The sequence below is a fragment of the Citrus sinensis genome, chromosome 2, assembly GCF_022201045.2.
Source record: "Citrus sinensis cultivar Valencia sweet orange chromosome 2, DVS_A1.0, whole genome shotgun sequence".
NCBI classification, from domain to species: Eukaryota; Viridiplantae; Streptophyta; class Magnoliopsida; order Sapindales; family Rutaceae; genus Citrus; species Citrus sinensis.
The window spans coordinates 912,043-1,053,168 of NC_068557.1; the positions used below are offsets into that span (position 1 = coordinate 912,043).

The following is a 141,126-nucleotide window of genomic DNA, read 5'->3' on the forward strand; positions in this document are numbered from 1 at the left end:
GAAAACTACTAATGATGCGAGTTAATAAGCTATAGCACAAAACCAGAAAATAAAGTGATTACATTAAAGGAAATTAAACCGTATACATGGGTCCCTGAAAGAAAAAGCGAAAGCGCTTGTCGGCCAGGCAAAGACTTGGATCTCTTAACACCATAAGTCAAGCACATAATGACAAAAATTATATATATAAAGACTCAAAGTCGTCCACTTGGTCTTTATAAGGAATAAATTATTTTTTTTTATTTTTTTTTTTTGGGTGAGGATTTTGGTTTATTAATTAAAGTTGGGTTGTTTGGGCATGTGAAGCAAGAAGGCCACAGGCAGAAGCAGGAATGTGAGTTTTTCTGCTTTTTTTTTTTTTTCAAATATTGATGTTTCTAGATACAGATTCTTATATGTACCTTTAATCATTAATTCTGGAAATGAGTTAGCTGTGCAGATTGTTTTCGGTTATTAATTGTTTCTAATGCTGTCATCTAAATATACTGATAATTTCATTTATTTTAATTTGTTGCTTCTGCAGTGAGCAATTAACAGAAGATGGATGACTGTGAGGATGTATCGATTGATATGGAGAAGTTAGCGCATACTTTGAGTGAGAAGTTGGAAACCCTGCATCACTGGTCTAAAGATTGTTCCATCTATAGAGTTGCTGAGCCCAAGCGGTGTTTAAATCCAAGACATTTTACTCCACAAATGGTTTCAATTGGCCCTTTTCATCATGGTAAGGAAGAGCTAAAACCCATGGAAGAGCATAAACAAAGGTACCTAAAATATTTTCTTCAACGGACTAAGGTGAGCATGGCAAGTTTCCTTGGATTTATAAAGGCAAAGGAAACAAAACTGCGCAATTGTTATGCAGCAACCATTTGTAATCTTGGAAGTGATGAGTTCGTAGCGATGGTTTTAGTGGATGCTGTCTTTCTTATTGAGTTTTTTCTGAGATATTATAAAAGTAATTTAAGAACTGATGATGATCGCATTTTCAAAAAACCCAAATATTTGGAAATACAGGATGACTTTTTGCTGGTAGAAAATCAGCTTCCATTATTCATTCTCATTGACTTGTTTGATCTAGCCAAAACAGCAACCTATGAAGATGTCTTTTACGAGAATATTTCCTTTGTCAAAATTACATGTTTTTGGTTCAGGGATCAATTACTTGGATTTCTTCCACTGGATGAGAATTCGCTAGAAATCCACTTTTCCAAAGCTGAGCATTTTCTTGATCTGATTATACTCTGTCTTCAGCCATCCCAGTCACGTGCTCAAATTATATTGAAAGATCAAAGCATACCCAGTATGAAGGAACTTCACCAAGCCGGAGTCAAGTTTAAACCAGCTGCCGGGTCAACCAAAAACCTACTTGACATCAATTTTAATCAAGGAATTCTGGAAATTTCATTTTTCAAGGTGTATGATGACACGGAGCGTGCGTACAGAAATCTTCTAGCCTTCGAGCGTATGCATGGCTACAAGGGATATTTTAATGATTACATTATAATGATGGCTTGTCTCATCAGCTGTCCGAAAGATGCAGAATTACTCGTTCAAAATGAAGTTATTAGGCTAGGGAATACTGAAACCGTTCCAACTGTTTTTGGAAAACTTGATCGCGACTGTACGTTATATAGTAGTCGTTTCCAATATTCTGGCGTTGTCACTGATTTACAGGCCTATCGCAAATTACCATGGCACAAATGGAAGGCAGCCTTGAAGCAAAATTATTTCAACACTCCATGGGCGTCTATCTCTGTAATTGCAGCTGTTATTCTCCTCCTACTCACAGCCACGCAAACAGTTTCTTCTCTAATTGCATTGTAGATTTATTAATTTCTACTGTTTGTGATCAATTTTTGTGTTTTTAAGGAGCATTTCATTTGTATTGCTTGCTAGTGCCTCTGTTTTGTTTAGCTCTCCCACGGAATGTATAAAAAATAAGAGCAGTTGATTTCTATAGTTACTGTTGCTGTTTTCACTCGCCTTTCCAACAAGTCAAGCAGCTATATATTGTCCACTTGTCACCTCAATTTTTAAATTGTCACCTAGCTGACATCGGTAATGGAGGATGGCATGGCAGATAAAAAAGAAAGGCAATAGTGTGATAATGTAGCAATTCGATTCTATGAAAAGGTTTTAATATTTGAATAACCAGTATTAGTATTGATTCTACAATTCGTAATAATTAATTAGTTGCTTTATGGAGACATTTTATAATCACGTTAGAACTTTTACTGTGAAATGAGAGAGTAATTTGTCTACAGTAAGCCCCAAGTCAAGTCAAGCACATAATGATATAACATAAAAGCAAGATAAGTCGAGCAATCGTAAAGCATGGGTCCTGGAAAGTTGAAAGAAAAAGCAAGAGCGTTTTGTGGCCCAGCACAGAGTGATGAAAATTTGATTATTCACTCTCCGATCGGACGGATAAAGACCAGCCAGCTGGGTTGGTTTGGCTATTCCTTTCTGTTGAAAAGGACCCTACATTAAGGGATTTGAAGTGACTTCGATGCAAAGCAGTTGTGCGGGGCAATAAAATTCAATACATGATCTCTGCCAAGTAAAAGACACGATTGCAGGGAAGCGCTATGCTTCATAAAATATTTAGGGGGTGTCAAATGGTGTAGAGGTAAATCTCTTTGGGTTAAAGTTGAAAACGAGTATTTAATTATTGGGGTAAAATGTTAAACTTTTAAAGTTGTAAGAGCTAAACAGAAAAATAAATATTTTAAAATCTGAAATTGTAAATTTACATAATTATATTTAATCATTGTTTTTGGACATACAACAGCAGGGCAGGGCCTCTGTTTTCCATGGGACAGCTTCCCCATGGATGAAAGTATCGATGATAATACTTAACACATGTTTATGCTTTCACCTTTTTTTCATTGAGAAGCCGAAACGAATCTGCTTTAAGTTTTAAATTAATTAACTTGAGATGAGGTTCAAGAATATTACACGGTTTTTTCCTCAGGAATTTATGGTAGTAATTCATTTTAGGCTATGCTAAATTGCTCATTGCAGTAAATTCGTTGTAAGACTTTACTTTAATACTATTATTGGATCCTTATTATTATGCTTAAGCTTTTGAAACTATGTTATTTCTGTAACAAGAATTCAAAGTTGAATTTATTGGCTTGCTTTTGAATTCTCTTGTCTCACGGCTCATCTACTTGCTCTGAATTTAGTACGTTAGGGGACCCATTAATTGTTTAATTAATACTTATTGACTCTCAAGTTAAATTTTTGTGTCAACCGATTTCTCTAAGACTCTAGCAACCAATATAATCTTTGTTCTTATTACATGAGAACCAATAAAGAAAGATAACACTTACTGACTTTATTGAAAGAGATTCCATAAATGACAAGAGAATTGTTATGCTCTGAAGGAAGGAATTAATGTACAATATCAATTTATTCGAACTACTCCTATATATATATGGACTATATGGACCAATTTATTACGAGGACCTGGTCGATCTTATATGTTATTGTGTTTCATATCCACAATTAATACTGGCTACAAAGAAAAGCAATGTGAGTATTCATTTTAGTCTTCATTTTTGATGCGTTAAGTTTCTGATTTATATGCACTTGATTGTCATACCTTTTTATTAATCAGGAGACACATCATTCTTCTCGCTCAACCGAGGACTTTTATTAAAATGCTGGCCATGGATGACAGGGAGGACGAGCATGTACCCGTCGAAATAGAGAAGCTAGCCGATTCTTCATCCACAGTTAATACAGGGGATACAGAAAAAGCAATGTGAGTATTCACTTTTGTCTCAGTTTTTGACGTGTTAAGTAGCTGATTAATCTATGCACACTCGATCGTCATATCTTTTTATAAATCTGGATGGATATATCTCTGGTACTCAAGGAGCATTGTTTCTTATTGTTCTCTAGTTGTCAGGTGTGTATAAATATTATCACGATTAATTGAAAAATATACTAGACAAAGAGTGATTGCAAAAGGAGCAATGCTTCTGAAACACACCAAGAATTTTCCATACTAATGTCATTTATTTCATTATTCTTCCATTAGCAACTGATTGAATATATATGGATGACAGGGCGCATGAGGACGAGAACGAGCATGTGCCGATTGATATGAAGAAGTTAGCCGATTCTTTGAGTGGGAAGTTGGAGACCCTGCCTCCCTTGTCTGGAAAGTGTTCCATCTACAGAATGGTTTCAATTGGCCCTTTCCATCATGGTAAGGAAGAGCTAAAAGCCATGGAAGAGCATAAACAAAGGTACCTAAAATGCTTTCTTCAAAGAACAAAGGTATCCATGGCACGTTTCCTTGCATTTATAAAGGAGAGGGAAGCAGAATTGCTCAGTTGTTATGCAGAAACCATTCATAATCTTCAAAGTGATGATTTCGTAAAAATGGTTTTAGTGGATGCTGTGTTTCTCATTGAGTTCTTTCTGAGAGTTTATAAACCTGATTGCAGAACTGATGATGATCCCATATTCGGAAGATCATTTTTGTATGCTGATGTGAGGCATGAGATTTTGCTGCTAGAAAATCAGCTTCCATTGTTCATTCCCAACGACTTGTTTAATCTAGCCAAAACAACAACGTTTGAAACAAACTTGTATGATAAATTTCCTTCATGACAATTACCTGTTTTTGGTTCAGGGATGATATTGTTGGATATCTTCCAATACAGGAGAATTTGCTAGAAATCAACTTTTCGAAAGCCAAACATTTTGTCGATCTGCTTATACTCTGTCTTCAGCCATCCCAGTCGCGTGCAGTTATTGCGTTGAAAGATCTAAACATTCCCAGCGTAAAGAAGCTTGACCAAGCTGGAATTAAGTTTAAACGAGGGTCGAGCAAGGATCTACTCGACATCAAATTTAATGAGGGAATTCTAGAAATTCCATTTTTAAGGGTGGATGAGACCACAGAGCGTTTGTACAGAAATGTTCTGGCTTTCGAGAATATGCATTGCTACACTGGCTATTTTAATGACTATATTTTAATGATGAATTATCTTGTCAGCACGCCAAAAGACGCGGAATTACTCCTTCAGAACGAAATTATCGGGCTAGGGGACACTGAAGCAGTTCCAACTGTATTTCGCAACCTTGGTAAAGATTGTGCGATATATTACTTTCATTTCCAATATTCTGCTGTTCTTGCCAATCTACAGGCCTATTGCAAATCGCACAAGTTGAAGGCAACCTTCAAGCAAAATTATTTAACCTTGAAGCAAAATTATTGCAACACTCTATGGGCGTCTATCTCTGTTATTGCAGCTGTTATTCTTCTTCTACTCACATTCATACAAACAGTTTGTTCGCTCATCGCATTGTAGATTCACTTTTACAGTTTATTATGTATTATTTTCTTTGAAGGAATTCACTTGTATTACCCGTGAGTGTTTCTGTTTAGCTCGACCACTTTTGCTGTTTTCACAATAAGTCCAGCACATAACGGTAAAAATTTGACGATTCAATTAATATTGAAGAAAGACTCAAGTTCTCCACTCGCCCAATCGTCCACTTGTTAATAAAAAATATCTAGAGTTATACATATCTAGGGAGGGGTGGTATATGGAAGATGTGGCTAAGAAATATAATAGATATATATATATATATATATATATAGGCAGTTAGATTTTGGTGAAAAGGAAAATGCCCTAGAATTATACATATACATCGGTTTTTTTATGACGCGGCAGTTTTCTGATTAATATTGATACTTATTAACCAGAAAACTACTGGCATCGGTTTTATTATGACGCGGCCAAATGCACTGCTCCTACATTGAACCGATCATAAGTAATAAGAAAATTTTTATTTCATTTTCTAAAATTTATAAATTGATTATCAAATTAGTTGTGTAAAGCTATTCCTTTTCTACTTTTCTAATCTACCAAAAATAATTTTAAAAAATACTAAAATTAATATTTATCTTTCAAAATCAAAATTTTGAGCTTAAAAAACAATCCCAAATTAAAGAGCTATATGACAAACCACATTTTAGTGAAATTTTGAATTTCAAAAAAGTAATTGAAGAAAATGGTTTTGTTGCAAGTGTCATATTGTTACAACTGACATAAACAGTTTCTAATATTTAAAAAATAATAGTTTTTTTCTTTAATTTCTCGAACTTTTATGTTTATTTATGATTATGCATCTCCACACATTAGTGTCGCACTAGAACTTTTAGCGTGGAAATTGGAAAACATCATCCGTACTCCCAAGTCCCACCCTCCAATGTGATGTATATGTGTCACGTCTTCGTGTATATATGGGTTGGCCCCTCTTCAAGTTCAAGTATTCTTAAATTCTTTTCATTAGTTTCTTAGACAACTTTTAATTCTAAGTACAAAGTAAAGATAAAAAAGTTAAAGATTCTCCACACTACATCCTTCATCATTTACTTGTTCAGCCCACTAAATAATCTAAGATAAGAATCCGATACCTTGTCTATCCCACTTGACATTGAGAATCAGCTTCACTTTAATGGGAACAACTTTGACATATTCGATCCCCATTATCAAAAGGTCTCATGCATATTTAAATCTAAAATTTCCCTTTTTAAAAGAAATAGAAATACCCCAAAAAGAAAACGCATAGCGCAAGCGTCTTCGAATATATATATTTTAAAGGGGTCTTAGAATATTTGATTGAAGGTCCGTAGTCCATACGCGCTAATTAATAAGAAAATGGAAAAAGAAAATGCGCGTTGAGAAAGAAAAATGAAAAAGAAAAGAGCACTGATAGATGCCTCGGGTCAAACCCCAGGTCAAAAGCCCCGAAGTTTTAATAAAATGACGCCGTTTTGTTAATTTTTTGGGTCGTTTCAATTTTTCTTAAAACAACATCGTTTTGCTTGAGCATTCCAGCTCTGTGTCAAACTCATCTTTCTCTTGTAATAAAGAAACAGAAAAAACTCATCTTTCTCTTTCGATTTTTTACTTCACCACAGAACCCTACTACATAACCCCAACTGCAAAACCCCTCAAGCTGTTATCTTCCTTCTGCAGAACCCATCTTTCTCTTTCAGTCTTGTTATGCCAAAACACTAAGAAGAAATATCATGTACCTGCAGAATTGAATAAATAATTGAACAAGGGAGGCTGTCAGATTTAGTTAAAGCGTGATGTCCAAAGTGACAGTTCCACATATGGCAAACCTTCCCAAAGGATTGCCAGTTCCATCCCAGTATAATTTGAAAACAATGATTACGTAGTTGAAAACAGATTTAGTTTTTATATAATATGTTGAGTCGAAAATTGCAATTTATTACTTACAATTACTAATCTCTGTCATTGGTGGCAGTGGTGATCGTAGTGGCAGTGGTTGGCTGTCGGTGGTGGCTGTCCCAGTGGCTGCGTACGCATGGATTCTGGATGGTGGATTGAGGACTTTGAATGGCTGTGCTGCACTTAATCGATAAAGGAAAGGGCTTGGCAATTATCGGATAGAGAAGATACGCTTGGCAGAGTTGATGGTCCTGTGATCGTTGTCAGTCCTTTGTACATCTCACTTGAAATATGAACATAATTGCTCATAAGTCGGTTCCTGAGAATATGTCAAAGAACGTCCGCGCATTGCGTCTGTGGCAGTAGGAAACGCGACAGCTTCAAAATTATTGTAAAGAAGCGGCACCGATCGAGGAACAAAATAGAAACTCCAGTAGAAAGGATGTTGTAAAGCTTCCGCAGCATTCGGCCTCATGTAGGGATTCCAGGAACAGAGCCACGAAATCAAGCTGATGGCATCACTGCTAGCAGATTCACACCACCCATCTGCGGAAGTTTCCAATTGAGATTGCTCGCGAGTTGAATTCCAAGAGGCCAAGAGTCCTTAGTGGGGCTTCCAATCAGTTGGCAGATTTTGTAAATCTGATCAGCTGAGCTTTTCCCCGGAAAGAGAATCCCGAAACTCAACATCTCGAACATAATAGCACCCATCGCCCACTTATCAACTTCAGGTCCATAAATCTCGGAAAAAAGCAACACCTCAGGACCTCGATACCAGCGAGTTGTGACATAATCAGTGCACGGCAGATTGGAATCAATTTCCTTCACCATTCCAAGATCCCCTATCTTGATCACACCTTTCGAAACAAGCAAGTTGGAAGGCTTTAGGTCACGGTGAAAATAACCCTGTCGGTGCCTGTAATGGAGACCTTGAAACACTTGGAAACACAAGTTTCTGACGTCATCTTAAGAGAAATTTTTACCCTCTCTTTCTTTCATAAGTTTTAGAAGATAAGATTGCAGAAAACGAAATGCTGTCTGATTTTAGCACTGTTTGTATCATCTTGGCAAACAAGGAAATAGCATCATTTCCTCGGCTGTTATCTGCAAGCCCAGAAATCATGATTGTCCAAGACTGCAAATTCTTCTCACGCATTAAATTGAAAACTTTGAAAGCTTTCTCAACATGCCCACACTTGGAATACATCTCAACCAGGGCGGTTCCTATAGCAACATCCAGCTCCAAACCATTAACGACAGCGTATGAATGAATGGATTCTCCTGCCCTGACATTGATCAGACCGGTACAAGCAGAAACCAAGCTTACCAAGGTGACAGAGTTTGGATTTTCATTTGCTAGCTTCATTCGATGGAACACCTTCAATGTGTAATAAAGGAAACGATGCAAAAAATGTAATACCAGGATATACGGTAATAAAGAAAACGAATGCATAATAACAACTTCACATGAAAATAAGCACCGCACCTAGACAAACTCATTAACTAATGAACTTCATGCAGCAATTATTTGGCTTTTATTCACATTAACGGTTTTTTATTATATTTTATTTTTTTTCTAAATCCACGACAAGTAACAATAACACATATAAACAATTAAAATCAAATCACTGAAGAAACATACCAAGCAACAAAACCCGCAATCATAGAACTCCAAGAAACCACATCTCACTCAGGCATTTCATCGAACAGTGCTTTCGCAAAATCAATTTCCTTACAGGCAGCATACATCCTCAGGAGGGTATTCCCAATATACTTATCCGAATGCAAACCCACTTTAAAAATCAACGAATGCACGGACCCACCAACTCCAATCAACAGACACTGATCAGAAGCTTTTACAACAAAAGGGTACGTTAAATTATCAGGTCTAAGCCCTGTTTTTAGCATTTCATCGAACAGTTTGATTGATTCAATCGAACAAGAGGTTTTTGCGTACGCTCTTATAAGGGTATTGTAAGCAAAAAGTGGTGGCATGACGTTATTGAATAAGGATCTCGTAAAGTGGAGTGAGATTGGAAGTGAAGTGAGAATGAAGCGTGAGATTATGTACGTGTTGTGATCGAGTGATGTTTTGAGGAATAGAGCGGGGAGTTGATGATGGTGGTGGGCGGTTTTTGACAGTTGGATCAGGGTTTCAATTTGGCGGGAAATCATGACCGTAAATTAAAGCTATTCTAAATTGAAAGGTGAGCTTGAGACCAGTGTTGGGTTTATAAATGTATAATGAAAATCCCTCAGTTGTGTAATATCATACGGTTGTGGTCATGCATAAATAAACATAAAAGTTGAGAAATAAAAAAAATATATTATTTTTTAAATATTAGAACTTTTTTATGTCAGTTGTAACAATATGACACTTGCAACAAAACCATTTTCTTGGCAATTGAAGTAACATCAAATTTTTGTCAAATTTAAATTTTCACCTAAAATGTGGTTTGACATAGAGCCCTTTTGGGATTATTTCTGAGGTTTAAAATTAATTTTAAAAAGATAAAATTAATTTTGGAGTTTAGTGAATTTTTTTTGAAATTTTTTTTTGATAAAATCATCCCATTATATGGTAGATTTGAAAAACAAAGAAGGAATAAACTTGTGTCAGATCTCACATAAGTTTTAACAATTAGTTACACGTTTCAAATTCGTACATGCATACTTCACAATAAATTCCTTAAGTTTGGACATGTAACACTCTTGTTTTAACCTTAAAATTTCAGAAGTCTTGACATATGATTATGGATGAATAATTCTAAACTCCTGAAATAAAAAGTTATATTGTAAATTCATGGTTCCAAATGATCAATGTACACGCCAATTAAAACACGATAATGTTTCCCTGATGTTGCTTCTGAGGTTCTAGCACTACTCTTACAAGTTATGTAAAATCATACGGCTGTGTCATGCGTAAACAAACACAAATGTTGAGAAATTTGAAGTATTGAATAACTTTTGCATCTATGGATGGATGAAAAAGGGGCGGAGCTAGAATAAAAAATTTAGGGAGGGTCAAATATTATAGAGGTAGATGTTTTAAGGTTAAAGTTAAAAAAGAGTATCTAATTAATGGGTAAAATGTTAATCTTTTACAGTTATCGCGGGATAAATCAGCAAAATAAATATTAAAATCTGAAATTGTAAATTTTCATAATTATATTTAATAATTGCTTTTGGACCTACAACAGGGCATGGCCTCTGTTTTCCATGGGGCAGCTTCCCCTGGATGAAAGTACATACAATAAGACTTGATACATGTTTATGCTTTCACCTTTTTTCTTAGAGAAACCCAAACCAACCTGCTTTAAGTTTTAGTTAACTTAAGATGATGTTCAAGAGTATTATACGCTTTTTTTCTTCAAGAATTTACTTTAGTAATTCATTTTAGGCAATACTAAATTGTTTATTGTAGTGAGACTTGACTTCAACGCTATTGTTGGATCCTTATCATCCTTTTAAACCAAATTACTTCACTAACAAGATTTCTCAAGTTTATTCTCCCACAGACAATTTTTATTTTAATTTCAATTCATTGAGTTACTTTCAAATTCTCTTATCTCTAAGCTTACCCATGAGTTTTGGTTTTAATACTTGGGGAAACCTATAATATTTATTAATTCTTACCAATCAACTTGAACTTTTTTGTAAAGATATTTCTCTAAGACTCTGACAACCAATATAATCTTTGTTCTTGATTTTTGGTTTTGTAATTTTTGATGATTTTAATTATGAAGCTTAAAGCATGCATCTTATTAGATGGGAACCTATAAAGATAGAAAGCAGTTACTGACTTTATTGAAAGAGAGATTCTATAAAAGACAAGCAAATTGTTATGTTCTGAAGAAAGGAATAAACGTACAATATCAATTTATTCGAATCTTTATATATATATATATGAAGTATATGGACCAATTTATTCGGACGACAAGGTCGATCATATATAATACTGGTTTCACATGCATCATTAATTCAAGAAACAAAGATAGAAATGTGAGTATTCGCTTGTCTTCATTTTTGATGTGTTAATAAGTTTATGATTTATATGTAATCAATCGTTATATCTTTTAATTAATCTGAACACACACACATGTATGTATATATGTACATAAAATTATTTTTAGGTGCGGATGTCTGCAAATTTTTTTTTTTAATAGAATTCGCTATTACACTGTATGGTGTATTGGTTAATTGAATTAAAAAATAATGAAACACTAATACGCCATATTATTTAATAGCCAATTCGCAGGAATAAAAAATGCGGCGCCCACGTAGGAGAAGGACTGCTATACACACACACACTCTAATGTTGTTTAATTATTTCTTTATTCTTCGGTTAGCTAGCTGGCTGGCCATGGATATGTGGGAGCACGAGCATGTACCGATTGAAATGGAGAAGTTAGCCGATTCTTTGAGTGGGAAGTTGGAGACCCTGCGTCCCTTGTCGAAAGAGTGTTCCATCTACAGAGTTCCTGAGCCCAAGCGTTGTTTACATCCAAGTCATTACACTCCGCAAATGGTTTCAATTGGCCCTTTTCATCATGGCAAGGAAGAGCTAAAGGCCATGGAAGAGCTTAAACGAAGGTACCTAAAGTGCTTTCTTCAACGAACTAAGGTACGCATGGCACGTTTCCTTGCATTTATAAAGGACAGGGAAGTAGAATTGCGCAATTGTTACGCTGAAATCATTCACAACCTTCAAAGTGATGAGTTTGTGACAATGGTTTTAGTGGATGCTGTCTTTCTCATCGAGTTCTTTCTGAGAAATTACAAAGATAATTTGATAACTGATGATGATCGCTTTTTTAGAAAACCGGAGTTGTATTACGTAATTCGATATGACTTTTATCTGCTTGAAAATCAGCTTCCATTATTCATTCTTGGTGACTTGTTTAATCTAGCCAACACAGCAACCTATGACGACTTGTATAAGAATGTTTCCTTTGTGTCAATTACCTGTTTTTTCCTTAGGGCAGATATACTTGCGGTTCTTCCAATAGACAAGAATTTACTTGAAATCCACTTTTCCGAAGCAAAACATTTTCTTGATCTACTTATACTCTGCCTTCAGCAATCACAGTCACGCCCTCAAATTGTACTGAAAGATCTAAACATTGAAAGAATTCTTAAGATCGAAAGAAGATGAGAGAAGCTGAATCTAACTATTTTATTAAGCTCAATAGTAAAATTACAATGAGCTGGTTTATATAGCTGCTTAGCTCAGCATCCAGCTCATTCATGAATTTACAAACACACGAAATGCATGCTAAAGATTTGATTACAACCGTACAATTATAACTAACTCATTCCATCATGCAAAGTCAGAGGAATCTCTGTATAGCTATTTTGCCAACTGGAATCTTCTGGCTTGTCACGTGTGATCCTCAATTCGTTTCTCGTGTGAGTAACATCCTTGGTCAGCAAGTATGCTCCAGCTAATACTCCCACATGACTTGAATCAAGTTCAGCTTCATTCAATATTTCAACATTCCTTCTCAAACTTAAATCTCTGGAAGAGACTTTAAGTTTGTCTCTAAAGAAGCTGAACTTAGGATAAGTAAGTGGTTTGGTTAACACATCAGCAGTTTGATCATTGCTTGAGACAAATGCAACTTCTACTTCTTTCTTTTCAACCATGTCTCTTACAAAGTGAATGTCAATTTCTATGCGTTTCGTTTTGGAATGAAGAACTGGATTTGTGGCAATTGTTGCTGCACTAGTACTGTCACTCAATAATAATGGAGTGCAGCTGAGCTTTACATTTATTTCTTTGAGAATAGAGCAAATCCAAGTTATCTCTGCACATGCTAATGCCATCAGATTCTGTAGATGACTTTGACACTACACTCTGTTTCTTTGAGCTCCAGCTAACCAAATTATCACATAAATAAATGCAATAACCATTGGTAGATCTTCTGTCATCAGGATCACTACCCCAATCAACATCTGAATAAGCTATCAAATCAAAAGAGTCTGACTTCCTAAAACTTAAACCATAGTCAATAGTTTCTTTCAAATACCTTAGGACTCGTTTGCAAGCTAACCAATGAGGCTGCAGGGGACTTGCCATAAATTGACTTAGCTTATTCATTGCATAAGCAATCTCAGGCCTAGTAAGTACAGTATATTGAAGTCCTCCAATAGCTTTTCTATACTGAGTAGGATCAGAGTATTTTGTCCCCATGAACTTACTCAACTTATCAGTTGTTGTGAGTGGAGTATCAGTTCCATTACAATTCTGTAAATCAAACTTTGCAAGTAACTCCTTTAGATATTTGGTTTGAGATAGTACTAGAGTGTTTTCATTTCTTGTTACCTCAATACCAAGAAAGAAATTTAACTCTCCCAAATCCTTAAGAGCAAAAGTATTACTTAAGTCCTGAACTAGTTGTTCAATCTCAATGTTATTGCTTCTTGAGTGTTGGGTTTATAAATATATAATGAATCTTTCATCTCCATAACACAGTCTTAAAATTTTTTCAGAAGTCTTGGATATATTATCATAATTGAATGATTCTATACTCCTCAAATGATCAGTTACATTGAAAATTCTTCGTTCCAAATCACCATCGAAGTTCTTTTCATTTTGAATTACAATTATAACAATATTGATATTCATTAATCAGAAAACTACTGGCTTCGGTTTTATTATGACGCGGCCAAATGTACTACTCCTTCATTGAAAAGGAATTAGGGATGACAATGGGGAGGGGAGGGGAGGGAACCAACATCCCTATACTCCTCCCAGATATTTTGTATATTTCCTCATTCCCTCTCAGTCCCCGTCAGGGGATCTCCTCCCCCAAATAATAACAGGGGATCCTCGAGGTTCTTCGATCCTTGAATAACTGATATCTTTTTAGTTTTCGAACTTCATTTAATCATATTAACATAAAAATATATAAAATAAAATAAGAATGATCATGAATGGGTCTTATTTCATTCTACTCCTTCAAACTTTTGGTATATATAATATTCAAATAATGATTTTCATACAAAATTCAAATTATGTGATTTTTATACAATATTGACGTGATTGTTGTCCATGAGTAATGATACCTACTGATCACCGACTATGGCACAACAAAGCCGCATGTGTGGCTGCTAGTTGATGTTGTGATGAGTTAGGCTACTCGGCCACTGACAACACGATGTGCTACTGGGTTATTATGAGATGAAGATGAGTTGGGTGCTTGCTACTGCGAATAATTTGGAAAGTATGAGCAAGATTGTGAGAAAGTGATTTAGAGTTTGATTTGTGAGTTATGGCCTTGTGGGATTGTGTGCTTTTGGTTGTAATTAAGCCTAAATTATGTTACATATTTTATATTAACTAATATTTGTATTATTTGTAAAATTTTTTTTGATATTTGTTGTTTATACCAATATTTAATATTTAATATTTTACAATTTAAAATTTATTATTTATTCACAAATAATTCTAGAAAAATAAATTAAAAATTAAAAATTAAAATAGGGAAGTGGGGAAATGGGGAGGGGATGGGGATTCCACTTCATCCTCGTCCCTTCCCCAAATAAGTAATTAGGTAAAAATTGTCATCGTCCCTTCTCCGAATAAGAAATTGGATATAAAATAATCCCCGTACCCTCCCCAAATGGGGAAAATCCCCAAGGGCCCCCGTCCCTGTGGGGATTTCGGTTATCCCTAAAAGGAATCTACTTCTTTTCCATTATGGTGCGGCCAAATGAACTACTCCCACTGGGATTCGAACTCGTTCCCTCGATAAGTTGGGTGTGAGTACGAATGATGTTTTTCACGCTAAAAGTAGTTTTAGTATGACACTAGCGTGTGGAGATGCATAAGTAAACATAAAAGTTGAGAAATAAAAAAAAACTATTATTTTTTAAATATTAGAAACTTTTTATGTCAGTTGTAACATTATGATAGTTGCAACAAAACCATTTTCCCGGCAATTGAAGTAATATCACATTTTTTTCAAATTCAAATTTTCAACCAAAATCTGGTTTGGCATAGAGCTCCTTTGGGATTGTTTTTGAGGCTCAAAATTTTGATTTTGAAAAGATAAAAATTAATTTTGGTGTTTGGTGATTTTTTTTCAAAATTCTTTTTGATAGAATCAACTCATTATACAGTAGATTAGAAAAATAAAAAATGAATAGCTTTACACAATTGATTTTGAGAATCAATTTTATACTTAGACACCGTTTGGTATAACTTTTCAAATAAAATTTATTTAAGTATAACTTTTGTTGATAGAGTTTTTACCAAAATAATTTTCTTTATTTGGTTGTCGATGAAAGCTTTTATTAAAAATTATGAAATTCTTTTATAGGCAAGAAAAGGAATGAAATAAGATTGTCAAATAAATAAAAGATATTTTGGATATTTTAATATTTTAAAAAAGCTTTTTAACCCTTAATACTTCAAAAAGTCCAAAATTTGAACTTTACTAATAGATGCAAAATAACTTATTTAATTGACAAAAACTCTACTAAAAAATAATTAAAGAACAATAAAAATTTTGAAAAGAACTTATGAGATTAAATAAGTACTTATGACCATGAGATAAATTATATCAAACAAACACTTAAAACAATTTCATATATATATCTTCATATGTATTATAAATATCCAAAATTATCCTTATTCAATTAAGAAATAAAATTATTAAATTTAAAGAGATTATTATCATTACCAATTATATTAAGATAACAAAATTAAATTAAACTTAATAAAATAAAATTTTTTATTTAGTTTTTAATTATCTCACATATATATACACACACACGCAAATAAATTTTATTTAATGTTATGTCTATTTTAATAATTTGTATTCCAATAAGATTTACCAAATACATATAACTAGTTTTACAACTCACAGCACTTTTAAAAATAAAATTTCACTAAATGTTTAACTTTCGTGACCGATTAATTTTACAATACAATTATTTAAAAGTTATAACATTGTCAAATTGACCCATGGTTGGTCCAACCCGAAATTTGAGACATAAAAAATGTATGGTACTTATGGCGTAAAAAATCTATCACAATCGTGGTGACAATCTCTACCACGGTCACATAAGCACAACAAAACCTAAATTGTCATCTGAAGGATCAAAGTATTTTCAAGTAGTTGTTTAATATCTCACACTTATCTATTGTATGTCACCACCATCAATATATGCTCATATTTTTTTAGCTGAACTGACAAATTTTCTCACTCAATTTCAATGAGTATTCAGAACATCAATGGAGAGAACCCAAATCATTGAAGAGGTGGAAGATACGAAGGGCTTTCTTGGTATAGCAAGACAGTTTAACCAGTGAAAAATGAAAATAGACAAATTTAAATTAGGAATCTAGCACATGAGTCGGGACCCGGGTTTAATAAAAGAATTGCCTACTTGTTGCTTTATTTTTTAAATTAAATTGGGTCACCCAACCTCGACATAAATTTTGGACTGATTTGTGGCCTGTTGAATTTTTTGAACGCGAGCATCTAGTTGCTAATTTTTTTGCTTTATTGAAAAATTAAAATGAAAACAAATTATTCAATTTTATTAGAAAGCAACTCGGCTTTGTTGTATTAAAAAAAGACTCTTGACTCTTATCACTTTGTCCAAAGAGTGCACAATTGGTTGGAATTGTTTTATTATTAAACTGAACCCTCTTAACTTATTTTATTATATTCCCCGATCGAGGATCATATCATCATGCGAGCAAGGCGCACGTTTAAACAATCCAATGGGCATTCTCAAAAAAAAATAAATAAATAAATAAAAAATAAAAAATCAGCCCACAAATTATTTCTTATTACGAGAGCATGGCCCTTTAATAAAGAGTAATTATCCATCTACAACCTCTTTTCTTGTGTATTTTTTTTTAAATACACACATTCCTTTTTTTTTCCCAATTCTATTTGACACTACACTTTAACGGTATGAATGAAATTAACAGAATATTAGTCAAATAATTTGTTTACCTACAAATATAAAATTATTATTTTACCCTAAATAAATGCCAAAAAAAAGAAAAAAAATACAAAAGATACTAATAAATATAAATTGGAAGAAGTGGAGTGTAATCAGATATGAACAAATTCACCAATGGGCCTTTGGTCTAGTGAGAGAACCCTTGCACTTACAATGTTGAGTGTAAGGGTTCAAGCTTCCATAAAAGTATTATGAGGATTAATGTCAATCCTCTTTCAATTATCAAATAATTGAGTGGAGCTAGTCTATCCCCCACGAAATGTTATTGTTTTATTATTAAACTGAACCCTACTACTTATTTTATTATATTCCTCGATCGAGGATCATACGAGTGAAGCACACGTTTAAACAATCCAATGGACCAATGGGCATTCTCAAAAAACAAAAATAAAAAATCAGCCTACAAATTATTTCTTATTACGAGAGCTTGGTCTTAAAGAGCAATTATCCATCCATCACCTCTTTTCTTGTGTTTTTTTTTGCTGAATTTTATGTAAAAATACGTTGTCTTAAACCCGCATACTACCGTCTTAATTTTGTTATTAGAAAATGACCTTTTTATCCATAAACATAAAATTATTATTTTACCCTAAATAAATGCCAAAAACATAAATTAAAAATATACAAAAGGCACTAATAAATATAAATTGAAAGTAGTGAAGTGTGATCAGATATAAGATGCGTATGAAATTGAGGTTGAACATTTATATTTTAAAAATTATAACATTAAAGTGTTTGATAAATACTAGTTTCTGTAGTTTCGAAAATATGTTGACATGATTTTTAAATAATAATTTTGACAAAATTATTAAAAATATAATAAATTTTCTATTACATAAGTAAATATATATTATTAATTTTATTTCATAATTATAATTTTTTTCCACGGTATCTCAATTCCAAATAATACCATAATCAAATTCAACATCAATCAAAAGTCCACTCACACTCCTTCCTGGCTGCTTCCTCCTCCTCGGGCGTAAAATGATTTTCAATCCCAAGTAGCTTCCAGACATGTACTCGACACTCCTGTTCTTGATCTTTGTAACATATGTGAATTAAAAATGAATAAGTATGAGGCGGTTAAGAAGTTAGTAAAAGCAAAAGAATAAGCTGGAAACAGAGGAAACATATGCACGTGTAACAGGGAGTGAGAGAGAAGCTGCTAAACCGACCCAACTACAGACCCGAAAACCCGACCCGGAACCCGCTACCTTGACCGGGCCATCACTCCCATTTCCGGCCACCGTTTCGGCCGAGCTTGGTACCAATCTGAAGCTTAGAATCCAGCCGTCGTTCCCTTGCCATCCTCGTCGCCGAAAACCAACCAGAACACCGGCGATCGAAGCTTGAAACCCACGACTGTTTCACTTTGCTCCGCCGGTTTTGGGTGACACCACCGGTTGGATTTTGTTCCCCACGACTCCCTCTTCCATTTTCGACCATCCATAGGCAACGAGAGTCACTGTTTTGCCGCCGGTAGATTGTTGGAATTCACGGCTGCCGAGCTAGATTCCGGCGTTGTTGCCGCGCGTTGGAGCTCACCGCCGGTACCATTGAACTCAGCGTGATTGGAACTTTAAGATTTGAGCTTCCTAGCCAGTGTTGACCAAATTCCGGTGGCCGTTGACCGTCAACCATAAAGGGCATTTTGGTAATTTCACACTATGAGGGCAATTTTGTAATTTCTGAGCCTGTGGATATTTTAGTAATTCTTAGAATTGAGGAGTGGGTGTAATTACGATTCCGAGGGTAATTCGGTGATTTACAATTTCGGAGCATGTTAATGATCTACGGACTCAAGGGCATTTTAGTAATTTTATGGACACGGGAGTTGTAAATTATGGATAGGTGTTCGTTTTGAGTTTATTGCATAAAATTTAGTCGTAATTTCGATTTACAGAAAATAATTATGTCGTTTCCTTGATTTAGGAGGATCCGCGAGTGAGAACCGGTCCGCGGACGTGGACGATAATCGACCGTGAACACCGTCACTGTGAGTGAAATATACAAAACCTATTTTTATAGTTAATTATAATAGTAAAGCATGTTTGCGAAATAAATATTTTAAATGTTCTGATTTAATGGTTTCCTCGAACTGGATTTCACGTGATGGTGGTAGAAGATATAGATGTTTTTGTTAGGACATCTTGGTCATCTTGTTCTTTTGGGATTGTATAATTTTGTTATATTATTCTTTTGGGATTAAGAATAAATTGAGATATTAATATTAGTTATAATATTATCTTTTGAGACTCTGGAGATACAAAACTCAGCATTTTGGTTAAGGATGTTAATCACTGGAGTTTGTTGTATATTGAATTGTATTGGGAGTGTTATATTCATATTTGTAGATTGGGAGTGTTATATATATAAAGGAGACTTTGCCGAATTTTCGGCAGAATCTTTACTAATAGAATTATTATCAAGTCCGTTTTGATGAGACTAGATAGACTCGCTTGGGGGGATTCGGGGCCGGTCGTTTCAACCTTGTTGGCCAAAGCCTCTGTCAAATAATCGAACATCTTTTTGATATTCAAACAATTCGCCACCAATATCATCTCCTTCAACTCATCACTGCTCTTGCTCTTCCCAAACTCCTAGTCGAACGTCTTCACCTCCTGTTTCGGTTATTGTTCTTAATGCTACCTGTTTTCGTTCTGTTTTACTGATTTCATTTATTTTGTTGCTACTGCAGCGAGCAATTAATGAGAATATGGACGCCAGAAAGCATGAGCACGAGGGTTATGATGTATTGACTGATATGGAGAAGTTGGCAGATGCTTTGAGCGGGGAACTGGAGTCATTGCATCCCTTAGCCAGAGAGTGTTCCATCTACAGAGTTCCGGAGACCACGCGGTGTTCCAATCCAACTCCGCGAATAGTTTCAATTGGCCCTTTTCATCATGGTAAGGAAGAGCTAAAAGCCATGGAAGAGCATAAGAAAAGATACCTTAAGTGCTTTCTTCAACGAACTAAGGTACGCATAGCAAGTTTCCTTGGATTTATAAAGGCAAGGGAAGCAGAATTGCGCAACTGTTATGCTGAAACAATTCATCTTGGGAGTGATGAGTTCATAAAAATGGTTCTAGTGGATGCTGTGTTTCTCATTGAGCTCTTTCTGAAGTTTTATCAACCTAATTTCAGAACGGATGAGGATCTCATATCAAGAAAATCATTTTTGCATGTTGATATGAAGCATGAGATTTTGCTGCTAGAAAATCAGCTTCCATTGTTCATTCTCAACGACTTGTTTAATCTAGCCAAAACAACAATGTTTGAAACGAACTTGTATGAGGAATTTTCCTTCATGACAATTTCCTGTTTTTGGTTCAGGGGTAATATTGCTGGATATCTTCCAATACAGGAGAATTTGCTAGAAATCAACTTTTCGAGAGCTAAACATTTTGTTGATCTGCTTATACTCTGTCTTCAGCCATCCCAGTCGCATTCAGATATTGCGTTGAAAGATGTGAACATTCCCAGTCTAAAGGAACTTCACCAAGCCGGAGTCAAGTTTAAACCGGGGTCAAGCAAAAATCTACTCGACATCAAATTTAATGAGGGAATTCTAGAAATTCCATTTTTAACGGTGTATGGTGCCACAGAGCGTTTGTACAGAAATGTTCTGGCTTTCGAGATGATGCATTGCTACACTAGCTATTTTAATGACCATATTATAATGATGGATTATCTTGTCAACACTCCAAAAGATGCGGAATTACTCGTTCAGAACGAAATTATGGGGCTTGGGTATACTGAAGCATTTCCAACTTTATTTCATAACCTTGATAATGGATGTATAATAAACTATTCTTGTTTCCAATATTCTGGTGTTGTTGCTGATCTACAGGCCTATTGCAAATTACCATGGCACAAGTGGAAGGCAACCTTGAAGCAAAATTATTTCAACACTCCATGGGCGTCTATCTCTGTAATTGCAGCTGTTATTCTTCTTCTACTCACATCCATACAAACAGTTTGTTCCCTCATCTAGTTGCTAATTTTTTGCTTTATTGAAAAATTAAAATGAAAACAACTTATTCAATTTTATGAGAAAGCAACTCGGTTTTGTTGTATTAAAAAAAGACTATTGACTAATTCTCCGGAGGGGATTAGATATTAGTTATGTAATAATATGTATGAGATTTTTAGTCCCGCTCTGTTTGTCCAAGTCTTTACTAGGCTCCACTATATTAAAAAAAAAAAGACTCTTGACCGCTTATCACTTTGTCCGAAGATTGCACAATTGGTTGGAATTATTATATTCCTCGGTCAAGGATCATGCGAGCAAAGCGCACGTTTAAAAAATCCAATGGGCATTCTCAAAAAAAAAATAATAATAATCAGCCCACAAATTATTTCTTATTACGAGAGCATGGTCTTTTAATAAAGAGTAATTATCCATCCATCAACTCTTTTTTGTGTTTTTTTTAAATACACATTTTTTTGCTGAATTTTATTTGAAAATACATTGTCTTACACCCGCCTACTGCCGTCTTAATTTTGTTAATAGAATTAACAGATTATTGATCAAATGACTTTTTTACCGACAAACATAAAATTATTATTTTACTCTAAATAAATGCCAAAAATATAAATTAAAAAAGGCGCTAATAAATATAAATTGAAAGTAGTGAAGTGTGATTAGATATAGGATGCGTTTAAAATTGAGATTGGTCAGTTGTATCTTAAAAACTACAGTATTAAATTGTTTGGAAAACACTAATTACTGTAGTTTCGAAGATATATTGATATGATTTTTCACTTGTGAAATAAAAAATTTATTATATCTTTAATAATTTTGTCAAAATTATTATTTAAAATTTATATTTACTACATATTATTAATTTTTTTATAATTACAATTTTTTTTAACAGCACCTCAATTCTAAACAGGACCATAATCAAATTCAACACCAATCAATATCCAATCAATAATTATTGTAAAACATAAAACATAAAACTACTTCAATTAAATAATGATGGGGATTAAAATTTAAAAAGCTTATACTTAATCATCACCATCTGGATCAACACCCTCAAAAGTCCACTCACACACACTCCTTCCTGGCTGTTTCCTCCTCGGGCGTAAAATTATTTTCAATCCCAAGTAACTTCCTGACATATACTCGACACTCTTGTTCTTGATCTTGTTGGCCAAAGCCTCTGTCAGATAATCCAACATCTTTTTATTATCAACGGTCATCACTGCTCATCAATACCATACTCTGGTATTGTTGCTAATCTACAAGCCTATTCCAAATCACCATGGCACAAGTGGAAGGCAACATTGAGGCAAAATTATTTCAACATTTCGTGGGCATCTATCTCCGTCGTTGCAGTGGTTGTTGTCCTTTGACCCACGTTCACACAAACAGTTTGTTCTCTCATTGCATTGTAAACCAATTTTTTCATGCTATTTTCAATCTTTTTTAAAGAAAATTTCACGGCTTGTGTATATTGTCAGTACTTTTGTTTTGCTCAGCTCAACCACGGAATGGACAACAAATAAGAGCAGTTGATTTCTGTACTTGCCGTTGCTGTTTTCACTCACCTTTCCAAAAATTCAAGCACATAATTGATGATAAAAATTTGTTAATTTACTAAGCTCGCGCGTCGGTATCAAGAAACAAACATTGTACACATATATTGTCTACTTGTCACCTTACTTTTTTATTTGTCACCTAACTATAACATTGTTAAAAATATACTTAGGGTGATTTCTGTTCTTATGGTGCGTTTGGAATTGAGGTTAGACAACTATATCTTAAAGGTTACAGTACTAAAGTATTTGGTAAACACTAATTGCCATAACTTGGAAGATATGTTGAAATGATTTTTCAATTGTGTCATAAAAAATATATTATATCTTTAATAATTTTGTTAAAATTATTTTTTAAAATTTATATTTACTACAAATTATTAACTTTTGTTTCATACTTACTATTTTTTTTCCCACAAAAGTTGTAGCTTAAAAGTTACAACACCTCAATTCCAAACAGGACCTTACCGTTGTTTTCACTCACCTTTTCAATTCCATTATAATAAAATTTTAATAATTATACTAGTCGGGTTTGATTATGTTGGAGTTACTCCACTTTAGAGCATATTTTTATAACTATACGATCAAAATAATAACATATTTTTTATTATTTTTCATTTCAAATGTATGGCTTCGAAACTCCTCTAAAATAGCCACGGCCTTTAACTAATTTATCGAAATAAAGAGATAGACCAATTTATTAATTGTCTACGTGTAATCTCAATTTTAGAATGTGTCACTGAGCTAACGTCAATAATGGAGACAGGCAGAAGAAAAAGAAAAGTAATATTGTAAAAATTTGATGCAGTCAATTAAAGGAAATGACAAAAGAGAGATAAATAAGCAAATATGTTAATAAAATAGCTAAACCAGATAATTGAGTAGCCAGTATATATATATAGATTCCAGCTTAGCAAGAGATATACCTTAAAATTTTTTAGTTGCTTTAGGTAAGAAATTTTAATCAAAGTTAAAATTTTTATTGTGAATTTATAGATTAATATCCAACCTAGAAAAAAATTAGCTATGGTTAGCCTAAGTCAAGTGAAGCACATAATGATAAAAGTAGATTTTTTTTTTTTAAGTACGAAAAAGTTCGAAAAAATAATTTTAAAGTTTAATTTTATAATATTATTAAACACTACAGTTTTAAAACTTTTCAAATTTTTCGTGAACTTTAACATTCTATACTAGAAAACTACTAATGATAAAAGTTAATAATCTATAGCACAAAACCAGAAAATTAAAGTGATTGAATTAAAAGAAATTAAAGCATGTGCATGGATCCCTGAAAAAAATAGCGAAAGCGCTTGGTGGCCTGGCAAAGACTTGCATCTCTTAACACCGTCAAGAACATAATGACAAAAATTATATATATATATAAAGACTCAAGTCGTCCCCTTGATATTTATAAAGAATAAATTATTATTATTATTATTTATTTTTTTTTTTGGTGAGGATTTTTGTTTATTAATTATAGTTAGAATTTGAAGATTAATGAAGAACTGTGATTCATTTCATACTGACAAATTGTAATTACAAAGATTAGCTGTGCAGATTGTTTTCGATTATTAATTGTTTCTAATGCTGTCATCTAAATATACTGATAATTTCGTTTATTTTACTTTGTTGCTACTGCAGTGAACAATTAATAGAAGATGGATAACAGTGAGGATGTATCGATTGATATGGAGAAGTTAGCAGATACTTTGAGTGCGAAGTTGGAGACCCTGCATCACTTGTCTAAAGATTGTTCCATCTATAGAGTTGCTGAGCCCAAGCGGTGTTTAAATCCAAGACATTTTACTCCGCAAATGGTTTCAATTGGCCCTTTTCATCATGGTAAGGAAGAGCTAAAACCCATGGAAGAGCACAAACAAAGGTACCTAAAATATTTTCTTCAACGGACTAAGGTGAGCATGGCAAGTTTCCTTGGATTTATAAAGGCAAAGGAAACAAAACTGCGCAATTGTTATGCAGCAACCATTCGTAATCTTGGAAGTGATGAGTTCGTAGCGATGGTTTTAGTGGATGCTGTCTTTCTTATTGAGTTCTTTCTGAGATTTTATAAACGTAATTTCAGAACTGTTGATGATCGCATTTTTGGAAAACCCCAATTGCGTAACGAAATATGGCACGACTTTTTGCTGCTAGAAAATCAACTTCCATTATTCATTCTCTATGACTTGTTTGATCTAGCCAAAACTGCAACCTATGAAGATGCCTTTTACGAGAATATTTCCTTTGTCAAAATTACATGTTTTTGGTTCAGGAATCACGTACTTGGATTTCTTCCACTGGACGAGAATTCGCTAGAAATCCACTTTTCCAAAGCTGAGCATTTTCTTGATCTGATTATACTCTGTCTTCAGCCATCCCAGTCACGTGCTCAAATTACATTGAAAGATCAAAACATACCAAGTGTGGAGGAACTTCACGAAGCCGGAGTCAAGTTTAAACCAGCTGCCGGGTCAACCAAAAACCTACTTGACATCAATTTTAATCAAGGAATTCTGGAAATTCCATTTTTCAAGGTGTATGAGAACACACAGCGTGCGTACAGAAATCTTCTAGCCTTCGAGAGTATGCATGGCTACAAGAAATATTTTAATGATTACATTATAATGACGGCTTGTCTCATCAGCTGTCCGAAAGATGCAGAATTGCTCGTTCAAAATGAAGTTATTAGGCTAGGGAATACTGAAACTGTTCCAACTGTTTTTCGAAACCTTGATCCCGACTGTACGTTAAATAGTTATAATTTCCAATATTCTGGTGTTGTGACTAATTTACAGGCCTATCGCAAATTACCATGGCACAAATGGAAGGCAACCTTGAAGCAAAATTATTTCAACACGCCATGGGCGTCTATCTCCGTAATTGCAGCTGTTATTCTCCTTCTACTCACAGCCACACAAATAGTTTCTTCTCTAATTGCATTGTAGATTTATTAATTTCTACTGCTTGTGATCAATTTTTGTATTTTTTAGAAGCATTTCATTTGTCTTGCTTGCTAGTGCCTTTGTTATGTTTAGCTCACCCACAGAATGTTTAAAAGATAAGAGCAGTTGATTTCTCTAGTTACTGTTGCTGTTTTCACTCGCCTTTCCAACAAGTCAAGCACCTATAAATTGTCTGCTTGTCACCTCAATTTTTAAATTGTCACCTAGCTGACATCAGTAATGGAGGATGGCATGGCAGATAAAAAGGAAAGGCAATAGTGTGATAATGTAGCAATGCGATTCTATGAAAGGTTTTCATATTTGAATAACCAGTATTAGTATTGATTCTACAATTCGTAATAATTAATTAGTTGCTTTACTGAGAAATTTTATAATCACGTTAGAACATTTACTGTGACATGAGAGAGAAATTTGTCTACAGTAAGCCCCAAGTCAAGTCAAGCACATAATGCTATAACATAAAAGCAAGATAAGTCAAGCAATCGTAAAGCATGGGTCCTGGAAAGTTGAAAGAAAAAGCAAGAGCGTTTTGTGGCCCAGCACAGAGTGATGAAAATTTGATTATTCACTCTCCGATCGGACGGATAGGTACTTATGAGTTTCGCTAGTGATGAAAATTTGATTAACCCTTAGCACTCCAAAAGGTCAAAAACTTGAGTTTCACTAATAGAGGCAAAATAACTTATTTAATCGTCAAAATTCTACTAAAAAATAATCAAACAACAACAAAATTTTTGAAAAGAACTTATGAGATTAGATAAGTATTTATGACCATGAGATAAGTCATATAAAATAGACACTTAAAACAATTTCTTATATATCTTCACATATATTATAAATATGTAAAATTGTCCTTATTCAATTAAGAAATAAAACTATTAAATTTAAAGAGATTATTATCATTACCAATTATATTAAGATAACAAAATAAAAATTAAACTTAATAAGATAAAAATATTTAATTTAGCTATTAATTATCATATATATGTGTGTGTGTGTGTGTGTGTGTATGCAAATAAATTTTATTTAATGTTATGCCTATTTTAATAATTTGTATTCTAGTAAGATTTACCAAATACATATGATTGACTTTAAAACTCACAACACTTTTAAAAATAATTTTTTACTAAATGTTTAACTCTCGCATTTGATTAATTTTACAGCACAATTATTAACAATTATTTTAAAAATTATAACATTGCCAGATTGACCCATAGTTTGTCCAACCCTGAATTTGGGACATATAAAACGTGAGGTACTCATGGCGTAAAAAATCTATCACAATCGTGGCGACAATTTCTGCCACGGTCACAAAGTGCAACAAAGCCTAAATTGTCAATTTCTATCTAAAGGATCAAAGTATTTTCAAGTAGTTGTTTAATCTCTCACACTTATCTGTTGTATGTCACCACCATCAATAGATGCACATATTTTCTCACTTAATTTCAATGAGTATTCAAAACATCAATGGAGAGAACCCGAATCATTGAAGAGGTGGAAGATACGAAGGGCTTTCTTGGTATAGCAAGACAGTTTAACCAGTGAAAATAGACAAATTTAAAATAGGAATCTAGCACATGAGTCGGGGCCCGGGTTTAATAAAAGAATTGTCCACTTGTCGCTTTATTTTTTTAATTAAATTGGGTCACCTAACCTCGACATAAATTTTGGACTGATTTGTGGCCTATTGAATTGTTTGAGCACGATCATCTAGTTGCTAATTTTTTGCTTTATTGAAAAATTAAAATGAAAACAACTTATTCAATTTTATGAGAAAGCAACTCGGTTTTGTTGTATTAAAAAAAAGACCCTTGACTAATTCTCCAGAGGGGATTGGATATTAGTTATGTAATGATACATATGAGACTTTTATTCCCGCTCTATTTGTCTTAGTCTTTACCAGGCTCCACTATATTTATAAAAAAAAAAGACTCTTACCTCATATCACTTTGTTCGAAGAGTGCACAATTGGTTGGAATTGTTTTATTATTAAAGGAAATTATTATTGCACCACTTTTGTTTTATTTTATGTTCATCCAACCACCATAACATTTTAACATGTTCTCTGCACCACCTTTCTTTTCATATTAGTATCGACTAGCCACTTTTACATTAACACCATTAAATAATTTTAATAAAATGATAATTTTACCCCCAAATAAATTAAAAAAGTATTTTATCTTACTAAACTTTGAAAAATAAAAAATTATAATCATAAAAATATCCCTAAATTTAATAAAAATAAATAAATCTCAAATAGAGGTGCTCAACTAATTTATACTAAATTTAGATTTTACAAAATTTTAATAATTATTTTTATTAAAAACTATAATTTTGCAAAATTTTAATAAAAATAACTGAATTTATTTATTAAAAAATTATAATTTTGTAAAATTTTATTAAAGTAACTGAATTTATTTCTTAAAAGAATAAATCCTAAAATTTTAATAATTTAGGGGATTTTTATTAAATCCAAAAATTTTACAATTATTTTATAATTATAATTTTATATTAAGATATTTTTATTAAAAATAAAAATTTTAATTTTGGGATTTATTTTTATTAAATTTAGGGATATTTTTATCATTATAATTTTTTATTTTTAAAGTTTTTATAAAATAAAATGGTCTTTTAATTTATATGGGGTAAAATTATCATTTTATATAAATTATTTAACGATGTTAGTGCAAAAGTGATTAGTTAATACAAATGTGAAAAGAAAGGTGGTACAGAGAATATGATACCATTTTTTAGTGGTTGGATGAACATAAGACAAAATAATAGTGGTGCAATGATAATTTCCCTATTATTAAACTGAACCCCTATAACTTATTTTATTATATTCCTCGGTCGAGGATCATGCGAGCAAAGTGCACGTTTAAACAATCCAATGGGCATTCTCAAAAATAAAAAATAAAAAATCAGCCCACAAAATATTTCTTATTACGAGAGCTTGGTCTTTTAATAAAGAGCAATCATCCATGCATCACCAAACAAGTATCTAACGCAGTTGCGTTCCCAAGCCTCGAACCGAAGACCACCAAACAAGTATCTAATGCAGTTGCGTTCCCAAGCCTTGAACTAAAGACCTTGGTTAAGATAGAATAACTCCACAGCAGCTGATCTACGCGCTTGTTGATATCCAACCAATAATTATCATAAAACATAAAACTACTTCAATTAAATAACGATCGGGATTAAAATTTAAAAAGCTTATGCTTAATCATCACCATCTGGATCAACACCCTCAAAAGTCCACTCACACTCCTTCCGGCCTGCTTCCTCCTCCTCAGGCGTAAAATTATTTTCAATCCCAAATAACTTCCGAACATACTCGACACTCTTGTTCTTGATCTTGTTGGCCAAAGCCTCTGTCAAATAATCCAACACCATTTTGATATTCAAATAATTCGCCACTAATATCATCTCCTTCGACTCATCATTGCTCTTGCTCTTCCCAAACTCCTAGTTGAACGTCTTCACCTCATGTTCCGGTTATTGTTCTTAATGCTTCCTGCTTTCTTTCTGTTTTACTGATTTCATTTATTTTGTTGCTACTGCAGCGAGCAATTAATGAGAAGATGGACGCCAGAAAGCATGAGCATGAGGTTTATGATGTTTCGATTGATATGGAGAAGTTGGCAGATTCTTTGAGAGGGGAACTGGAGTCATTGCATCCCTTAGCCAGAGAGTATTCCATCTACAGAGTTCCTGAGGCCACGCGGTGTTCCCATCCAAGTCATTTTACTCCGCGAATGGTTTCAATTGGCCCTTTTCATCATGGTAAGGAAGAGCTAAAAGCCATGGAAGAGCATAAGAAAAGATACCTTAAGTGCTTTCTTCAACGAACTAAGGTACGCATAGCAAGTTTCCTTGGATTTATAAAGGCAAGGGAAGCAGAATTGCGTAACTGTTATGCTGAAGCAATTCATCTTGGGAGTGATGAGTTCATAAAAATGGTTTTAGTGGATGCTGTGTTTCTCATTGAGCTCTTTCTGAAGCATTATGAACTTGATCTCATAACGGATGAGGATCCCATAACGGATGAGGATCCCATATTCGGAAAATCATTTTTGTATGATGATGTGAAGCTAGAGATTTTGCTGCTAGAAAATCAGCTTCCATTGTTCATTCCCAACGACTTGTTTAATCTAGCCAAAACAGCAATGTTTGAAACGAACTTGTATGAGGAAATTTCCTTCATGACAATTACCTGTCTTTGGATCAGGACTGATATGATTGAATCTATTCCAATACAGGAGAATTTGCTAGAAATCAACTTTCCGAAAGCTAAACATTTTGTTGATCTGCTCATACTCTGTCTTCAGCCATCCCAGTCGCCTGCAGATAGTGCGTTGAATGATCGAAACATTCCCAGTGTAAAGGAACTTCACCAAGCTGGAGTCAAGTTTGAACCAGGGTCAAGCAAAAATCTACTCGACATCAAATTTAATGAGGGAATTCTAGAAATTCCATTTTTAACGGTGTATGATTCCACAGAGCATTTGTACAGAAATCTTCTGGCTTTCGAGAGCATGCATTACTACACTAGACATTTTAATGACTATATTGTAATGATGAATTATCTTGTCAGCACTCCAAAAGATGCGGAATTACTCGTTCAGAACAAAATATTTGGGTTGGGGGATGTTGAAGCAGTTCGAACTGTATTTGACAACCTTAATAAAGGATGTGCGATAGATTATTATGATTTCCAATATTCTGGTGTTGTTGCTGATCTACAGGCCTATTGCAAATTACCATGGCACAAGTGGAAGGCAACCTTGATGCAAAATTATTTCAGCACTCCATGGGCGTCTATCTCTGTAATTGCAGCTGTTATTCTTCTTGTGCTAACATTCATACAAACAGTTTGTTCTCTCATCGCATTGTAGATTCACTTTTACAGTTTATTATGTATTATTTTCTTTGAAGGATTTCACTTGTATTACCAGTGAGTGTTTCTGTTTAGCTCAACCACAGTACGTGTATAAAAGAAATAAGAGCAGCTGATTTCTGTACTTACTTTTGCTGTTTTCACAATAAGTCAAGCACATAATGATAAAAATTTGATGATTCAATTAATATTAGAAAAAGCCTCAAGTCCTCCACTCGTCCAATCGTCCACTTGTTAACAAAAAATGTCTAGAATTATATATATCCAGGCAGGGAGGGTAGTTAGGATATGTGGTTAACAAATAGTTATATGGTGGTACATGGAAAATGTGGCTAAGAAATATGATATGATATATACATATAAGCAGTTAGATTTTTTGGTGAAAAGTAAAATGCCCTATAACTACATATAAACTTCGGTAAAAACAAGTATAAATAGTCACATAGACGTAGGACAACGCAGCAGCAGCACTAATACTACACCCCAGGGCTAGCCGCAGGCTCGGTGGAAGGCACCAGGCTCAGACCTGGAATAGGGAGGCTATCTTCAAACCTTTCTGATTCATGGCAACCATCATCTCAGCTGCATTATCCCAATTACCAGATAGAAAAGATACGCTTGGCAGAGTTGAAGGTCCTTACATCTCACAGTTGAAACTGTTGGGAAAATATGCTCTTTAAAAGCATATGTGTTTATTTAATTGTAATAAACATTTTTTCTGATTAATAAAAATAATGAGGTATTTTATGCAAATATCTTAATTGCATTAATATTTTTATTAAAGTCCATTTAATCATATTATATGTATTTATGTGATCACCATGTGGATTCACAGAAGACATAAATACAAGTTATCTTATGATTAAATAAATTTAGTTCGCAATTGATAAATAAAGTTGAGCACTTTATTTAGGTATAGACTGTAATAAATTCATTGAATGATTTGTCTTGATCATGTATGAATTTATTGATGTAGTACGACTACATTAAACAGGATCACATATGAGATTTAATTAACTTTGTAATAACTGTCAGACTTATTAAATCTCATAGACATTGATTTTACTATAATCTTAATCTTGAGTTAATTATGATTTCACGATTGTAATTGTTATTCCATTTGAGTCACCAATGGGCATGACACATACTTGTAGTCTAGATTACTCGGTATCTTGGTGGGAGCATTTATGAGTATTGGAGTTATAGATTAACAATATAGAATTTGTACAACACATCTCTTGATGGGTTGTCGGCACTTGATCATAGAATTCTCTGGCCAGAGTGTGTCAACATATTTCGTATGTTGAAAATGATCATTAGAGAAAACCAGTAAGTATCAAGGAACAAGATGTAATTAAATTGATTGGACAGTTGAGATATCGATTTAATTAATGATGTGGTACAAAGGATTGTGCAGTAAAGAAATCAATGTGGCTTGGGACGAATTATTATTCGTGCATACAATTATGGAGGTCAATTCCAATCTTTTAGTGGAGTAGATTTGGAATTAAATAATTGGGCTAGTTTAATTACAGGCCTAATTATTGTAGCCACTATTATATGTTCCCAAATGATCCCCGGGTTAGCTCATTTAATTGACTGCACCACTACTGGACTAATAAGTAAGATAACTAGCTATTTGGGTCAAAAGTCTAAATATATCATTTAGTGGGAGGCTCCATTTAATTAGCTTGTGTGTAAGGGGCCTTATGTTATTTTACAAGGTAGGTCCCCTATAGAAAAAGCAAGTAACGTAAGTTTTGTTTTTTGATTATTTGGAGTCTAGGGTTTTCACTAAAGGGAGATATAAAAGGCTTATTTTCTCAAAAAAAAAGGGGTAGCCACTTTATACAGATCAGAGAATAAGATTTTTTTCTCTATTGTTGAGAGAAAAATTTTCTCGTGCTAGTTGCTTTAGTAGTGATAAAGGCGCCCACACGTCAAGTGCAGATCGAACCTGAGTCATAACCTGGAAGATCATTGGTGACAGTTCGTGATCTAATAAGCGTGGTGGTGACGGATTGTGATCTAACAGGAGTGGTGATGGCGGATCGTGATCTAGGAGCCTAAATCACTTCAACGAAAAAAGCCATATCGAATTTTCAAGGTTCGATTTCTAGAATAAAATTCTTATATATTATATGAGAACTATCTTAAAAGGTTTTATAAAAATTTAAAAACCTGATTTTTCCCCAACAGAAACATGAACATAATTGCTCATCATTCGGTTCCTAAGAATATGTCAAGAACGTCCGCGCATTGCGACTGTGGCAACATGAAACGCGACAGTTTCAAAATTATTGTAAAGAAGCGGCCGTGATCGAGGAACAAAATAGCAACTTCAGAAGGATGTTGTAAAGCTTCCGCAGCGGTCGGCCTCATGTAGGGATTCTAGGAACAGAGCCACGAAATCAAGCTGATGGCATCACTGCTAGCAGATTCACACCACCCATCTGCGGGAATTTCCAATTGAGATTGCTCGCGAGTTGAATTCCAAGAGGCCAAGAGTCCTTAGTAGGGCTTCCAATCAGTTGGCAGATTTTGTAAATCTGATCAGCTGAGCTTTTCCCCGGAAAGTGAATCCCGAAACTCAACATCTCGAACATAATAGCACCCATCGCCCACATATCAACTTCAGGTCCATAAATCTCAGATAAAAGCAACACCTCAGGAGCTCGATATTGAAAAAATTATGAAAGGAGTTGTTTGTTTCTAGAGAAAATAGTGAGTAGGAGTTCTGGATTAATCATAAATTGAATTTTATTATTTTTCCTTGATAACAGAGTATTATGAGCTGAGTATTTATACTTCCATCAACCTTAATTACAATCAATGTAACTAATTAACAAAGCAATCAGCTAACACTCATTGCAATACGTTTTGTATTTTCTAACTATATGAAACTAACTTTGCTGAGTTGGCATCTGAGCTGATAGCTTTACTGCTACTATCCTCTGCATCACGTTTCAGCTTAAGCTTTTCCTTCCTCTGCTTTTCATTACTTCTTTCTCCATAATGAGCTATCTTCACAGCCCCTCTCAAACTCAGCAGACATAGATGAGCGTTGAGTTTGGATCTTAAGTAGTTGAATTTTACAAACGATAAGGGCTTGGTCATTATATCAGCAACTTGTTCTTCACTTGGAACATATTGAATTCTGAGCTCTCCTGCAACTACTTTATTGCGAATAAAATGCATATATATTTCAATATACTTGGTTCTTGAATGGTACACCGGATTTCTTGCAAGCTCAGTAGCACTGACATTGTCACACCAAATTGTTGGTTTATCTGTGCAATTAATCCCCAGTTCAGTAAACAAATATTGCAGCCAAGTAAGTTCAGCACTTGCTGCTGCCAATGCTCTATACTTACTCTCAGCACTAGATCTTATTACCACAGATTGCTTCTTTGAAGACCATGAAATCAAATTATTCCCCAAATAGATGCAATAAGCATCAATTGATTTCCTGCCATTTAGATCACATACCCAGTCTGCATCTGTAAAACCAGTGAGCTGCATGCTTCCTTCTCTTGTAAATTTCAAACCATAGTCTTGAGTGGATTTCAGATACCTCAATACTCGCTTAGAGGCCATTAGATATTGTAGAGTATGAGCAGAAACATACTGACTAAGTTTGTTGACAGCAAATGCAATTTCTGGTCTGGTTAATATTAGATATTGCATTCCCTCAACTATGCTCCTATAGTGTGAAGGATCCTCAAGATAATAACCAAGCTCTCCTTGTACAACTTTCTGCAGCTTTGTTCCAGTACTCATAGGAGTATCAATTCCTTTGCAGTTTATCATTTCAATCTTGGACAACAAGTCTGTTAGAGTGCAATTTATGCACTAGTTTTGCATTGTTTACTTCCCTTAATATCGATATTTTGCACTTAATAATAGTGATTTACTTGTATTTTACTTTTGTAGGTGCAATTCTATTGATTGGTGATAAAATTGAGCTATAAGATGATGTTTAAAGATGGATGATTGTTCTCTTGAAGAAATTATGAGCATCAGAAGAGCTTTGTTGATAAGGCGTGGGTGCGTGCTGTCAACTATGGACCTGCAGTTTTTAGTTTAACGTGTTTTGTATTTTTGGTTATTTTTATAATTATGAATTTAATATTTTAGATATTAGTATTTTATTTTAAATAGAACTCTAAAAGAGAAGAGAGAGAGAGTATTTAAGGGAGGAATCTATTGTGAAAAAGAGAGATTGGAGAAAAAGAAAGAAACCCTAGATCTAAACTTTTCTCTTCTCTCTATGAAGAACTAAACCTATTTTTCTAGTTGAAGGTTAATGAAGTTTTGATTCATCACTACTGTGAGATCTTTCTTATGCTTGAATTGTTTTATTGCTTTTTGGGTATTTGTTTATTCTCTAAATTATTTTCATGATTATGTTTGTTAATTAGGTAATTGGCCACTATTTAATTATCAACTTAATCTATTGTCAATTAAAGGATTTATCGTATGAAGATTTTAATGTTTGTGACAAATAACATAGCAGAGAGTTGTGTCGTGAGAATAAACAATCTAATTTAAAGGAACCATTGTATGTGTTTGTTGATTAGGATTTGGGTCTCTCTGGTTTTTCAGGCTGTCAATTGATTAAATCATATGATCGTATCTAGGGTTGTCTATTGATTAGAAAAATAACCAACGGTCATACCTTAGTTATCGACTAGTTAAGGAGAGATTGGCTATTAGAGGGTCTCAGTAGCTATAACCGGTCTATTCATAAGTAATAATAATTTATATTTGAATCAATGATCAGTAGTCGAATCAAGCTAAGTTAATTCCTTCAACCAGAGCTTTCTCCAATTTGAATTACAACTTTAATTTGCATTCTTATTATTTTAATTTGATTTTTATTATTGTCAACAATTCCCTTATTTTACGTTTTACGTTTCAAAAGGATTTAAATAATTATCGATCTTTGTGGACATGACCCTGCTCAATCACTATACACAATTTATTTAGAGTAGGTATTTATTTTTGTTGGCTTCGACAACCATCAAAGTCTCTCACATATTTCTTTTGTGACAAATAAATGCAGCCTGCGTCATATAACACCTCAACTCTAAGAAAGTATGATAAAATTCCAAGGTCTTTCAAAGCAAAGGTTGTATTAAACTGAACTATAAATCTTTCCAATTCAGTAGTGTTTGGTCCTGTAATCACGATGTCATCCACATATATGAGTATTAAAATCAATGAATTTGAACTTCTTCTAATAAACAAAGAAGAATTTGAACTGGTATTAGCAAAATCCCACTGCAGCAGATAATTTTTCAGCTTGTCATACCGAGCTCTTGAAGCTTGTTTGAGTCTATACAAGCTCTTATGTAGCTTACACACATAATTGTGTTTCTGATTATCAACAAATCCTTCAGGTTGACACATAAACACCTATTCTTTTAATTTTCCATTAAGGAATGCATTATTTACATCAACTTGCCTTACTTTCCACTGATTCATCATTGCTAAGCTCAACACTGCTCTGACAGTTGCTGGTTTAATAACATGACTGAAAGTTTCAAAATAGTTTACACCTGCTATTTGTTGGAAGCCTTTAGCAACCAGCCATGCCTTGTATTTAGCAACACTTCCATCAGTATTGTATTTGATTCTGTAAATCCATTTATTCTCAACAACTTGTTGATTAGCTTGTCTTGGAACCAATACCCATGTATCATTACTGATTAAGGCATCATACTCCTCCTTCATGGCTTGCAGCCATTTTGAGTCATTTAATGCCTCTTGTACAATGTCTGGTTCTTTGTGAACAAGATCAGCAATATACACTTTTGGCTTAAAGATACCTGCTTTGCTCCTAGTTATCATATGGTGTGTATTTTATGGTGTATGAGAGTGTGTAATGGGATTATTAGGTTGTTGTTTAGGGGAGTTGAGAGTTTGAGGTAATGATGAATTAGATACAGGTTCATGACATAGAGATGGATAGTTGAGAATAGGTGAAGAGTTACTTATTGTACCTTGCTGTGATTCTGGATTAACTTCTTGCTTTGCAGGATGAACTGAAGTGCCTGTACCAATGCTTTCTGAATTCACTGAGATTGGATCATTAGTGTTGTCATTAAGAAAGATTGGTATGATAGGTAAAGTGGAAAGATGATGAACTTGTTGAGATGTAATAAAAAGTGAAGGCTGAGAATCAGAGGCTGAATGTTTGAGGAATACAGAATCTGTGGTATATGGAAATGTGAACTCATCAAAGACAACATGTCTGGCAATATAAATTTTGCCTGAAGCATGTACACACTTATATCCCTTATGTGATGGACTATAACCAATGAATACACATTTGCTAGAATAATAAGCAAATTTATATTTGTTATAATCTCTCAAATAAGGGTAACATGTGCAGCCAAAGCATCTGAGCATATTATAATTAGGCTTATGCTTGAAAATCTTTTCATATGGGGTCAAAAGTTTTAGAATAGGTTATGGCAATCTATTAATAAGGTATACTGCTGTATGGAAAGCATCCCACCAGAATTGGAAAGGTAAATGAGCTTGAGCAAGAAGTGTTAATCCTGATTCTACAATATGTCTGTGTTTCCTCTCAACCAATCCATTTTGATGATGTGTATAAGGTCAGGAATGCCTAAAGATAATACTAGATTGGTTTAGAAATTCTGTAAAAGGTCTATACTCCCCTCCCCAGTCAGATTGCAGAGTTTTAATGGTGGTGGTAAACTGGTTTTCCACTTGCAATTTGAAGAGTTTGAAAACTTCTAATGCATCTGACTTAAATTTTAAAGGATATATCCAGGTGTATCTACTGAAATCATCCACAAAACTTATATAATATTGGTAACCATCTCTAGATAGATTAGGTGAAGGTCCCCACAAGTCTGTGTATATGAGCTCAAGAATTTGGGTAGTTTTAGTTTCTGTGCAGGGAAAATAAAGTCTATGAACCTTGCCCATTTGACATGCTTCACATGTTGTTTGATGTAATTGATGAATTTGATATGTAGGAACTGAGATGGATTTGTCAGTTTTGAGCATATGTAACAGCACTTGAGTACTGGGATGGCCAAATCTTCTATGAAAAAGTAAAGCTTTATTGATTGAATTAGCAGAATGTGATACAGCAGTCTGATAACAAGTTTTAAAATTTGCAGTTTCACTGACAGTATCAGTATGACTAGCAGAATCAACATGATAAAAGGACAACATTGAAAGTGGTTTATTTGAAGACATATAGGAAATAAAAGAAGAAGATGACTGAGATTTTGAAGAAGAGGAGTTTATTAACAGCCTGTATAATCCTCTCTCAGTAAGGCCTTGTGTAGTGTTTAAGAGTGACTAACTATCCCAATCAACTCAAAACACTTCCCAAGATCACACCCAAACAAACAAGATGTACCAAGAATCAATCCAGTAGAATACACACAGATTATTAGAACTGAAAGAATTAAAGAAAAGGACAAGAATTAACGTGGTTCAGCTAGCTTCAGTCTAGCTTACATCCACGGGAGAAACAGAACCCAATTGTATTGATTGTTTAAAGGAGTTACAGAGAGTTCATCAAGCTTGTTACAGAGTCTCTCAAGAAGCCTTTTGTTATTAATCTTCTCAACTCACAATAGCTCTCTCTTCTTTTTTCTCTGTTGCCAGAATCAGCTGTATATAACAGCTTGTTAACGAATCAGCAACCAACCCAGAAACCCACGTGACAGTCATGTGAGTTAACTGATTCTAACGAACCAAGAACGCAACTTATCCATGCACGTGAAACTCTCGTGCATCACTTAACCAAAACGACCTTCATACATGTCGTTCCAGGAGATACGAGTTTGACTTTCCAAAACGCAGCATCAGCTGACGTTTTCACAAACAGATTTGCTTCACATCACAACACCTTGCATCAATACTTGCCCCTTCAGAGTATCCTTAAGAACACAGATATTTCCAAGAAATTCAACAGACAAGTTATTATCAGCAATGAGTTTAGAAATGCTCAAAAGATTCTTAGTAATTGAAGGAACAAGCAATATATCTTTTAATGCTATAGGCGTGTGTTTGTGTTTGGCATTTGAACTTTTAAAAGTGAGAAATGCATCACCAATATGAGTTATATTCAGACCTTGTCCATTGCCAATAATGAGCTGATCTGATCTACTAAATTGCTCCCTGATGTGCATATTTTCCATGTTGTTTATGGATGACAGTGAGGATGTTTCGATTGATATGGAGAAGTTAGCAGATACTTTGAGTGGGAAGTTGGAGACCCTGCGTCACTTGTCTAAAGATTGTTCCATCTATAGAGTTGCTGAGCCCACGCGGTGTTCAAATCCAAGTCATTTTACTCCGCGAATGGTTTCAATTGGCCCTTTTCGTCATGGTAAGGAAGAGCTAAAAGCCTCGGAAGAGCATAAACAAAGGTACCTAAAATACTTTCTTCAACGGACTAAGGTGCGCATGGAACGTTTCCTCTCTTTTATAAAGGAAAGGGAAACAAAACTGCGCAATTGTTATGCAGAAACCATTCGTAATCTTGGAAGTAATGAGTTCGTAGCGATGGTTTTAGTGGATGCTGTCTTTCTCATTGAGTTCTTTCTGAGATTTTATAAACGTAAGTTAACAACTGATGATGATCGCATTTTTAGAAAACCCCAATTGCGTAAAAGAATATGGCACGACTTTTTGCTGCTAGAAAATCAGCCTCCATTATTCATTCTCAATGACTTGTTTGATCTAGCCAAAACAGTAACCGATGAAGATGCCTTTTATGAGAATATTTCCTTTGTCAAAATTACATGTTTTTGGTTCAGGAGTCAAGTACTTGTATTTCTTCCACTGGACGAGAGTTCGCTAGAAATCCACTTTTCCAAAGCTGAGCATTTTCTCGACCTGACTATACTCTGTCTTCAGCCATCCCAGTCACGTGCTCAAATTACGTTGAAAGATCAAAACATACCAAGTGTGGAGGAACTTCACGAAGCCGGAGTCAAGTTTAAACCAGCTGCGGGGTCAACCAAAAGCCTACTCGACATCAATTTTAATCAAGGAATTCTGGAAATTCCATTTTTCAAGGTGTATGATAACACAGAGCGTGCGTACAGAAATCTTCTAGCCTTCGAGAGTATGCATGGCTACGACGGATATTTTAATGATTACATTATAATGATGGCTTGTCTCATCAGCTGTCCGAAAGATGCAGAATTGCTCGTTCAAAATGAAGTTATTAGGCTAGGGAATACTGAAACTGTTCCAACTGTTTTTGGAAACCTTGATCCCGACTGTACGTTAAATAGTTATAATTTCCAATATTCTGGTGTTGTGACTAATTTACAGGCCTATCGCAAATTACCATGGCACAAATGGAAGGCAACCTTGAAGCGAAATTATTTCAACACGCCATGGGCGTCTATCTCCGTAATTGCAGCTGTTATTCTCCTTCTACTCACAGCCACGCAAACAGTTTCTTCTCTAATTGCATTGTAGATTTATTAATTTCTACTGTTTGTGATCAATTTTTGTGTTTTTTAGAAGCATTTCATTTGTATTGCTTGCTAGTGCCTCTGTTTTGTTTAGCTCACCCACAGAATGTATAAAAAATAAGAGCAGTTGATTTCTCTGGTTACTGTTGCTATTTTCACTCGCCTTTCCAACAAGTCAAGCACCTTTATATTGTCTACTTGTCACCTCAGTTTTTAAATTGTGTCACCTAGCTAACATCAGTAATGGAGGATGGCACGGCAGATAAAAAAGAAAGGCAATAATGTGATAATGTAGCAATGCGATTCTATGAAAGATTTTAACATTTGAATAACCAGTACTTCTATTCATTCTACAATTCGTAATAATTATTTAGTTGATTTATTGATAAAATTTATAATCAAGTTAGAGCTTTTACTGTGAAATGAGAGAGTAATTGTATATAGTAAGCCCCAAGTCAAGTCAAGCACATAATGATAAAACATAAGCAAGATAAGTCAAGCAATCATAAAAGCATGGGTCCTGGAAAGTTGAAAGAAAAGGCAAAAGCGTGTGGTGGCCCAGCACAGTGATGAAAATTTGATTATTTACTGTCCCATCGGACGGATAAAGACCAGCTTCTATTGAAAAGGACCCCATATTAAGGAATTTGAAGTGGCCTTCGATTCAAAGCAGCTGTGCGGAGCAATAAAATTCAATACATATCTCTGCCAAGTAAAAGACACGATTACAAGGAAGCGCTGTGCTTCATAAAACATTTAGGGGGTATCAAATGTCGTAGAGGTAAATCTCTTTGGGTTAAAGTTGAAAAAGAGTATTTAATTATTGGGGTAAAATGTTAAACTTTTAAAGTTGTAAGAGCTAAACAGAAAAATAAATATTTTAAAATCTGAAATTGTAAATTTACATAATTATGTTTAATCATTGTTTTTGGACATACAACAGCAGGGCAGGGCCTCTGTTTTCCATGGGACAGCTTCCCCATGGATGAAAGTATCGACGATAATACTTAAAACATGTTTATGCTTTCACCTTTTTTTCATTGAGAAGCCGAAACGAATCTGCTTTAAGTTTTAAATTAATTAACTTGAGATGAGGTTCAAGAATATTACACGGTTTTTTCCTCAGGAATTTATGGTAGTAATTCATTTTAGGCTATGCTAAATTGCTCATTGCAGTAAATTCGTTGTAAGACTTTACTTTAATACTATTATTGGATCCTTATTATTATGCTTAAGCTTTTGAAACTATGTTATTTCTGTAACAAGAATTCAAAGTTGAATTTATTGGCTTGCTTTTGAATTCTCTTGTCTCACGGCTCATCTACATGCTCTGAATTTTGTACGTTAGGGGACCCATTAATTGTTTAATTAATACTTATTGACTCTCAAGTTAAATTTTTGTGTCAACAGATTTCTCTAAGACTCTAGCAACCAATATAATCTTTGTTCTTATTACATGAGAACCAATAAAGAAAGATAACACTTACTGACTTTATTAATTGAAAAATATACTAGACAAAGAGTGATTGCAATAGGAGCAATGGTTCTGAAACACACCAAGAATTTTCCATACTAATGTCATTTATTTCATTATTCTTCCATTAGCAACTGATTGAATATATATGGATGACAGGGCGCATGAGGACGAGAACGAGCATGTGCCGATTGATATGAAGAAGTTAGCCGATTCTTTGAGTGGGAAGTTGGAGACCCTGCCTCCCTTGTCTACAAAGTGTTCCATCTACAGAATGCCCGAGCCCAGGCGGTGTTTAAATCCAAGTCAATACACTCCACAAATGGTTTCAATTGGCCCTTTCCATCATGGTAAGGAAGAGCTAAAAGCCATGGAAGAGCATAAACAAAGGTACCTAAAATGCTTTCTTCAAAGAACAAAGGTATCCATGCTTTCTTCAAAGAACAATTATTCCTTCTTGCCTCTATGGATGTAGGTTTAATTACCGAACCACGTAATTCTTGTGTCTTTTATTTTTCAGTAATTATTTGGTGCACTTGATTCCGCATTCCGTGCACAACAAAATTCACATGAAAACAAGCACCGAAACTAGACAAACTCATTAACTAATGAACTTCATGCAGCAATTATTTGGCTTTTATTTACATTAACGGTTTTTTATTTTATTTTATTTTTTAAATCCACGACAAGTAACAATGACACATAAACAATTAAAATCAAATCATTGAAGAAGCATACCAAGTAACAAAAGCCGCAATCATAGAACTCCAAGAAACCACATCTCTCTCAGGCATTTCATCGAACAGTGCTTTCCCAAAATCAATTTCCTTACAGGCAGCATACATCCTCAAAAGGGTATTCCCAATATATTTATCCGAATCCAAACCCACTTTAGGAATCAACGAATGCACTGACCCACCAACTCCAATCATTAGACACCGACCACAAGCTTTTACAACAGAAGGGCACGTAAAATTATCTGGTGTAAGCCCTGTTTTTAGCATTTCATCAAACAGTTTGATTGATTCGATCGAACAAGAGGTTTTCGTGTACGCTCTTATAAGGGTATTGTAAGCAAAAAGTGGTGGCGTGACGGGCAAGTTATTGAATAAGGATCTCGTAAAGTGGAGTGAGATTGAAAGTGAAGTGAGAATGAAGCGTGAGATTATGTACGTGTTGTGATCGAGTGATGTTTTGAGGAATAGAGTGTGGAGTTGGTGAATGTGGTGGGCGGTTTTTGACAGTTGGATTAGGGTTTCAATTTGGCGGGAAATCATCATCCTAAACTAAAGCTGTTCTTTATCGACAACTAACTTGTTGGAAAAATCACTCAGCTAACATTAATGTTACAACTGCAACCAGATTAATGGTGCTGTTATTGGTTCAATTTTAACGGGTCCATGTGAACGAACTTGTCTTCTATTAGGTGGTCCTATGCTGGCTTTGATTATTTTATCTGCTTCAGTAGCTTCGAAAATATATGACTGTAGCTGGGTCTCATTTCAGTGGTTATCATTTTTTTAGTTTCGGCAGACCTTCGATTGAAAGAAATCCCTATATTTTAATTTACAAATCAATAAGGTTAGGGATTTTAATTTTTAGATCCCAATTCATATGGCATTCATCTATTGGATGGTATTTAATTATAATAATTTTACTAATTATGAAATTTTTTATCCAATAAATAATAAAATATGTAGTTATATAAATTGATGGAATGTGGTGGGCGATTTTAGACTAGTCTTGGATTTATAAATTTATAATGAATCTTTCATCTCCTAAACACTGTCTGTATCATAATTGAATGATTCTATACTCCTCAAATGATTAGTTATACTGAAAATTCACCAGTCCTTTTCATTTTTAATTACAATTATAAAAATATTGATATTTTATTAATCAGAAAACTACTGGTATCGCTTTTATTATGGGGCGGCCAAATGCACTGCTCCTACATTGAAAAGGAATCTACTTCTAATTCTACTACGGTACGGTCAAATGAACTACTCCTACCGGGATTCTAAGTTTCGATCTCCGTTCCTCGTTAATGAAGGTGGGCGTACTGACAAATGATAGTTTATTTGTTTGGTTGTCAATGAGAGTTTTTATTAAAAATTATAAAATTTCTTCAACAGACAAAAAAATGAATGAAAAAGATTGTCAATTAAATAAATGATATTTTAGATATTTTAATATTTAAAAAAAACTTTTTAACATTTACTTCCAAAAATCCAAAATTTAAGATTTGCTACAAGCAAAATAACTTATTTAACCGTCAAAAGTTCTTTTTTTTTTTTAAAATAAACAAAAACAAAAATTTTAAGAAAGAACTTATATGAGATTAGATAATCACTTATGACTATTGAATAAGTCATATCAAACAAATATCTAATACAATTTCATATACATTTTTACATATATTATAAATATCCAAAATTTTTCATATTCAATTAGGAAACAAAATCATTAAATTTAAAGAGATTATCATCATTACCAATTATATTAAGATAACAAAATGAGAATTAAATTTAATAAAATAAAAATATTTATTTTAGTTATCAATTATTATATATACACTAAAAAAAATTACTTGTTTATAAATATGCAAATAAATTTTATTTAATATTATGTTTATTTTTGTCATTTGTATTATAATAAGATTCTTACTAAATACATATGATTGATTTTATAACTCACAGTACTTTTAAAAATAAATTTTTAACAAATGTTTAACTTTTGTAGCTGATTAATTTTACAACACAATTAATATTAATTATTTTAAAAGTTATAACATTACCTAATTGGCCCATAGTCGGCCTAACCCTGAATTTGAGACATATAAATGTGAGGTACTTATGGCATAAAAGATATATCACAATATTAGTGACAATTTCTACCACGGTCAAAAAGTGCAACAAAACCTAGATTGTCATCTAAAGGATCAAAGCATTTTCAAGTAGTTGTGTAAACTGTCACACTTATCTACTATATATGTCACCACCATCAATACATGCACATATTTTTTGAGCTGAACTGACAAATTTTCCCACTCAATTTCAATGAGTATTTAGAACACCAATGGAGAGACCCCAAATCATTGAAGAGATGGAAGATACGAAAGGCTTTCTTGGTATAGCCAGACAGTTACACCAGTGGAATAGACTAATTTAATATAGGAAACAGGATTCATTTTCTTACACACTCTTCATTAAAATATGATCAAGTACAGAAACAGGCTCATGAGCCGGGGCCCGGTTTTAATAAATCGTGTCACTGTCACCCAGCCTCAACAGAAACTTTGGAGTGTTTGTGGCCTATTGGATTATTTGAACGCGATTGCTAATTTTTTGCTTTATTGAAAAAAATAAGATGAAAACAAATTATTCAATTTTAAAAGAAAGCAACTCGGTTTTGTTATCCGACGAGTGCACGATTGGTTGGAATTGTTCTATTACTAAACTGAACAAGTTTAAACAGTCCAATAGACCTTCTCAAGTTCTCAAAAAACAAATGTTAGTTATGCTGATGTGGATAGTTAGTTACAAACAGATTCAGTAGCTGTTAGCTGTATGAATCTTCTAGATAGATTCCATAACAAACTCATGTATTATTAGCATGCATAAATATCATTAGTTAGTTGTTATTTTGTTAGCTTCCAAAAATTCAATAATACAAAAAGTTTTCTTTCTTCTTCATTTTACATCACTTTCTCTACAACCAAACAGAGTTTTTCTCATTATCAAACAGTTCTTAATGCTACTTGTTTTCTTTCTATTTTACTGATTTCATACATTTTGTTGCCACCGCAGCGAGCAATTAATAAGAAGATGGATGCCAGGAAGCGTGAGCGTGAGCGTTGTGATGTATCGATTGATATGGAGAGGTTGGCAGATTCTTTGAGTGGGGAATTGGAGTCATTGCAATCAAAGCTTATTTAACTAATTTGTACTGTTTGGTTACCGAGAAAAGTAAAGAGAAAGCTGAGAATTGAGAGAAAATTCTGATAAAAACAAAGCAATAATTCTAATTAATCGTGAACCTGATTACAAGGCTATTCATAGTAAAAGCCATGGAAGAGCATAAGAAAAGATACCTTAGGTGCTTTCTTCAACGAACTAAGGTACGCATAGCAAGTTTCCTTGGATTCATAAAGGCGAGGGAAGCAGAATTGCGAAACTGTTATGCTGAAACAATTCATCTTGAGACTGATGAGTTCATAAAAATGGTTTTAGTCAGTGGGAGATCCAGACACTTAAATTAGGGGTTTAGTTAAAATTATTTTATTTTATTTGAGATTTTTTTTAACGCTCACTTGAATAATATTTTAAGTCTCATAAACTCAAATTTCATTACTTTCTTTTAAATTCTAAATAATAATTGTAATAAATTATTTATTTTAAATGCGTGAAAGTATAATTTTTCTAAGTATTTTTCACAAAATATTTATAAAAAAAAACAAAACAATATGGTTATTGGGATTTAAATCAAGACTTTAAAACCATCAAATAACACTCTTACCATTAAACTACAAGTCTTTTGTTATATACAAAATGTGTCTAAATTTTTTTATTTAACTCTTTGAGAAGGGACTTTGGGTACATTTAAAAAAAAAAAATTAATGGCTCAGAAGGAGTTGGGCCTTAATTGGGCAACCCCTTATGGACCTTAATTGGGTCCCCCCATGGTTTTAGTAGATGTTGTGTTTATCATCGAGTTCTTTATGAAATTCTACCAACCTAATTTCAGAACTAATGAGGATCCCATATTAGGAAAATCATTTTTGCATGATGATGTCAAGCTTGAGATTTTGCTGCTAGAAAATCAGCTTCCATTGTTCATTCTCAATGACTTGTTTAATCTAGCCAAAACTATCTCCAGACAGCCCAACATTGATCTTCACCAGGAAACCACTTTCTGCATAAAAAAGCTCTCATTAGGTTTCGGGCTGAACCAATATTGGACAAAAACAGCTCTTATAAGGCAAGTTATTGGAAAATGATCTTGTAAAGTTAAGTGTAATTGAAAGTGAAGTAAGTATGAAGTGTATATGATGTCTTTATTGTGATCAAGTGGCGTTTTGAGGAACAGAGAAGAGATTGGAGTTGATGAAGGTGATGGCCATTTTTTGACAGCTGGATTCGGTTTTGAATTTGGCGGGAAATCATGACCCCAGCCTTTAATTTTAAAGGAAAAAAAATGCTGCTTCTTGACAACTAACTTGTGAAAGAACATGATATTTCATTTGGTACAGCAGTGAGTCTAATTGTAGAACGGTAAAATGTTTAACTATTAAATTTGGTTAGGCAGCGCGCATGCAAGAATGGCTAATTCGTAACATGGTATGTTGGATATCACATAAGTTTTAACAATAAGTTACACATTTCACATTCGTACCTACATATTTAACAATACTAGGTCATGTTTTGATTGAAGAAAAGGGAAGAGAAGAAAAGAGTGGAATGGAAAGGAAGGGAGAAGAAAGGAATGGAGAAGAGTAGTGAAATTAGATTTTGTTGTTTGGTTTGATATAAAATTTAATAAGGAAATTAATTATAATTTTTTTAGACAAATTTATCATTTACCTTAAATATTAAACTATTTATATTAGTAATAATATATATAATAAAATGGCGATTCGGTGGTCCGGCGAGGTCCGACGGTGGTCCAGTGACTTTCCGGTGGAGGTCCATTTATAATATTAAATCAATAAAATAATAATTATTAATGACATTAAATAAGTTAAAAAGTTGAAGGGTAATTTTAGAAACTTTAGTTTCTAATATAAGAGGAATTTAATTCTTCACTACTTAGTATGGAATTCAAATTCTATATTATAATGGATATTAAATTCTAATGGAAATTAAATTCTTATATATTTTGTCAAACCAAACAATAGAAATAAAAAGGGAATTTAAATTACTTTCCTCTCCTACATTCTCTTCTCCCAACCAAACACCACATAATTAATTCCTTAAATTTGGACATGTAACACTCTTGTTTTAGCCTTAACATTTCAGAAGTCTTGGCATATGAATATGATCATAGATGAATAATTCCAAACACATCGAATAAATAGTTCATCGTTCCAAATGATCAATGTACATGCCAATTAAAACATGGTAATGTTTCCATGATGTTGCTTCTAAGGTATAGCATTACTCTTACAAGCAACGGCTGTGTCATGAATAAATAAACATAAATTTTGAGAAATTTGAAGTATTAAATAACTTTTGCATGCGTGGAGTGATGAAAAGGGGCGGAGCTAGAATAAAAATTTGGGGGGGGGGGGGGGTGGGGGTCAAATATTATAGAGGTAAATGTTTTAAGGTTAAAGTTAAAAAGATTATCTAATTAATGGGTAAAATGTTAAACTTTTAAAGTTACCGGGGGCCAAATCAGCAAAATAAATATTAAAATCTGAAATTGTAAATTTTCATAACTATACTTGATACATGTTAATACTTTTACCTTTTTTCATAGAGAAACCCAAACCAACCTGCTTTAAGTTTTAGTTAACTTAAGATGATGTTCAAGAATATTAGACGCTTTTTTTCTTCAAGAATTTACTTTAGTAATTCATTTTAGGCTACACTAAATTGTTTATCATAATGAGACTTGATTTTAACGCTATTATTGGATCCTTATGATTCTGCTTAAACTCTTGAACCAAATTATTTCACTAACGAGATTTCTCAAGTTTATTCTCCCACATACAAACTTTATTTTAATTTGAATTTATTGACTTACTTTAAAATTCTCTTATCTCTAAGCTTACCTACGAGTTCTGGTTTTAATACTTGAGGAAAACTATAATACTTATTGATTCTTACCAATCAACTTAAAACTTTTATGTAAAGAGATTTCTCTAAGACTCTAACAACCAATACAATCTTTGTCCTTGATTTTTCGTTTTGTAATTTTTGATGATTTCAATTATGAAGCTTAAAGCATGCATCTTATTAGATGGGAACCTGTAAAGAAAGAAAACAGTTACTGACTTTATTGAAAGAGAGGTTCCATAAAAGACAAGAGAATTGTGATGTTCTGAAGAAAGGAATAAATGTACAACATCAATTTATTCTATATATATATATATATATATATGAAATATATGGACCAATTTGTTCGGACGACAAGGTCGATCATATATAATACTGGTTTCATCATCCATAATTGATTCAAGAAGCAAAGATAAAAATGTGAGTATTCGCTTGTCTTAATTTTTACGAGAACTTGATTTGATGTGTTAATAAGTTTATGATAGATATGTAATCAATTGTTATATCTTTTAATCAATGTGTACACACACATGTATGTATCAGCTCACAAATTATTTCTTATTACGAGAACTTGGTCTTTTAATAATATAAACTAAAAGAGACTGTCCTCGTATATACCTTTATATTAAGGAATAATTTATTTTTATTTTGGGCGAGGAGACTTTGTTGATTATATTAGTGGGCTGTTTGGGTATGTACGTGTAGCAGAGGCTATCGGCAAAACAAAATGAGTTTTCTTTTCTCGTTCTCTTTAATCATTCGGGAACTAAGTTAGCAACTGTCCTCGAGATAGCTGGTTTCGGTTTTGTTCTGTTTTACTGATTTCATTGAGTAATAATATAGTTATAAGCTCTTGTATAAATTGATGTAGCATGATTTAATTAGTTGGATTAAATATCTCTTGGTCCACATGATTTGTTTTTATTATACTATATTTTTATTCAACCAATGACTTGATGCCAAATCAGTTTGTACAAAATAAGTTTGTTCAAGAGTTTGTAGCTCTATCATCACTCTCATTCATTTATTTCGTTGCTACTGCAGCCAGCAATTAATGAGAAGATGGACGCCAGAAAGCATGAGCATGAGGGTTATGACGCGATTAATATGGAGAAGTTGGCAGATTCTTTGAGTGGGGAACTGGAGTCATTGCATCCCTTAGCCAGAGAGTGTTCCATCTACAGAGTTCCTGAGGCCACGCGGTGTTCCCATCCAAGTCATTTTACTCCGCGAATGGTTTCAATTGGCCCTTTTCATCATGGTAAGGAAGAGCTAAAAGCCATGGAAGAGCATAAGAAAAGATACCTTAAGTGCTTTCTTCAACGAACTAAGGTACGCATAGCAAGTTTCCTTGGATTTATAAAGGCAAGGGAAGCAGAATTGCGCAACTGTTATGCTGAAACAATTCATCTTGGGAGTGATGAGTTCATAAAAATGGTTCTAGTGGATGCTGTGTTTCTCATTGAGCTCTTTCTGAAGTTTTATCAACCTAATTTCAGAACTGATGAGGATCCCATATTCGGAAAATCATTTTTGTATGTTGATATGAAGCATGAGATTTTGCTGCTAGAAAATCAGCTTCCATTGTTCATTCTCAACGACTTGTTTAATCTAGCCAAAACAACAATGTTTGAAACGAACTTGTATGAGGAATTTTCCTTCATGACAATTACCTGTTTTTGGTTCAGGGGTAATATTGCTGGATATCTTCCAATACAGGAGAATTTGCTAGAAATCAACTTTTCGAGAGCTAAACATTTTGTTGATCTGCTTATACTCTGTCTTCAGCCATCCCAGTCGCATTCAGATATTGCGTTGAAAGATGTGAACATTCCCAGTCTAAAGGAACTTCACCAAGCTGGAGTCAAGTTTAAACCAGGGTCAAGCAAAAATCTACTCGACATCAAATAATTTTGACGCGGCATCGGTTTTATTTTGACGCGGCGAAACGTACTACACCTTCATTGAAAAGGAATCTACTTCTTTTCCATTATGGTGCGGCTTAATGAACTACTCCCACTGGGATTCGAACTCGCTCCCTCGATAAGGAGGGCGTGAGTACGGATGATGTCTTCCACGCTAAAAGTTGTAGGCGACACTGACGTGTGGAGATGCATGAATAAGCATAAAAGTTGAGAAATAAAAGAAAAAAAAAACTATTATTTTTTAAATATTAGAAACTTTTTATGTCAGTTGTAACAACATGACACTTGCAACAAAACCATTTTTTTTGAAATTAAAAATTTCAACTAAAATGTGGTTTGTCATAGAGCCCTTTTGGGATTGTTTTTTAGGCTCAAAATTTTGATTTCGAAAAGATAAAAATTAATTTTGATATTTTTTTTTAAAAATTACTTTTGGTAAAATCACCCCATTATATGGTAAATTAGAAAAGTAGAAAAGGAATAACTTTACACAACTAATTTCATATATATCTTCACATATATTATAAATATCTAAAATTATCCATATTCAATTAAGAAATTGTAACACTCTAGGTGAATCCCACATCGGCAAAGCAGGAGAGAGACACCTAAAATTATTAAATGTTTAACTTTCGCAACTAATTAATTTTACAGCACAATTATTAACAATTATTTTAAAAATTCTAGCATTGTCAAATTGACTCATAGTCGGTCCAACCCTGAATTTGAGACATATAAAACGTGAGGTACTCTAAAGTGCAACAAAACCTAAATTGTCAATTTGTCATCTAAAGGATCAAAGTATTTTCAAGTAGTTGTTTAATCTCTCACGCTTATCTTTTGAGCTGAACTGACAAATTTTCTCACTCAATTTCAATGAGTATTCAGAACATCAATGGAGAGAACCCAAATCATTGAGGAGGTGGAAGATACGAAGGGCTTTCTTGGTATAGCAAGACAGTTTAACAAGTGAAAATAGACAAATTTAAAATAGGAATCTAGCACATGAGTCGGGGCCCGGGTTTAATAAAAGAATTGTCTACTTGTCGCTTTATTATTTTAATTAAATTGGGTCACCTAACCTCGACATAAATTTTGGACTGACTTGTGGCCTATTGAATTGTTTGAGCACGATCACCTAGTTGCTAATTTTTTGCTTTATTGAAAAATTAAAATGAAAACAATTTATTCAATTTTATAGAGAAAGCAACTCGGTTTTGTTGTATTAAAAAAAGAATCTTGACTAATTATCCGGAGGGGATTGGATATTAGTTATGTAATAATATGTATGAGACTTTCATTCCTGCTCTGTTTGTCCTAGTCTTTACTAGGCTCCACTATATTAAAAAAAAAAAAAAAAAAGACTCTTGACCTCTTATCAATTTGTCCGAAGAGTGCACGATTGGTTGGAATTGTTTTATTATATTCCTTGATCGAGGATCATGGGAGCAAAGCGCACGTTTAAACAATCCAATGGGCATTCTCAAAAAACTAAAAATAAAAAATAAAAAATCAGCCCACAAATCATTTCTTATTACGAGAGCTTGGTCTTTTAATGAAGAGCAATCATCCATGCATCACCTCTTTTCTTGTGTTTTTTTTATACACATTTTTTTTAAAGCTGAATTCTACTTGAAAATACATTTTCATGCACTCGTCCATCGCCGTTTTAACGGTGTTAATAGAATTAATAGAGTATTGATCAAATGATTTTTTTTACCCACAAACATAAAATTATTATTTTACCCTAAATCAATGCCAAAAAATAAATAAGAAAGAAAAAAAACTATAAAAGACACTAGTAAATATAAATTGAATGTAATGAAGTGTGATCAGATATAATCAAATTCAACATCAATCAATATCCAGCCAGCAATTATTGTAAAACATAAAACATAAAATTACTTCAATTAAATAATGATGGGGATTAAAATTTAAAAAGCTTATGCTTTATCATCACCCTTCCTGGCTGCTTCCTCCTCCTCGAGCGTAAAATCATTTTCAATTCCAAATAACTTTACTTCCTGACATACTCGACACTCTTGTTCTTAATCTTGTTGACCAGAGCCTCGGTCAAATAATCCAACATCTTTTTGATATTCAAATAATTCGCCACCAATATCATCTCCTTCGACTCATCATTGCTCTTGCTCTTCCCAAACTCCTAGTTGCACGTCTTCACCTCCTGTTTCGGTTATTGTTCTTAATGCTACCTGTTTTCTTTCTGTTTTACTGATTTCATTCATTTTGTTGCTACTGCAGCGAGCAATTAATGAGAAGATGGACACCAGAAAGCATGAGCATGAGGGTTATGGTGTATCGATTGATATGGAGAAGTTGGCAGATTCTTTGAGTGGGGAACTGGAGTCATTGCATCCCTTAGCCAGAGAGTGTTCCATCTACAGAGTTCCTGAGGCCACGCGGTGTTCCCATCCAAGTCATTTTACTCCGCGAATGGTTTCAATAGGCCCTTTTCATCATGGTAAGGAAGAGCTAAAAGCCATGGAAGAGCATAAGAAAAGATACCTTAAGTGCTTTCTTCAACGAACTAAGGTACGCATAGCAAGTTTCGTTGGATTTATAAAGGCAAGGGAAGCAGAATTGCGCAACTGTTATGCTGAAACAATTCATCTTGGGAGTGATGAGTTCATAAAAATGGTTTTAGTGGATGCTGTGTTTCTCATTGAGCTCTTTCTGAAGTATTATCAACCTAATCTCAGAACGAATGAGGATCCCATATTAGGAAAATTATTTTTGTATAATGATGTGACGCATGAGATTTTGCTGCTAGAAAATCAGCTTCCATTGTTCATTCTCAACGGCTTGTTTAATCTCGCCAAAACAGAAACGTTTGAAGCAAACTTGTATGAGGAAATTTCCTTCATGACAATTACCTGTTTTTGGTTCAGGGATGATATTGTTGGATATCTTCCAATACAGGAGAATTTGCTAGAAATCAACTTTTCGAAAGCCAAACATTTTGTTGATCTGCTTATACTCTGTCTTCAGCCATCCCAGTCGCGTGCAGTTTTTGCGTTGAAAGATCTAAACATTCCCAGTGTAATGGAACTTCACCAAGCTGGAGTCAAGTTTAAACGAGGGTCGAGCAAGGATCTACTCGACATCAAATTTAATGAGGGAATTCTAGAAATTCCATTTTTAACGGTGTATGATCCCACAGAGCGTTTGTACAGAAATGTTCTGGCTTTCGAGATGATGCATTCCTACACTAAATATTTGAATGACTATATTATAATGATGAATTATCTTGTCAGCACTTCAAAGGACGCGGAATTACTCCTTCAGAACGAAATTATTGGGCTAGGGAATACTGAAGCAGTTCCAACTGTATTTCGCAATCTTGATAAAGGATGTGCGATAAGTTATTCTTATTTCCAATATTCTGGTGTTGTTGCTGATCTACAGGCCTATTGCAAATTACCATGGCACAAGTGGAAGGCAACGTTGAAGCAAAATTATTTCAACACTCCATGGGCGTCTATCTCTGTAATTGCAGCTGTTATTCTTCTTCTACTCACATCCATACAAACAGTTTGTTCCCTCATCGCATTGTAGATTCACTTTTACAGTTTATTATGTATTATTTTCTTACAAGGATTTCACTTGTATTGCCGGTGAGTGTTTCTGTTTAGCTCAACCACAGTATGTATATAAAAGAAATAAGAGCAGCTGATTTCTGCACTTACTTTTGCTGTTTTCGCAATAAGTCTAGCACATAACGATAAAAATTTGACAATTCAAATAATATTGAAGAAAGACTCAAGCCCTCGATCCACTCGTCCAATCGTCCACTTGTTAACAAAAAATATCTAGAATTGTATATATCCAAGAAGGGAGGGTAGTTAGTGTAAAAATGAGTTGCAAATGCTGTTTGGTTACTGAGAAACAGAGAGAAAATTGATGAATATTCCAGATCTTATTATTTCATTCATTACAAATGAGTAAATCACAAGTCTTTTATACTTGCATTTTATTAGTAAAAGCTATTAACGAAACTGATCTGTATTAACTAACTAATCACGCGAACTCTCATTGCTGCATAACAGAATCAGCTGACTCAGCATTGTTGACGTGGCATTGCTGACGCACCTTAGCTTCTGACTTCTTCTCTCTTCTCAGCTCAGCACAATGAGCTTTCTTCACAGCCCCTCTCAAACTCAAGGGGCATAAATGCACATTGAGTTTGTTCCTTAGATAAATGAACTGAGAAGAGTTTAAGGGCTTAGTCATTATGTCTGCTATCTGCTCTGCACTAGGAACATATAGAATCTTAAGATCTCCAGCTAGAACCTTATCTCTGATAAAATGCAGATCGATTTCTATGTGTTTTGTTCTTGAGTGAAACACTGGATTATGAGCAAGATCTTTGGCACTTACATTGTCACACCATATAACTGGTTTCTCCACAAAACATAGATTAATCTCAAGAAACAAAGATTTTATCCATGTTATCTCTGAAACAGCTGCTGCAAGTGCTCTGTATTCACTTTCTGCAGAAGATTTTGTAACTACAGATTGCTTCTTTGAGGACCATGAGATTAAGTTGTTTCCTAGGTACACACAATATGCACCAGTGGATCTTCTGTCATCAAGATCACTTCCCCAGTCTGCATCTGTAAATGCTGTAACCTTCAGCTCACCTTCCTTAACAAATTTCAGCCCATAGTCTTGTGTTTCCTTCAGATATCTAAGCACACGTTTGCATGCCATAAGATGTTGAAGTGTTGGTGAAGATACATACTGACTTAGCTTATGAACTGAATAGGCAATTTCAGGTCTTGTCAAAACTAAATACTGAAGACCTCCTACAATGCTTCTGTAATGAGATGGATCTTCTATGTAATAACCCATTTCCCCTTCTATATTCTTCTGCAATCTGTAATCTTTGCTGCTGCTCATTGGTGTATCTATTCCTTTACACTCGAGCATATCAGCTTTAGCCAGCAAGTCTCTGATATACTTCCTTTGTGACAGATACATACTGCCAAGATCATACAAAACTTCTATTCCAAGAAAATAAGATAGCTTTCCCAGATCCTTTAATGCAAATGCAGAACTGAATAGCTTGATAAAATCTTCCAGCTCATCACAATTTGATCCTGTAATCAATATGTCATCCACATATATCAGGATTAAAATAATTGATCTTTTATTCTTTTTCAAGAACAAAGATGAGTCAGACTTAGAATTCTCAAATCCCCATTGCACAAGACTGTTTCTCAGCTTGTCAAACCATGCTCGTGGAGCTTGTTTCAAACCATAAAGTGCCTTGTGAAGCTTGCACACAAAATCAGGTCTTTTGGAATCAATAAACCCTTCTGGTTGACTCATATACACCTCCTCAATTAAATCTCCATTTAAGAATGCATTATTCACATCAACCTGTCTTATTTGCCACTGATTCATTACTGCTAGACTCAGGACTATTCTAACTGTTGCTGCTTTCACCACTGGACTAAAAGTCTCAAAGTAGTTCACTCCTTCTATTTGCTGAAATCCTTTAGCAACCAACCTTGCCTTATATTTTGCAACACTTCCATCAGTATTTGATTTCACTCGAAATACCCATTTGTTGCCAACAAGTTTGTGATGTTCTGTTCTTGGCACAAGTGTCCAGGTACCATTTGACATTAGTGCATCATATTCAGCTTTCATTGCTTGAAACCATCTCTCATCATTGATAGCCTCCTGAACTGTATCTGGTTCTTTATGCAACAATACTGCAGTATATACCTTTGGCTTAAAGATACCTGCTTTCCCTCTAGTGATCATGGGGTGTTGGTTTAGTGATGGTGAGGTTGTCACTGTTTGATTGAGATGAGGGATATTGCTATTGTGTTGGTTTTGTGAATTTTCATCTGAGGGCTGTTCTAATGTTGTGTCAGGTATAGAAGGTAACATTATAGGTGCAGATGGATTATTTCTGTCTGTGTTTGAGGGTTGTTGATCTGTTACCTGTGTTGAGACTACTGTTGAAGGAAAAATGTTGCCACTGGAGTATGCTTGAGAGAAAGATTCATTGCTGGTGACTGAAAAATCTGTTATGACAGGTAATGTTGATAACTGGAAAACTTGTATAGGAGTAATTGTGCAATATGTATCAGACTTAGATTTATTTGAATTATGAAAGCTAGGATCAGCTGCAAATGGATAAGAGTGTTCATCAAAGACAACATGCCTAGCTATATATATATGTCCAGAGGGGTGATAACACTTGTAGCCTTTATGAGATGGACTATAACCAAGAAAAATGCATTTGGTTGTGTGATAGTCAAACTTGTGCTTATTGTAATCTCTCAGATATGGATAACAAGCACATCCAAAGCATTTCAGCATTTTATAATCAGCCTTGTGTTTATAAAGCTTTTCATATGGAGTAGACATCTTAAGTGCAGAAGTAGGGAGTCTATTAATGTGATAGACTGAGGCATGAAAAGCATCCCACCAGAATTGAAAAGGGAGTTTGGCTTGAGCTAGAAGTGTCAGTCCTAATTCTACAATTTGTCTGTGTTTTCTTTCAACAAGGCCATTCTGATGATGAGTGTAAGGGCAAGAGTGTCTAAAGAGAATGCCACATTCATTTAGAAAGGCAGTAAATGGTCTGTATTCTCCCCCCCAGTCAGATTGTAGAATTTTGATAGAAGTTTGAAATTGTTTTTCAACTTGAAGTTTGAACAGCTTGAACACTTCTAGAGCTTCTGATTTAAGTTTCAAAGGATAAATCCAGGTGTATCTGGTATGATCATCCACAAAGCTAATGTAATATCTAAAGCCATCTCTAGAATATGCTGGTGAGGGACCCCATAGATCAGTGTGAACAAGTTCTAGAGCTGATGTGGATTTGATATCAGTGATTGGAAAATGAAGTTTATGAAATTTTCCTAGCTGACATGCTTCACAGAAATGCTTTGTAGCTTGATTAACAATATTTGTAGAGCACAAATTGGGATGCACAAGCTTAAGCAAATGAATTAGACTTTGAGTATTAGGATGACCAAATTGTTTGTGGAGTAAAGACATTTTATTGAATGAATCAGTGCTACAAGTATTCTTATTTGACTGAAAACATTTTCCAGAACAAGAACTATTAACTGAAGTGCTGAAATAACACTGAGATAGCATGGACACAGGCTTATTTATTGAGCTCTGAGATAGAAAAGAGGTAAATGTAGATTGTGATGATGAACTCAGCTGCAATTTGTATAAACCTTTCTCAGCAATACCCAGTAGCAGAATTTTCCCTTTCAGTATATCCTTCACAAAGCAAACAGAACCAAGGAATTCAACAGACAAGTCATTATCAGTGGTCAATCTAGAAACACTTATTAAATTCTTTGTAATAGATGGAACAAGCAGTATATCTTTAAGTGCAATGCATGTACTTGCATATTGTATTTTAGAGCTTTGAATTGTAAGATTGGCATTACCAACATGTGTGATTGACAAACCTTTACCATCACCAATGATAAGCTTGTCATTACCTCTAAACTCATTGCTGACATGCATATTTGCCATACTATTTGTTAGATGATGTGTAGCTCCACTGTCAAGGTACCATCCTTCATCTGCTGGTCCTTCAAAGTTAGCAGCATAAGCAGCTCCAGCTCCACTCACAGGTGAGCTCATTGAGTCAGATATGTATGAAGAATATGGTGGATTATACACGTGAGGTATCCCTGAATAATCAGCTGCAGCAGGCCATGAATCTTCAGTAGGTGCATTAAAATATGTCATATAGGCTGATCTCTGATTTCTTCCTCTTTTCATGTGTTGAGGCATATAATTTTCTTCAAACCTATGCCAACATTCTACTGCTGTGTGTCCAGATTTAAAACAGATCTGACAAACAACAGTCTGTTCCTCGTTACCATCAGAATTCGACAAACTAGAATTAACACTATATTGTCCTCTCATGAATTGTGCCTGCTTATTATTGTTTCCAATCATTTGACCTCTGCCAAGATTATTACCAAGATTTCCAGATCCAGAGGGAAAGCCTCTTGGATGAGAATTGATAAACATTCCTCTTCCAGTATGAAAATTGTTTCTTCCAAATTGATTTCCACCATGAAATCCTCCATTATATCCACCTCTTCGAGCACTACCTCTTGTTTGAGCATAATAAGCATTCATCATACCATAACCATTATTATTATGAGAAACATTAGCAAGATTTGCATTGAACATCTGTTTTTCATTTAGACTCTGTTCTAATCTTGTTTCATGCGTGAGCAGCAATGCATAGGAATCATCAAAATCTAGCTTACTAGCAGTAATGAAAGTTGCTAAATCTAGATAGCCTGGTCCAAGACCATTAAGGATCTGTTGTAACAGATCTTTGTCAGAAACTGGACTACCAGCACAGGCTAATTTATCTGCTATTTGTTTCATTTTCAAACAATAATCTTCTACATTTAGTGAATCTTTTCTCAAAACACTCATCTCATATTTGAGTTGAAGAACTCTAGCTTCAGATTTTGCACCAAACTTTTTCTCCAATGTTTTCCACACATCATATGCAGTATTACAAGAATGAACATGACTGAGAATACCTTCAGTGATTGAGCTTAATAGCCAGCTTAGTAATGTCTGATCCTGTGACCTCCAGATTATATATTCTGGATTTTCAACTTGTTGTGTAACTCTTCCCATTGTTTCAGCATAGCTTCCTGAAGTAAGAAATTGAGTAGGTGCTGCCTTTTCTCCATTGATGTAGCCTTCAAGTCTGTTTCCTCTTATAGAAGCTAATACTTGATTTCGCCAGAGCATATAATTGGATCTATCCAATTTGATTGGCGTAATGAATGAGAAGGTAGTCTGTATTGATTGATTCATGTTTGTTGTGTTTGGATTTGTGTTTAAATTGCTTGAGCTTGCCATATTTCTGGCTCTGATACCATGTAAAAATGAGTTGCAAATGCTGTTTGGTTACTGAGAAACAGAGAGAAAATTGATGAATATTCCAGATCTTATTATTTCATTCATTACAAATGAGTAAATCACAAGTCTTTTATACTTGCATTTTATTAGTAAAAGCTATTAACGAAACTGATCTGTATTAACTAACTAATCACGCGAACTCTCATTGCTGCATAACAGAATCAGCTGACTCAGCATTGTTGACGTGGCATTGCTGACGCACCTTAGCTTCTGACTTCTTCTCTCTTCTCAGCTCAGCACAATGAGCTTTCTTCACAGTTAGGATATGTGGTTAACAAATAGTTATACGGTGATATATGGAAAATGTGGCTAAGAAATATGATATGATATATACATATAAGCAGCTAGATTTTTTGGTGAAAAGTAAAATGCCCTATAATTATATTATATATGTACGTCGGTTTTATTATGACGCGGCCAAATGCAGTACTGCTCCTACATTGAAAAGGAATCTACTTCTTTTTATGTCAGTTATAACAATACGACACTTGCAACAAAACCATTTTCTTGGCAATTGAAGTAATATCACATTTTTTTTCAAATTCAAATTTTCAACCAAAATGTGGTTTGTCATTATTAAAATGCTAAAGGAAATGAAATAATTTTTATTCATCATGTATTGTCTATTTTACAATGATATAAATACACAAGCTATTGTAATAATTACAAGAGAAAAAAAATAAATAAAGGAGGGTGGTAATTGTCTAGAGTAAAATAAATGAAAGAGGGTAATAGTTGTCTAGTGGGGTTGATGACAATTATTATATTTATTTCAAAAATCACCATTGCGTGTCAAAAGTTATCATTACATTTTTACATGTACTTTGTAATTATTATGCTTGCCTACCAAGAGTCATAGAGCTCTTTGCCTACCAATCTCATACTTCACAACACGCAATGATGATTTCCGATTATTATCAACGGTCACCACTGCTCATCAATACCATACTCTGGTATTGTTGCTAATCTACATGCCTATTCCAAATCACCATGGCACAGGTGGAAGGCAACATTGAGGCAAAATTATTTCAACATTTCGTGGGCATCTATCTCCGTCGTTGCAGTGGTTGTTGTCCTTTGACCCACGTTCACACAAACAGTTTGTTCTCTCATTGCATTGTAAACCAATTTTTTTATGCTATTTTCAATCTTTTTTAAAGAAAAATTTCACGGCTTGTGTATATTGTCAGTACTTTTGTTTTGCTCAGCTCAACCACGGAATGGACAAGCACATAATTGATGATAAAAATTTGTTAATTTACTAAGCTCGCGCGTCGGTATCAAGAAACAAACATTGTACACATATATTGTCTACTTGTCACCTTACTTTTTAATTTGTCACCTAACTATAACATTGTTAAAAATATACTTAGGGTGATTTCTATACTTAGGGTGCGTTTGGAATCGAGGTTAGACAACTATATCTTAAAAGTTACAATATTAAAGTATTTGTTAAACACTAATTGCCATAGCTTGGAAGATATGTTGAAATGATTTCTCAATTGTATCATAAAAAATATATTATATCTTTAATAATTTTGTTAAAATTATTTTTTAAAATTTATATTTACTACAAATTATTAACTTTTGTTTCATACTTACTTTTTTTTTTCACAAAAGCTGTAGCTTAAAAGTTACAACATCTCAATCCCAAACAAGACCTTACCGTTGTTTTCACTCACCTTTCCAATTCCATTATAATAAAAATTTGATAATTTTACTAGTCGGGTTTGATTATGTTGGAGTTACTCCGCTTTAGAGCATATTTTTAAAACTATATGATCAAAATAATAACATATTTTTTTATTATTTTTCATTTCGATTGTATGGCTTCGAAACTCCTCTAAAATAGCCACGGCCTTTTACTAATTTATCGAAATAAAGAGATAGACCAATTTATTAATTGTCTACGTGTAATCTCAATTTTTGAATGTATCACCGAGCTAACGTCAATAATGGAGAAAGATAGAAGAAAAAGAAAAGCAATATTGTAAAAGTTTGATGCAGTCAATTAAAGGAAATGGCAAAAGAGAGATAAATAAGCACACTTGTTGCATCTAAACAGTATAACAGAAAAATAACAAACTTTAATACAATGAATAAGTGCTGAATTAGTAACTAATTCAGCTGCATGGGAATCTCTTCATAACAGTTTTGCCATCTGGAACTTTCCAGCTTCTCACGTGCACCTTTCACTCTCATTCCCGCACTGGCTGCTGGATTTATATTTTCAAAAGAGAGACCAACTTACCAATTAATCAGTAATAATTTTATCAAACTGCCTCTGTTTGTAGATCTATTACCACTGATTTTGTTTCACTTTTTTTTTTTTCAGCTATCGAACAGATCTAACTTCTCCCTTCTTCCAAATGCAGGGCTGGAAATGCAGCTAGTGCGAGAGATGCAGATGCAGATCGGGATCGGCCTTCCACTTTAGATCCTCACTTTTTTTTTTTTTTTTTGAAAAGCGCTTTAGATCCGCTTTAGATCCAAGGGGAAAAAAAAAAAAACACAAGCGCTTTTTTAAAACTTATTGTAGGCCCACATTTTTATTGATTAATTAAATCATTTTTGTCTTGCTTCTGTCCTCTCTCAGTTCAAATAGCAGAACTCATAAATATAGTTGACTTGACTCCAGCTGGCACTCCAACGTGTGATGAATTTGGTTCAGCTTCACTAGTGAATTCAACAATTATAAAAGTGGGTTGTTTGGGCATGTGGAGCAAAAAGGCCACAGGCAGAAGCAGGAATGTGAGTTTTTCTCGTTCTTTTTTTTTTTTTTTAAATATTGATGTTTCAACTTTCAAGATACATATTCTTATTCCTTAAAAAAAAAAGAAAAAGGATACATATTCTTATATGTACCTTTAATCATTAATTCTGGAAATGAGTTAGCTGTGCAGATTGTTTTCGGTTATTAATTGTTTCTAATGCTGTCATCTAAATATACTGATAATTTCATTTATTTTAATTTGTTGCTTCTGCAGTGAACAATTAATAGAAGATGGATGACAGTGAGGCTGTATCGATTGATATGGAGAAGCTAGCAGATACTTTGAGTGGGAATTTGGAGACCCTGCATCACTTGTCTAAAGATTGTTCCATCTATAGAGTTGCTGAGCCCACGCGGTGTTTAAATCCAAGTCATTTTACTCCGCAAATGGTTTCAATTGGCCCTTTTCATCATGGTAAGGAAGAGCTAAAACCCATGGAAGAGCATAAACAGAGGTACCTAAAATACTTTCTTCAACGGACTAAGGTACGTATGGCTCGTTTCCTCTCTTTTATAAAGGAAAGGGAAACAAAACTGCGCAATTGCTATGCAGAAACCATTCGTAATCTTGGAAGTGATGAGTTCGTAGCGATGGTTTTAGTGGATGCTGTCTTTCTTATTGAGTTCTTTCTGAGATATTATAAACGTAATTTAAGAACTGATGATGATCGCATTTTCAAAAAACCCAAATTGTATTTGGAAATACAGGATGACTTTTTGCTGGTAGAAAATCAGCTTCCATTATTCATTCTCAATGACTTGTTTGATCTAGCCAAAACAGCAACCTATGAAGATGCCTTTTACGAGAATATTTCCCTTGCCGAAATTGCTTGTTTTTGGTTCGAGAACTATGTAATTGAGCCACTGGACAAGAATCCGGTAAAAATCCACTTTCCCAACGCTGAGCATTTTCTTCACCTGATTTTACTCTGTCTTCAGCCATCCCAGTCACGTGCTCAAATTATGTTGAAAGATCAAAACATACCCAGTGTGAAGGAACTTCACCAAGCCGGAGTCAAGTTTAAACCAGCTGCCGAGTCAACCAAAAACCTACTTGACATCAATTTTAATCAAGGAATTCTGGAAATTCCATTTTTCAAGGTGTATGATGACACGGAGCGTGCGTACAGAAATCTTCTAGCCTTTGAGAGAATGCATGACTACAACGGATATTTTAATGATTACATTATAATGATGGCTTGTCTCATCAGCTGTCCGAAAGATGAAGAACTACTCGTTCAAAATGATGTTATTAGGCTAGGGAATGATGGAAATATTGCAACTGTTTTTGGAAACCTTGTTCGCGGCAGTGCGTTAGATAGTGATGATTTTCAATATTCTGGCGTTGTCACTGATTTACAGGCCTATCGCAAATTACCATGGCACAAATGGAAGGCAGCCTTGAAGCAAAATTATTTCAACACTCCATGGGCGTCTATCTCTGTAATTGCAGCCGTTATTCTCCTTCTACTCACAGCCACGCAAACAGTTTCTTCTCTAATTGCATTGTAGATTTATTAATTTCTACTGTTTGTGATCAAATTTTGTGTTTCTTAAAAGCATTTCATTTGTATTGCTTGCTAGTGCCTCTGTTTTGTTTAGCTCTCCCACAGAATGTACAAAAAATAAGAGCAGTTGATTTCTCTAGTTACTGTTGCTGTTTTCACTCGACCTCCCAACAAGTCAAGCACCTATATATTGTCTACTTGTCACCTCAATTTTTAAATTGTGTCACCTAGCTAACATCAGTAATAGAGGATGGCATGGCAGAGAAAAAAAGAAAGGATATAATGTGATAATGTAGCAATGCGATTCTAGGAAAGATTTTAATATTTGAATAACCAGTATTAGTATTGATTCTACAATTCGTAATAATTAATTAGTTGCTTTATGGAGAAATTTTATAATCACGTTAGAACTTTTACTGTGAAATGAGAGAGTAATTTGTCCACAGTAAGCCCCAAGTCAAGTCAAGTCAAGCACATAATGATATAACATAAAAGCAAGATAAGTCGAGCAATCGTAAAGCATGGGTCCTGGAAAGTTGAAAGAAAAAGCAAGAGCGTTTTGTGGCCCAGCACAGAGTGATGAAAATTTGATTATTCACTCTCCGATCGGACGGATAAAGACCAGCCAGCTGGGTTGGTTTGGCTATTCCTTTCTGTTGAAAAGGACCCTACATTAAGGGATTTGAAGTGACTTCGATTCAAAGCAGTTGTGCGGGGCAATAAAATTCAATACATGATCTCTGCCAAGGAAAAGACACGATTGCAGGGAAGCGCTATGCTTCATAAAATATTTAGGGGGTGTCAAATGGTGTAGAGGTAAATCTCTTTGGGTTAAAGTTGAAAACGAGTATTTAATTATTGGGGTAAAATGTTAAACTTTTAAAGTTGTAAGAGCTAAACAGAAAAATAAATATTTTAAAATCTGAAATTGTAAATTTACATAATTATATTTAATCATTGTTTTTGGACATACAACAGCAGGGCAGGGCCTCTGTTTTCCATGGGACAGCTTCCCCATGGATGAAAGTATCGACGATAATACTTAACACATGTTTATGCTTTCACCTTTTTTCATTGAGAAGCCGAAACGAACCTGCTTTATGTTTTAAATTAATTAACTTGAGATGAGGTTCAAGAATATTATACGGTTTTTTCCTCTGGAATTTATGGTAGTAATTCATTTTAGGCTATGCTAAATTGTTCATCGTAGTAAATTCGTTGAAAGACTTTACTTTAACATTATTTTTGGACCTTATTATTATACTTAAGCTTTTGAAACTATGTTGTTTCTGTAATAAGAATTCAAAGTTGAATTTGTTGGCTTAATTTTGAATTCTCGTCTCACGGCTCATCTACATGATTCTGTACTTTTGAATTATTTAATTAATACTTATTGACTCTCAAGTTAAATTTTTGTGTCAACCGATTTCTCTAATACTCTTAACAACCAATATAATCTTTGTTCTTATTACATGAGAGCCAATAAAGAAAGATAACACTTACTGACTTTATTGAAAGAGATTCCATAAATGACAAGAGAATTGTTGTGCTCTGAAGGAAGGAATTAATGTACAATATCAATTTATTTGAACTACTCCTATATATATATATGGATTATATGGACCAATTTATTACGAGGACCTGGTTGATCTTATATGTTATTGTGTTTCATATCCACAATTAATACTGGCTACAAAGAAAAGCAATGTGAGTATTCATTTTAGTCTTAATTTTTGATGCGTTAAGTTTCTGATTTATATGCACTTGATTGTCATACCTTTTTATTAATCAGGATACACACATCATTCTTCTGTTAGCTAGCTGGCCAAGGATGTTCCAGCCCTTCTTTTTATTGTGCTCTTTTCTTTTTTAATTAATAAATCTCGCTCAACCGGGGACTTTTATTAAAATGCTGGCCATGGATGAGAGGGTGGACGAGCATGTACCCGTCGAAATAGAGAAGCTAGCCGATTCTTCATCCACAGTTAATACAGGGGCTACCGAAAAAGCAATGTGAGTATTCACTTTTGTCTCAGTTTTTGACGTGTTAAGTAGCTGATTAATCTATGCACACTCGATCGTCATATCTTTTTATAAATCTGGATGGATATATCTCTGGTACTCAAGGAGCATTGTTTCTTATTGTTCTCTAGTTGTCAGGTGTGTATAAATATTATCACGATTAATTGAAAAATATACTAGACAAAGAGTGATTGCAAAAGGAGCAATGCTTCTGAAACACACCAAGAATTTTCCATACTAATGTCATTTATTTCATTATTCTTCCATTAGCAACTGATTGAATATATTTGGATGACAGGGCGCATGAGGACGAGAACGAGCATGTGCCGATTGATATGAAGAAGTTAGCCGATTCTTTGAGTGGGAAGTTGGAGACCCTGCCTCCATTGTCTACAAAGTGTTCCATCTACAGAGTTGCTGAGCCCAGGCGGTGTTCAAATCCGAGTCATTACACTCCACAAATGGTTTCAATTGGCCCTTTTCATCATGGTAAGGAAGAGCTACAACCCATGGAAGAGCATAAACGAAGATACCTAAAATGCTTTCTTCAAAGAACAAAGGTATCCATGGCACGTTTCCTTACACTTATAAAGGAGAGGGAAGCAGAATTGCGCGATTGTTATGCTGAAACAATTCACAATCTCGGAAGCGATGAGTTTGTAACAATGGTTTTAGTGGATGCTGTCTTTCTCATTGAGTTCTTTCTGAGATTTTGTGAATCTGATTGGAGAACTGATGATGATCGCATTTTTACAAAAACAAAGTTGTTTTTGGTTATTCGATATGACTTTTGGCTGCTAGAAAATCAGCTTCCATTATTCATTCTCAAACTTGCTTAATCTAGCCAAAACAGCAACCTATGATGATGATTTTTACAGAGAAATTTCCTTGCTCACAATAACCATTTCCTGGTTCCGGGCAGATTTGTCTGGCTTTCTCCCGATAGAGGAGAAACTGTTTGAAAACCACTTTTCAAAAGCTGCACATTTTCTTGATCTGTTTATGCTGTGCCTTCAGCCATCTCAGTCGCGTGCTCCACTTCAATTGAAATATCCAACCGTACCTGGTGCGAAGGAACTTCACCAAGCTGGAGTCAAGTTTAAAGCAGGGTCAAGCAAAAATCTACTTGATATCAAATTTGAAAAAGGAATTCTTGAAATTCCATTTATTCCGGTATACGAAAAGACAGAGCTTTTATGCAGAAATCTTCTAGCTTTCGAGTGGCTGCATGACTACACCCCATACTTTAATGACTATATAATAATGATTGGGTGGCTCATCACCGCTCCAAAAGACGCGGAATTACTCTTTGAAAATGAAATTGTTGGGCTTTCTGAAGAACTCCCGACTATGTTTGGAAACCTTTCAAAAGACTGTACGCTGGTTTTGGATGGATTCCTTTACTCTGGTCTTCTTGCTGATCTATATATCTATCGCAAATCACCATGGCACAAGTGGAAGGCAACCTTGAAGCAAAACTATTTCAACACTCCACGGGCGTCTATCTCTGTAATTGCAGCTGTTATTCTCCTTCTACTCACTGTCACGCAAACAGTTTGTTCCCTCGTTGCATTGTAGATTTATTTACAATAAAACCTCAATAAACTAAAAGTATTAGAACCATGAAAATTTTATTATTATATAGATAAATTAATAAATTAATAATTAATGAAGAAATTCGTTATTTTTGGAAAAATATAATTGTCATATAGTATATATTAAACTTCATTTAGTATTTATTATGTTTTATTTAAATAATAGTTAGTTGTCTTACATTGTTAGTAGTTAGATTACATCATTGGATCTTTTTTTTATTATATTCATAATGATACATAGAGCCCATCTCGTACTTGTTGCGAAACAATAATGCAAAGTGGAATTTAGCATTACAAAAAAGTTAGAGATAATCTCCCTTGTAAAATATAAAATTTGAAAATAATATAAAAATATAATAGAACCTTGATAAATTAATACTCAATAAATAAATAACCTAAATTAAATAATAGATTTTGTAGGTCCCTACTTAGGCCAAAATAATAAATTAGTAATTTGATAATTTATAAGATAATAAATTTCTTAAAAAATCATATTTTCCTATAGGACCACTTACTATATAAATTGATAATTACCAAAATTTAAAAACTAAACCACATGATATGTCATGTGACTTTTGTAGAATATGTTGTCGATTTTCCCAAAATCATATTAAATCAATGTTTTAATATGATTTTTTAAGAAATTTATTATCTTATAAATTATTGAATTACTAATTTACTATATTGTCTGAAGTAGGGATCAACAAAATCTATTATTTAATTGAGGTTATTTATTTATTGAGCATTAATTTATTAAGGTTCTATTGTATTTTTATATTATTTTCAAATTTTATGTTTTAAAAGGAAGATTATCAATTTCTACTACTGAAATCAATGTATACCACGTAATCATTTACTATTTTCATAATACTCAATAATCTCTTATTTTCAAATACACTTTTATTCATATATATTATAAATTAAATAAATTACATAAATTGAAATTAAAATGAAAATTTTAAATACTAAAGTAAAAAATATTAGTTTTGGTGTCAGTAAAAGAATCAATAATAAGATACTTTTCTTGTACTTTTTGTTATTTTTAAATATTTTTTCTTAGAATAAACATATGTTTTATTTCACAAGATCAATATCAAGTAACTGACTCATTTACTTCTCTATTCCTTTAAATTTTTTATGCCAAGATATTATTGGATACTATAAAAATTATAGGAGATAAGTCATCTATAGTAATTTCAAATAGGGAGAAAATTGATAATCCCCCTATTTTAGAACATATATTGTGCTTGTCACAGGGAGAAACGTAAAAGAAATGAGCAGTTGATTATTGTACATTTGATAAGGGAGCCTACAAAGGTAAGCCGAAAACAAAAGGCGGGAAAGCAATCCCGTACATATCATGAATTAACGAAGGGACAAGACCACAAAGAGGATCGCGAAGGAACTGGAACCAAAGAGGTTGACTCTTTAGTGAAATTGGTGAGAAAGTCCGCTACGAAATTGGCTTCATGATGCATGTGGTTAATGCACACATGCCAGTTCTTATTGAATAGCTACTGTGATTGTTACTCGTGTTTGCAATCAGCTGAATAGTGCACTTGCTATCAACCTCAACCAGCAGGTCTCGAATTCTCTGCTTCCAAGCCAGATCAAGACCGTAGAATAAGCCCCAGAGTTTGGCATTAGTAATCGAACTGATACTAATGTTAGCACAGAAACAGGCACTGTCTGTATTCAATTTGAAAGCATTATCAGGAGTCGGTTTCCAGCCAAGGCATTGCTAAACACTTTAGTAGCTGGGTTGCCCCAATCGGGCTATTAATAGCCACAATATTAAACACTAAAAAATCCAAGATGAACACCAAAAACAAAAGTAACAAACTTTTTCTCTCTTCTCTCTCCTCAATTCTCTCAATCCGATTGCTAAAAAATCCACCAGAACCAGACTTTATGCAGTCTATTTCTCGGTTTGTTGCTGCAACTGGTTCCCGCCAAAATTTAACAGCATTAACCGTCAGAGACACGTGACTCCCACGTGTAAACTTAAGTCCCTTCAAAACGGCAGCCAAAAACACCGTCTTGAGTAGAGATGGCAATTTAACCCGGACCCAGCCCGGATCCAGACGAACCCTGATAATCCGGTCTGGGTTGAACCCGTACCGGATTAAAAATAAATCCGGATCCGAATGCAATTTTACCAACCCGGACGTCTCCGGGTTCGCATAAACCCGCATATGCGGAACCCGGACCCGGATGTCCTTATTTTAGCATTATATTTAAATTATTTTTTTAATATAAAAAGGGAGATAAAGTCAATGCCCTAGTTCACACTTTCACTTCACAGCCGCCCAATTCATTCTTCTCCTATCTCTTCATCTTTTCTCTTCATCAAATCATCCTTTTCGTCTCTCTTCAGTTCTTCTCTTCATCAAATCATCATCGTTACTCGTCATCACTTTGCAACGTTGTGTTCCCGCTCATCATCATCATCAGCCTCTGTTTGGCAGCCATTTGTCCATCACGATCTTGATTTTGGCTGCCGTTCATCCGCCTTTTGCGAATAACGCTCGCAGCTGTGACGTGTTCATCATCATCATATCATCAACAGTCGATGTTCGTTGCTTTACCAGACGCCGATTGTTGAAGTTTGTGAACTAAATCCCTCAATTGCGGCTGTGAGATGAATTGTAGATATGAATTTGTATTTTGTGAATGTTATATCATAGATCTATGGTTTATTGCTTTGAAATTTAAAATCTGTACATTTAAAATGGTTTATTGCTTTGTATTTGATTTGGGTAGAATCTGGATTTGTAAATTTGTGAAGTGAATTTACTTTTTTTTTTATTTGTATGTGATCTGGGTTGAAAACCTGCAATCCGGAAACCCGGATTATTCCGGGTTTAACCCGTACCGGACCCGGTGTCATAAAAACCGGGTTTAAATCCGAGTCCAGTACAACATTTTAATGTCCGGGTCCGGAACTGGGAAGGCTAAACCCGGACCCGGACCCAGTTTTTGCCATCCCTAGTCTTGAGCTATGCGATCACGCGTTATGCACATGACGACTTCAAGGCTTCAAATGACATCGTCGGTTTGGTTCCAGCGACATTGCAGACGACGAAAGATATGACCATCTATCCTCAGAACGACATGGCGGTTGATCAAGATAGAGTTCACGCTTAGCAGAGTGTCGCCAGTTCCACCTCTGTTTGCTGTTCTGCTATCTCATCTTCCTAATTGCGCTTGCCATGTTGGACCTCCATTCTACACATATTAAAAAAACATGTTAATTCAACTATCATACAGCAAGCAAATTGATGCATATTTAAGATATCAGAGTTGTGAAGAGACAAAATTAACGCTGATAGAAACAATGATGCATAAACCGGTGCTAAAATAAAGTAAACAAATTCTCTGTCTGAATATCATTGCTTTAAATAAAAATATACCAAAGAAACCTGAATTCGAGATCTTAGCCAGCACATGAAACGACGCCGGGGCAAACATTTTCTAGGGTAGAATCGATGTCATCAATAACCTCATACCCGGCTGTGGACTGGTTTGATACTGTACTTTTCTCACTTTGTATGGCGTCTGCATCGTCTAGCAAAAGAGAAGCATCACAGCCCTGCAGCCGTATATATTCATCAGGGCAGCAGAATGCCTAAAAGAAAATTTTCTTTGTTGGATAATAGATAAGCTGCCAATGCAAAAATTAATGAATAAACCAAGCTCCATAATTAAGATAAAGAAGCTATATAATTAATCTAATCATAAGAATCAACGGTCCTATTGGACAATATGGTATAGCGATTCATGAGTATGGGCGTCAGTTGGCTCTCTAAAGAGCAGGTTTATGTAGGGAAAATATCTCATTTTGGTTGGGATAATTATGGGTCTAATAATATACGAGTTTGAGGTAACCGTAAAGTCATGAGCTAGATTTTGAAATATGAGTTTGTTTAATGGGCTGCTTGCTTAATTTGTGAGGGAGGTGCTATAGAGTTTCAGCCCGTTATATGGGGAAAAAAAATTTAATGCACGCGTACAGGTTGAGAGCTAAAGGGATTGGGACAATGGCTAGAAAAATCCTCCGTTTACTTTTCTTCTGAGTGGAAATATTCATTTGGTATAAGCCTAATCTTTCTTTATTTAATGCAAAAAAAAAAAAAAGTTAAATTGTTTAGATTATTCAGCTCGTTGAAGCAAGCCCCCTTGCCTCTTGAGCAATATGTGAAAGACTTTTTAAATTTGAACTTATTGTATATACATGTGTATATCTAAGAGGTGCTGAGTTACCACCTAAGCTCACGTGCAAGGCACATTTGGATTGACTTGTCAGGTAAATCTAACCCGAAGTTTCTTTTTTTTTTTTTTTTTGGTGGCCAAATCTGATTTAGGTTATAGGGATTAAACACCAAAACTTTGAGGTCAAATATGTTTTGTTATCATGTTGAGTAACACTTGACATAAACATTTAGAAGAAAATAACGAACGCTTTTTCTAAAGTAATAACGAACGCTTTAATGCACAGAAACTCCCACTCTTATTTGATTTATAATGGTTGAAGATCAATTTTGTACAAGAAAAATGATTTTAAAAAAATTGGATAAAAAAGAATCAATTCCCTTGTTAAAAATATGTTAACATCTTACCTTGTGTTGAATGAAATATAATATAAGGCGCTGATAGGAATTATTGGATAAAAATGCAGGTGTACTTTATTTAATTAATGATAAATTAGTACTTTTGTGCCTGATCAGGTCACTTTCCAAGTCCAAATCTATATACGTAAGGTGACAGTAAATTCAAATAATTCTCTATCAAGCTTTCTGGACTCTTTTGTCAACTAGCGGTAGAACCTTGTCCTGGAATTTAATTTACTTTTAACTCTTTTCTTTTCTTTTTTTTGGTTAAAATTGTCTCTAACATTAGTCAATGCCCGAAGAAAATCTATAATTTTTATTATGATAAATATATAATTAAATTGAGAATGTGGTTTCTATTAGCAATGATTAATGAAATATACAGTAAGTCAAATTACCAGGCATAAAAAAAATTTACAATATAAAAAAATAAACATATGATTTCGGTTATAGTTTTGGTAATAAGGCTTCTTTTTTTAATATAAATTTTCTCATTGACTAAAATTGAGAGAGTTGAGATTCTTTTTTGAATCTTTCAATATTTATGTTCACAAGGAGAATTCGACTGGTGCATGATTATTAAAAATAGGAATTGTATACGCTTCATGCATTAGAAATTATGTTCTTTTATGCACACCGCCTTTCTTGGTCTTCCATGCTTAATTAGCCAAATAATAACATATCCTTCATATAAAGCTTACTTTTTGCGAACCAGAATTAATTCTCTTTAAGTGAGCTTTTTTTTTTGATAAGCTTTAAGTGAGCTTACTTCTGAACATTTGTACAAATTTCATTTAGGCACTGTAATTACTTTACAGTGCATTTGAGTATGATTTAGTAAGTCTATAAATTTTTATAATATATGTTTCAAGGAAGGATCATTGGCATTGGTGTCGGCTGTTAGACCAAAATTACCCAGAAAAGATATAACTTCAATTTTTCCTTTTAAAAGAAGTTTTTGCTCTGATCCTCCTAATTATTTGACTACAGAATAGTACTAAAAGAATATTTGCTGGTAAAAATTTTTGGCTGAGATTCTCTACATCATGCATTCTATGCAAGATTCTACGAACCCGTTCGATTACATGATTAGTGTAAATCAAGAGGACACGAATGATGACTGATGAGAAGAGGTAATAAATTATTTAAAAAGGTTCCACGCTGTAGAGTTTGAAATACTTTTAAAAACAGGTGTATACAAAGAGATGTGACATGAAGAAATGGGTTAAATAAAAGTATCACAATTCTATATGTATGAAACCAAAATAGAAGAAAACATGATTGTGTTAATAATTCAATTGAGAATTTATAAAATCACACGTCTATAGCAACTCACGAGCCCTAACTCTTAATGAAAAACTAATTCTTATCCTAAACTTTTTGTACTCAAAGTAAAGTTCAATTAATATAAAAAATTGGCAAAAGAAAATTTCATTGTGCCGTTATTGTCACATTTGACGGCAAAAACAAAAACTAGCATATAGACTACACACTTGCGAATAGAAAATTTACTCGAATTAATAATTGCTGCATATCCCATACGAGCAAGTACTTCTTCTCGACATTGATTATTAATTTGAATTGATCCTCCTGCAATTGGACCTAATCTCACCATTATTCCCAGTCAATGGCCTTATATTTCCCATTTTGATCATTGCTTGCCCAAAAGTATCAAAAAAGTCCGTTTGGCTATTAGCGAAGCGGTTGACAATGGCAACAGTCTTAGCGCCAGTTGTAGAGAACAAAACTTGATCAGATGTAAGAAGCCCTCGGTTGTTTTGAAGATTTGTAAAATAGTTATTGTCAAAACCATCAGCCGTCGTCGGATCAAGATCGACTAAGGCATTGCCATTGCCGCCTTGCGGGCAATTTTGGCGGAGGGTTTGAAGATACGTCGGATCTATGGTCGGATCAGGGTTTCCGGCCCCGTCGAAATTGAACAGACGGTTCCTGAATGCTACACACCGAGCACGTCCAAATGTATGTGCACCTGGGACACACGGTAATTTATATTAGTTCCATGTAAATGCTACATATCATGAGAAGAAGATATAACAAATAAGCCTCCAGTACATGCACAGCCGAGTGATTTTTAAAACAGTTTTCTTTAGCTAGCTACTGAGTTTGAATTCAAGGCTAAAAAGATCAGTTTAGCAATGTTAAATAGCAAATATACCTGATAAAGCAACTAGGTCAGTCGGATCATCAAGTCCTACAGCTCTGAACTTTTCAGAAATTCGATCGAGGGTTTCATTGCCGAGTGGAATGCCTGAAGTCCCAGCTAGATTTGCAGTCCTGCTATCTCTCCTTCCTAGCTGCACTTGCCACGTTGGACCTCCGTCCTGCAAAATTCCCATTTCTTAATTTTAGTCTCATGTTTCACTGGAAAAAACTTGTGAGTCTCACTTTAAATATTATTGTTAAACTTTTATCTATCACCTCAATTAGACTTCTAAGCCAAACTCAAAACAATTTTTCAAACATTCAGTGTTAATTATGATTGTTTAAAAAGTTAATTTACTACTAAGTATGAATATTTTCAATGACTTTTGCCAATTTACCCATGCTCATGCTCAAGGATTTTGTGGTACTATTGGTTCCCTATCTTTTTGTCAATGCATCAATTGATATCTAAATGACGTCTTAAAAGATCACGTAATGTTAATTGATTGGTGTAGAATAAAAATGAAGAATATTATTATCCTTTATTATTATTATTATTTTGGTAATTGTTTTGTAGGAGAAATTTTAGTTAAGTTTTATCAAACACTTTTCTTGGTTAACAAGAAAGCAGAGAGAGAGAGAGAGAGAGAGAGAGAGTGAAGGATCTAGAGAGAGCAAATTTGAGAAAAATATGTCTTAGAGTCATTAACTGATGAACTGTGATTGCAAGTGTTTATACAACTGTGTTTAGTAGCATCTGCTCACACTAAATATGAGAGTTAAAATAGCGCTGAACAATATGAAAGTTGCATGACTGATTGCTGACTCACATGCCGGCAGCTATCTAACCAATTACATAAATGATTAGGCAAATTAACAGATTCAGATAGAAAGACAGAATTATATTGTAAGTGCTTATTGTTTCAATAAATAAAATCTCTTATACACGCTCATTAAAGTCGGACGGAAATATCTAGTTTCCACGATGCAAAAGCTAAGAATAAATAAATAACTATAGTGTGTGCTAAATTATAGAAATAAGTATCATGTGTAATTCTGCTTGCAAATGTCTGTACTAGAGAACGACTCTTACTAATTAAGATAGTAGAAGAAACATATATAGGAAACTAGGTAATGAAATTACCAAAGAAACCAAGATTTGAGATGCAATGGCCAAGATATCAGCACAGGAGACGACACCGGGGCAAACGTTCTCTAGTGCAGTTTTGATGTCATCAACTACTTCATACCCGCCGGTTGATAGGTTGGGGTTTCCATTTTTCTCGCTCTGTATGCCACCGGGGGCTGAATCATCAAGCAAAAGTGACCCATCACAGCCCTATATATAGAGAGAAAAATAGATTAAAAATATATATCTATTCATTAGTATTTACTAAATAATAATATGACATGAGTTAGCTTTTTAATGAAGGGGCTTTGTCGAATGGTTTTCAATAGTTTTATTTGGCTGATCATTCACATGAGTTCAAACTCTAGGAAAGATAGTAATTAAAAAATTAATTTGGACACACACTTTATCTTTTTTTAAAAAAAATTAAGAATAAAAACAATAATAAAAAAATAAAAGTTCGGCAAGCCACAAGGGGCAAAGCAATTACATTAACAAAGCAATCATGGAAGTGGACACGAATGAGTCTGGCGCCAATTCGGGCATCATTGTTTCGAGCTTGCTCTACAACACCGCGTACAATGCTTGACACATTAGGGCATGTGGTAGCATAAAATGTTGAGCTCAATTGGGCATTAGATGCTCCAAACATTAAAGCAAGAAAGAGAAAAATAGTTGTAATTCGAAACCAAGACATTTTCAAATTCTATTTTCAAAGAAAAAATAAGCAGTAAAATTTCTAGAGGTATTGAATAATGTTGTGAGAAATTACATGTAAGTTGATCCCTTTATATAGAAAATTGTAGCTAGTTTGCTAATGTACGGAATGATAGTTGAGTTTGGAGTTCAAAGGAATGAGTAATACGGGTAGAAATTTTCTTTGGTTTACTTTTCTCTGCGTGGAAATTTATTTTGAAACGATCATCATGCAGGCAGTACTAGAGGCTTGAATTAATCTTATATACTCAATGCAAATATTATTATTTTTTTGAATTGCATGTTCTAATGTACCTTGTCAACGCGGATCGAGGACTTTTTGTAAGAAACAATTATGATTTATATATACCTAATTTTATATGAATTAATGATTAGAGCTTTCTGTCAACTTAGTAACTAAAGATCGATGATTAATTAATTATTAAATGTGTTCTTATAATTATAAAAGATTGGAATCAAATGAGGCACACGTGTGATAGAATCAAGATAGCGGTAGAAAAATAAGAACCAAGTGGATTCTCCAAGAATATACAAGCCGCAATGATCAATAGTTGAGAGTTGATTCCTTTCATAGGATAGATTTCAGTAGTAAAACTTTGGTGGCAAAATTAATTTTTATATTAGAGCAAAATGAATTTTTGTCATTTTGTAGTAACTGTGCTGTGTAGATGTTTATTGTGATGTGGCCTACTGCTTGGCTCTCTCGAAATTACCATTTTTTTATGACCATCTCTAATTTTTATTATGTTAAAACTATAATAGAAAAAAATAATAATCAAGTTCTTTTATTATTAGAACCTTACTATTAAAACTTTACTATCTAAAAGTGTTCAGAATCTATTTTAATTCAATCCGATCAATCTACTCGATCCATAAAAGTCTGATCAGCTCTTTTGTGTGTCGCCAAGGATGTACTTACAGGATCTAAGTGATAAAAATAAGAAACATTAAGGACATAAGGGCTTTAATTTCTTCCAATTATATTTCTTTTGTTCTTCCTTTGGAGTCGAAGCAAGGTTGGCATGTTAGAATATTTTTCTTTGTGAACACATTAATTAACGAGAGGATATTATTAATCAAATAAAAATCTCAACTCTCAATTGGTCAAAGGAGCAGTTGAGTTACAGAATAACAATTGCATACGTTTTTTTCTAGATAACATTCTTTTCGCCTCCAAATTTGACAACTAATATGCATGCATAGTACTCGAAAAACAAATATATATAACGAATAACTTATGATTAGCATGAATTAGGCTTCACTGAGATATTCTACTTAGCTACCTTGTTTTCTTAAATAACCACTATTTGGCTAATTAAATACTGACTAAGCGCATGAAACAATTTTCTGGCCATTTATGTGAGGTAGGTTTGTTATTCTGGTTGAAGTTGAAGGATCAGTGGCTTCATCATTATCGTCATTCACCACAGAAATAGCACTGGTAGCCACATTTGTCTTCTTGATATGAGACGCAACATTTTCTAAAAAATACTTGAGAACATCTTGTCGTGTGTCCATCTTTTCACTTCTTCGTCTATATTAATCTAAAAGTTGACTCATTTCTATGCTCTGATCCGTACCACTGAGATCTTGAGTAGCATTAACAAGTTTCAATGAGCTGAGAGTTTCAATCGTATCTTCAAAGATTCCTTTCAACACCCCGTAACTTCCACAAAAGAATTCGTATCCCCATTTGCCAAACCATGAACCCCCCATGTGCACGCAGTAGAGCAAGCGAAGATCCATTGAAATCTTGGGTAAATCAATAACACGCACTTCCTTGTAAATTAATATACAAACAGCAAAATTATTGCGAATTATATTACATGTCCGAAACAGAAAAAAGGCAAAGTAAAGACTCTATTTCTTAGTCTTTATTTGTATAAATAATCGTAAACTTATAAACTAAAGTAATCAGTTAGTCGTTTGACAAGAATATACGTAAATTAAAGCTGCAAAGGCGAAACAGCTCTTTTCTTCTTGAGATTTATATATAATATCCAAATATGACAATATTTTATTGGTGACAAATCGACTGGGATGGTAAGTATAACATTACCAAAAACCAAATTCAATGACTTGTCCTTAGAGTTTTGTTTTGAATTATTAAATCTTTAAAGTGATATTTGTCTAACTTCTTGACTATACAAAGATGAATAATCTAGAAGTGCAATAAAAAGAGGATTATTATTGAAAATTAAATATAAAATATTAGGAAGAAACTAAATTAATAATCCTATTCATATCAAAATCCAGACCAAATAAGTAAATAACTTCAAATTGTAATAAAATTGAAATAACTGATTAACTTAACTTGATTTAACTTATTCGATAGGAATAAGCAAAGACTCTTTTACTCTACACCTATAATTGTAAACTGTAGTAAAGAAATGACATGTCGTTTGAGGTAAAAATTTACTGACAACATGATTTACAGAAAAAGAATAACCGACAACATGTCATTTAGGAGAAAACAATGGAAGACGAGTTCTCAAATACCCAAAAAAAAAAAAGATTTTTCACCTCATATTTCATCATTTAAATTGATTTCATCAGTTGCCAAAATATCATCAGTTAATTATTGTCCTTACTATTATTATTATAAATATTAACAACAGTAATTATGATTATGATTACTATAATAATAATAATAAGTTATTATTATAATAATAATAATAATAAGTTATTATTATAATAATGAGTTGTTGTTGTTGTTATTATTATTATTATTATTATGACGATGACAACAATATTAATAAAAAAATATTAAAGGTCCTTTAATTGGCAAAAAGGTATTAGATGATCCGTCATTTAGCCTCTTTCCCATCAGATGATGGCGTCGTTTGACATACACTTATATAGAAGACACGTCATATTTATATTTTTATAGCCGAAACGTGTAAATGGTATGTGCGGGCACATACTATTTAGGATTCGTCGTTTATATTATTCTATAAAATGACATGTCGTTGAGATGAAACCCTACCAGGTGACATGACATTGGCTTGGATGCGTGGAAAACGATACATTATCTCTGTAAGTGAATTCCTAATCTTTTTGATGAAAATAAGAGATTGTAGTTACAAAAAAATAAACATTATCTTTATAACTGACAATTTATCAAAAGGCTGACTAAAAAATAAACAGTAGAAAATTTTAATTTTTCATGCTAACTTAACAATGATTTAGTGGCGGTAACAAAAATGATAAAATTAAAAAGACACTTTCACAACTGTTTCCTTATTGAGTAAAAGAAAAGACATTTGTAAAGGTGAAATAAAGTAAAAGCTGATTACTAGTAGCAGCATTGGAGGAGAACTCTGGCACTTGTATCCTCTTACTCCTGTCAAACGAAAGGATGAAATCAGTTCTCCAACCAACACCGATCGCCAATAATAGCCTCCACTGAAGCATGTGCATTGAGAACCACAAACAAAAGAACTTTCGGCTCCAAGAAACATGATCCCCGCCGAGTAACCTTACCATTTTGTTATCCAAAGAGAGGAAGGCGAAGACATTTTCTACGCCATCATTGATGAGCTTGCACAGAATGCTACAACTTTTTCCTGCTGTTTATCTGGTTTCATAGATGCTTAACTACGAATCTGTGGTTCGTAATTAGAACTTTATTATTAAAACTTTATTATCTAAAAGTGTTCAGAATCTATTTTAATTCAATCCGATCAATCTACTCGATCCATAAAAGTCTGATCAGCTCTTTTGTGTGTCGCCAAGGATGTGCTTACAGAATCTAAATGAAAAAAATAAGCAACATTATGGACATAAGGGCTTTAATTTCTTCCAATTATATTTCTTTTGTTCTTCCTAATATTTAGCTTTTGGATTCGAAGCAAGGTTGGCCTATTAGAATATTTTTCTTTGTGAACACATTAATTAACGAGAGGATATTATTAATCAAATAAAAATCTCAACCCTCGATTGGTCAAAGGAGCAGTTGAGTTACAGAATAACAATTGCATACGTTTTTTCTATATAACATTCTTTTCGCCTCCAAATTTGACAACTAGTATGCATGCATAGTACTGGAAAAACAAATATAACGAATAACTTATGATAAGCATGAATTAGGCTTCACTGAGATATTCTACTTAGCTACCTTGTTTTCTTAAATAACCACTATTTGGCTAATTAAATACTGACTAAGCACATAAAATAATCGTCAAAATGTGAACGTTGAAATTTGATTCATTATTAATGATCATAGACGTATAATAGCAACTCAATTTTCTGGCCATTTATGTGAGGTAGGTTTGTTATTCTGGTTGAAGGATCAGTGGCTTCATTATTATCGTCATTCACCACAGAAATGGCACTGGTGGCCACATCTGTCTTCTTTCTATGAGACGCAACATTTTCTAACGAATACTTGAGAACCTCTTGTTGTGTGTCCATCTTTTCACTTCTTCGTCTATATTAATCTAAAAGTTGACTAATTTCTCTGCCCTGATCCGTACCACTGAAATCTTGAGAACCATTATCAAGTTTGAATGAGTTGAGAGTTTCAATCGTATCTTCAAAGATTCCTTTCAACACCCAGTAACTTCCAGAAAAGAATTCGTATCCCCATTTGCCAAACCATGAACCCCCATGTGCGAGTAAGCGAAGATCCATTGACATCTTCTTAGGTAAATCGATAACACTGACTTCCTTGTCAATTAATAAACAAACAGCAAAATTATTACGAATTCTATTACATGTCCAAAAAAGAAAACAGGAAAATTAAAGACTCTATTTATTAGTCTTTATTTGTATACATAATCGTAAACTTATAAACTAAAGTGATCAGTTAGTCGTTTGATAAGAATATACGTAAATTAAAGCTACCAAGGCGAAGCAGCTCTTTTCTTCATAAGATTTATATATAATATACAAATGACAATATTTTATTGGTGACAAATCGACTGGCATGGTAAGTATAGCATTACTCAGATACAAAATTCAATGACTTGTCCTTAGAGCTTTGTTTTGAATTATTAAATCTTTAAAATGATATTTGTCTAACTTCTTAACTATACAAAGATGAATAATCTAGAAGTGAAATAAAAAAGAGGATTATTATTGAAAACTAAATATAAAATATTAAGAAGAAAATAAATTAATAATCCTATTCATATCAAAATCCATACCCACATAAGTAAATAACTTCAAATTGTAATAAAATTGAAATAACTAATTAATTCAACTTCATTTTACTTATTCGGTAGGAATAAGCAAAGACTCTTTTACTCTACACCTATAATTGTAAACTGTAGCAAAGAAATGACATATCATTTGAGGTAAAAATTTACTGACAACATGATTTACGAAAAAAAAAAGGAAAAAATAACCGACAACATGTCATCTAGTAGAAAACAATGGAAGACAAGTCCTCAAATACCCAAAAAAAAAAAATCACCTCATATTTCATCATTTAAATTGATTTCATCAATTGCCAAAATATCTTCAGTTAATTATTGTCCTTATTATTATTATTATAAATATTAACATCAGTAATTATGATTATTATAATAATAATAAGTTGTTGTTGTTATTGTTGTTGTTGTTGTTATTATTATTATTATTATTATTATCATCATCATCATTATCATTATTATTATTATTATTATTATTATTATTATTATGACGACGACGATGACAATGACAACAATATTAATAAAAAAATATTAAAGGTGTTTTAATTGGCAAAAAGGTATTAGATGATCCGTCATTTAGCCTTTTTCCCACCAGATGATGCGTCGTTTGACGGACACTTATATAGAAGACAGGTCATATTTGCAATTTTAAAACGACATGTCGTTGAGATGAAACCCTACCAGGTGACGTGACATTGGCTTGGATGCGTGGAAAACGATACGTCATCTCTGCATGTGAATTCCTAATCTTTTTAATAAAAATAAGAGACTTTCAGTTACAAAAATATAAACATTATCTTTATAACTGACAGTTTGTCAAAAGACCGATTAAAAAGTAAATAGTAGAAAATTTAATTTTTTATGCTAGCTTAACAATGATTTAGTGTCGGTAACAAAAATGATAAAATTAAAAAGACACTTTCACAACTTTTTTCTCATTGAGTAAAGAAAAGACATTTGTAAAGGCAAAATAAAGTAAAAGTTGATTACTAGTAGCAGCATTAGAGGAGAACTCTGGCACTTGTATATCCTCATCACTCATGTCAAACGAAAGTGTGAGATGAATGAATCAAGTTTGGTTCCAGAAACGACCACGTTTTGGAGCTGTAAAGCTTCACTAAACTCACGTGCTTCTCAGCTGGTTATCAACAGAAAACGAACTGATCAAAACGACAGGACTTGAGCGCGTTTTGCACATCAGTTTAAGTAACCACGTGAGGAAGCATGTGACGAAGGTTATCAAAGTTCGTTAAGGTTGTTAAACCACGTGTCATCGAGCTGCTTATTCTGGAATTCAAGCTGGCTGCCCAGAACAGAGTATAAAGGCTGGTTTTCTGGGGTGATTCAAAAAAAAGATTTAGTGAGTCTTGCAGAGAGGGTTTGTAGAGAGACAAAGGGTTAATCTGTTCTCTGTAACGTCTGTTGTAAGGCTCTGTAACAATCTCCATTGTAATATCAATAAAGCTCATCTTGAGGCTTCTCCCGTGGATGTAAGCTGAGCATTCCATGCTCAGCTGAACCACGTTACAATTGGTGTCTGTGGTTCTTTTCTTGGTTCTTGTTTCAGTTTCTTGTTTGTGCTCTTAGCTATTGTTCTTTGTTGTTCTTGGGTGAATTCGTCTAAGTAAATCTTGGGGGTGTGCAACTTGCATTGACTAAATCACAAGCATCCTAGGGCAGTGGTCAGTTTAGCTTGGTTATAGGCTTGCTGAATCACTACAATTGGTATCAGAGCTGTGGTGTTTTGTGATCAAGTCCAAGTATGGTGTCCTCTAAGGTCGATATAGAAAAATTCATAGGCAAGAATGATTTCAATATGTGGAAGATAAAAATAGAAGCCTTGCTGATCACTCAGGGTTTGGGAGATGCATTTGAGCCTGAAATGAAGGAAGGTAAAGGGGTTTCTTCATCAAAGACTCCAGAGGAATTTGCTGAAATTCACAGAAAGGCCAGGAGTACAATAATCTTGAGTCTTGGGGATTCTGTCATTAGAGAAGTGGCCAAAGAGAAGACAGTAGCTGGATTATGGAGCAAACTGGAAAGTCTTTATATGACCAATTCTCTTGCAAACAGACTCTACATCAAGAAGAGGGTGTTTACACTGAAAATGGCAGAAGGTGCTTCACTGAAAGAACACATTGATGAGTTTAACAAGGTATGTGATACCCTGGAAACCATTGATGCAGCTCTGGATGATGAAGGAAATGCTCTTCTGCTTATCAGTTCATTACCAAAGTCCTATGAAAATTTGGTTGATACCCTGATGTATGGAAGACAAACCCTAACACTTGATGAAGTAAAGTCTGCCCTGAATACCAGGGAACTTCAAACTAAGCAAGGGCATTTGGAAAATAGTGGAAGTGAAGGACTGACAGTAAAGGTGAAAACTGACAAGAAAAAGAAGAAAGGCAAATCCAAGAACAAAGACAGAGATCTAAAATGCTTTCGGTGTCACAAAGAAGGCCATTTTAAGAGGGATTGCCCAGAAAAGAAATTCAAGACAAAAGATTCAAGAAATCAAAGTGGAGATGTTGCTGTAGTAGAAGAGGAAGGATATGAGTCTGCTGGTGTATGTGTGGCAACAAAAGACAGCCAAAAAGGTAAATGGGTTCTGGACTCTGGATGTACCTTTCACATTTGCCCTTTTACCCTTTTAGAAATTACTTTAATGAATATCAAGCATTTGATGGAGGTAGAGTGATGATGGGTAATAACTCTATTTGTAAAATCATTGGAATTGGGGATGTATGTCTTAAGCTACATGATGGTTCTATAAGAGTACTTAGGCAAGTCAGGCATGTACCAGACTTGAAAAGAAATCTAATTTCTCTTGGAGTATTGGACCAAATAGGGTGTAGAATTAAGCTTGAATTTGGTGAATTGAGTGTTCTGAATGGTTCAAATCTAGTCATGTCAGGGACTAGGAAGAATGGGGTTTACATCTTAGATGGTGAGGTGATATCTGGAGTAGCTGATGTATCCATTAAGCATACTGAAGATAAAACCAGGTTATGGCATCTAAGGCTGGAGCACATGAGTGAGAGAGGGTTAAAAGAGTTAGTAAAACAAGGGTTGTTTGGTTCTGACAAGATTGGAAATCTGGAGTTTTGTGAAGATTGTGTTCTAGGGAAGTCTTCAAGAGGGAGCTTCAAAAGGTCTAGTCAGAAATCAAATGAGAGGCTGGATTATGCACACTCAGACTTGTGGGGACCTGCACAGTGTGTATCTCTGGGAGGGAATAGGTATTTTTTATCCATCATAGATGATTTCTCTAGGAAAGTCTGGGTGTATGTGTTAAAGAACAAGGATCAGACTTTTGAGAAGTTTAAAGAATGGAAACAGATGGTAGAAAACCAAACTGGAAAAAGATTGAAAAAGCTGAGGACTGATAATGGTCTTGAATTCTACAACCAGCCATTTGACAACTTTTGTGCAAATGAGGGTATAGCTAGACATAGAGATGGCAAAACCCCAGGCCGGGTCCGGGTATTGCCATGACCGGACCCTGCCCGGATGCAACCGGTCCGGGTTCGGGTCCGGGCCGGATTTTAATCCGGGTACCCGGATTTTATATTTTTTAATATTTTATGTGTATATATTTTTTATTTTTTGGTAATTTTATAAGTTTTAAATTTATTTCAATAAAATTTGACATGAAAATATAAATTTTAAGTGTTTAAAACTTTATATATGTATAATAAATAAGTCAAATAAATATAAAATATTTAAAATAATATATATTTTATAATTTTTTTAATAAAATCCGGGTTCCGGGTTTATCAAGTGATGCCCAAGACCGACCCGGCTTCATACCCGACCGCAACACCCGGGTCCGGACCGGGTGGGTATTTTTGCCACCTCTAGCTAGACACAGGACAGTAAGGATGACCCTACAACAGAATGGGTTAGCTGAGAGGATGAACAGGACCCTTATGGAGAGGGTAAGATGTATGTTGATTCAGTCCAAGCTCCCAAAAACATTGTGGGCAGAAATCTTACTCATAGCTTGTTACCTTGTCAACCTAAGCCCCTCTACTGGAATTAATTTCAAAACACCTTTCGAAATGTGGTCAGGGAAAACTGCTGACTATGGGATTCTTAAAGCTTTTGGCTGCCCAGCTTATATTCATGTCAGTCAAAGTAAGCTAGCTGCTAGAGCCTTGAGAGGTATTTTCATAGGCTATCCAGAAGGAGTCAAAGGGTTTAAAATTTGGTGCACTGACCTTAAGCCACCAAAATGTATAGTAAGCAGGGATGTGGTGTTTAATGAGGGCAGTTTGATGAAGATAAATCATGAACCTGATCTGGAAACTGAAAATTCAAGACTAACAGAGAAGCTAGAGTTTGAGGTGGAGCCATCTACTTCCAGAAACACAACTGAAGCTGCAGAATCAGATAGTGTTCTTGAAATTACTGATGACACACAGGCACCTCAAGATCAGTCAAGTTCTCAGGAGCAAATCAGAGAATACCAGCTCACCAGAGATAGAAAGAAAAGGCAGATTAAACCAACAAGGAGATATGGCTATGCAGATTTAATAGGCTTTGCTCTTGCAGCTGCAAAAGATATAGATGATGAGGAACCAAAGAATTTTAAGGAAACAACCCAGAGCTTGTTCAAAGAAGAATGGCAGAGAGCTATGGATGATGAAATGGCCTCCCTCTACAAAAACAACACATGGGAGCTGGTCAAGAAGCCTGGAAATAGGAGAGTGGTTGGCTGCAAATGGATCTTCAAAATCAAGGAAGGCACAGATGGATCTGAACCAAGGAGATTCAAGGCCAGGCTTGTGGCCAAGGGTTATACACAAAAGGAGGGGATAGATTTTAAAGAAGTGTTTTCTCTAGTGGTCAGACATGCCTCAATTAGGGTTATATTAGCCATAACAGCTGTGCAAGACATGGAGCTTGATCAACTCGATGTCAAGACAGCATTTTTACATGGAAGGCTTGAGGAAGAAATACTGATGTCCCAGCCTGAAGGGTATGAGTTCCCAGGTAAGGAAGACGATGTGTGTCAGCTAAAGAAGTCACTCTATGGGCTTAAGCAGTCCCCCAGACAGTGGTACCTCAGATTTGATGAATTCATGCAACTACATGAGTTCATCAAATGCAGCTATGACTGCTGTGTTTACTACAAGACAATCAAGGATGGTTTGTACATATACCTCCTTTTATATGTAGATGACATGCTGGTTGCTTGCAAAGATAGAGAAGAAATTGATAAGCTCAAGGTGCTGCTGAATTCAGAATTCGAAATAAAGGACCTGGGGTATGCAAGAAAGATTCTAGGAATGGAGATCAGAAGGAATAGAAGTAAAGGGATCATGTTTCTGTCACAGGAAAAATACTTGAGAAATGTGTTAGAAACATTTGACATGAGCAAGGCTAAACATGTGCAACTACCATTGGCTTCACATTTCAGATTAAGCAATTTGCAGTGCCCTCAAACAGAAGCTGAGAAGCAAGATATGGCAAGTGTACCCTATGCAAATGCAGTAGGCTGCCTTATGTATGCAATGGTCTTAACTAGGCCAGACATAGCTCATGCTGTCAGTGTAGTCAGCAGATACATGGCACAGCCTGGGGAAGACCATTGGAAGGTAGTAAAATGGATACTCAGGTATCTAAATGGCACTGTAAATTGGGGTCTGATGTATGGCAAAACAGAAGCAAGTGATGAGGTTCTGAAGGGGTATGTTGACTCAGATTATGCAGGAGATTTAGATAGGAGAAGGTCTCTTACAAGATATTTGTTCATGTTAAATGGTTGTGCTGTAAATTGGAAGGCAACACTACAAAGTGTAGTAGCCCTTTCAACTACTAAAGCTGAGTATACAGCTGCTACAGAAGCTGTAAAGGAAGCACTTTGGCTCAAGGGGTTGGTGACAGAGTTGGGATTAAATCAGAAGTCAGTATCAGTCTATTGTGACAGCTCAAGTGCCATACACTTGAGCAAAAACCCTGCACACCATGAGAAGACAAAGCATATAGACATTAAGCTCCATTTTATCAGAAATGAAGTGTCAAGGGGTGCTGTAAAAATGGTGAAGATTCATACTGATGAGAATCCTGCAGATGCTTTTACAAAGGTGATTCCTGTGGCTAAGTTCAGAGCCTGTCTGGACCTAGCTGGCTTGTGCAGTCAGTGATATGCATAAGGGTTGGAGAAGGATTTAGAGTGAGGATAAACTTTGATTCAAGGTGGAGAATTGTGAGATGAATGAATCAAGTTTGGTTCCAGAAACGACCACGTTTTGGAGCTGTAAAGCTTCACTAAACTCAAGTGCTTCTCAGCTGGTTATCAACAGAAAACGAACTGATCAAAACGACAGGACTTGAGCGCGTTTTGCACATCAGTTTAAGTAACCACGTGGGGAAGCATGTGGCGAAGGTTATCAAAGTTCGTTAAGGTTGTTAAACCACGTGTCATCGAACTGCTTATTCTGGAATTCAAGCTGGCTGCCCAGAACAGAGTATAAAGGCTGGTTTTCTGGGGTGATTCAAAAAAAAGATTTAGTGAGTCTTGCAGAGAGGGTTTGTAGAGAGACAAATGGTTAATCTGTTCTCTGTAACGTCTGTTGTAAGGTTCTGTAACAATCTCCATTGTAATATCAATAAAGCTCATCTTGAGGCTTCTCCCGTGGATGTAAGTTGAGCATGGAATGCTCAGCTGAACCACGTTACAATTGGTGTCTGTGGTTCTTTTCTTGGTTCTTGTTTCAATTTCTTGTTTGTGTTCTTAGCTATTGTTCTTTGTTGTTCTTGGGTGAATTCGTCTAAGTAAATCTTGGGGGTGTGCAACTTGCATTGACTAAATCACAAGCATTCTAGGGCAGTGGTCAGTTTAGCTTGGTTATAGGCTTGCTGAATCACTACAGAAAGGATGAAATTAGTTCTCCAACCAGCACCAATCGACCATGCAAGCCAATAATAGCCTCCAATGAAGCATATGCATTGAGAACCACAAACAAAGGAACTTTCGGCTCCAAAAAACATGATCCCCGCCGAGTAACCTTACCATTTTGTTATCCAAAGAGAGGAAGGAGAAGACATTTTCTACGGCGTCAGTGATGAGCTTGCACAGAATGCCACAACTCTTTCCTGCTGTTTATCTGGTTTCTTAGATGCTTAACTACGAATCTGTGGTTCGCAATTAGAGAATGCAATGTTTTGGCAGCCGCCAAGAATGTTGGCCACCACATCTTCAGGAGGATTACTAAACCTTGCCATTGATTTCTTCTCTGTCTTCTAATATAACTGCATTGACAAGATCACAAGTGAATGTTGCATTATCTTTCGCCGTGCAACATCTTGCCAACACGCAAGCCATTTATTTGCAAAATAATTTCTTACAAATCAAGTAAATATATAAAGCAATGGCATAAAGCTAAGGTACTTGAATATTTCACCGCATGCCTTCCACTATATGGGGAAAAAAAAGAAGGAAAAAATGCATCTGCATTTGAACATTTTCCCACATCAAAGAACTCCTCGATTCTAAATAAAGAAACGATGAAAGCACCAAAGCCCCCACAAAAATTCGACAAATGAATGTCAATTTTAAGCAAATTCTAGTGACAAATAATTAAGTTTTCAGTTGAGAATAAGAATCACCTCAGAAATCAGAGAAGATGACAGATTACAGAACCCATAAATTGGAAACAATATTTAGTTTTAATTTCTTCGGTACTTAATTATTCACTAGTCTACTTGCAAACAAACTCCTAGTTCACAAAATATGAAGGGCAAAATTGTCCTTTGATTCGGTAATCTTTGACCGACAAGCCCTAATTATTATTAAAGAATTAAGCTGTGTCCAGAATCCAACGGCAGTAGCGTGGCCACGTGTACGACCCACATGAATCTCCCCTAAACCTTGCCCGTAAATCTCCACCATCCTCGTCTACATAGAACCTAAAACCCTATAAATCCTTCTCAATTTAAGAACAGAGAAAACAGAAAGATCCAAAAATTATCAAAATAGGAAAATGGAGATAGAAACAGAGACAACAAACAACGTGATGTGTCTCTTAACGGACCCAGAAGGGAATCCATTAGGAGCTCCCATGTACTTCCCTCAAAACGCCGGCCCTCAACAGCTTTCGCAAATCGTTAACAAGCTTCTCAATAATGTAAGTTAAGCTCTTCACTCCAAAATTTTCAAATTAATGGGTGTGTACCCCACTAGAAAGTTTCAATTTTGATTCCATAATTTGATTTATTTTATAGTAAGGGTTTAAAGGATGCTCTTTTGAATTAGCTAAAAGTGGTTTTTATTCAAGTTTCTGTATGTGGGTTTTGTTTAGGAGGAGAAGTTACCGTATGCTTTTTATATATCAGACCATGAGCTTCTGGTGCCGCTTGGAAGCTACTTAGAGAAACATAAAGGTTTTTTATTCAGAAATCTTTTGCATTTTTTAGCTTCAAATGATCTAATATGGAGGTTTAGATTTGTTTAATTTTGTTGTATCAACAAATTTTCAGTTTCTGTGGAGAAGGTGTTGTCGATAGTTTATCAACCACAAGCTGTTTTCAGAATTCGTCCGGTTAATCGTTGTTCAGCTACTATTGCTGGTGAGTGAATGATCCATAAATTTAGTTCGTTAGTAAAGCCCATTGGGTAGAGTTATCCTTACTAGTTTGTGTTTTGAAATTGTAGGTCATACAGAAGCTGTACTTTCAGTAGCCTTTAGTCCTGATGGGCGACAGTTGGCCAGTGGTTCTGGTGATACCACTGTCCGACTATGGGACCTTAATACCCAGACGCCAATGTTCAAATGTACAGGACACAAGAATTGGGTTCTGTGTATAGCATGGTCTGCTGATGGTAAGCATCTAGTTAGTGGGAGCAAGGCCGGAGAACTTCAATGTTGGGATCCCCAGACAGGAAAGCCATCAGGCAATCCACTCAGTGTACAGCCTTTGTACTTGAAAATCTCATTTCAGTTTTAACTTAACAAAATTAGTTAATCTTATATCATTATATTACTGGTTTTTGGTGAATTTAATCATATACTAGATTGTCTTTTTCGAGAGACTCTAGAGTGTCTTCCTTCTGTATTTGATTTTATTGATTGACAATGTAGCTACATATCACAACATTCCAACGTTTCTTTACCTCTTTCTCTTTTGTCTCTTCAACTCGCCTGTATGAAGTTGAATTGTGTTCTAATATGAAATTTTTCTGAGACATTAAGACTTGCAATTTTCTACATTTTAGGGCCACAAGAAATGGATTACTGGTATCTCTTGGGAGCCAGTCCATCTGAATGCTCCTTGTCGTCGCTTTGTAAGTGCTAGCAAAGATGGAGATGCACGTATATGGGATGTTTCATTGCGAAAATGTGTTATTTGTCTTAGCGGGCACACGCTTGCAGTGACTTGTGTGAAATGGGGTGGCGATGGAGTGATTTACACAGGGTTGACCTTTTCTTTAAACTCTATTTTCTCATTTTCTTAGTTTCTTTTGAAGTTGCAAATGTGTAAAGATGATTTAACCGAAATTGTAACAGAAACTCTCTGGTTTACTTTAACATATTTATAGCTTACTAGGCTTACCTTCCTGTATAAAATGGACTTTTTGGTATAACAGCTACCATTCAAGCTTTTTCCCCCCATATTTTTTGGTAATGTTTATCTCAACTTTTGCAGTTCACAGGACTGTACTATAAAAGTTTGGGAAACTACGCAAGGGAAGCTGATTCGTGAATTGAAGGTAATATATTTTGGAGTACACTTCTCAACTCTTATGTTTGGTTCTCTACAAGTCCAGATCAATAGTGACTGTTTGTATGTTTTAATTTTATTGTTATGACTTATGATGGCCTTCTTCTTGTATATATGATTTCATTTTAGGGTCATGGACATTGGGTCAACTCCCTTGCATTGAGCACCGAATATGCTCTTCGCACTGGAGCTTTTGATCATACAGGGAAACAGTATTCGTCTCCTGAGGAAATGAAAAAGGTACAATGTTTTGGTGTTTCTGCCAGAAGTGTCCTCTGGGTGTCTTTCCATTTTATGGAACTTAAATACATTTTTAATTATACCAATATATGTAGGCCGCTCTGGAGAGGTATAACAAAATTAAAGGCAATGCTCCTGAAAGATTGGTATCAGGATCTGATGATTTTACAATGTTCCTCTGGGAACCTGCTGTTAGCAAACAACCTAAAACTCGTATGACAGGTCATCAACAGGTACAATTTTTATATGTTTCTAATTGCAATCTAATTTTACAATTACTGTTTGGTGGGAGTGCAATACTGTTCATTTTTACTTATCCTTCATTGTTGTTTGTTGTCATCTTATTGGAAAACATTTTCTTCTTTCTTATATTGACAGTTGAACTCCTAGCATTTCATTGTCACATCTTTTTTAAGTGGGTTATAAGCTTAATCTGTGTGGCCGATTGGTTCTTTCTTTCATTCAAAAAATTTTAGCTTGTAACTTTGACTTTGTGGTTGCAGCTTGTAAACCATGTTTATTTTTCACCTGATGGGCAATGGGTGGCAAGCGCCTCATTTGATAAGTCTATCAAGTTATGGAATGGAACGACAGGAAAATTTGTTGCTGTTTTCCGGGGACATGTTGGGCCTGTTTATCAGATCAGGTTTGAGTTAATCTATTGTTTTAGATATCCGTCAAACTTTTACTGTGTGGTTGATATGTCATGTTGTATGTCACTATACAGCTGGTCTGCGGATAGTAGGCTTCTTCTAAGTGGGAGCAAAGATTCCACATTGAAGGTAACATAACATTTACACAATTGTTTCAAGATTTTGATTGAGATTTGCTGAGTTCATTTAGCATTTGAAACACCTTAATTATCCTACAAAAGATCACACATCAGTTATGAACTTAGATTGCCCACTTGAAGACTCGGTTTCCTGTTGACACTGTTCATGCATAATGTACTTTTAGGTTTGGGATATACGGACACAGAAGCTGAAACAAGATCTTCCAGGCCATGCAGACGAGGTATCTTCACTCTGAAATTAATGTCTTCTGAGCATAATTTCTTTTTCCTACACTAACATGCCATTATAAATAAAGATGCAATTGTTTTCTTACTTAAGCATGCTGGTAAATTATACCCATGAATTTGTTTTGTGAAGGTCTTTGCTGTTGATTGGAGTCCTGATGGTGAGAAGGTAGCCTCCGGTGGCAAAGATAGAGTGTTGAAGTTGTGGATGGGTTAAACTAATGAATTGCAAAAGGTGCTTGCGATTACATGTTTTCAAATTGTCGTCCGAGAGGCAATCTAATTGGTTTGATCTTCTCATACACATACACTCCAACTTGTTATATGCTAATCGGCGCAAGGAGTTAATTATCAGCTTCAAGGGTTTTGTGGAAAAACTTCAGTCACAGCAGAAGCACGCTTCAAATCCATGATGATAACAGTGTTTTGCAGAATTGGAAGATTGCATTCTCACGGTTTTGGAAAATTATTTAACATCAACTCAAGTTTGCATTCTTTTCTCACTTTGTTTAACTATGCCAGTCTTCCCTTGCTTGGAGGAGTTTGAATTCATTATGCTGCATTTTTATCATCAGACTAGTGACAGATCTTACAATGAGTTTGAAGCAAATTGTTTGCTTGTAAATTTACCATAGCATTTTGTAATATTGATATTCGTCATAAAATAGTTTGGGGTCTTGTGAACCGCTTGATGAAAACACTGATTACATCATTGGACCTATTGCTTCTACTGCAAGATGGTTAATTACCTGCTATGATATTTTCATCCCATTTCTGAAGTGAATGCTTTTATCTTAGCCCCCAGAGTTTTGTACAGAACTTGAGCCCAACTTCACAGGCACAAAATCGTGCGGCAAAATTTGGGCATCTAAAATATGTACGTGCAATGTGGTTTAGTTTTTGATAAATATTTTCATCTTGACAATACTGGCATATTGCTTCTTCCTTCAACTTTTTCCACCCGAGTAAAGCTCTTGTTTATAGTTCTTCAAATCTGAATGATGGCAAATAACACTTTTCTAAGAATGCGAGTGATACATGCATCAGCAAGCAACCTGGGGATGTTTCAAATTCACCTAGTTCTAAAATCTAGATAACACTCACGACTTTTTGTAACTACATCGAAAAATTGGATTGAGCGTGATTCAATTGCATTTTTTCTCTGTCTTTCTGGTAAGTGTTTTCTCCTAATAGCCTTTAAGCTTTTCCCTGGTCAAAAATTGGTCTCCTCTGCTAAGCTTAATGAAGCAACAGTAAATATAGAAACCAGTAAACAAAAGAAAAAACTTGCGGGACATAACATGTTGGTGAGAAATTATATTAGAGCCGTACTTTCATTTGTCAGGTAGTAGATATGAAGCTTATTTCCTCCTTTGACAGAAAATAGGCTGGTCGTGTTAATAACAACAAAGGAACTTCTACGAGGTCGAGGCCTCTCAACAGGGGGCTCTTTGATTTCTTGGGTGCCAAGTTTGCAGCACCAGCATAGCATTCCATCCCGACCTTCCAAGAAATGCTCATCACTTTTCCAAAAAGCTAATGGCGTTCCAAGGCTTTTTTGGGTCCATTGGTGAATAATTTTTTCCCAAGTTTCATTAGCACCAAATTCATCCATAACCCAAATTGCCACCAAGAGAGGGAGGAGACATTTTCTACAGCATCGGCGATGAGCTTGCACATAAGAATGCCACAACTGTTCCTGTGTCTGGTTCCGTAGTTAAGCAACTACGAATTTGGGGTTTGCAATTAGAGAATGCCATGACTTTTTTTTCAGGCTTGCATTGCAGCAGTGAGTCTGCAGGCAGCCGTGCAAGTATCTCGGCCATCAATTCTTCAGGAAGATCGTTAATCCTTGCTGTTAATTTCTTCACTATCCAGCATTTGCAAGATTACACAAGTGAATGTTGTATTGAATCATAAAATTTGGAAGGGAAAACCTGTAAATTCTTCTAAATTCAGAACAGAGAAAACAGAGGAAAAAAAAAATAGAGAGACCCGAAATATCAAAACCAAAAGCTAAAATGAGGATTGAAACGGAGAGAGCAAAAAACTTGATGTGTCTGCTGAGGGACCCAGAAGGGAATTCTTTAGAAGCTGCCATGTATTTCCCTCTACACGCCCGCCCTCAACAGCTTTCACAAACAGTTAACGAGCTTCTCAATAATGTAAACGAAGTTCTTCACTTTGCAATTTAAAAATAGCATTGCAAAGTAATGGGTGTGTGAATACCCGCTAAAAAAGTTTAAATTTTGATTGCATAATTTGATCAATTTTGTAGCAAGTGTTTAAAGTGTACATTTTGAATTAGCTAAAAAGTGATTTCAATCAAGTTTCTTTTTGTGGGTTCCGTTGAGGAGGAGAAGCTACAATATCCTTTTATATATCAGACCATGAGCTTGTGGTGCCACTTGGAAGTTATTTAGAGAAATATAAAGGTTTGTGTTTTAGAAAATTGTTTTATTTTGGCTTCAATATCCGAACATGGATTTTTTTTTTTAATAATGTTGTATCAACAAAATTTTCAGTTTCTGTGGAGAATGGAGTTGTCGAGAGCTTATCAACCACAAGCTGCTTTCAGAATTCGTCCACCTAATCGTTGCTCAGCTACCATTGCTGGTGAGTGAATGATTTAATAAATTTAATTCGTTAGTAAGATCTCATTGGATAGAGGTATCTTGACTAGTTCACGTTTTGAAAGTGTAGTTCATACAGGAAGGGTACTTTCAGAAGCCTTTAGTCCTGATGATTCCTGTTGGGCGACAGTTGGCCAAGAGGTTCTGGTGATACCACCGTCCGACTATGGGACCTTAATAGCCAGACACCAATGTTCTCTGTCCTCCGGGGGACTCCACCAAGAGGTTCTTGTAGTTCATACAAGAGCTGGGCTCTACGTGCAGCATGGTCTCCTGGAGGTAACCTTCTAGTTAGTGGGAGCAAAGCCTGAGAAATTCAATTTTGGAATCCCCAGACAGGAAAGCCATCACGCAATTCATTGTACGGCCTTTTACTTGAAAATCTCGTTTCTGTTTTGGCTTTGATAAAATCAATTAGTCTTATATCAGGATATTATTGCTAGATTTTCTTTGCCGGGGGGACTCTAGAATGTCTTCCCTCTGTATTCGATTTTGTTGATTGAAAATGTAGCTACGCATGCTTACAACATTCCAACTTTTCTTCACCTCTTAATATTTCTCTTTTTTCTCTCGATCAATACCCTTGCTTCTGCCATTGTTGTTCCATTTTATGAAACTATAATACATTTCATTGCATCTATAAGTAGGCTGCTTAGGAGAGGTACATCAAAATGAAGACAACGCTCCTGAAAGATTGGTGTCAGGATCTGAGGATTTTACAATGTTCCTCTGGAACCTGCTGTTAGCAAACAACCTAAGACTCCCATAATAGGTCAACAAAAGGTATGAATTGTATATATTTTTAGTCGCAATATAACTTTACAATTACTATTCTGTGGGAGTGCAATGTTGCCCAATTTTTCTGATCTTTCTTTGTTAATTTTTCTATGAAAGATCATATATAAACGATGAACTTAAATTGCCCATTTCTTAAAGGTTTGGGACATACGGACACAGAAGCTGAAATAAATTAATATATTTATTTTAAAATAATAATTTACATAGTATAATTTATTTTTAAAAAATCACTATGGTCTGTTGGGTAAATTATTATAAACTATATTTTTATTCAATAAAAAGTAAAACATCAGGGACCTTATGAAAAAGGCCCCAAATTTCACTCCTTTATTTTTCTCGATTACCCAGCTAGAGCCACAGCGCCATCATACTCGTTAAATGCAATCAATCGAGAAACAAAAGAAAATTCTCAGGAACGCAGTCGATTACAATGAAAGCTACAGAGGTACCCATAAAATCAAACAACAATAGCAACCCAATTAAAAATCAAGGCCAAATGAAGATTGAAAATACCCAGAACCGGAAGCCTCCGTTTAGGCCAGCTCGAGACGACACCAAACCTCCACTTCACGACCCTGTAACTGTCTTTTTTTTCTGTCACTTCCATTTAGTTTAAATTTTGCTTTTCGGGTCTTTCTGATTTTTTGTTTCTTTTCTGAAAGTGTTTTCGTTGTTTTGGTTTTGGTTTTGTTTTTGTGGCAGATACTGAGATCAGATCCCATCGAAACAGAGGAAGCAGTGCTGCGGTTGCCTCCTTTTTCTATTAACAGAGATCATAAAATTTAAGCTACTGGGTTTCCTTTATTTGTAACCTTTTGTTTGCTTTTTAAATTCTTCATGAATTTTAGCTTCATTTTGAAGCTTAGCATTTCATGTACTATTTGGAATCATGCACTAATTTTCATTTATGGTATGTCAAAGTTGAATAAAATTACTAAAGCCTGCTGAGCTTAGCTGTTGGGAGTAACAACGAAAACAGCGGCCTTGAACATGTAAGTGATTCTAATTTGAAATCGATCATTTGATATCATTAACTTGAAGCAAAAGAAGTTAAATCAAATCACATGATACCGTTTCCACAAAGACGGCAAATTGAATATGTTTGAGAGCCCTTTGATTGCAGAAAAGTCTTGACTTTCCACGTTTAAGTTTGTGAAAGACTTCAAAGCGTTTCTTGTTCTTGAAGAAGCACGTTGCTGAGTGCTTTCCACATCAATGTAATCCAGAAGGTGCCAATTGCCAAAGCAATTAGCAGATTAAAAAGATATATTGACAACATGAGAGTTACGGACAACAATCCTGAATTTGGTAATTTGGTTTAACCCAACAGAGAATGAAATGAATCGACTAGCATACTGAACAGTATAATTAGGATTTAACTAATCCTCAGTCTCCACCCAAACATCTAACGACTAACTAAAATCATCGAAATACTATTGTTTCTCGAAAAAAAATAGAAGAATGTGGTCATATGAACAGTTATTGAGGTAAAATTAATGAGCTTAATAAATAATCAAGATGATTAAAAGGTATCCATCAATCACGCATCCTCAGAAGAAACGGGGGCAACTTGATCTAGGATATTTGGAAACCCTCTAGGCAAAGTAAACAGCGGCTCATTAGTTGTAGATCCTTGCATGGTTAGGCCTAATGCGTATCCCAGTGCTCGAGAAACTGGCACTGCCACTGCATTTCCAACTTGAATGTACCTAAAAGAAGTCAGATAAAACTACTAAGAAACAACACCATAAGCAAGTGATTGATCAATTGTAACTGACTAACTGTAAAATCACACAACTTAACAAAACCCTAATGTTTTCAGAGGGCCACTTGCATTCATTTGTGAAAAAAGTGATGCAATACTGTTCTGAATCAATAATAACAAACATCAACAATTCAAGCATTTACCTTTCTTTGATAGGACCACAGAGCTTGTAATAATCTGGAAAACCTTGAAGCCTTGCGTTTTCACGAACTGTCAAAACACGATCTTGTACTGGATGCAAAATAGCCTGTATACATAAAATCAATTTAATGATAATTGCACATGATTATTTGAGTACATGAACATATAAATATGCTTCTGCTACACAAAGATTCATAGAAAGAGAGAAATGTCACCTGGTTATGAGGCTCTGCTCTAGTAACCACTGTTGGTACAGTTTCATCCCACCAAAGACGTGCAAACGGTCTGTATAACAAAGTAAAGATGTTAAATTATGTCAATATTCAACAAAAAGATTTTGCTATTACAGTTTATAGAGCTGTCATTTTCTAACATAGAGAACATTTTGATGAGAAAATTAAATCCAAGTGCCAAAATCTTGAAATGCTAAGCCAAAGCATCAAGAAAAATACAGAACACATACTTTGATGATGTACCATCAATAAAAGACATGGCATAATTTGGCACCTGTCATCAAATGCAAAAAAATGAGATGTAATAAGCAAAACTCCGAAGATTGTGAAAAGAATAGCAAGAAAAAAGAAATAGACCTATTGATCAAAATATTACCAAAGGCTTTCCAGACTCCAAATAAATCCTCTCTACATTTGGATCCCACTCAACTTTGTTATCGGGTCGAACTCGAACGCCAGGAAAATCACGAAAATTTGCTCCCTATTTATTTATTTTTTAAAAAAAAAAAACAAATTAACCGACACAAAATCACATGACTTCATTGAGTTTGCTTCAATTATGTTCTATGACACACATACAATACCTTTTTCTTAGGGACCCGGCAAACACGCTGGTAATCATCCTTGTTCAACTCAAGTGGGCGATGATCATAAAGCATTTGCTCTCTTGGTTTTGACTCTGATGAAGAACCCATCATTTCTGCAAAAATAAACAAATCATTTCGACTCATTTTCTTGTCTTGCAGATTTAAGACACAAAAGCATATTGAATTGAAATACAGCTTATGGAATACAACAGAACAGCCATATGCTTTTTATTTGTAAAAGAAACCAAATGAGATGAAAACAATACAGTTATTGCAAGCATTTGAAGTTTTCTTAAGAAAATATGCAAACAAAATATCATAGTTTTAAAAATTTTGAGGTAAATACAAATGTATGCTTCCATGATTATCTCTATGATATCCAACAAGAATTAAACACAGTGCACTGTTTGACATATGAAATTTCAAATTTTCTATAAAAGAGAACTACAAATAGTATATTAAAATCAAGATTAGTTCCATCGTCAACACAAACCTGAATAATAAACAAAAAGAGACTAGAATTGCAACCTGATTCTACATCAGCAATGCTTCATAACAGTATAAATTTCAAAATAATGGCTGCTTAAGCTGAGAAAAGAGTGGCAACAAGCTGAAATCAAATCATGTATAGAAATACAGTCAATTGTTTTCTATGTGCAGCTAACATAAAAACATAATCTCAAAACGCACACATAAATGCCAATGCAAGTCCAATTATTTTTGTATTATAATTGATTATCAAGAAAAGATATAAGCATAAACCATTTCACCAATTTGACTAGACATGACAAACTAAATGGGAAAAAATGAGAATAAGCATTATTATGATATTTACAACACAACCAAAAACATCAAAGGGGTCACTCAAACAATTCAACTCTAGAATAAGCAACAATAGGATATCTGCCAAATAATGACTCAATTTCTAGAAGCAGAAGTAACAAAGCAATTGCAATTCCATGCACAATAAAATTAATTAAACCACAGCTTCTTACCATCTTTTCTCAATCTGATAAAACATTGAAACTCTGTCTCAGGCTCCCTATCATATGGGATCTCATCTCGGGACTCATAGTTATCAACCTAATTTTAACAAAGAAAATTTAGATATGTACAAAAGAAAATTAAATAAATTGACAAAACAGTAAAAAATAATAATAAAGATGAAACATACACTAGGAAGGTCAGAAATTGCATCCTGTAACAGAAGCTTTCTTGCTAACTCTGCTTGTTGACCTTCATCATATGCAACGGTGTTTCTCTGCATCCACCATAAATGAATTAAAATACAATAACCTTAGTAGCTAATAACAAAATTGAAACTGTAAGTAGTTATACTTCAAACTCGGTTGGGATAACCCCTCTCAAAACAACATCATGTGTTGGAAGTGCATAAGGAGGCAATTTCTGCAAAGTCATAAAACACTCAATTAGAAAATCAGCTATAACTTAACAAATCTACCATGCAAAAGATCTACAAAATGACCTCAGTAGGTTGGGCTCCCCACAAGAAGACCCGCATACGAAATTGGGGAAGTCCATATGCCCCTGCTGCCATCATTCCCATCCGAACTTGGTAATTCATTTGAATAAGTCGAGCCAAGGCATATCGACCAAGTAATCCTTTGGCAAACTTGACAATGTCAACAACATTTTCCATCAATACAAACTTAGGCTTCAAAAAGTCAACTATATCCATGAAAACAATTAGCTGTTTATTTTTTTCATCAGCCAGTGGATTATCTTTGTTCCTAAAACGATTGAATCCACTAACTCCTTGGCATGGAGGTCCCCCACAAATCACATCAACATCTCCCTAACAATCAAGAATCAAAACAAGATAAGAATCTTTGGTAAACAAGCTTCTGGTTAAAGCAAAGAGAATTATCTAGAAGAGAATAACATAAAAGCTTACAGGCAGTGGCAAAATCTTTGATTTGAATCCGTGTGTGACAAATTCTTTTATCTTCTCCCCACAATTGCTATTACAAAAATATAGATATACTTATAATCATAATAATGGAGCTACACATTGTCTAACATAGCCAAAATTGCTAAAGAGGGAAATACAATTTTAACAGCATACCTCAACCCTTCAATTGGCTCCCAAGTGTCTTCACTAGGCCCATAATTTCTCCAACGAACCTAAAAGCAAAAGGTTGGAAGAGGTACAATATATTAAAAACTGCATTGGATAATAAGAATATAGCTTGATCCTAGATGCTGGTGATGACATAAACTTTTAAATGTCATTTTAGGAAAATAGGAATCATGTTAAAATTGCTTAAGGGGAAGGGGGGGTGTCAAGAAAGCATTTTCAAGATCTAATCTCTGTCCATCAAATAGCAATAATTCACAAGATTTTTTACTAAATTAAATGTTCTACATGTTTAATCAAATAACATATTACTTGATCCATTCTTCATTCTTCAATATGCTTTGTTGATGTAGGACAAATAGAGTCATGGTAAGAGCCTTAGCATAATTGTCTTTTTTCAAATTTAGTTAGGATTTTCTTTTTATTTTCTTATTTAAGTCGTATTCCATCATAAGTTTATTAGGATTAGGAACAATTACAACTAGTATAAATAAGCTTGTTATGCAGTTTCTTTATAACAGCTTCCATCAATGATATTTTCTCAATTGAGAACTTTTCCTCTCTAGTGCAAGCATTTTTCTTGTTATTAAAAAACATGCACTGGAACAATATCTAATACCACTTCCGCACTATATTATTTATAATTGATACTAGCAATGCACCGTTTTTGTTTATTTGTGACATAACTACAGCATGGATAAAGCAAATTGTAGTTCCCACAAGTACTTCAAGTAATTATAAGTTGTCAGAGAACAAGAAGCTTTACCATGTATAAAATGAATTAATAGAGCAAAGCAAGTTTTAGCATATTCTAAGTGAACAGAACCTACGAATCCATGTGACGAGCACTTAGATATTTCTCATACAAGATTTCCATATTTTCCCCAATCCTTGAAAGTATCTTTTTAACCTTCAATCCCCCTTTTCCTTTGCCAGGAAATGAAAATGAATTATGCTATCACATGCCAAGCAAAAATTTCCTTTTCCTAACTTTATAAAATATAAAGATCAAAATGCTAAACTTTTATCAACTTTTCTTGAATATATGATGTTTGCTGTTAGCTTTCTTTGTATGAGAAGCAAAAAGAAATCAACTGTCATGCCTACGTAGCATCCTAAACACAAACTGGAAACATCAATCCCCACTATTCTTGAAAACAAATCAATAGATCCATGCACAATAAATCAAGAACACACATACACCCTAAAATCAAAAAATTCAAATCAAATTAATTTTGTTTTGTTTTTATAATTTGTATACCTTCAGATACAACCCACGTTTCTTTATCTCCTTTGGATCACCATAGCATATTTTGAGAATTTTCTCTACCTCAAAAATCTCAGAATCATCTTCACTCTCATCTTCTACATTACCATTATCATCATCTTCTTCAGATTCGCCATCATCGTTAAAAGAGTACAACTGTTGCTGGGGATCTTTCCTTGCAATCAAAGAGAAACTAATGCAAAGTTTTTCCCATTCTCTTAACAAGGTGAGAAAATCTTCAGCTGATTCATTTCTTACCTAATTCATAGAGTTCGTTAATTTTTTTCAAACACATGCAATGCCGAGACTAAATAAAACCAAAATTTATTGCTATTTCTACCTCTGTCTCGGGATGGTTCAACTTTAGACTTTGACAAGCATACTCATTAATGTCAACAGCCCATCTCTGGAAAAGAAAAAAGTAAAGGATCAAACATGCAAATCTACCTCTTATCATATCTAAATTACTTGAAGGAAAAGACAAACTTACCGTAACAAGATTCAAACCAGCCAAATTTGCACCAAGGCAAAGTCCTGTTGACATTGCACCACAACCAGAGTACAAATCTAACAATTTCACATCCATCTTCTGAGGCTCTCCAACTTCACATTCATTTGCATCAACATCACTGGAAATAGTGGATGAAGTCTCACTGCTAACTCTCTTATTTTCTATAGGATGACAAGAGGCATAAGATTAAACGTAGAAATAACATTCATCAACCCAACCTCTACATAAAAATAAAAAAAAGTAACACAATGGTTTGTTAACAAACATAAAACAAGTGCATTTCAGCTCAAATATTACAATCTATTAACTCATGCTCAATGTATATAAAATAATAAAAAGAATAATTACCAGGGGGCAAGCTGAAAAACGTGGAGTATGGCAGTAAATACATCATATCGCAGTAATAATCACAATGGGGGATTGCCAACTTTTTGGCTTCTAAGTCAATCTGACAAGCAAATTGTAATTATTAACAAATGATTCAAACAAATAATCACCATTAAACCCAAACAACTTGTAAACTACAAACATACATTTAATGGAACCCTAGCAATGTTTAGCTTCTTAACCAAACATTCCAATGGATTATCATTTTGGATTTCAGAAAAGAATACTCTTCTTTGGTCAATAAGATGAGCATTACTTTCTATGACCTGAAAAAAGATGGAAAAAATGAGAGATCATAGCAAATTTACAATGAAACAAAATTAAATTAAAACTTAAAACAATCAAAATTTATCTTACAGTATCACGGGCTCTGTAGTACCATTGGGCGGTAAAATATGGTGTCCCATCAACTGCCTCAAACATTTCGACAATCTTACAAATATAGTCCTCCTCCCCACTTTCAGCCTACCCATGAGGAAAATAATATAACCAAAATGACATCTATGATCTCATGTACAATAACACTAAACTAGGATATAATAAATCACTACACTTACAAAAGGAAACAACAGATTAAACTATAGAAATCAAAAGCATGCATCTCTTCTATTAGATTTCTAATTCAAGCATCAATAGTGAATCATATAATTCTATTTTTTGTAAAACATGTTCAATAAAAAGAAAAAAATTAAAAGAAAAAACTCACTTTTACATGTGCATCATCAAAAAGATCATATGTGATATGTCCATCAACCTCAGCCCACATATAATGACACTTTGCCTGTATGATCTCTTCTTCATCATCACTGAAAAAAAAAAAAGGAAAAAAAAAATTGGTAAGTATTTTTTGTTGTGTGAGAAATTCCCCGCTTGGACAAGTTATGCCTAATATCTCAATTTTTTCTACCATAGCTTTCTCTTCACTCTATGAATTGCAATCAGAAGTTCAATTTTAAAAGAAATTTGAATGATAGAGGTTGAAGAACTAGCAACGGTTATGTTGAGTATCTAAAATATCAGAATTGGTGAACTGGAGGAAGACAAAATGATATGGGAGCTGGAAGCCTCAGGACAGTATACTTGCGAGTCATATTTTGAGTAGTTGTGCAATGAGGTTTTTGCCGGAGAGTTTTTAACCTTCAAAATGATTTGGAAGGCTAGTCCCCTAAAATTGAATTCTTCTTGTGGGCTTTGGCACAAGGAAAATTAAATACTGCAGGAGTAATTGAAAGAAAGTTTCTTAATTTCTATCGCTATCCTTTTAATATGCGATATGTGAAAAAGTGCCGAAACTTCAAATCATCTGTTTTTAATTGTTTTGTGGCTTCAAATTGTGATATAATTCATGCAAAGAAGCTAATATTTTGTGGGTCATTCAGGGTGACTGCGATTCTCATCCTATAGAGTATTTCTTTGCTTATGGTAGAAGAGTAAAGGCTAAACTCTTTAGAAAGGTATAGTAACAGCCCTGTTTTGGATAATATGGAAGGAAAGAAACATTAGTATTTTTTTATGGGAAAAGTATAGATTACATTGATGATATGTGGGATAAAGTTCATCTTCTTGTTTCACTTTAGGCGTCAATTTTTTAGGAGTTTCAAGATTCATCTTTTTTCTTCATTCATCTAAACTATATGGGGTTTTGAGAAGGGGAGTTTTTAACTCATTCTAACCTTGTATAGAGGTGATTAGTGGCATATTTTTATATAGCACAAATAGTCTTAATTTTTTGCTTTCTTAGTGGATAGCTGGTCCACTGTCTGTTTTATCATTGTCATTGATATATTTTTTAGCTTACTATCAAAAAATATAAATATAAAAAGAAGAATTTGAATAAAAATGTGGTAATTATAAACTTACTCTTTTTGATTTCTTCGCTTCTGCTTCTGCAAAATTATAAACAAGAATAAAATTGACAGAAGAAGGAAAAATTAAGATTCTCAGCAAATTATATCCCAAAACCCCAAAATTATAGCAAATTCTTTAAAAAAAAAAATCGGTGTGAATATCAAAACACCTAATTTAACAACCTTCATATGAAAACAAAATTTAATCAAAGACATTAAAACAAATAAATAATCACAATTATTCAGTAGGAACTCATCATTATAATAGCAGCTATTGAATCCTATAAACTTAATTTACAAACGGCGGAAATAACTAAAACAGTAAAAAATAAATAAACTCAATGTAGCAAATGTAAACGTATGAAATACCTTTACTTCATAGCGTTTGGGCCACCGTTGCCTGGCCTCTCCGTCCGGAACCGGATCTCCGAGAAACCGAGCTTCTGGTTCATCGTCGTCGTCATGCTCGCCACGAACCGGTAACTTCTTAACAGAATCAATAGGTTTTTTGGAACTCGATCGGTTCTTATTCACTTTCACGCCGGAACTAGAACCAGAACCAGCCACAGAGTTTTCACAGATCACTTCAGCTACCTCTCCCTCTTTTTCGACACAAGCTTCCGGTTCCGGCTCAACTTTAGACTTTTTAGACGACAACGACGTATTGTCGTTTACTGAAGAGCGTGTCTTGCGCTTAGTAGGCATGGTGGTGGTGGTGGTGGCGGCGGCGGCGGCGGCAGCGGCAGCGGCAGCGGGAGATCTCGATAATGGTAGACCGCAACGGCAGCGTTTTGAGGATAAACGAAGAGAGCAAAAGGCGTTTGTATCTTCGTGTGGGCTTGCGCATTATATAGTGAGTTTCGGTGAAAAGTGAAAATTTTTAAGTGAATTGGAGTGGGCGGGAAAGTGGAGACTTTTTGAAATGGGGGGAAGCGAAAAAATTATTTTAAAGAAATTTTCAAAATTTTGAAGTGCACCGTCACTCTTGTCTAACCTTTTTTTTTTAATAATAAAAATTATGGTCTATTTTTCAATGGTTGTCTGTTGTCTTATAAAATTTGTCATATAAATAATGCATAATAAAATTTGTTCATGGTGTATGTAATGGAATCTTGATAAATTAATAACTTTAATTAAATAATAGTTTTTGTCACTTTTGACTTAGAACTTATATAAATTAATAATTACTTATTTTAAAATTAAATTCACATGACACGTCATCTACCTTTCTCTAAAATATGTTCACAGTATTACTTGTTGTTTCTTGAAAATAATTCGGAATTAAATCTTATCTCATTTATAATGCATAATTCCAATTTGTATTATTTTTTTGCCCCCAGTTTGAAATGGAATTTATTAGGGTTGGCAAAATTCCGAGTCGGGTCCGGGTATCGCAATGCTTGGACCCGGCCTGGATATAATTTTTAAATGCCCAAGCTAGTTTTTAATCCGATTATCCGGATTTTATATTTTTTAATATTATACGTGTATTCTTTTGGTAATTTTATAAGTTTTAAATTTATTTCAATAAAATTTGACATGAAAACATAAACTTTAAGTGTTTAAAACTTTATATATGTATAATAAATGAGTCAAATAAATATAAAAATATTTAAAATAATATATATTCTATATTTTTTTAATAAAATTCGAGTTCCGAACCAAGCTCCGAGTTTATCAAATGATGTCCAAGACCAGTCCAGCTTCATATCGATTATCCCGCCCAAAACACCTCGGTACAGTCCAGGTCCGGATCGGACAAGTATTTTTGCCACCCCTAGACTTTATATATCATATTTTGCAAAGAAAAATAAAAACTCTATAATTACTATTATGTATTGTATTGATGTGAGACAACTAAACACTATTCAAATAGAACATAATAAATATTAAATTCAGGTAGATAAATTCTATAAATGTGATAATACTTTCCAAAAATAAGGATTTCTTCTAGATCAATAATTTATTAATGGAAAATTATCTACCGACCATCTATTTTTTCAAGTTTAAAAAAAAATACACAATTCTTTTTTCTTTTTTTTTTAAATCCACCTGAAGTTACATTTCTTTTCACTTTTCCACTTCCGTTTGGAGACCGTTAAGAAAATTAACGGAATATTGTATAAATAACTTTTTTACCCTCAAATGTAAAAGATAAATTATCCACCAACCACATTTTTTTGTATTTTTTTCAAAAATATACAATTCTTAATTTTTTTTCTAAACTCTACTTTAAGTTATATTGTTTTACACTTGTCCACCACTGTATCGTTGTGAAATGACAATTTTACCCTTATGATGTCAGCAAAGTTTTAACGGTGTTATAACGAGAGTGGACCAATAAAAAAATATTAATTTAATGTGGAGCGCTATAAAAAATAAAAAAGATTTGTGTATTTTTGAAAAACGGTGAAAAAACAAGCGGTCGGTGGATAATTTTCCTTTATTAGTTTGTCAATATAATAATCATTAAATTAATAATTTTTTATAGTCCCAAAATTATTAAGTCATGAAAAATTTATTTTATATAACAATTTAGTGATTGGTGACATAACATTGCAAATTATAGTTTTATCGTTTGTTAAGATCTCCTGGTGAATACAAAAAAAAATTGAAATTGTAGCTCAGTTCACATGGGAGATGTCGAGATGAGTTAGTTACTAGTTATGCTATGCTTAAAATAGTTATATAAATATGATTCTTTTTTTTTGATTGTTTGCCTTTTTAATTGTTACAAATAGATTGTTAACACCATCAAGTTCAAAAAAAAACAAAAAAAAATTGTATATGAATTGATGGGTTGAAAATTGTAGATAAAATGCAAGCAAATAATTTCTAGCTGAGTCATGGACAGGTCAACATTTCTAGTCTGCCCGCAATTGGAAAGTTTACTTTCTTTGATTTTTTTTTTTTTTTAATTCGGCATGAGCCTGACGTTGTGCACCGACTCATCACGCACCATTATAAGCAAAAGTTTTAATTTTCGATGTAAAATGTCTCGTGTTAAAAATAATAGATTTGAGGTTCAAATCGCACTCGTGTAGGTTGGAAAATGATTTGAGTTTTCATAAGATTAAATAATAAAAATAAATAAATACTCGCTTGATGGACGGTGAAAATTAATAGGGGTGGACAAATCGGATTTCAACTCGCGTTGTTCGATTTTCGATTTAAGTTATAATCTGTTCAGTTTAAAAAATTCAATCCAATCGACTTCGAACGATAAATCCAAACTGAATAGAATTTAATTTAATTTGATTCGATTCGGTTCGGATTTATTGATTAAAAACCTTAATTTTACCCAATTCAAAAAATGAAGAAATTAACTAAATATCAAACAAATTTCTCATAATCTCGTTCACAAATTTAAACCATAAAGAATTCTATGTTTAACAATTAGAAAATTAACTAATAATTCACAAAAGAAAAAATAAAAAAAATTAACTAACAATTAAAAAAATAAATTTCTAACAATCAACTAATGGATGATCAAACAAAAAAAAAAAAGAATGAAGAAGAAATATTTAGCAGTAGAGGTTGAAAAGAAGAAGATTTTGGTAGCAGTGGAAGGAAAGAAAAAGAAGAAAAAGAGAAGAACTGAAGAAGAAGAAGAAGATGAGATTCAGCAGTGGCGAAAGAAAAGGAATAGAAGAAGAAGCAAAAGAATGGAGAAGAAGTTAGGACTTTAGGCTTTAGGGGCAGCAGAGACGTGTGTGTTTGGAGTTGTCAACTTGTCATGCGTTAGAGTTAGAAAATGAGTTTTTAAATTAGTTTTTATTTATTTATTTATTTATTTATTATTTCTTAGTAACCCAATCAGACTGAATTTTCGGTTCGAGCTCAAAATATAACTTGATCGGTTTTAAATACTAAACATAGATAAGGTTCTAAGCTTCAACCCAAATCGATCCGAACACCTGCCCCTTAAAAATAAAACTGTAAATATGATTTTTTACAGAGCCATGAGTTACATTTCTACTTTTGTTAATTACTTTATTTACTTATCCTTCAACACTTGCATTATAAATATTATTCATTTATAATAAGGCCCTTAGCGTCTTGTTAAAAATGCAAATGAAACCCTTAATTCGGCCAAGCAATTCAACAATGAACATGATAGTTGAAATTGCATCTTGTTAACTATAATTCATGGCCTTTACAACGTCATCCATATACTTTTTTTTTTTTTGTGTTTGACGTCATTTAGTTACAGAATTGCAATCATTATTTGGCCACATCCTTTTGATGATTTTTTTTTTCAATGCGTCAATCTCAACCATTCTATTAATTTGAATTGTGTCATAAGGCTCCGTTTGGTACAGCTTATTAAATAGAGCTTATAACAGTAGAGCTTATAGCAGTAGAGTTTTATACCAATAGAGTTTTTGGACAAAAAGTTATTGGGTGTTTGGTTGTCAATAAAAAAAGTACTTTTAAATCATTAAACTGTACGATATTTTTTATATTATATATTTTTAGAAAAGCTCTATAACATCTACTCCCAAAAGCTCAAATTTTGAGCTTTTACTAGTAGAGGTAAATTAGCTTATTTAAGCTAAAAAAACTCTACTAAAAAAATAACCAAACACCATAAAAAATTTTAAAAAGTGCTTAATTATGAATAAAATTAATTAAATTTTTAATAAATTTATTTAAATTGTGTATGGTTATACTATAATTATAAAAGACTTTTTATTTCATAAGCATATAATTAAATCAACTGAGTTTTTTAGTTATAATAGTTAGTATTTATCGAAAATATTACTATATCTTTTAAGATACAGTTACCTAATTTTAATCCCAAATAAGATTAATGTCTGGTATAAATCTTCATATCTTAACAAATCAACAATAATATGCTCATTAGAAGCTTTTACCAACATTATCTGTCAAAAATTTCATTGTTTGCATGTTGATATTTCTATAACAAGTGATGATACAATTGTAAATTCTTGTACAAATTTATTCTATCTAAATTAATTTGACATTAACTTATTGGTTGAATAAAAATACAAAAAAATAAAAACAAATCATGTAAATCAAGAGTTATTTAATCTAATTAATTTAATCATACTTTATTAATTTATAAAAAAAATTATAATTATATTAACACTCTTCTATAACAAGCCCATCTTATATATATTTACTTCACATTTCATTTTATTTATGTGCGCAAATATTGGGAAATAAACATTTTTCCTTTCAAGAAAGCTTAAACGAGTCCCACAAAAATGCTGACATGGCAGAGAGAAAAGAATGACGTTTGACCATTCCTCAGCAAATGGACCCCACCAAACTCCAGAACGCAAAATATATCTAGCTCGCATTCACAACCACCAAAACAACAAAACAAAATCGATAGCAATTGTCGATCTCTCTCACGATCAAAATCAACCGACCCCTAACCCTAATTCCCAAATTTGAAATCTCTTCAAACTCCATACGGATTTAAAAAAAAAAAAAGATTTTTTTAGTCGAAAAGAGAAACTCGATCTAATAATTGCAAGCTATGAACGGGGTTTTGATAGAGCTACTATAATGATAAGACGGCGACTAGGGTTTTGTTCGAATTGCATGGGGATTGACTTTGACCAATGCCAGAGCTTCGAAAAGGCGTGCGCCGAGGCCGAGCCGCTACTACGTTAGCTGCAGCTGCCTCTCCAGGGGGTAATTGCGTGAAGACACGCGCTGCGATCGCGCGTGAGGCTGCGGCTGTTGCTGTTGCCGCTGAGTGGGAGAGGCCAAGGCCGAGGACGAGGTTGGCGACGAAGAAATTGAAGGCAGAACAGGAAGAGAATTTAGAAGTCAAAGAGAATCGGAAAAAGTTGCAGGTGATTGTGATATCGGAGAAAGATACTGACTTGGAGAAAAAGGAAGAGAAGGGTAAAAAGGTAAATAATAAAAAGATGGGTGATGATAGCGGTGGGTTGAGTGCTAATAAGGCTGCTGGGCAAGAAGAAGAGGGCAGTACGGCTCCCTTTCCAGAGAGGGTAAGCATTTTTATAAATTAAAATTAAAAATTATTTGGGTTGGTTTATAATTTAAACTTTTGTATTTTTGGTAAAGAAAATTTCAGCTGGGTTGGTGTTGGATCTGTGCAATTTTGGTTTATGCTGTTGATCAATATGATTTAATGATGTTATCTGAAAATTTCTCCTTGAAATTGTAAATTTGTGTTTTTCTGGTGGTGTATTTTGATTTATTTGTGTCGTTTGAAGTGTTTCCTGCTTAGAATGTGCTATGGTTGTGATTGAAAAGAAGACCTGTTTCTTCATCTGAATGATTTTGGCGGATTTGAAGCACATGAGGTTTTTTTTATTTCTGCCAATTATTATAAATTTTAGCTTTAAGTTATGCATTTATTCTATTCCATTTATAATGTGTATTGGAACTGTTTATTGAGTTTTTATGCCTTTTTATGGAACGACGTTGTACAAAAACTTTTTGTTGGTTCTTGGCTGTGCTGATCACTGCCGTCTATCACTCTTTGATATTAGAATAAAATTATACTTAGTAGACTTTGTGATTGCATTTTTATGGCAATTCTAGCATTTTTTAGATTTGAGTATCATTGTGATTTATTATCTTTTCAATATTCATTGTTTTGCAATAACTGTAACTTTACAATTTCCATTTATTGTTTTCATGTATCACTTTCTGAAGGTTCAAGTAGGAGGGTCACCTGTGTACAAAATAGAGAGGAAGCTAGGAAAAGGTGGATTTGGTCAGGTGTTTGTTGGTCGTCGAGCTCATGGTGGAAATGAACGCTCATCAGGTGCTGGGGCTGTGGAGGTAAAATCAGTATAAATTGATTTGCCCTTGTGAAAAGTTGAATTGCAGATGTGTTTTATGTTAAATGATCAATCATGTATTCCCTCTCATTCTGCTTGTGTTTTTCCAGGTAGCTCTGAAATTTGAGCACCGAAACAGCAAAGGCTGTAGCTATGGCCCTCCGTATGAATGGCAAGTTTACAAGTAGGTACCTTTTTTTTTTTTTTTTTGTCCTTGCCTGTTTCTTGTGTTTTGTGGAGTTGAGGATTTGTTAACTAATGACTGGATTTTAATTGATGTGAGATTATATTGAAAATTTTGGTGTAACAGCACTCTTGGTGGTAGTCACGGAGTGCCTAAAGTACACTTTAAAGGAAGGCAAGGAGACTATTATGTGATGGTGAGATCGAGAGTCCTACCTCTCTTCATTTCTGCATCATAACTTATTGTCATTTGTCTGACTTTTGCGTACACATTTGCAGGTTATGGACATGTTAGGTCCCAGCTTGTGGGATGTGTGGAATTCTTCAGGGCAGACGTGAGTATCTGTGTTCTTATATCAAATTCTCTCTCTCTCTCTTCATGGATTTCATGATTTGTTGTTTTCTTATTACCTTGAGAATTCATAATTTTGAATGTCTCATGAATTGCTGGGTTAACAGTGTAGTTGTGGAATATTAAGAGGCTTGCACCCTAAGGCTTTTCTTGTGGGGCCCTAGGAAGGGTTTCAAGGCACAACTATAAGGCTTAATTTAAATGATGTTCTTGCCTCAAGAAGCCATGCTTTCATGAATTTGAAGGCTTCATTCAGTTGAAGCTTATGGTTCAACTTGTAAGGCTGTCAAGCAAGCGGATGCTTCTTGCTCTGCAAATTCTTTGGTTTAGTGTGTGTCTCGTGTGCCTTATAAGAAATTGCTTAGTCCTACCTTCATTTATCCTCACCAAATGCTTTTTTTTAATTTTAGTTCCCATACACATAACTTTTTGGTTCGTCCACTGTGTCTACAGAAATTGTGATGGTATCATGTTCAGCTCCTAAGAACTAATCTGAACAGATATTGCTATATTCTACTTTTCTTTACTTGAAGAAGCTTTTCCCTCATCATGTTGAATAATTACGTAAAAATAGTATTTTGTGAATGCGCTGTGATAATTAAGGCTGCAAACTCTTTTGTTTGTGGTTTAGTTGTATTCTTTATCTAGCGGTGACCTTTTATTTAATCTGAAGATTGTACCAATGTGCGATGTTGAAACTTACCTAAGCTTCTCTCTGTAGATGGAATTAGGCCAGTAGACAATAGAATTTGTCTATTTGCATTTAGTTTTAGGAAATATACTTTAAAACTTTTCTAATATACCATTTTTCCCCATTTGACATTTATTGCACTACATCCTTTTGAGATTGGTACTTTAATACTGCTTTTTATTATTGAATTAAATGAATTATTTTTAAGACATATATTGCATGTTACTATATTTTTGTTGTGCACTACTTGCGCTTACCATAGCTTATTTCTTATTTATTTCATATGTAGGATGTCCTCTGAAATGGTAGCTTGTATTGCAGTCGAGTCTTTATCAATCCTGGAGAAGATGCATTCAAAAGGGTATGTTCTTGTAATTTCAAGTTTTACATGTAATTTGAAATTTGGTGAAAACTTTGCCAGCTTCATTTTCCAATTTAGCAGTCTTTTTTTGGTATTTATTATTTTTATATACTAATTATTATTTTTCATATTGATTCCATTTGATATTAGTTATGTGCATGGAGATGTAAAACCTGAGAATTTTTTACTTGGTCAGCCATCTACACCACAAGAGAAGAAGTTGTTTCTAGTTGACCTAGGATTAGGTGAGTAATTTCATTTTTATCCTTACTATATCCTCATTATTTACTTTTTTTGAGAGTCCTAACATCTTATCAATATATGATATTGCAGCAACAAAGTGGAGAGACAGCAGTACTGGACAGCATGTTGAATATGATCAACGTCCTGATATGTTTAGGTTAGCGTTTGTCTAGATGCATTCAATTATGCAATCTATTATTTTACCACTATTTCTGATTCCTTTTCTGTTATATTTTTTCAGAGGAACTGTTCGATATGCTAGTGTTCATGCGCACTTGGGAAGAACTGCTAGTAGAAGAGATGATCTTGAGTCACTTGCATATACCTTGATATTCCTTCATAAAGGAAGATTACCGTGGCAAGGCTACCAGGTATCAATTATTTTCTATATATTTGGTTGAATCCTACATCCTGTTTGGATTCTTTCATTTTAATTTAAAGCCAATCTAGTTACACTGTTTCTTCCAAAATATCAGGGCGATAATAAATCCTTCCTAGTTTGTAAAAAGAAGATGGCTACTTCTCCGGAAATGCTTTGCTGTTTCTGCCCTCCGGCTTTAAAACAGTTTCTTGAGATTGTGGTGAACATGAAATTTGATGAGGAGCCCAATTATTCCAAGTTAATATCTTTATTTGAGGGTTTGCTCGGACCAAATCCGGCGATAAGGCCAATAAATACTGAGGGTGCTCAAAAGGTCAGCATTTTGGTATGGCAATATTATTTTTTTCCCGCTGGTCACAATTGCCGATTTTAATGAGAGCTTGTGAAACTTTTGCTAGATTATCTATCAAGTTGGTCAAAAACGGGGTAGGCTGAATGTTGAGGAGGAAGATGATGGGCAACCAAGGAAGAAGGTTCGTCTGGGAGTGCCCGCCACACAATGGATTTCTATTTACAATGCTAGGCTACCCATGAAACAGAGGTATGGACTTTCTTTCATGAATAGATAGTTGTGTTTCATTTTATGATGCAAATTGGATATTGAGGTGTCATCTGCCATTTTTCTACCACATACAATCCCCCCCCCCCCAAACAGACAATGTTTATTGGATGCTTTTAGCATTAGCGTTCAATTATGTGGAGCTAAGGTGGATTTGGAGTGTATTCAGATCTATTGCTTTTTCTTTTTGGTTATATAACTGAATATATTTGAATGGGAGGTGGTTCAATGTTGTTATTAATTACCTACCTACAAAATCTGTCCTAGATGATGCGCCCCCCCCCCCCCCCCCCCCAAAAAAAAAACAACATTTGTTCCATCTTGTGAAGCAAAATGAATTCTAGTTTGATTATGCACATTTCACTTTGGCATACAAACTGCACTTAAAAGAACTATTGTACGGGTGAAATGAGCCCGTTGTAAAACTCCATTACAACTGAAAGTTAAATAAAACACATAGCCAATGAGCGGAAGAAGGCTACTCATATTATATATGGTTTCCTAAATATACTATTGCCTGATAACCCACTTGTCGTGTAATTAGGTACCACTATAATGTCGCTGATGCAAGGTTGGCTCAACATATTGAGAGAGGAATGGCGGATGGTCTGCTTATAAGTTGTGTGGCATCCTGTTCCAATCTTTGGGCACTAATTATGGATGCTGGAACTGGTTTCACCAGCCAAGTTTATGAATTATCACCGTTCTTCTTACACAAGGTGAATTGCTGCTCTGCATTTTGTACTTGTCATTTTCTTTATTGTTTACTGCTTAAATGTACAAAATTACACATACTGTTCTTCTGAATTTGTAGGAGTGGATCATGGAACAGTGGGAAAAGAACTATTACATTAGTTCAATTGCTGGTGCTACCAATGGAAGCTCTCTTGTAGTGATGTCCAAAGGTTTGTTTGCATTGTTTCCTTTTTCTTGTCATATTTACTGATAAAATTCTGTTGTTTGCTTGGGGAAATGTAATCTATTTTTATTCTCGTTGAAAATTAGTGCTTGTACTTGCAGTTGCTGTCATGCCAAGTTGTAATTGATAGATGTGCAAGATTTAATTGGAGATTGTTTCTAATTGATGGCTTTGATTTCATTTACTAATATATGTGGTACTTTGTATGTGGATTAATACATTATGACATATTGCATATGGTTTTTCATGTGTCATGAACTGTACTTCATTACGTGGTTGTATAAAAGAATAAAATTGAAGAAAAGAAATTGCTTAGGCTCAGTTCTCAGCTTGAACTCCTCTTTATTTGTTCCAAAGGAGTTATATTTCCCAAGCTTGAATAATTTTTTAAAATGTTTTAAGTTCATCATGTGATTGCATCCTAGTGTTTATTGTTAGCAATTAATTGGGAGAGTTTATGATCTAATTTCCACAGGTACTCAGTACACACAACAGTCTTACAAAGTAAGCGATTCATTCCCCTTCAAGTGGATAAACAAGAAATGGAGAGAAGGCTTCCACGTCACGTCAATGGCTACTGCTGGAAGTCGATGGGGTGTTGTCATGTCTCGCAATGCTGGCTTCAGTGAACAGGTTGAGTTTCAGTTGTCTTGTTATCAACATTTTCTCTGAAAATTTATTGTCTTAGTTTTGGAATTGCTTAATTCCCCTCTAATAAGTTCTGGTTTTGGTTTCAAAGGTAGTGGAGCTAGATTTTCTCTATCCAAGTGAGGGCATCCACAGGAGATGGGATGGTGGCTATCGAATAACATCAACAGCAGCAACTTGTGATCAAGCTGCTCTTATCTTGAGTGTTCCCAGGCGCAAACCTGGTGATGAAACTCAAGAAACTCTACGTACTTCTCAATTCCCAAGCACTCATGTTAAGGTAAATAAAAGGATTTTATCCTCAAATATTTAAAAGATGTTTCTATTTGTTCTATTTCTGCTTACTGGTTGCAAGGGACATGATATTCATGTCTGCTCAACATTGAAAACAGAATACCCAAAGAAGATTGAATGCACTGATTGTTCACATGATGTTTCTTCAGGAGGAATTATTTGCACATATATTCTTATGCACATTTGTGATTTCGATATGCAGGAAAAATGGGCGAAAAATCTTTATCTCGCCTGTCTGTGCTATGGGCGAACTGTATCTTGAAGTCAAATGTAAAGAACTTGGAGGGGATTTTAATGCATGGTGGAATGGGGAAAAAAAAAAGGCTAGTGAGAGAGCTTGGTGGTCCTATTTTTCCCTTCATTTTGTAAAAAATATTAGGAGGTTTATTTTGAAGCCTGAAGCAAGAAGAGAGTATTATTATCATGTATGACAGATATTTTTACTGCAGCATCATCCTCTTTTGGCTCTTGTTCTTAGGAGGCTTTTCAAATAATTTTGGTGTTTGATATCATTTTACAAGTACTTTCATTTAAGTGTTTAGAAAATAATTTTTAAGATGTGTGATAAAGCGCATGGATACTAGTTATGCCCTTGGAATGAAAGACAATTCGGAATCAGCTTATTATATATATATACACGCACACACACACATGCATATGTTAAAAATAATGAAATTTGAAGAGTAATGATGAACTAGTGCGCGCTAATCATGAGAAAGAGTTGTCGATAATAATAGACAGGTAAAAGATTTTAGTAGTAGATATTTATAGTAGAATTTGACGTCAGGGGCCTGTACGGAAAATAAACTACCAACTGTGTTCTTATTTGATATTATGTTACCATTCGGGGACGGAGTTGTTATCAACCCCTTTCCAACAGTGCCAGAAATGGTGACGTGTCAAGATCAGGCCCATGCAACAAAAAGAGATCAGATTCTGCATGCTCGCACAGCAAAGCAGAGAGATAAAACGATTTGTTTTTAAACACAAAACAGACAAGGCGCAGCAGGAGCAGAGAGCGCCATGGCTTCTTCCTCTCACCCCTTAACTATCCAGCAACCACTGTCTTTAACCTCAAAAAGCTCTACATGTAATCTCTCTCTCTCTCTCTCTCTCTCTCTCTCTCTCACTGAATTTTCAGCTTTTTTGAGTTGTAATAATATTTTTATATTCATTTCATTCTCACTTCTCTTGTCTGAGTCTCAACTTCATGACTACTAATGGTTATTTGCTGATACCAATGGCTAAATTTTCATATAATCCTTCACTTTTTGTCACTCGTAGCTAGTTTCCTAACAAACGTATCTGAGTTTTCTTTTCCTTTTTGTTGCCCATGTCTCATATATAATTGACTACGCTTCAGTTGCTTATGCAAATTTCTTTTTGGAGAAATTGTCTCATCAAGAAAGTGGTTGTTGTATGTATGTATAGGAGTAATTCTTTGATTGCTTTAACGTTAGATTTCAGTCTGCAACTAGAATTGTGACAAAATTAGGCACATCTTTTATAATTGCAATTTCCGTTCAGTTGTGATATTGTTTTGAGGCTTTGACTGAACAATTATATTTGCTTTTCTGAAATAATGGCAGATAAGTTGAGGTCGTTCGGATTTCGTGTGAATTGCAGCTTGGACAATGAGAGCTGTAGTTTTGGTGTTTCTGACAGCTCATCGGAGCCAAGAAAGCCGAAGGTTTGATATCTTTATGAATGTGTCATTTTGAAGTCCCCAGAGTGTATCATAAATCTAATGCTCAGGCTTACTTTCTATGACAGGAGTCTCGAGTATTAATATCTCGCCGTAAGTGTCTTACGTGTATATGTTCAACTATAGCCCTGATAAGCAATTCTGGATCGTTGGTTTCTGTGCCGGAGGCCATTGCTTTGGACGGAAAAGAAAGACCTGTATGCAGAAATTGTGGCGGTAGTGGTGCTGTTCTCTGTGAGTATTAGTTTTGTTATTCCTTTTTCCGTCTCACTTGTAATATGTGAATAAGTGAATGCATTCTCGGCTAATTATCTCCAAATAATATTTTCACTGAAGAACTGGAAAAGTTTGCTTTTATTTTTGATGTTCCAACTACTTGTAGCTCCTGTTGAAATATGCATTCTCATATTTCTTTACTGTCAGTTTTGATCACAGCAAATGTAAAACAAATCTGACCATTGTGTGATTTTGGGGTCATTGGACCTTTGACATCTAAATTTGTCTTTTGCACTGGTTTTTTATTCTCCCTTTGCAGAAAAAGGATTAAACATAGTTTAATTTTTTGCACTATTATTACAATTAGGCTGAATATAGGTCCATTGATCTTTGCAAATAGTATGGTTTTTTGAAATTGAGAAGTTGCTATGAAATTTCTCATTATTTTCTGTTACAACTTAGAAAGATGGAAATTCTGATTTGACAGACATTTCTTTTATCTGAAACAGTAATTGTTTGTGGCTGCAAATGGACCAAAAAAAATGTATCTTGAAATTTTTCTGTTGTAGATTTGTTGGTCACTTCCAATTTCCCTTTGGTCTGGAAGATTTTAATTTGCCTTTTATTTAGGTGATATGTGTGGTGGTACAGGAAAATGGAAAGCCCTCAACCGGAAACGTGCTAAAGATGTTTACGAGTTCACAGAATGTCCAAATTGTTATGGTATGAACTTTTTCCTCTGATACTCTTGTCATGTTGGTATATTAAAACTGATGAGTAATGAGTCTGCTTCTGCTTCAAATTTGTTCGTTTCCAACCACTGTGGAATTTGACCTTTTTTATGAGCCATTACTAATACTTTCTGTGGGCAGGTCGTGGGAAACTTGTGTGTCCAGTATGCTTAGGCACTGGTTTACCGAATAACAAAGGTCTTCTTAGGAGGCCCGATGCACGGAAATTACTTGACAAGATGTACAATGGTCGATTATTACCAAATTCTTAAGTATGGCCTTTCACCTTGGTGTCTGTAATGTGAACTGCTATAGCAATGATAATCGTTCGTGTTTATCAATTTGTTTCACAGTCAGCAATTTTTGTACAACTGACTACCATGCCAGCTTAATCCTTTGCAACCCACATAGGTTTGATTGAAGTGGATATTCGTTAACCTGTGTTTTCTGGAATTCTGTTGGGTGGAATGTTTTGATTGATTATGCCTTGACAAGATGAATGAAGCCTGTGTACTGGAGCAGTACACACGATCAATCTTGCTATTACTACAGTTTTGTCCTGAACACTGAACGGAAGCCCTGAAGTGACCAGAGTTCATTTACGATAGGCAATTACTCCTTGTGTTGATTTGTTTATTTCTCTTATGCGACCTGATTCCAAGTAGCTAAATGTACCATGAATTATGCAATATTTGGAGGCAATTACTGCCATTTTAGGATTAAAAACTTACTCAGCTTATCATTGCCACTCAATCACAGAATGATAAATGATAAATATTAGCTTCAGTCTGATTTACAATATTTTTCGGAGCCCAAGTATAAAATAAAAGGAGGACACTCTAAAGTCTAAATGCACTTAAATTTTATCTTATGAAAATGATATGAAAAAGAACATTCCTGCACATTGAATCTCTCTTCAGATTCAGTGGAGACAATGAATGCTATTGTCTTCAACAAGCAACTTATGTATACATTTCATTTGCTATTTCAAGAGAATAAATCAATATATATACCCAAGTAATCTTGTATATGCTGGAAGCTTTTGATTTACAACATACGCTGTGCCATTCTCTTCGTCATGTACCTGATTCACTCAACAGGAACATAAATGCTTCACCAGCACATCTTTCAACAACAAAATTGGATTGTTTCTCAATACAAACAACTTAAGCGATGGAAGAAAGAAAATACTCGTGGAACTTGAGTGAAAGCTTGCAATGGGTAGCCAAAAATCAGGGCTGACTGCTGGGCAGCTTGTTGAGAACTGTGTGCTCTGGCTTATGATCGCATTCATAGTCAAGATGAACAAATGCTCGTTCAACTTCAGGGAGTTTCTCAATCTTGTTCTGCAAGCTCTCTCCTATTGCATGTGCTTCTTTTAACGGTAACTCTTCTGGTAGCTCAATGTCAACCTTTTTCAAGAGAATGATATTAATTTACTAAACTAAAAGAATGGAGTTCCAAAATGCTTACTATAAGGGAGGTTTTAATAGTATATGAAATGTATTCAAGCATCAAATTATCATAATCGGCCAGGAGCTGCACCAAAGTTAAATGTTAAGAGATACCTTGAATAGACCTTATGATTCCATCTTAAAGACAGCTCTGCATGATCTCAATTTGATGAAGATAGTAGAAAAATTATTGTCAAAGCCATTGCAACCAGAAGGTGCTGACTCTATCCTTTCATTTCCAGTTAATTTAATTGCTTTATGTTTGCGTTATATAGTAGTGTGACATAGTGGTTGGATTGCAGGTATGTCATATGAAAGAGAAGAGAGTCGTAATTATTGGAAGAATGAAGATCATTTTCAAGATTAACCATAAACTAGGTACGGAACAACCAACCTCTACAAAATAAAGAACGCCGAAAGTGTAAGCTCGAACTGTGTCGATACGCTTGACTTCAGGGTGCCTTATGACAAGATATGTCAATTTCTGCAAGATTTCAGGAGGAGCCGATTGTCCCACAAGTGAAACTGCATTAATAAGCCCCAGTTCAGAGTAGTTTCGGACCATATTACCAGGAAGAATCGAGCAAAATTAAATGTAATTTAGCCTTGGTTTCAATAAACTCATTAACACTAAAAAGGATTCTTCTAAATCATTCTCACAAAAAATCATGACTCAGCCATAGTCTCCCCATCCTCAAGCTGACTCAAATTCCACATTTTTCTTTTCTTTTCATTTAAAAAGAATGAAAACATATTGGCAAAACTTATCCAGAGCAAATCAAAACATGTAACCAAATTGATCTTCTACCAAAAAAACATGAAAAAAAAAAAAAAAGATAACAGAAAGCCCTAATAGACCCAGACCCTTAGACTCTAGTACATCTCTCCAAAGTTGTGAAACCAAGGTTTGCAATGATCAGTACTAACAATGTAAAAGAATAAAACTAGAAGCTGTGAATATAAGCATTCCTATCAACTTAGTTTCTGGGGATAAACTAAAGTTGTAAGTTATCAATACCATACTTATTATTCCCCCTGTAAGCTGAAAGGATTTATAAGAAATTATTAGATCAAATAATACCAAAATGGCTGATGAAAGTACCTGCATTTTCCATAACAGTTTCGGACCAATTTGTAATTGTGTAAACTGCCAGAAGAATGGCACCTGCAGGATCAATCCACCAATAGAAACTATCACCAAGAACAGCAGCAACTAATCCTACTACATTTGTTACCACATCAAAATAGTGATCCTGAGATTCAACAATAGAAGTTAGAACAATTGATAAAAATATGGAAAATAAAAGATCTACAAATTATTGAAAAAGCAGAGCTCAAAAACCTTAGCATATGCGCGGACAATCTTGTTTCCTGAGCTTTTGCAGTAAATCCAGAGGGCAAGTTTTACTACAGTAGCACCGATCATGATCGAGTATAACCATTCCAATTGGACTGTATTCATCTTTTTAGGCGGTTCATCTTTAACTAGCTTTTCTACAGCCTCGATCAACACCTGAAACCCTGCAAAAAAATGAAGGCTGTAACAATCTCCTTTTTCACAGGAAGTCTATGTCAAATTCATGTTCCATACGATTCAGGATACAAATGTGAGTATATGCAATTAAATCACAACACAAGTTAGTTCTTTGCACCACAAATTTGTAGTTGTTCTCTTACACTGAACTAGATGAAATATGATGTATGCAGGACATGAAGCTCAATGTCAATATCACAATTAACAAGCAAGAACAGATTAAAATCACTGGCAAATATGGGAAGGTTAAGGCTTTGCTGACATACCGAGTGTAGCCATTATAGCAGCAAAGATGATTATGCCTACTGGCTGCACCCTCAATTTCCCAATAGGATATTTATAGATATTTATGTTTTTCATCGCTACATGAGTGAACCAAAGTATGCCACCGGCCATTAGATCAAGTAAAGAATCCAGTGTCGATGCAGCAATGGCTATGGATCCACTCTTTATTGTAGCAAATATCTGCATGCCATGTTGTCTCATTATTTCAACTGCTTGAATATGTAAACTGAATTATCTGCAGCAACATATCATATATACTCTTTTGTTTTACATATTTTTATATGAAAATTATTTGTTTAAATGATTTAATATCAGTTTATTTCCTTTCTTTAAATATTGTTAAATAATTAATAACCTTGAAGGCCACTTATAAAATTCCAAGCACTTTAGAGGTTTATGCGAAAAGTAATCATTGAAGTTAGAGAACACCATAGTCAGAAAAGCTTATTATTCGAATTTGATTGAGATTGGTAGTAGTTTTTAATTACCTTACACGCCAGCAAAACAATATTGGCATAATTAGAAATCTTCATTGCTCTTTCATGTTGAACTTGTTCCTGAAGATCTTCCTCGATGAAGCAATCAGAATCCACCAAAACATCAACTTCCTCAAAGGATTTCAGAGTAGCAAATTGTGATTCATAGTATTCCTTTTCTCCTACAAGGGGATTGACATAAGAGCATCCCACGTAAGTTGCATTAATATGTAGTCATCACTCATCAGAGAGCATGATAGTCATTATTGATATCAAAATACAGCCACTCAGAAAATATTCAATCTTTAGAACCGCCGATCAATCAATTACTTGAATTCTTCTCTTAAAGTAATAGTTGGTTCAACATTTCCTTAAAAAAACATCCTCATTAAGTATGCATCTACACATAAATATAACACAAACATCATACCTATATATATATACACACACATGAACATAAAAGAATGTATGAAAGTACCCATGCATGGTTTGGATTGAGGTTGCTTTTATTTCTAATAATTAAAAAGAAACAAAAAATGTGATATGCAACGGAATACCTGATGTAATTTTGTAACGCCTCGTGATTAATGCTAAAGCTATTGATGCACGGACTAAGGAACTTAACATTATCGCTCACCATGTAAATATATTGATAACGTATCAATATATCATATATGTATTTATAATATAATGATAATAAAAAGCAGATCAGCCCACCGTTTCTTTTTCACTTTCCTTCATTTTCTCACCAACCAAACAACCCCCCCACAAACACTAACAAAGAACAAGCCGCTATACCTTCACTTAAGGCTATGGTTTTAGAGGTGTCAACATCAAAAGGAGCCTCGGCATCAATACCAGCCAACACCTTCTCAGGCAACTTGGAAACAAACTCGTGCCTGAGTGCGTTCACCGAGTTACGTCGACTCAGGCTCAGCCTTCCGCTCCCGCTTCTCTTCCTCTCCCTACTACTACTCGACGTCCTCCGCAGCAGCGGCTGCGAACCCGAATCACGATCCATTCTCTATACCCGGCCCAATATCCCACGTGTGTGTTTCTCTCTTTCTCTCTCGCCTCCCAATGATGATAGATAGATGGATAGACTATTCAAAGTTATGGTTTTTAATAACAGAAAAGTGTGATTAGATTTTGCCTTTCTGTTTTGTTGATGAGACAATAATGATTGCAAGGCACAACTCTTTAAAAGCATTTTTAAGATCTTACATTTGTCTTTTAATTAAATTAGAACTATCTACTCTTAAGAGATTATATTGGATTCTTGACACTTGTATTACATTAATTTAATTAAAAATTTATAAAGATTTTTTTAGTTCAAATATTTAAAAAGAATTTTTGAGTTTAGTACCCTTTTTCACCGTTTGAAAATTATTAAATAGCTAAAAAGTCAATAAAATTATCTAATAATGTTCATGCGATTAAAATACAGTACCTCAATAACATAGTCACAGTTAAAGTTGGTAAAACGAATTACTGAATTGTTTTTGTGTCGTATTAATTTCGTATATTTAAGCTAACCCAAACATCATCTATTTGATAATTGTGTCAAAATATTAAGATTCTAATTCGATATGAAAAATAAATAAAGTATCTAATAATTCATTTAATATCTATGTATTCAACAAGATTTACATCAAATATCTACACTCGATATTATAAAATATACCTATTTACCAATATTATTACACATCTATAATTTTGAACACATGCATGGTGCTTTATTTATAAAATTCTATATATATTTAGAACACCAATAAAGTAAATGTGTAGATATGGATAGCATGTATATTTATAATATTATATTTGAAGAGGGAATTATGTCTAATATCTAAATTTTGATGACAAAAACCTACAAGTTAATTTACAATAAAAAAAAACATAACCGTGCCATTAATTAGGTAAATGGGTTAAGAAATTTAATATTAACCCGATATAAAAAAAATTATATTGATTCGGACCCCACCCATTTAAGAATGATATCAAATTTGATAATTCATATATATTTATTTATATCGTGTTTGTTTTGAGTAATCAGATCATGTCAAATTTTACCATTTCTAATCACTATATTATATATACTAAATTTTATTACAAATAATCTGTGTATTATATATAGATAGTAACTAAGTTAGACAAACTCTATAGTAATATATTGATAATGACTGTCAAATCATAATAATAAGTACATATTTAATATTTATATTTATAATCATGCGGTGATCATCAATAATCTAGCGTTGAGCGAGTTCAACTTAGTAGGGGTGGGCATATTTTAACTGAACCGATCCAAACCGACCATTTGGATCGGTTTGAATCGGTTTCATTAGTAAAAAAACTGGTTTCGGTTTATTGGATTGCAAATCGACATCACTCGGTTTGGAAGGATTCCAAACCGATTCAAACCGATCCAATCCAAAAATATTATATAATTACATTATATTCTAAGTTAAGCAATCTAACTAATTATATTTATCATTTTATGCAGATTTTCACAAATCAAAACTAATTAGGCCATAAGTTTTGACAGACAAGATGCACAATATTTTACAATATTTTAATTGTCAAATGTTGTTCAACTTTATTTTAATTTTGTGAGTTTGTTTTGAATGAATAGGTTAAGAACTTCTTTATTAGGATGTATTATGTTGTAAACTTGTATGGATGTATCTTTGAATTGTTATGTAGATGTCAAAGTAGATATGAATAATATAAAAGAGGTATCAATTTGGATTACGGACAAAAAAAAGAGGTAAAATAATAAAAAAGAAGTGGATTTTTAGCTAATAAACTCAAACCGAGAATCCAAACCGATCCAGTCGGTTTGGATCGGTTCGGTTTGAAAAATTTTTAAGTTGATATCGGTTTGAAAATGTTTCAAACCGATAAGTTTGGATCGGTTTGAGAATATGTCTCAAACCGATCCAAATCGACTTTGCCCACCCCTACAACTTAGCGGGATCCTTATATATGTTATTGCAACATTGGTGTGAAAGTCAAACATTGAGGCTGATTATTTATAAAGAACAGTGTTCAGTGGTTGTTGGGCACTCTCGAAGTTTGGTATAATAACGATTTGGTCTCTTTTTTAAAAAATTATTCTATTTTCAGTCATTACATTATCTATATCTTGTTTGCAATTATTAGAATTACATGCTTATGTTGCAACTAAAGTTTGTTATAATTTTTTTTATTCGTACATTTTTCTTTTCTTTTTTTACAACTTACGTGTTAATTTAAGACATATGCTACATAGGGGTGTTCAGAATCCAATCCGATCCGTTCAATCCGTCTGATCCATGAAAATTCGATCCGTATAAATCCGATCCGTTGATCCGTAGATTGAAAATTTAAAAATCCGCAGTCGATAGATTAGATATGGATTTACTTCTGTAAATTCGTAAAAATCCGTGAATCCGCAAAAAAAAAAAAAATATATATATATATAGTTAAAAAATTATTATAAATTTAATTAAAAAATATTATAAATGTGACATTACATAGTTACATAAGCACTATAACATATCTTAGCCATTACCCAATAATAATATTAAATAATCAAATATAACTTGTAAAAATGATAAAACAAAATAAAAGCAAAGTCACACGCACTAGCAAAAGCAAAGTAACATAACGCCAAGTTACCAACAATTTGCAAAGTCACCCAAAAGTAAAATAACATAACGTCAAGTCACCAACAATTTGCAAACAAAAAACCCTAAGCTTCCCTGCCGTCACACGCACTAGCAACACCCAATACTAGTTCGATACACACTCGATACCGATTTGAAGGACGTCGGCCGCATGATTCCAGCGAGAGCAAGCCATCTTCTTCCTCGAGTCCATCGAGCCACTTCACAATCACCGGTTCCAACCAAACAATTGCACTATCACAAGGCACCCATACTTCTCTTGGTTCCCATCGTTGACGGCTCCATGATCACCACTTTTCGACAAATGCAATAGCCCTGGTGAAGGATCAGACTGTGTTTAGTTTCAGAAACTTCGTCATTTCAATTAATTGTGGCTTTATTTGAACAATTAATTTCAGTGTTATATTAACGTATTATTGTAACTTTATTTGAACAATTAATCTTAGTGTGTTATATTTTGAAACTTTAAACGTATTATTGTAGGTTTATTTGAACAATTAATCTTGATGTGCTATATTTTGAAACTTTAAATGTATTATTTTAGTTTTATTGAAATAATTAATTTGTATAAATTTTATTCAATTTTAAATTTAATTGGTAGTAAAATTATTTTTATATTAGATTTTTTTTTTAATTTCATTAGTTCATGGATTGGGGAGAACTAAAAATTTGTAATTCGGAAACTAATGCGCAAAATGGTGGATTGGATATGGATTAAGTTAAATCCGTATCTGATCTGCAGACGTATGGATTGGATATGAATTGAGTCAAATCTGCATCCGATCCGCAGATGTATGGATTGGATTTTGATTGAGTTTAATCAATCCGTGGATTGGATTGGATTAAAAAAATTATAATCTATAAAATTGTGGATCGAATATGGATTGATATCTAATCCGTAAAATTCGATCCGCGAACACCCTTAATGCTACATAATATTTGAGAAGTGTAATGATAAAAGTCGATGAATTATTTTAGACTTAAACCCATGATTTTATATATCCATTCAAACACATGTTTAAGAGAGAAAGATAAGATTGAGATCAATACTTTAGTTTGCCATGACTGATCCTTATCTGCTGAGCTCTTCTAAAACTACTGCCTTGTGTAGATTCACTGCAAATCACAACTTCAAGCAATAATTTGCACACATACAAGCTACGGAGACAGAGAGAGAAGAAGTTTTGTTTTTAATACTCTTGGCCAAGTATAAAAAATGAGTGAACAGTAACTTTCAATTAGTCGAGGTTCCTTAAATATTGTACTTGAGTATGGGGAACTTTCATGGATAAGTACAAATTTTTTTATTCTATTATGAGTTAGAATAACACAATTTAAAGTTATATTTGTCGATACTATACTTCCTTTTAGGGTGTAATAAAATTAGACTTATTAACATAATATTTGATTACATAATAAAAGAATATGTGAGAATTATTCTTTAGTATTTGCTATTAGTTATGCATTAATATGATAAAAAAATAATTAAAATGATTTATGCTAGCCTATAATATAATATATAAGTAATAAATTTTAACTGTGTAATGATAGCAGTTGATTAAACACAAGAAAGTACTGATCGTTAAAATATGGTTGTTGCCTGCTTGAAATCCTAGATAAATCATAAATGTCCCTCTCGCGGCAATTCTCATTTGTCTCTTTACCCACGTTTGCTTCATCACTCATTTTCTCGGACCATGAGGATTGAAAGTGATATACTGATACTTCAGGGGACTATATTGTTATTATGTTAAATTTAGGGGTAATCAACCGTCATTTTCTCCTCTTCTAAGTTGTAATATACAAATTTCAATTATACTGCTGTCAGCCGTCGGGTATAAATAGTAGTAACCCTAACCCGTTATTGAGGTATTTTTAAACAGTTTTATTTAATTAATTTCATTTGTAGTCAAATTAATTCCTCAACATATGTAGTCAAATTAATTAATTAATAACATAGCACAACTAGCTACATGCCTAAAACTTTGGTCAATTTCATTTGTAGATTTTGTACAATATACAAAGTCCTCACACTTCTTCTATTTTTTTCTCCCTCCCCCCTCTTTTCTTTTATATATATATTTTTTATCATTTTCTTCGGATAAGATACATGACTTAGATAACAATTGCATTGGATGTTCATTGCCTCACATCTGACCCGGAAATGAGTTTCCAAATAATATTATTTTAACTAAACCAATGGGTTTATTTTATTGAAATGGTCATGTTCCAACACATCGAAGTTTTAATGATTCGTTTATTATTTGGTCAACCATAGGAAAGTCCAACTGACCAAAGCAATGAGAAAAATCTGGTAACCAAGCCAAATTTTTATATAATAAGTTAGAACTTAAGATTTATATATTTATTCATCAACATCAAGCCTTAATAATCAAATATTATTGTGTGTAATGATAATAGGAAAAACCAAGTTAGAATATGACATCTCAATTTTTTTTTTCCTTTTGTTTTGGTCTATTTTTTTTTTTTAATGAATTATTACCGTACACGATGCATTGTACAGTATATCATTAGCCTCCTCCGAGCATAATTTGAAACAAACAAAAATTAAAAGAATTCTTTGAATTGATTTCGTTACGTTTTATATGTACTATTAAGAGGCCAAACCAATTGAAACTATATATGTATGCTTTAGTAAAATCATCTAATGGTACCATCACAATTACAAAATCACTAAATGAATGATAATTTATCTAAATAAATATATGTGTGAGATGTTGTCTAGGGAAAATGGTGTAACCAATGCAATCTTTCTCCACCAAATGGCAATGTTAATGCATTTGTTGAGACCGACTTCTTATCAGCTATAGCTGTCCATATATATCATATATCCAAATCAATGACGTATTTCATGATGTTACATTTTCTATGAAGCTAACTTTTCTTAATTACCATAAATTGAAAATTGGAGTTTTTTTTTTTTTTTGACTTCTTTTTATCAACTACTGGAATCAAGTTGGTGAGAAAGGCAACACATTCCATGCAAAAAAAGCGGAATCTTCACCAACTTATAGGCATTGTTGGCAATTTTTTTGCCCTCTTACTTTTGGAGATTTGAATAAAAGAATCCACCTAGGAACCAGATTTTCATCCAACACAATGTGATTATGATCATTTAATTTGCAGCAAATGGCATGAAGCAGAGATTCCGAGTAAAATAGTTTTTGAATTGTCCTGGTATAAGTTGATGAATACCCAGTAGCAGATAGAATGGAGTCTAATAAGTTTACTTGGGTGGATTAAGGGTAGCAGCTGCTGTGTTTTTTGTTTACTTTTGGAAGCGCAATCGTTGAAATTTCGGTAAACGTGATTCTATCCCAAGACCGCCGATCCGCTATAGCTTATTAAAGTTTGTGATTCTCTCCTACGACAGCTCCAGCTTAAAAATTTGTGATTTTATTCCTTAAAACTCACAGCATCTCAATCCAAAACATATCTAAATGATTTTACCCTTTTTTCTTTTTGTTCTCTTGACCAAATCACGCCTCGTGTGATTACTGGAAAGAAGATTTCAGGGGGTAACAAATTGCAACACAAGAACAGTTCATCACTCTTAAGGAAACCAGAGCAAATAGAATAACTTACCGTGTAGTTTTCTAATAAATGTGGCTACAAAACTGTGAAACTTTTAACTATGAACAGAATAATTTTTAAACTTGTACGCTCAATTGTTTAGTTTATGTTTCTGGGACGGACATAAATACTGCATCTTCTTCAAGCCAAAGCAGTGAACTGATGCATTTTGTTTTCTCAGTGCACAAGAGTCTTTCTTCCAAATATACAACCAGATACTTCTTTGAAGCCGCTTCTTGGGGAAACTGGTAAGAGTCTGGCTGTCTTCAAGCTATCAACCCAGATCTATTGCATTTTCGTTTTCTCAAGGAGCTACTTGCGGCATCAGATACTATCAAGGATCATAATTGTTATTTTGTATCCCTAACCGGATGTCATTCTTACTTATCTTTCTTCTATTACAAAAGCTGAAGGTGTTGGCAAGAACTTGAAACAGAATCAATCGTTGATAATGAAGATTTCGGATGTATTGTTCCTTCTGGTTCCCTTGGTTTCCTCTTGGCTTCATTTAGCCGCTTTGACTTATTAAGAGACTGATCTGCTTTGGAGATGATTTTTGAGACTGTAAATCCTGCAACTTCAAACACCTGAGATCTATAGGGAAGTAAAGCATTGCGAAGGACAATGTCAACTCCTTCGTAGGTCCAAACACCTAATGCTGCCTCTCCTTTAAGTCTGACAGAAAACCAGCCAAGTCCGGCAGCAGCAATATCTACAGAACTTGAATCCCAACTGCTACCAGAGACATGAAATTCCTTTCTCACCCATTTTCCTAGCTCTTCAACTCGTTTCTCTCCAATTGGTGGCTGGATCAACAACCAATGCAGATAGCATCAAATTTATATAAGTTAAAACCATAATGCAACGTGCTTCTCCCAAGATAATAATAATAACAGAAACTATATTTCATTTGAATGCCAAGGATTACAAGCACCAAAACCAGACAGCACAGTATGCAAAAAATAGTTTGTTATCAATTCGCAAAAGTACCTACAGAGCCTTTGGAATTCAATATCCTTTTCTAATCTGTTTATTTCCTTTACATGGCCTCCGAAGTTTGATAACAAGGGTTCCTTTTGGCTTCAAATTAACAGCCCAAATTTCCCAAAGCATATGCTAAGGTCATATACATGTTAATATAGAAGTAAACATTACCAATTGAGGGTGTTTCTTGCATCTTAATTTCTTGATGGATATTAAACCTTCTTATATGGATCAAGCTTCCTTCTTATATGGATCAAGCTTATAATATGAGATCTATTTTTGAAGTTTCTCCAAATGTCATTACTTATCAAAATTTCCTATATGACACCCTTCCTTTTTGCTGTCTCACAACTAAAATAGCATGTTGTTGAAAGAACTTGAATAGGAATAACTAAATCCTATCAGTTTATTCAGAAAAAAAAATGGTAATAAGTTTTTCAGTTGAATTTTGTAGAAAGACTAATTCAACCACATTGCTTCTCAACTGCTCATCAAAATCAAAGCAATGGAGCACTCACTATAATTGCTCCAAATTTTAGACTTTTAGAAAGTGAAAGAAACTGCAGAAATATCATTTGCTAACTAGGGAAAGGCTTACCTGTAGCTGACGACCAAAATGCTTCTCTACCATTGTGCACGCATTTTCGGTTTTCCCCATGTGTAATGGAAGATATGGTGATGCCCACACTGTCACATAGATAGACTCTACAGATGATTCCTCAACATCCATCCTCATGAGCCCGGCAATGTGAATGGAATGACCTGCCTGCAGCAATCGAAGAAGCCCAACTTGAGCTAAACACATAACAAAGCTGCCATAATAATATTAAAAGAACTCTTACATTGCTAAAAGATCAAACACTCAATCTGACTTCAATATGGACGCATAATATCATTGAAGCAATGCTCTTAACACATATTTTTCAGCTACCCTTGTTGATAAAAATCACAACTATTTCAAGCCAGTCCATTACTAAACTAATAAACCGACAATTTTTCAGCTTGATCCTAATATTGCCAACAAAAGTCGAATCTTAAATAAACCTTGATCCTAAAATCCCTGAAGCAATACTCACATTGCTAAAAGATCAAGCACTCAATCTGAATTCCTATGAAGTCATAGTATCCCTGAAGCAATGGGCTTGTTACATATTTTTCAGAAAATCCTTACCGATAGAAATAACAGCATTTTCATGCAAGTCCATTACAACCAAGAAACTCACAATTACTCGGTTTATCCTAATGCTGCCAACAAATATCAAATCATAAACTAACCTTGATCCTATAAGTTCTCGGCTTCAACTCCTTGTTAATATTGACAAGTTTTTGTTCCTCTCTTGTCAACCTAGTGGTAATCTGATTGGGATGTAGCAATCCCGGTGTGTCAAACAACTTAGCCTGAGCAGGCAAAACTCCTTCCACTCTCACGATCCCAAGCGTTGTTCCAGGCACGGGTGCCTCTGTCAAATGACTAACAATATTCTTCTCTTCTCCATCTCCTCCTCTACCAGCATCCACACTCTTAGCAATGGCATTCAATAATGTACTTTTCCCCGCATTTTGTGCTCCTATGGCCCACACATTCCCCCTCTTTCCCGCCAAATCAACAACATCATCTATAAGACTCTTTAAACCCCAGTTCTTAACAGCACTAACGAAATGCAACTTAGTAATCTTACTAATGCCGTCTTCTCTAGCTCGTTGCCTAACCCAATGTTCAAATCTAGTAGGCGACAAAGAACTCGGCAACAAATCAATCTTAGTCACAACTAATACAACTCTAGGAACATTACCCGACTTACCTTCTTTCCACGCCCTCTCATTCTCCTCAGCTGTATCTGATACCATTTTCGCTACTTTCCTAGGAAACGACCCATCAAAATCAGCTGCATCAACCACCATCAAAACAACCGATCTAGCCCCGCTGGCCGACATCAACTTCCTCCCAACCGTATGATCAAAATCAAAATCCGGCAACAAATTCTCCACGGTCACATCCTTCACCTTCCCATAATGCCTTAAAGCATGACACCTGGCACAAACCACCGGCTTTTCGTGTTTTTTAACTTCTGATGTTTCATTTTCAGCTTCAAAAACAACAAGCCCGCCCTTTTTAAGGGAATTTGAAAATTCAGACTCATTGGCTACGTGTACAAGATGGGATTTTCTCACTTTGTTCAAATTCTGCGAAGGTCTGATGAAGTAACCGGGGTGTTTCGGGTTCGTGTCTTGCATGAGGACGCCGCAGCCGGGGCAGACGGTGAGCTTGGGAGTGGCTTCATCGTAATTTCCATCTCTTGTCAGGGCCAAAGATGAAGAAAGTGGTGGTGGTGCTGTGTTAGTGGGTTGTGAAGAGAAGGAGGAGGAGGAGGAGGAGGAGGTGGGTGCTTTTAGTGCTTTTGTGGGGTGTAATTGGAGATAGGGGCTTGTGATTTTGGTTAAAAATGATTCATGAAAGATGGGTTTCAGTTTTGATTGAGAGATATTTCTTGCTCTTGAAAGCATTTCTTCTCTTTGTTTTGACCGAAATTTCGTTTTCTTTTCAGGGTTTAGGGTTCTAGAGAAGCTTTGAAGATCAACAGGCGTATATGGTTGATGCACTGAAACGACGACGTGTAATAGGTAGAGTTGCAATTTGCATTCAAATCCTCACAATGCTGTGACAAAATTTCAAATGAACTATCTCACACTTTTTGGTAGCCAAGTTACTTGCAAATTGTCTATAACTATATCATGATTTCACTTTACATTTTCAGTATTATTTTTTTTAAAATTTTCTATATCACTCTCATTTTTTTTTTTACTTTGAAAACATAATCGTTATACCCTCTTAATTTTATTTATTTTAACAGATATTGATTTTGAAATATGGGAGGAAATTAAAATTTTATTTTTAAGTTGTGTGCAAGTTTTGTATACATTGACCACAAAGATGAAATTAATGCTGATTTTTTTTTAATTAGATTTTTCAATGTTTTGGCATTGACTCTGAAGAATTACTTCAATTGAACTTTCCTAAATCTTTTTTTCCTTCTCCAGTTACATTAATTTGGTGTATCTATCACCTTGATTATAATAAGAGTCTATGCTTATAAATGTCTCTAAAGCTAAATAAAATTTAATGAATCAATCACCTATTTGCAATAAGAGTCTATCTTACAAATGTCTGAGAAGCTGTAATAAAAAGCGTAATAATATAGGCTCAGGCTTCACCTACAAGCCCTGGTCCATCACAAAAGCCCAATAAATAATTAAATAATATATTTTATTTTAATTAAAATACACATTTTAATATTTATTTAACCTATCCATAACATATAATTAAAAATTTAAATCTTTTTAGCTTAATTTTAAATCCTAATCTAATAAAAACTACATTTATATATTAAAAATTTGTAAAATTTAATAAAAAGTTTCTAAAATATATAACACAAAAATTTGGACTTCTCGGCCCAACCGACCTGAAAAGAGACATGCTTGGGCCAGGCCTGGCTAATTTCATCTTCCAAAACACTGGAGTGAAAATTGCTCCAAACAAGACAAAAATTCTACCTTTTTCCAAAAATCAAGTGCTGAATTCTCAACCATGTTAATAAAAATAATGTGGAAAAGACTAAAAAATTTATCAGAACATGAAACTTATTGCAGAAGTTAGATTTACCTGTAAGCAAATAGATAAAAGAAGAAAAAAAGAGATTGCAAGCAATCTATATCTACACATTTACACAGAAGTATTTCGACTACCGCATTCGTATGATGCAGATTCGAAGTAAAATATCTTTGACGGGGTTTCTAGTTATATGTATCTCACTATTCTTTCCATATTCGGCCGGCTACTTTGAGCTTCAACTCCTGTCTATCTCCACCAGAAAAGAAAAGAGCTAAATTCCTTTGAATGATTAATCCATCTTGGCTATCTCTAACCCTTTTATGGCTATCGCGGATGCTTCTAGGTATTCCTTGCCACGTAAGCTTTCTACCATTTCCGCCAACTTCCAGACTGTAACTGAATTGTCTGGCCTCTTCTTCATCACCCATGAATCGGAGGAAGGCCATGTAAACGGGCGCCATTCCGAGGTGAAAAGCCTCAAAATGCAGGCAAAAGTGCCGGCCAAAGCAATTGAAAACCTGCACCAAATAACGAACATTTAAGATGGTTAGGTTGGGGCTGGCGGAAAAATAGAATGCAATTCGAGGAAACAGTACCCTGTCACACAACTATCTGCACTTCGGAAAATGCATAAGCATTCTTGAAATAAATGAGTGTGTTAGTATTTTGATTCCATATCAGGGAATTTTTTAGCTTAGAACCATCATCCAAAACTCAATATTCGTAAGCAAGCATTTAACGTTTTAGTTCACCATTTAGCAACTAGCAAAGCATGCCTTTATCTTTGCCCATAAACCCATAAACGTTAATAGTTAGTCTTATTGGCGAAAAAGATCTAACTAATCCGAAGCTTGCATTCATATGGACCTAAATAGTTCAGTTCCTTAAAGGGCAAAATGGAAATGGAATTTCTGGAAGAAGTATCTTCTAATACAACTAAGCTGGCATCTGCAAAGTGATGCCAGTCACGATTTACAATTGAGAGAGGTGAGAATCAGTGGAGAAGAAGAGATGAGAGGTCTTACTGTTAACATCCATGTAGCATTTTCAATTTCTAGTGCATTGGCTTTGACATATCTGTGGTTGAAAGTACTCCCATCGTGCATGTCAACTTTGTGATCATTTTTTAGATGCCTAACAAGAAGTGGGATATCACCAGTGACAGAACATTCAGCGCCGGCGTAGGGGCAATTGTACGGACGATAGTTACAGTTTTTTTCATGCTTTAGCTTGCTGTAATAGGGGAATATATCTTGACAACCCCAAATCTGGTATCTGCAAGGGAGTTCCAGCGACTCAGCTACTTTCTCCAATGCCAGGCACCTTATATTTCCAAGTTCATGGCGGCAAGTTGGACAACCGGTGCGTACTCTAGCCTTGCAACTTGAGCACAAGGTGTGACCATTTGGACACTGTTCATAGAAAATGAGAGAATTTATCAATACAAGAAGATCAATTTAAATAGTATTGTGTTACAATTATGATGAATGTTCTTAATTCGTTAACTTTGGAAATTGGGCAAGATTGGGAAATGGAACCAATTCGTTCACTATAACACACAATAACAGTAAAAGGAGTATCATCTTTTCAGGAAATGCATCTATATCTACAAGGCTAAATGATGAATCATATTATAAGATGAACAAACATTTCCATAAAATGACTAATGCACTCAAGAATCTCTACAGTCTGATTCACTAACTTCTGACAATTAACTGAAATCAATTTCTTGAATAATTAACATATTTGAATTGTTTCATTTCATATGGCATTGCTTCCTATGTCAATTTAATGCTAAAATCCCTCAAGTCCCAATTTAAGAAGCTTTATTTATTTATCTATTTTGACAAAGAAAAAAGGAAGTAAAAGATGCCTAAACACAAGGAAAACTTCTACTGTTCTTCTCGTTTTGTGTTTCGATACACAGAAAGAAAATACCTGGTAAATTGGAGGGTACATTAAATTCAAGCAAACGGGACACTCAAGTAGCTCGTGCACATCATTATTTGATGTTGTTCCAAGATTTCCACTGAAACCAGTTGTAGCTTTCCTACAAGGGGAACCCCTCAACTCCACACTAGAAGTTGCCATTTCATAATCTGAAAACTCAATGCTAGACTCAATCACCTCCTTGCATATTCCTCCTCCAGGAGCCATGCTGCCTTCCCTTAGAAACTGCTACTACTATATGTCTCTCCGTTCCCAAATCGAAATCAGCATCATAATCTTCACTGCAAATGATACCACTTTCTTTCTTTTTAGCTGGTTTTGCCTGAGAAAAGTTGGAAAAGGACATTATCAAATGACGGAGATACTATGAATGGTGACAATTTTTCATGGTCCAGAAATTTGTCAAACTTGCGTATGGTCCTCTATACAAGTATAGTCACAATCCATACGGCCTCCATGATTTATTGCATAACCGTAAGATATATTATACAATCGACTTGATCAGAAGACAAGCAATTGAATTTGACAAGAAGTGTGGATAGTAAGTACTACGGCATATATTGCCTTTTCACTACAAATATTTGAATCAAAATTCATCTCATACAAAATCTCTATTCAATGAACACCAATTGATATGAAACAAAAATAGTATCAAACATCAGACGAAGCAATAAAGCTTTGACTTATTTATACTCTCACAAGCATCAGTGAAGTGTAGATGCAGCCAAGTCAATAAACAAAAAAAAAAAAAAAAAAAATTACCGAGATGAAAGTTAGAGCCAGTATTCATATTAAGAGCAAAAAATAGTCAAAAAAGAACAAAATTCGGCAAAAGATTCAATACCCAGATGAGAAATCAAGAAAAGAATCAAAGAAAAAGTGGAACAAAGCTTTAAACCCACCTTAAGAAACAAACCCAGATGAGAAATGCAGCTAAGAAACGATTGAAGATTCAATCATTTCAATTAATGAAAACTTTGGGACTCAATTATTTCTCCATTTAGGACCCAAAAATGAAAAAACAAAAAACAAAGACAACAACAAAAAGGAAAGCTACTAACGTGGAGAAATTTCCTGAAAAGCTGGCTCCGCAAATTGCGTGTCCAAGATTGATTGGTAGATGACACAATAACAAAACTACATCACATAACATGAGCAGGAGTCAAAGATTTTGGATATAAAAATTTTAATTTTAATTTAATTTAATTTGTATCACAACTAGTGACAAGTGCTATGTGTTATCTTCTTGTAGCAGCTTGCATGTTTGAGGACTAGTTTTAAGATTCTTTTATTCAATTGTGGGGTTATGTTTGGTTTGGTATTTAATGGTGACTCAGTCATCTTCTGATTTGATTTATTTATTGTCAATTACGCTTTGGGATTTTCAATGTGTGAAGGTGACATTTCCAGCACGCAACGTTTTGAAGCGATTCGATTTGATTTGGTTTGATTTCTGGGCTTTGCTGCTAATGGCCAATGTGACCGTTAAAAGTGTTTCAAATTAGAAAAACGAGTCGCTGTCATTAGATGTGGTTGGTGTTCATTGGGAGTTTGAAGAGGAATGAAATCAAACCAAGTTTTGGATTAGCTTTTGGTCCATTTGGGATTGTGGTCACGTGAAAAAAAAAATATAATTATTAAATAAAAATTAATAATATATAATAAATATAAATTTTAATAAAATTATTATAAATATAATAATTTTTTTATTATACAAATAAAAAATTATATCAATATAACTTATAAGCTAAAGTATATAGTATTTACGAAACACTTTAGTACTGTAACTTTTAAAATACAGCTGCTGAACCTCAATTCTAAACATAACATTTGTCATCCCATATGTGTTTTGAGATTAAAGGGTTGTAACTTTTGGTTTACATATACTTTAAATGAAACCATTATTCATAGAGTAATTAAGGATAAGCACAAAATTGAATATAATTAAAGCGTGGTGATGTCCATGTCAATTTGAGGAGGTGCCGAACTTCGCTTCGTTGATGAATCAAATCAAAGAAAGTTTTAGCCCAATTCTTGTTGTGTTTGACTATGATTGAAGTGTTGTAAATTTTTTTTTGTTTAATTCTCATATGTTTTAAAATGAAATCGCTAACTGTAGAATATAAAAAGAAAAATATAAAATTCAATATTATCAAATGTCTTTGCTATACACTTTGCTTGTTGCACTTTTAAAATTAAGTTGAAATTCAAGGGTCATAAACCAATTCTTAGTGATAGAAATATGATTATTAAGATGTTTTACAAGAACAAATGGTGAAAAATCTTTTCTTCATGTTTCGTGTTAAAAAACAAAAGTAGTTTTTAGCATTTTACACACTCTTTTTACTTCTCTCTCTTTTTTTTTTTTTTTTTGTCTTTCCTCTCTACAATTATTTTTTTCAGTTTTTAAATTATATATTTAAATACATCTCAGAAGTCAAAACACTATTTTTATTTCAAAAAATTGAAATGATAAGTTAAGGTCTGGGCCTTGATGTTGGGCCGGGTTGTAGAGTGTGCGCCTCCGGGCCTGAAGTATCTTCGTGCGAGGTTTTGTTTTTTTGGGGCGCTTTCACTGAACCGGACCGATTGGTGGCTGTGGTTGGTTCACTTCTATTATAAGTTTAAAGAACCGATTGATTTGGTTTGGATTTTCAATTCAATATAAAATCGAGCTGAAAATAAAAATACGTACATTAAGATCGATATTTAAAAAAAAAAAAGTCGAGAATTGAATTAGATGGGTTAGTTTTCTAAATTGAATAGATTGGATTCAAAATTTTACAAATCATTAAGTTTAGTTTTTTTAAAAAAATTAAAACTTATTTGTCAAAGTTTTAGTTGAGTTAATTCTAATCATGATAAGCCATATACATAATGCTAAGAGAATTTTAGATGAAATAATATTAAATGAAACTATTTAATAAAATTATACCACATGTTTTGAAAATTTTTTTCTCATTATTATTAATTATTATCACTGTCATAAATTATGATTGATTAATTTCATAATGAATATGTATACGATATTATCTTTATTGGACGTAATTTATTTTTTACAAGTATGACCTCGAAATTGGCTATTGGCAATCCATTAAAGGCTAGTGTATAAAGCAATATTGCTTGAAGATCGATATTACTTCTTCAACTTGTTGAATTTAAAGCTTAAACGCCATGCTAAAGCATGACGAACTGAAGAAGGCGGCAAGAAGCAATCCATTACATTGTCATGGCCAGCTCAGCCTCCCACAAGCTTTATATCTTGAACTATGGGTCGCAATATTTTACACCTCCCAATAGGATCGAGACACATTATTTTCACGTGACTAATACGTAGTCATGCATGGATAAGGCCAATAGGAGCATCGTTGTGATAAATTTTGCCAACTTTGTTGACTGTTAATTAATGACAAGTCAAAATTTTGAACTGATTGGGGTTATGATTTAACTAATGACATAATTTAAGAACCTTCATATAACCCTTTGATTTTTATTTTTTTTTTCAAAAAAAGGAAGAAATATATCTTCAGCTTATAAATTTGAAAATCGATAAAATAATGTTCAATTAATTTTTTTTGTTAAATTAACATGACCTAAAACAACTTTTAATCAATTACATTTTTTGTTACTGAATAATCCAGAACATTTACTCATTTGCTGGCTGCTTTTGACTGGTTTATCAGCTAACTATTTCTATAATCCATTCATCATCCCCATTTGACAATTAATTTATTCTAGAATTTTAAAAACAATAAGCCATGGGAATGTCAAGTGTAACTTCCCAATTTGTTGTTTCTTCCAAGAAACCATCATCAAAGACCTCATTTCTCTTGTCCTATTTGGTCAACAAGTTATGCATGAATAATAAATTAATTATTAAATAGTTTGTTCTAAAAGCTGCTTTTCTCAAAAAAAAAGCTTGTGCATGAAGTCAAAAAACAACTTCTTCAAGTCTGATCCTACAAGTCAAATTCATAAGAAGCTGCTTCTTGAACAACAAGCTCTCTCTCTTTCTCTCTCTATATATATATATTAAGCCCATCTCCCAAGCCTTAGCTTATCATACACATCACACAGATCATTTAATTCCCCCCCGGTTACATACAACTTTCCTATACATTTTCTCAAGAAAACTAATGGAGCCAGAAATGTCACTAGCCGATGCCTTGATTAAGGTTGCAATGTTTGTGCTTGTTCAAGTGCTGGTTTACTTAATTCTTTCGAATTCTTCGGATATTTTTTCGGAGAATAAGAAGAAGAAGATGATGAAATCTTCCAGCTTCAAAACGGCACGTTCTGTTAGCATTCGCCGTATGCTTGCTGCCATCTCCGATTTGCCGTCTGAGGCAGAGGTCTCGTCGCCGTCTCTAAGAGGTTCAAGACTATCAGACGAATTTCCAATTTCTGATGATAAAGAATCTTAAATTATTCGCTTCTATAAATATAGCTAGTTCCTTAGTTCTTTGAATCTTTGTACCGATATCATTACTGTATTTATTCAATGAAGATTATTATATACAAGTAAGATTTATTGTGCCCCTTGTATAAGTATTTACAAGAATTATATTAATTTCATTTTTGGGGCCTTTTAGGCTTCAAGCTTCTTTGATCACCCAGGGATGCTCATATGCAACATCTAAAGCATCTTTTATTGCATTGTATCTGCATATAGAAGAATCAGTGAAAATATCAGTTGGCTTTCGGTTACAATTCTTAAGTTTTTTTGTTACGTTGAGCTGTGAGTTACATTTCTTGAAGTTAGTAGCAAAATTTGACAAATGTAATAGAAATGGTGATTGTTATTATTAGGCCCTTTTGGGTTTTGTTTGTAATGCATAGGCAACACTAGTTACCTTTTACAGAGAAGGCCTTGAAGCAAATCATTTTAGCTTTGGATTAATAGATCAAATGCAGGATATTCACCTTGTCATAGTTTTCTGGCATGCTATCAGTATGAAAAGGAAAACACGTGATATAATTATGTGACTCGTTAAAAATAATGGTGTAATTATGGATCAATTAAAAAACAACACGTGATTTCCAAATTACAAAAATTTACTAGAAACTTATTCTTAATTACCAGTGATATTATTTTAAATATTTAGATTCTGATGTGAGCTTCATGAGGGATCATCTTATTATAAAGTTGTGATCGGATAAAAATAAAAATATAAATAAATCTTAACAGCAATTTTGTACATTGTGTGTTCACTTTTATAAATGTTCAGGCTTACACGGCTCTCCTTGCCTGTAGTTGCCTAATTATGTCTTCGTCAGGCAGCAGCAGCAATCCTGATGGCTGATGCTGACATATTTCCTAAGAATCCCAATGCGGGA

General features: G+C 34.2%; 18 protein-coding genes and 1 pseudogene across 24 annotated transcripts in view; 13 read left to right on the top strand and 6 right to left on the bottom strand.

Moving 5' to 3' along the window:
* Positions 1-1,963, top strand: part of LOC102620791 (putative UPF0481 protein At3g02645) — a 5,395-nt gene extending 3,432 nt beyond the window's left edge. Inside the window, exons 1-2 of one of the 2 annotated variants that reach the window (XM_006492630.4) lie at positions 159-334; positions 524-1,963. In XM_006492630.4, the coding sequence (XP_006492693.2) occupies positions 541-1,824 (1,284 nt within the window). In that variant the 5' untranslated portion in view covers positions 159-334; positions 524-540 and the 3' untranslated portion in view covers positions 1,825-1,963. Of the gene's footprint in view, positions 1-158; positions 335-523 lie in introns of those variants that run through there. The other variant, XM_052434588.1, reaches the window with a different exon arrangement.
* A 1,426-nt stretch (positions 1,964-3,389) lies between these two features.
* Positions 3,390-5,393, top strand: LOC112496093 (uncharacterized). Its single transcript, XM_052434589.1, has 4 exons — positions 3,390-3,537; positions 3,623-3,769; positions 4,077-4,259; positions 4,649-5,393. Coding segments are annotated over exons 1-4 (1,014 nt in total). The 5' UTR covers positions 3,390-3,535; the 3' UTR covers positions 5,331-5,393.
* Positions 5,394-6,741: 1,348 nt separating this feature from the next.
* LOC102620614 (cyclin-dependent kinase F-4-like) lies at positions 6,742-9,221 on the bottom strand (annotated as a pseudogene).
* Positions 9,222-18,143: 8,922 nt separating this feature from the next.
* Positions 18,144-53,995, top strand: LOC102619959 (putative UPF0481 protein At3g02645). Of its 3 annotated transcripts, XM_015525322.3 has the most exons (4): positions 18,159-18,864; positions 19,143-19,206; positions 19,909-20,963; positions 21,064-21,369. In XM_015525322.3, the coding sequence occupies exons 3-4, from the start codon at positions 19,927-19,929 to the stop codon at positions 21,104-21,106; spliced, it is 1,080 nt and encodes a 359-aa protein (XP_015380808.1). In that variant the 5' UTR covers positions 18,159-18,864; positions 19,143-19,206; positions 19,909-19,926; the 3' UTR covers positions 21,107-21,369. The 3 variants fall into 3 exon arrangements, with proteins under 3 accessions (XP_052290546.1, XP_024948983.1, XP_015380808.1); XM_052434586.1 differs by lacking the exons at positions 19,909-20,963; positions 21,064-21,369 and adding an exon at positions 52,537-53,995 and having other exon boundaries at positions 18,144-18,864; XM_025093215.2 differs by having other exon boundaries at positions 18,158-18,864; positions 19,909-21,369.
* LOC107174429 (UPF0481 protein At3g47200-like) lies at positions 24,413-25,699 on the top strand. The gene has a single exon (XM_015525308.3). It carries the CDS (start codon positions 24,413-24,415, stop codon positions 25,697-25,699), a length of 1,287 nt encoding a protein of 428 aa, XP_015380794.3.
* LOC112496095 (putative UPF0481 protein At3g02645) lies at positions 28,885-30,612 on the top strand. Its single transcript, XM_025093218.2, has 2 exons — positions 28,885-29,185; positions 29,281-30,612. The coding sequence occupies exon 2, from the start codon at positions 29,299-29,301 to the stop codon at positions 30,610-30,612; it is 1,314 nt and encodes a 437-aa protein (XP_024948986.2). The 5' UTR covers positions 28,885-29,185; positions 29,281-29,298.
* LOC102608781 (putative UPF0481 protein At3g02645) lies at positions 38,814-40,100 on the top strand. The gene has a single exon (XM_006492672.2). The coding sequence runs from the start codon at positions 38,814-38,816 to the stop codon at positions 40,098-40,100; it is 1,287 nt and encodes a 428-aa protein (XP_006492735.1).
* LOC127900226 (UPF0481 protein At3g47200-like) lies at positions 49,075-50,521 on the top strand. Its single transcript, XM_052434590.1, has 2 exons — positions 49,075-49,681; positions 50,038-50,521. The coding sequence occupies exons 1-2, from the start codon at positions 49,412-49,414 to the stop codon at positions 50,041-50,043; spliced, it is 276 nt and encodes a 91-aa protein (XP_052290550.1). The 5' UTR covers positions 49,075-49,411; the 3' UTR covers positions 50,044-50,521.
* A 7,249-nt stretch (positions 53,996-61,244) lies between the features above and the next one.
* On the top strand, positions 61,245-63,659 carry LOC102619467 (putative UPF0481 protein At3g02645). Its single transcript, XM_052433571.1, has 3 exons — positions 61,245-61,496; positions 61,611-61,986; positions 62,223-63,659. Exon 3 carries the CDS (start codon positions 62,240-62,242, stop codon positions 63,518-63,520), a length of 1,281 nt encoding a protein of 426 aa, XP_052289531.1. The 5' UTR covers positions 61,245-61,496; positions 61,611-61,986; positions 62,223-62,239; the 3' UTR covers positions 63,521-63,659.
* Positions 63,660-65,158: 1,499 nt separating this feature from the next.
* Positions 65,159-67,168, top strand: LOC102608213 (UPF0481 protein At3g47200-like). The gene is made up of 4 exons (XM_052434148.1): positions 65,159-65,223; positions 65,309-65,529; positions 65,837-66,355; positions 66,417-67,168. The coding sequence occupies exons 2-4, from the start codon at positions 65,426-65,428 to the stop codon at positions 67,114-67,116; spliced, it is 1,323 nt and encodes a 440-aa protein (XP_052290108.1). The 5' UTR covers positions 65,159-65,223; positions 65,309-65,425; the 3' UTR covers positions 67,117-67,168.
* Positions 67,169-73,064: 5,896 nt separating this feature from the next.
* LOC102607919 (peroxidase A2) lies at positions 73,065-75,772 on the bottom strand. The gene is made up of 4 exons (XM_006492669.3): positions 75,526-75,772; positions 75,051-75,245; positions 73,920-74,085; positions 73,065-73,733 (listed from the first exon to the last, which is right to left on the bottom strand). The coding sequence occupies exons 1-4, from the start codon at positions 75,730-75,732 to the stop codon at positions 73,315-73,317; spliced, it is 987 nt and encodes a 328-aa protein (XP_006492732.2). The 5' UTR covers positions 75,733-75,772; the 3' UTR covers positions 73,065-73,314.
* A 13,052-nt stretch (positions 75,773-88,824) lies between these two features.
* On the top strand, positions 88,825-92,671 carry LOC102619181 (notchless protein homolog). The gene is made up of 12 exons (XM_006492626.4): positions 88,825-89,040; positions 89,215-89,296; positions 89,393-89,482; positions 89,568-89,821; positions 90,129-90,328; positions 90,560-90,623; positions 90,764-90,874; positions 90,970-91,107; positions 91,378-91,520; positions 91,602-91,656; positions 91,832-91,888; positions 92,026-92,671. The coding sequence occupies exons 1-12, from the start codon at positions 88,897-88,899 to the stop codon at positions 92,107-92,109; spliced, it is 1,422 nt and encodes a 473-aa protein (XP_006492689.1). The 5' UTR covers positions 88,825-88,896; the 3' UTR covers positions 92,110-92,671.
* Positions 92,672-94,493: 1,822 nt separating this feature from the next.
* LOC102618887 (uncharacterized) lies at positions 94,494-96,276 on the top strand. Of its 2 annotated transcripts, XR_008052443.1 has the most exons (3): positions 94,494-94,508; positions 94,596-95,900; positions 96,026-96,276. XR_008052443.1 is itself a non-coding variant. In XM_006492625.4 (2 exons), the coding sequence occupies exons 1-2, from the start codon at positions 95,754-95,756 to the stop codon at positions 96,107-96,109; spliced, it is 231 nt and encodes a 76-aa protein (XP_006492688.1). In that variant the 3' UTR covers positions 96,110-96,276. The 2 variants fall into 2 exon arrangements, 1 of the variants encoding a protein (XP_006492688.1); XM_006492625.4 differs by lacking the exon at positions 94,494-94,508 and having other exon boundaries at positions 95,754-95,900.
* Positions 95,941-104,864, bottom strand: LOC102618592 (DNA (cytosine-5)-methyltransferase CMT3-like). Of its 2 annotated transcripts, NM_001288948.1 has the most exons (21): positions 104,529-104,864; positions 104,173-104,198; positions 103,019-103,118; positions 102,670-102,777; positions 102,459-102,578; positions 102,274-102,373; positions 101,905-102,086; positions 101,755-101,820; positions 101,409-101,672; positions 100,136-100,194; positions 99,965-100,031; positions 99,536-99,865; positions 99,388-99,456; positions 99,224-99,310; positions 99,045-99,132; positions 98,047-98,162; positions 97,839-97,943; positions 97,693-97,736; positions 97,445-97,514; positions 97,232-97,335; positions 96,864-97,032 (listed from the first exon to the last, which is right to left on the bottom strand). In NM_001288948.1, exons 1-21 carry the CDS (start codon positions 104,862-104,864, stop codon positions 96,864-96,866), a joined length of 2,610 nt encoding a protein of 869 aa, NP_001275877.1. The 2 variants fall into 2 exon arrangements, with proteins under 2 accessions (XP_015380784.1, NP_001275877.1); XM_015525298.3 differs by lacking the exon at positions 104,173-104,198 and having other exon boundaries at positions 95,941-97,032; positions 104,529-104,674.
* Positions 104,865-109,491: 4,627 nt separating this feature from the next.
* Positions 109,492-116,094, top strand: LOC102618306 (hypothetical protein). The gene is made up of 16 exons (XM_006492623.4): positions 109,492-110,149; positions 110,823-110,951; positions 111,061-111,134; positions 111,261-111,330; positions 111,413-111,468; positions 112,466-112,537; positions 112,688-112,782; positions 112,871-112,937; positions 113,022-113,151; positions 113,257-113,475; positions 113,561-113,703; positions 114,266-114,440; positions 114,536-114,626; positions 115,116-115,273; positions 115,380-115,568; positions 115,785-116,094. The coding sequence occupies exons 1-16, from the start codon at positions 109,754-109,756 to the stop codon at positions 115,842-115,844; spliced, it is 2,124 nt and encodes a 707-aa protein (XP_006492686.1). The 5' UTR covers positions 109,492-109,753; the 3' UTR covers positions 115,845-116,094.
* Positions 116,095-116,249: 155 nt separating this feature from the next.
* Positions 116,250-118,687, top strand: LOC102618023 (protein PHOTOSYSTEM I ASSEMBLY 2, chloroplastic). Its single transcript, XM_025093219.2, has 5 exons — positions 116,250-116,672; positions 117,172-117,272; positions 117,356-117,521; positions 118,134-118,226; positions 118,376-118,687. The coding sequence occupies exons 1-5, from the start codon at positions 116,606-116,608 to the stop codon at positions 118,504-118,506; spliced, it is 558 nt and encodes a 185-aa protein (XP_024948987.1). The 5' UTR covers positions 116,250-116,605; the 3' UTR covers positions 118,507-118,687.
* A 289-nt stretch (positions 118,688-118,976) lies between these two features.
* On the bottom strand, positions 118,977-123,206 carry LOC102617741 (metal tolerance protein 4). The gene is made up of 7 exons (XM_006492621.4): positions 122,782-123,206; positions 121,996-122,165; positions 121,489-121,687; positions 121,031-121,209; positions 120,791-120,941; positions 120,083-120,213; positions 118,977-119,646 (listed from the first exon to the last, which is right to left on the bottom strand). The coding sequence occupies exons 1-7, from the start codon at positions 123,002-123,004 to the stop codon at positions 119,467-119,469; spliced, it is 1,233 nt and encodes a 410-aa protein (XP_006492684.1). The 5' UTR covers positions 123,005-123,206; the 3' UTR covers positions 118,977-119,466.
* Positions 123,207-129,223: 6,017 nt separating this feature from the next.
* LOC102617451 (GTP-binding protein BRASSINAZOLE INSENSITIVE PALE GREEN 2, chloroplastic) lies at positions 129,224-132,914 on the bottom strand. The gene is made up of 3 exons (XM_006492620.4): positions 131,505-132,914; positions 130,828-130,995; positions 129,224-130,051 (listed from the first exon to the last, which is right to left on the bottom strand). Exons 1-3 carry the CDS (start codon positions 132,732-132,734, stop codon positions 129,644-129,646), a joined length of 1,806 nt encoding a protein of 601 aa, XP_006492683.1. The 5' UTR covers positions 132,735-132,914; the 3' UTR covers positions 129,224-129,643.
* An 885-nt stretch (positions 132,915-133,799) lies between these two features.
* LOC102616953 (E3 ubiquitin-protein ligase SINAT2) lies at positions 133,800-137,044 on the bottom strand. 2 transcript variants are annotated; one of them, XM_006492619.4, is made up of 4 exons: positions 136,851-137,044; positions 135,778-136,111; positions 134,865-135,251; positions 133,800-134,357 (listed from the first exon to the last, which is right to left on the bottom strand). In XM_006492619.4, the coding sequence occupies exons 2-4, from the start codon at positions 135,994-135,996 to the stop codon at positions 134,040-134,042; spliced, it is 924 nt and encodes a 307-aa protein (XP_006492682.1). In that variant the 5' UTR covers positions 135,997-136,111; positions 136,851-137,044; the 3' UTR covers positions 133,800-134,039. The 2 variants fall into 2 exon arrangements, with proteins under 2 accessions (XP_006492682.1, XP_006492681.1); XM_006492618.3 differs by lacking the exon at positions 136,851-137,044 and adding an exon at positions 136,692-136,844.
* Positions 137,045-141,126: the final 4,082 nt, after the last annotated feature.

Excerpts from the sequence above, each read along its gene's own strand:
- LOC112496093 (XM_052434589.1), top strand. Across the intron at positions 3,770-4,076 it reads GGGGATACAGAAAAAGCAAT|GGCGCATGAGGACGAGAACG; the intron begins GTGAGTATTCAC and ends TATGGATGACAG. Across the intron at positions 4,260-4,648 it reads ATGGAAGAGCATAAACAAAG|GGATGATATTGTTGGATATC; the intron begins GTACCTAAAATG and ends TTTTTGGTTCAG.
- LOC107174429 (XM_015525308.3), top strand. The coding sequence starts at position 24,413 with ATGGATAACAGTGAGGATGTATCGATTGATATGGAGAAGTTAGCAGAT.
- LOC112496095 (XM_025093218.2), top strand. The coding sequence starts at position 29,299 with ATGGACGCCAGAAAGCATGAGCATGAGGTTTATGATGTTTCGATTGAT.
- LOC102608781 (XM_006492672.2), top strand. The coding sequence starts at position 38,814 with ATGGATGACAGTGAGGATGTTTCGATTGATATGGAGAAGTTAGCAGAT.
- LOC127900226 (XM_052434590.1), top strand. The coding sequence starts at position 49,412 with ATGGACGCCAGAAAGCATGAGCATGAGGGTTATGACGCGATTAATATG.
- LOC102619959 (XM_052434586.1), top strand. The coding sequence starts at position 52,555 with ATGGACACCAGAAAGCATGAGCATGAGGGTTATGGTGTATCGATTGAT.
- LOC102619467 (XM_052433571.1), top strand. The coding sequence starts at position 62,240 with ATGGATGACAGTGAGGCTGTATCGATTGATATGGAGAAGCTAGCAGAT.
- LOC102608213 (XM_052434148.1), top strand. The coding sequence starts at position 65,426 with ATGCTGGCCATGGATGAGAGGGTGGACGAGCATGTACCCGTCGAAATA. Across the intron at positions 65,530-65,836 it reads GGGGCTACCGAAAAAGCAAT|GGCGCATGAGGACGAGAACG; the intron begins GTGAGTATTCAC and ends TTTGGATGACAG. Across the intron at positions 66,356-66,416 it reads CTAGAAAATCAGCTTCCATT|AGAAATTTCCTTGCTCACAA; the intron begins ATTCATTCTCAA and ends TGATTTTTACAG.
- LOC102607919 (XM_006492669.3), bottom strand. The coding sequence starts at position 75,732 with ATGTCTTGGTTTCGAATTACAACTATTTTTCTCTTTCTTGCTTTAATG. Across the intron at positions 74,086-75,050 it reads CTCAAATCTTGGTTTCTTTG|GACGGAGGTCCAACGTGGCA; the intron begins GTAATTTCATTA and ends GGAATTTTGCAG. Across the intron at positions 73,734-73,919 it reads TGACCTAGTTGCTTTATCAG|GTGCACATACATTTGGACGT; the intron begins GTATATTTGCTA and ends CGTGTGTCCCAG.
- LOC102619181 (XM_006492626.4), top strand. The coding sequence starts at position 88,897 with ATGGAGATAGAAACAGAGACAACAAACAACGTGATGTGTCTCTTAACG. Across the intron at positions 89,297-89,392 it reads CTACTTAGAGAAACATAAAG|TTTCTGTGGAGAAGGTGTTG; the intron begins GTTTTTTATTCA and ends ACAAATTTTCAG. Across the intron at positions 90,329-90,559 it reads GATGGAGTGATTTACACAGG|TTCACAGGACTGTACTATAA; the intron begins GTTGACCTTTTC and ends CAACTTTTGCAG.
- LOC102618887 (XM_006492625.4), top strand. The coding sequence starts at position 95,754 with ATGAAAGCTACAGAGGTACCCATAAAATCAAACAACAATAGCAACCCA. Across the intron at positions 95,901-96,025 it reads AACCTCCACTTCACGACCCT|ATACTGAGATCAGATCCCAT; the intron begins GTAACTGTCTTT and ends TTTTTGTGGCAG.
- LOC102618592 (NM_001288948.1), bottom strand. The coding sequence starts at position 104,864 with ATGCCTACTAAGCGCAAGACACGCTCTTCAGTAAACGACAATACGTCG. Across the intron at positions 103,119-104,172 it reads AAGCGAAGAAATCAAAAAGA|TGATGATGAAGAAGAGATCA; the intron begins GTAAGTTTATAA and ends TTTTTTTTTCAG. Across the intron at positions 99,866-99,964 it reads CAAAGATTTTGCCACTGCCT|GGAGATGTTGATGTGATTTG; the intron begins GTAAGCTTTTAT and ends CTTGATTGTTAG.
- LOC102618306 (XM_006492623.4), top strand. The coding sequence starts at position 109,754 with ATGCCAGAGCTTCGAAAAGGCGTGCGCCGAGGCCGAGCCGCTACTACG. Across the intron at positions 111,135-111,260 it reads TATGAATGGCAAGTTTACAA|CACTCTTGGTGGTAGTCACG; the intron begins GTAGGTACCTTT and ends TTGGTGTAACAG. Across the intron at positions 111,331-111,412 it reads AAGGAGACTATTATGTGATG|GTTATGGACATGTTAGGTCC; the intron begins GTGAGATCGAGA and ends ACACATTTGCAG.
- LOC102618023 (XM_025093219.2), top strand. The coding sequence starts at position 116,606 with ATGGCTTCTTCCTCTCACCCCTTAACTATCCAGCAACCACTGTCTTTA. Across the intron at positions 116,673-117,171 it reads AACCTCAAAAAGCTCTACAT|ATAAGTTGAGGTCGTTCGGA; the intron begins GTAATCTCTCTC and ends AAATAATGGCAG. Across the intron at positions 117,522-118,133 it reads CGGTAGTGGTGCTGTTCTCT|GTGATATGTGTGGTGGTACA; the intron begins GTGAGTATTAGT and ends CCTTTTATTTAG.
- LOC102617741 (XM_006492621.4), bottom strand. The coding sequence starts at position 123,004 with ATGGATCGTGATTCGGGTTCGCAGCCGCTGCTGCGGAGGACGTCGAGT. Across the intron at positions 122,166-122,781 it reads AACCATAGCCTTAAGTGAAG|GAGAAAAGGAATACTATGAA; the intron begins GTATAGCGGCTT and ends ATCCCCTTGTAG. Across the intron at positions 119,647-120,082 it reads GCGTTCTTTATTTTGTAGAG|GTTGACATTGAGCTACCAGA; the intron begins GTTGGTTGTTCC and ends CTCTTGAAAAAG.
- LOC102617451 (XM_006492620.4), bottom strand. The coding sequence starts at position 132,734 with ATGCTTTCAAGAGCAAGAAATATCTCTCAATCAAAACTGAAACCCATC. Across the intron at positions 130,996-131,504 it reads CGAGAACTTATAGGATCAAG|GCAGGTCATTCCATTCACAT; the intron begins GTTAGTTTATGA and ends CGATTGCTGCAG. Across the intron at positions 130,052-130,827 it reads ATTTTGGTCGTCAGCTACAG|CCACCAATTGGAGAGAAACG; the intron begins GTAAGCCTTTCC and ends TTGTTGATCCAG.
- LOC102616953 (XM_006492619.4), bottom strand. The coding sequence starts at position 135,996 with ATGGCTCCTGGAGGAGGAATATGCAAGGAGGTGATTGAGTCTAGCATT. Across the intron at positions 135,252-135,777 it reads TGTACCCTCCAATTTACCAG|TGTCCAAATGGTCACACCTT; the intron begins GTATTTTCTTTC and ends TTCTATGAACAG. Across the intron at positions 134,358-134,864 it reads ATGCTACATGGATGTTAACA|GTTTTCAATTGCTTTGGCCG; the intron begins GTAAGACCTCTC and ends TATTTGGTGCAG.